Raw genomic sequence first — 121,896 nt, forward strand, 5'->3', positions numbered from 1 at the left:
CTTTGTTCCACGTACTCTACAGGCTACGTGCTTGACTTCAGGCTCCAATATAAGACATTCGGTTGGCCCTTGTTTATCATTCGCTCACCCGTTCAATTGATGGTTCAAAATTCGGAAGCGAAGTAGGAAATGATTTTCACCATGCAACTCAAATTACCGTTTTGGGAACCTGTAATACCACTCGCTATTTGTTCCAAGTCCCCAATAGATACCCAGGAAAGGATCTGGCTGGGTGATGTTTGCACTTGAAGGAACAACGGATTTGTCTTGATTTCCGTACATGTGAGATAACCAAACGGCGAGGTGTGCGTTGGATAATTAATGATCCTCGCATTGAAGATCGTATCCGCGACGCGTCAGAAATTTTGAGCTCGTTATACATCCGAGCTGGCACATCCTTGGCGACTGGATTACCCGAGTATTCCAAGATGCATGTATGCACCTAAAACCTAGATCTGCACAGAAGTCAACGCCGCTGATTATGTGCTGAACGGTTTATGCGCACATGCATACCACTTCGCATTCTGGATGCTTGTACGATATTCTCGCCAAAGGATGAGTCGGAGTCCGTCTCGAGTCTGTGTCGCGTGTAAAGTCGTGTGCGATTCGTGTGGGTGAACCGAACCGAAAGGGGCTTAGTCTGCGTTAGGAATCTCGAGTTGTGGAAGCGGAGTCTGTGTATCGACGCAGGCGTTTGCGCTGCCAATTAAGTTTACAAAGCGTCGGAATAACGGGGCGACTTTAGTGTCCGAATTACGAACCATTCCGCTGTTGATGGGGCCATCAAATACTCGAAATACTAAAAATTAAGCCGACGAAGCCGAGATTGCAAAGAACCAGTTTAAATCAATGACTCGACTCTCCCTCTGATTTCAACTGAAATTACCTACTGCTGTGGCCTTGGCACGAAGGTCGTTAAAAGTGTCCAAAGACTTCCAGTTTATTCCTCCGACTTTTAATACGATGGTAAAATACGTACGCTGGTTGGAGATAGTTGGGTACTCAAAAGGGGACGTTCAAATGCGACGTTAAAGCAGCGTGTAAACTGTGAACGTTCGAAACGGTTTGTAAATCCTTCTGATCGGTCTTCTTTCTCGCCAACCATTACTACTAGTCAACCTTCTCTCTTATCAATTCACTCAAACCTGAGCATCTGACGCTTCCTCGGAACCTCCAAGAAGTGATCCTTTGTACGAACGCTGACGGGTCAATTTGCCTGTCAAATCCTTTCGCAACGTCCGCTCACCGAACATCTCGAAACTCCAATTCACCTTTCCTTTGGAACATCCAGCGGCGTTGTACCTTCACCCCTGATACGTCGATAGCGAGGTCAGGAGCAGATGTCAACCGTTAAAAGTAAACTGAACAGGAGTCGCGGGTCTGGGACTTGAGGGAGTTCAGCAACTTACAGTCACGAGCTTACAGCCACCTCCGAACAACGTACCAGCATGTCCCGGCTGATCACTGGTACAAAGCTCTTTTCCCCGTACTCGCGTCAATAACCATCGATCTCACATCATTGTAGCAGCATCAGCAGCAGTCGCAGCTCTTGGTGGCATCGGCAACGTTAGCTAGCCTTATCGATACGCTGCAATTGAGCGGGTTCGTCTCCGGAAAGCAGAGATCAACTCGTCAGCTTTACTTCCGTTAGCGAATCGTCACAGGAAATTGTTCTTATCTCTTGATCCCCTAAGAGTTTACCCATCGTATCCTCTCTTCGTACTTCCTTCCTTCCTTCCTTCCTTCCTTTCTTCCTCTCGTCTCCTCTGAAGTTGCCTCAACGGTTTTACCGGCTGGTTCGTGAGCCTGGAGTGACCGGATGACAAATCCCAAACCCTAATCAGTGGTGTGTCGTTTCTTTTTATTTGTTTATCTACCAGTTTCATTTTTTTTTTCTTTTTTCTCTTTGCCTTCATTTCCTTGTTGTTAGCTTTGTACGACTTTATCCGGATGCGCCTCACCCTTTGAACTAGCACTTGCCCTGCCAAGGACAGCGATAAATAATGGGATCGAGGCCTACTCTACAGCTCTGTATACAAAACTTTTTGAAACCTTTTATTTCATTTCGTTTCAGGAAAATTCAATCATGAGTTTGAAAAAGAGTTACGTTTTTTAACCGGCGAAACGCCCGTTTCCACCTCACTTTTAATACATGTGATAAATATATGCGTGCACGTGTGTACGTGTACACCACTGGCTGAAAGTTTTAATTAAATCGATCAAAAATATATGTAGAATCACGTGTGCTGCGGCTCTCCGGGATATTTCTCTCTCTGCAGTGCTTATCTGTATCTCTTTCTAAAGCAAAACGAGTATACCACGTAAAATTCAGATTCTCCAACATGTCGGTCGTTGATAGTCGAACACCAATAATAAGAGGAATTTCTTCGAGTAAACTGCTTAATTGGTCCCATGCTGAGTGCAATCATCAAATTGTGAGTAGAAAAAGTGATTTATAAACAATAATGACAGTGGTGATGATAGGAGAATTATTGATAATGCTTTTTTGGGTACAGCGTGTGCAGGTTGGATTTGAGACTATGTGATAAAATACGTTGAGTTAATCAGACGTGACATAATTCACAAATTTCGCGAATGAACGATCGTTTTTTCTATTACAACTCTATCGATGATTCTGAGGGTGGTTTCAGGGGGTGGAGGTGGATCGGGATTACGTACGATTAAAATATATATTTCGAAATTCAATTCAATGGCACGCATTTCCCAAGCTCTCTTGTGTAAACGTTAATTGAATCTTAAACAAGCTTTGATCGTGCACGACGCAGATTTAGTATACCTATAACGTTGCGATATTTCACTCCAATCTTCTTCAACGTATAATGACATTGTAATTCTTCGTTGATAGTTTTAAATTTTCAATTCTACCAGGACCTCCACCATTAGCCTAGCAAACTCAAAATAATCGTAGGTCAGATTCAGTTTCGAATTTTTATATTTTTGACACAGGCAAGATCATTTCGGTACATTGAGATACAGATGTAATTTTTCAACACAGAATAACTGTAAATTGAAACTGATCAATCTTCGACAGATATCTACGTGTTTTCATTTAAGCTGTTTGTCAAACAATAATTTATTTTATCTACTTACACATCCTTATTCAAGTGTGAATCGTAGAATTTTTATGAACGATGTATTTTTTAGTAACACTGTACAATGTCGAACTTTCAGCAAACAGGAAATGTTTTCATCTTTACCGATATACGTACATAAATAACCGCGCAGTAAGTCCAATTTCAACTCGTCTATAATTGCGCACTTACTACGTCATGTACACAAGATAAATCCCATCGACACGGACAGTAACAAGGATTAAATTGAAACGAGTTCACCCACGCGTGGAGTATAAAAATAAGAGACAGAGAGAGAAAAAATGATAAAAAAAAACTCGATGTTAAATTTCAGATGAATAATGGCGATGGAAAAATATTGGCTGAGAAAAAGATGAGGATCCGATCAAGCGGTGACTGGCTTGGAATTTATTCGCCATTTGATATCGATGTTTACTGAAGCAGAGCTGCGTATCGTGTAAAAAAAAATTGCTAATGAGAGTAACGTTTCGCGAAACGTCGAGCGTTGCCGTTTCGACAAGCTTCAAGCATTTTTAATTTGAGTAAGATTGAACGGCTATGTTGTCGTTGTTATTATTCTTGTTGTTGTTGTTGTTGTTATTGTTATTGTTATTATTATTATTATTCGAACACATTCGGTTGATCAATTTTCGCCAGTGGGTATGGATATTTTTATTGCGGTATTACGCCGTCGAACCTCCCACCGGAAGGGGCAGAAGGAGGAGAAAGAGGCGGAGAACAGGCATTGGAACAGATTGGATTTGCGTATTATTTAAATCAAATATTTACTTCGGGAATACTCGAAATTGCACGAATTCGCTCATGCTGGAGCACGAGAAAGCATCCACGCACCGCAGCGGCAAGAGTCAATATCCGGAAACTCATCCGGAGTACACGTGCGCATCGAGCCTGTTTTGTAAACTAGGCCAATTTTTTCGTATAACTCTATAGCATATTTTTATTTTATTTATTCATCTTCTTCGTGAGCGGTCGAATTTTTTCAATCAGAATTGGAAATTAATTTTCTGAACACTGCAAACCACCCCTCTCCCCCATCCTCTCATCCCTCACCCCGTGCAAATTCAAACATCCAACTCTCTGAAGAAATCAGCATATCTTGAAAAAGAATGCTACATGTCTGTCAAATTTTGAACGCAATTATAGCTTCAATATTACTGACGTAACTGCAACCTTCATTACGCGAAACTGGTGCCAAGGGTGGGATGTGCGTAAATCTGATTCGAGAGGTTAGTTAACCCAAATATGTACTTTTAATAATTTTATTACCAGTTTGTCTTATATTGAGTATTTGTCGAACACGTATAGATTCGAATGAAGATCACTTTGAAAAATACTTGAATAGAAAGAATCTGGGAAAGAAAACCTTAGAAGTCTGTGTTTTATTTTAAACCACTTCAGACTCATTATATTGGAAAAAAATATTGTTTAAAAATTCGCTTGAAAACTTTTATCTTTTATGTTGACATCATTGAATACTTGATTTTACAACATTGCACCAAGATTGATTGTCAGAAAAAAATAAGAATGTTGAATTGACAATGAGTACTGAAAGAAAAATAGTATATTTCAACATAGAATATAGTCATCTTAATTTTCAAGCGATCCGAAATGAAGCATCGATATATAAACTTTTGTATTTAATCCCAGTATTTTGTATTATTTATTTTTTAAAACGATCTTCGCAGCTTACGAATGTAACAATTTGATACGTATACTCGACTGTCTGGTGTTAAATCTAATAAACTGTATCGTTATTTAGCAAACCAACCTCTTAAAAAATCGAGGGTGAAGACGAAGCATTGTTTGCGAAAGCAGCGAACATTCTCTCGGGTGAATCGATGGCTTGTATTTTTTCACAAATCAATCTCACTGAATTATTTTTGAAACGTAAGCGATACGCGAAGACCACGTAACATAAATAACGAATTACACAGTTTCTAAATAAGTAATTTGAACAATTACGAAACGTTCAGCATCTCTTGGAATTGCTTCTATTCGCGTAAACGTACCCATAATTGGTCGTCAGACCAAAGGAATCACAGGACCCAAGGTCTAACCTTCGCCAACCTTTCCTAACCTGCGCGTCGACCCCAGAAGCGTAAAACTATTCCTGGCCCGACAGCGCGTTCCCAAAGATTTTCAAATCCTCACGCCTTTCTGCCTCCGTAATGAGTTTGAGGCGTCAAAGGCACCGCGAAATCCAAAGTGAGGGAGGGGCATGGCGATAAGGGTGGGGGAGGGGGGGGGGGGGGGGTGAAAAGGAGAACGGCAAGGGAAGGTTGAAGGGTCCCATCGGCTCCCTCGAGTCGCTCAGAGGTCCTGAGCGAAGACATTCGCCACTCCGGCCGGCGCTACCCTTGCCGTTTATTTTGCGGGTGTTTCATAGCTGCGTACACGCTGGGCGATTGAGGGAGGTCGGGGGGTTCAGGGGTTGACGGTTGAGACGGGAGTATCTGGTACGTAAGCGTCGCCTCCACCCTTTCGGGATTGTTTATCAGCTATACGTTTACCGGCGATTAATTGTTCAGTTAATTACCCGACGCGGAGAGGCGAGGCGAGGTCGCGACTTCATTTTACATTCTGTTATTCTCAGCCCTCCGGGATCTCATAATTAACATTCGCAAACACCTTACCTTCGCGCTATTTCATCCGCTTGCCCATCGGCAAATTTTCACTGATTAATACTGATAGGATTACAATACGGATTTACTGCTGATATTCATGTATGTATATACGAGTATATTATATATACTTCATTTTCAACGTAGATTCCATCCGAATTGAGCTTCCCAAGAGTTGCGAGCACCGACAGTTTCTCATATTATATTCAAAATAACTATACAGTAATCATTTTTTCTTACAAGTCTACTCTGATGATCAATAGACTCTTTTTAGAATCTGAATAATTTCAGCTTTTCTCCGATACTCGATGACTAAGTAGCTGTAGTTGTTACATGAATTATTCACCCCTTTTTTATTTTTTCTCTCTTTTTTTTATCATTCGATTGCTAGCAAGGGAAGAGCTCTCGTATCAAACATCGGTAACACGTTTACCAAATTCTAGATTTGTCACTCCGAAGTTGAATACCTTGATATGTGTGCCTTACTCCCTCCCTTCCTTCTCTCTCTCTCTCTCTCTCACTCTCTTTCTCTCTCTCTCCTACTCTCTCTCACTCTTATGCACTCTCGGCGTCTTCGTCAGTAAAACATAACTCGCGATATCTAGCAGGTTAATCAGATTGTCCGGAACTTAAGGCTAATTATCGCCTTATCGCGCGAACCCCCCGCCCATTAAAGCCTATTGTTCACCGACAACGGTTGAAATTGGCCCCGGAAACGTAAATATCTGGAGCCTTTCATCCCCCAACAGAATCCACCTTCCTTGCATCCAACGCGACCATCGCAAGGCCAATTTCTAAAAATCTCCACCATTACAATTGAACTGATTTCGGAGCAACTCACACAGTTAAGTATGGATATTGTGTGCAATTAAGGAGGGCTTAAAGCTTAACAAGTTTTTGAATTCACTGATTCTGAAATTTATATCGACGGCTTATCACTATTCTTAAAACGATGTTTTCGGCAATCTTTTCAGAGATCTTCGTCTCTGTGTTTCGTTCTGTAGAGTGAAGGAAAAGCTTAATGAAAAATAATTCCAACTGATTAGATCAACAGTCCTTCTAAGATTTTCTACTAAAGGTTGAGATGATTGAAGGATAGTCTATGAAATTTCTGGAATTTCCACTTAAATACTTTTAAAACTACGAAGAAGAAGAGATTGTTTAATTTTTGAATAATTCGTGATCGAACATGTCAATGCGAGCTAGTCATTTTAAAGTAAGTAGCAAAAAACCTCAAACAACCAAACTGACGTGCTTATTTTTATTTTTTTAATTTTTTTTATTTGAGAAATAGTTTAACACTAGATTGGCGATAGACTACCAGAGTTAATTATTATTCGGGAACATCAATCACATCGGCTGAGAATTTTTTATCTTCAGTTAGTCCGCAAATACGGTTTATACGAAAGCTGCGAGGTGATTTTTCGACTACCGAGCATTATTCTGAGAGATTAATTATTATTAAGATTACGAAAAAATATTAGAAAATAAGAAAATCACACGTACAAATGATATTGCAAACAATTCGACACTCCGTTCGCTTTTCTTTTCCCTAGCAGTTGAGGGCACGTTTTATTTACCAGAGCACTGTAACTATATTGAAATTTGATGAAAACCTTGATTAGGCTTTCACCGTGTTTCGCATAAGCGTTAACAAACAAGCCCAAACGTGTCGCCGGGTCTTCCCGATTAAAATATCCACCAGGGTGGCCAACGCGATATTGGGAGTGAATCGAGGTGACCTTGAGACGATCCCGATCTCTCGGGGTGGTCAGAAACGGTAATGATACCCCGGCACAGCTAGGCTTTTGGCCGGCTCTTCGTCCGACCGCCCCAAAGGCTGGGGGTTAAGGTCGTCAGCCACATATTGACCAAAGTTTAAGGGCTATTGTAGACTGATAAGGAAGACGGCGGAGAATCCCAAAGGAAATTGGTTTGCATAAATTCAACCCAAGCCTCGCGCGGCGGCAAGAAACGGTGAAATTCAATTTTGCCCTGCAAAGTTTGCCTTGTTTATTTATAGTGGTTATGCTCGGGTTCTGCTAATAAGCCGCAAGGGGTGAACACCCGGCCAAGCCCGAATGCCAGGGTTGCCGTGGGAATCAATTATTTTCGCAGTGGCTAACTACTCCGCATACGTACTTCATCCCTCTTCCCCTCTCTGGCTATATAATTTATCCCGGCAAACGGACCGCCTCTGTCTCTCTGTCCATCCGTCCTCGGTCTCCAGGTTCCGAATTAACGATCCCTTGCGATATTCGAATCCTAGGCCGCGAACAATTTTGGGTCCAATTAGCCTCACTCAGCTCGGCAAAATGCCGGTCTATGAATATTTCAAAAGCATATTAGCCACAGCGGGTGAACACGTCGCTGAATGTATTCGCTCGTCTAACGCGCAGCCCTTTCAGACTTTTCACCTGTCACTTCACACAGCCCTTCGGTTGCGGAGAAACCAGAAATCCAAGCGAATCCGGCCGGCGTATCATTTCAGATAAGATAAATTGCCCAAGTTCTATCCCCACCTCAACGTCATACCAGTTTCTAATCCATTCAACTATCACGGAAAGGAATTTTCGGGCCTTCGTTGCGTCGTGTTGTGGAAGAATTTTGATGCCCACATTGATATACCACGTATAGGTATGTGCAATAATAACCATTTCGTATAACTTATCATTTTTAGTCACATTTGATCTGCATTGAAAAAAAATTTCGTTCCAGTGGGTTTTTTTTTTTTCATTTCACTCATCGTAGTTGACAAAAATGGCTCGCAAATTAAAGAGCGGTGAAACAGATGTGAAACCTTATATTCATTGGGAAATCGTGGTATTGGATTTTGATTGAAAGTTAATTCGTAGTTTTTTTTATATCTTCAAATCGGTCGATTCGTGAAAAATGATAATTTCTTTAGGGTACTGGTTTCAGAATTTAAGAGTGAATTTAAATTTATTCAGATTCACTTCTATCACAGGTCAGAGATGCTGTTTCAATCACATTCACTATCAATGATGTATTTAATCCCCATTTATCCCAAAAGTTACATATTCAGGGCGGTTCCGAGTAAACTTCGTAATATGTTGGGCTGCCTACCACTGAGGGGAATAAATATCGATAAAACAGACCTAACGAGTCATCACTTTGGTCAAGTCCAGTCATATAATCACTTTAACGTGGCTCCGGAACGTGATCGCTGAACGCTTCGGTACAGATTTTAAACAAGGATACAACTACTCGACAAAATCCACAGAACTTAGCAACGCGGGAAGTTCCAGCTCACTTGCGAGGACTTTAAGCGCGCTACTTACCGATAACTCGATAAGTCTGTATTACCGATATTTGTTTCCCTCGGTGATAGGCAATCCAACACACTGCGACGTTTTCCCAGAAACACCATGTACATAGCCTCATCTAGAACACACACATGGAACACGTGGATTATATCAGAATTGCGCGATGCCTAGGCACGCGTTATAATATTTATGCGGCTATAAAATTTCTATGCGCGTATACACAGAGAGGGCGCTGTTATGCGACGGGAAAGGGCTGCGTCGTAAGAGGTCGGGCAGATATGGACTTGGTACGTGAATAGAATAAGAGGCGGGATTGAAAATACGTCCAACCTGACACCCGCCCAAACACGTAGCTCCTCATGGCAGCGGCGAGCTCTGCAACGGGCCGAAAGAATCCGTCGTAACCTCTTCATTCCACGTTTCTTTCCCGAGGTAACACATCTTCAAAATGTCTTCTGCGTTTGAAAATTGAGCCATTTTGTTTTCCTTCATATCCACCACATTTTTTAGTAATTTCAATAATTTTCAAATCGTTCATGTAACGATACCCATTATAATTTGATTTTATACTAATTACAATTTACTCTGTCGGTATAACACACAAGGTGTACCTGCGTTTGGAGACTTTCAGGATCAACTCCTGCAAGATATCATTTTCTCTTTTCTATATCCAGCTCCGTCCGTCCGTGGAACATGTAATGTTTCCCGGCAAATAATAGTAGTCCCATCGGTTTTGTAACGCGGTGAAATAACGCCGATTCACGCAGCGCGTAAATCATTTTCTCGTTATCTATTTTTTCTCGTTTTAGTTTGATACGAGATACGTATTCTGTACATCTATCTTTTCCCGTTAGATTCAGTGCCAAGGTAATCGCTGGCTCAAACCTTATCAATCGTGAAAAATTTACTTCCTATATTCTACACTGCTATACTTATAAAACTTTTCACATTGATTGATCACCTGTCAAATTTTGTGTACACTATATATTTCGAAATTTGTTCAATTATTTCAGGAATTTTAACATTATCTTAGAACTTTTCTATATTTCACAGATTTTTCGAAGTTTCACAGGATCCCATAAAATTTAGAACACTGTCAAAATATTTGAGATTATTACAGAAAATTAAAACAAATGAGATTTCGGTCAATTTCAAACGATATCAAAGATTTGAATGCCCGGTGTTTATTCGGTTTCTATGAGCCTTGATCGATATCAAATTGCATATTCAGCGGGTGAAAAATTGAGGTATTAAAAATATGAACCATTTTTCAGTCCGCACAAAGCGGCTCTCTAACCTCATGGAATGCCTAATAGTACGAATATTTTAAAATTCCTGAAAAAAATAAACTGAACCTTCACCCATCCCTATAAAAGACTCGAAACTATACTCGGAATTGACCACGAGGAATGCTGATGGAATGATAAAAAAATATATATATATATGTATATCGCTTCAACGGAGGTGAGTGTGATGAAGTGCAAGATCCGCACAGCCGAGGCGTTCGCATGGTTCTAAAACTAGGAGAACGAGAGGAGGAGGAATGGCAGGATGGATTATTCCATTCGTGCAGCAATGATGAAGGAGTTTGAGCGAATACAGATCGAGTGTACACCGGGAAGCTGGTTTCAAGGAAGAGGGTGAGCAGGATGAAGAAGAGGAACTAAACCAAGAGAAAACGAGATGAGTCGGAATGCATTTGAGCGGGTGAAGAGCGTTCCTCCCTGGTTCCTGCAGCGATGCGAGTAACAATGGAGCCGGAATAAGAAAAGAGCTTTTCGCAAGTGAGGCTGGGGGCGAAGATTCGGCCGGGAGAAACAATTGCATCTGCGCCCCCGAGGTGGGATCCTGCAGTAAACGACTGATGCCCCGAGAATTACTTTGCCAGATGTTTTTCGAATTCTTATTCGCCTGCAAGTATCTAGCGCGTGAAACTTTTCCGCGCCAATTGCGGAGGCTTAAATTGCAGGGTGAAACCATGCAGATATCGCCAAGTATCGTTTCAGGATGCGCGTTACACGTTATATAATATATGCAATTTTGGGCACACCTACGTTACACGTAAGCCTTGTATATTTCTTATACACGCGTAGTATATGTATATGGATTGCGTAACGGACCCACTAAATATTTCACATACATCCGCATGTGACCCTCGTGACGCGGACGGTGTAATTCGAAAACCACTTTCCTGATTAAAACCTGCACGTATACATGCATGTTTGATCAGGTGAAAAACCAGAGGCCCGCGCCAGCTTGCAGCAGAGATTGCGTGCTGATTTATAATATAATCTAACCGATACCTTTCCTCGTTATTTTACACGTTTGAAAAGTAATTCGATTGCGAGATTTGCTCAAATGCTATGCTGTGCGTTACGAGTTGGAAGGGGGCTCAACTGTAGCCGGATAAACAAAAAAGCTTGGCTTTTTGCAATTACGGACATGATAGTTGCATTTTGAAATGGTTAACGATACCGAGGGCAAAACGGGTACATTCACAAAAAAAAAAAAACGATTTGAAGTGAATTTTAAACGAAAGACTGTTTATAAATTTTAGGGAAATTCGTGAAGTAAATTAGAAAATCAAGTACTGTTTTAAAGCCTGAGCTACCACTATTTTGTAACCGGAAGTCGGTCGAGCCATTTCTCTGTAATTTGAGATAGACGTATTACTAATTGCTGAAAAATGTATAACTTTCCCGTCCCTTAACCGGAAGCAGTAGAAGCCTTGAAAGTTTCATCGATCATCTCGACCCAATATCTACTTGATTTTCCACCGCCTCGTCCAAAGCGATGAAGCCGTCCACCCAGAATTCAGGATGTAACATTTCCTGAGTTCACACACGCACACACGCACTTGTTGAGAAATACTAGAAAACAGTTGTATGTGCGATGAAACGTGTTTACTAGTCAGAGACTTGTCATTTTTTTTTTTTTTTTTGCGAAGCGACGTTTTCCCTAATAAAAATAGGTACTACAATAGACATTCCGCTTCGCGAGCGCGTTTCAAAAGTATACCTGATCTTTATTATAGAAAAAGAATTTTATCTTTACGCTACAAAAGTTTCCAATAAAATTCAATCCATCATTTTTACTACAGCGATATTCAGGGGTTGTTTTTCCGAGCTACGCCAGCGTGTAAAACCATCTTCTCAAATAGGTATGTGGGGAAAAAAATAAGCGTTGACAAAAACGAGGTTTTTTATTTATTACCTACCGCACGCGCATTGTCTGCACGCATGCAACCGAGTATCTGCAGGGATATGCAGATCGTATCGGACGCGCTGCGGTTGAATCGAAGGCAAAACTAAAACATCGTGGAAACGCATTTCCGAGATACGAGACGCGAGGAACGGGTCCGTATGCACCTTGTGCGGAGGAGCGGAGAAACAGGGTTGGATTGGGGCGGATAGTTACGTGCAATATGTGAGCCACCCTTCTACCCACTTGGCTCGTCTCGTCGCGCTACAATAGGTGCAGTAATATCCCCGGGCTTGAGCTTACGAATATTACAAGGTGCAAGGCTGACGTTTTACACGGAGAAGAGCACCGCACCTGATATGTATATGTATTTTCCCCCCATATTCTGATATGCATTTTATCGGAGCGTGAAACGCGCTGTGTCTTTCGGGCGTGACGAGGCGGCGGTGGGGCGAAACCTCCGAGCTCCACTTTCGGAAAAAACAGCGAGTCAAATTTTATAGAAATTGAAATATACGCTCGCAGCGAGCCGGAATGCGAGGCGGGGAAATTTTTTTCTCCGATTTCATATTTCCATTCTTTTGATACTCAATTTTCATTTCCCAGTTCGAATTTATTCAAATTCGAGCGAATGATTTCACGGCTAAAAATTTTACCATCGTCCCGCGTATTTTAATATCGCTAATACGGAGGCTGTGGATAAGAAAAAAATTGCCTTCTTTTTTTTCTTGACTGTAGGAATTAATCTCGACTCGCTTCTTTTTCCAAACTCATCCTTTATACGTCCAATTACAACATATTTTTATTTCATCCTTTCTTCATTCTTCTCTCTTCGTGCGAACGCGTGCCATCCGTTTTATTCGAAGAGGAGCCCCGCCGTGTCTTCAATTATTAACAACGGCAGCTGAGTGCCACTGAGGCGCCTTGAATAATAAGAGGCTTCGAAAATGGTGAAACGAGCTTACACCGAAGGACCGGACCTTCAAAGCTCGTACGCCATACCTGCCTGTGACCACAGGTCGATTTCCTTCTCATTTGCAGTAAAACTAATCCAGGTCATCGCTACGCGACATCTTTCTTCGATCAAAGAAAAAGTTGTCGAGTAATTGATAAGAGAGGGAGTCTGGAATCTACCGTCTGTTCGTAAGAAAAATATGGTTTGCTCTTTAGTTTCAGTAGATATAACAAAAGAATGGAAATCCCCTTAATTGCAGCATTTGGATCGTTCGATCAATCATAATCGAGGTAATTTTGAACTTAGGTTATACAGCGTGTTTCCGAATAAACGCCACAGTACTGTGAGTCGCCTACCACCGAGAGGTACAAATATCGTTAAGACAGACCTACCAAATTATTGGTAAGTAGCGCGTTTAAAGTCATCGCGAGTGAGCTGGAAGTGACCGTGTTGCTAATTGTAAGTTGTGCGCAGCTCACTCACGAGGACTTCAAACGCGCTACCTACCGAGTTAACTACCGATAAGTCAGTAGGTCTGTTTTAACGATGTTTGTGCCCCTCGGTGGTAGGCAATCCAGCATACAGGGTGTTTACTCGCAATCACCCTGTACGACACACATTGTACTGCCCGCAATGTTTTGTATGATGAATTGATTTTTTTATTTGAAAACATTAAGCCCGGATGTAACGAGTTTATGATACTGGACAACTGGGACGAGCGCTGGTTTCGTTTTTACGAAGCAGTATATCAAGCAAAGTCCGTCCAGCTCGCCGCTTATCTCTAGACAGATCACCCAGCTTACCATTAATACGGATGTCACTTACATTTCAGCTCAGGCAGTAAAGCGTGGTTTTAAATCGTTATTAAAAACCGGTTAAACGCTTTAGGAGTCCGGTGTGGAAAAATTAGTCTCACCGTTCAATATTTTCATTTTTCGTTTCCTCCAACCAATCCAGATTTTCCCGCACACAGAGTTTCCAATATCCTGCAATTCGGCGACAGTATTTATCTTCTCTTTTCCATTTTTCAAAATTAAATGAAAAGCTCATATTTAGTCGAGATCCGCGTGAAAGCTTTGTTGGAATGGGACAGTCGAACGGTCAATTTTGATTCATACCTTGACAATGTACCCTCGGCATGATCGGACCGCAGCTCCGATAATTATTCAATTGTAGTTTTAAGTTGAACCGCGAAATTATTGTTTGAATAATGGGAAAATTTATCGCACGAGAATATATATATTGAATCGTGTTTGTAAACGGCGGAGCAAATACTCGATAGCCGTATTCATATAACTGTACGAATACCTTATCATTCTCGAATCGCTTGATTAACGGGCGAAATTTACCCTAATTATTTATCAACACGTACATTGCAGTCGGATTTGTCCCATGCGGCTATTCACTATAAAATATTCCCGCGTTTCCGATTATCCTACCGCTGCAGGAAGAACAGTTTCAACGATAATTATAATCTCACTGCAGTGTTGCATGCGAGTGAGTGCAAAATATCTTTTACAGTAACGTCTATTTTGTTAAATCGCACGGCAAAGCTCCAAACTTTCTTTAAACATAGTCAAACCGAGCGAATAAATAAGTTCCATGTTCCGGAACCGAGGGTGGCCAAAATACCCGGCCTGTGGTTCCTGCAGGATTGCGAAGTTGACGGGCACTCGACACGCCTTTAATGGACCCTTAGTCGAAGCGACGCGTCGCCCGTGTTTAGCAACCGTATACGACGTGTTGAGTAAAGCTAATCCGCAACTTTGCACGAAAGCTCTCGTTGTTCTACCAGTATCGTTTACCGGCTGCAGGTGTTGGTTACACCTCGAGATAGCCGCCGTTCGGGTGTGTGCGTCGAAATAACTACACGAACTACGTTGCAGGGTGAGGAGGCGTGTTTGTCTTGGAAGGAACTTTCCACCGCGGTGCTGGTGCACGTTCGAACGGATAGTCGAGTGCGAAGCCAAAGTCCATAATGCTCTGTACAGTGTGTTCCCTGCAGGTCGAACATGACTCGGGGAAACGTGACACCGGGAAACGAGGAGCAGCCCGATCGTTAAATTAATCGACTTCTAATGCAATACTTTGCACAGCTGCTGCAGGCTCAGCTCCTCTCCGCACTCAAGTGGACCATGTGATTCCAACTTTCCCGATGAAACTCGACGAGACCAGAAATTACGGGTAATGGAAGGATAAAAGGAAAGAAAATCCTTCGCTAATCGTATCCGTTTTAAACTTTCGTCGATGGTTCGAGGCACGGATACGATTCCTGAAGGGAGGCTCTCTTCCACTGAGCTGTCGGGTTATTCAGAGATAGAATTTCGCCACCGGTAGGCGGTTGTTAAAAGACATCCTGTTGCCCTGCGGACTACAACCGGAAGCGCACAGTTGGTGACTGTAACGGAGTTGGAATAAGTTAGAAACCCACTGGATGAACGTAGCGGATTGCTTTCATTTGACAATCGCACGTAAAGTTGGTGAGTTACTCTAACGTGACTCAATTTTGATAATCCTCTAAGTTATACCTACTCTTGACACGTGCTAATGGAAACAGCGATGAAATTCTACGTGCCTACATACCTGAGTTACCTGTATGTATAATTATGTACTTCAGGCCTGACGTCGTATCAATTTAATTATGAAAATGCGGGTTTCAATTTGGATGTACAAGATGTAAAAAAATTATCAGTCGCCGTTTCAGCAGATGATTCTCCAGGTCAAGGTCGGTGAAGATCCTGTAAGATATGTCCTCGCAAAATTGATCTTGATTTTGATTATCAAGGTCAAATGAGGTGAAAAAAAATTTATATTCCTAAAAAATTTTACACGTCGAAAGGAACAAAAGTCTGATAAATAATGGTCTTTGAACGTATGAAAAAAATCCATACGATCAGGAATAAATTACAAAGCGACATTCCACCGAATTTTTAGGTTATTTAGTGAATTCTCTTTATCTGTCAGTTCGAAAAACGGATTTTTCAGTCTCTGATCTATGAGTTATGACCTAACTGATAAAAAGAGCGTCTTCAAGACTAACTGAAAAAAAACAGAGAAGGAAACAGAACCCCGATGAATATCAGCACCAATGTTGCTTACGAGCACGAGTATTCAAATGATCTTGAAACTTTTGTGACGGTGAGAAATAATCCGATAATAAATAGGTAACTGAGTCTGATATCTTGTAAAAATTCTAACAGTAAGTAAACAATTTAACGAATGGTCACTCGAAGTAGATGATTAAAAAAACAATTGTTTCTTGTGTGGTTACTCGGCCAACGAATATTATTTTAAAAACAGTCAGTCTCGAATTTGAAAACGAGAACACCTGTTCAAAATAAAAGTCGCTTTTTCCATATTGTTCTTTTTATGAGACTTCTTTGGCTCGTTATTCGTTTGAAACGCACAGGGAACTCTTTATTTTACGTAGGCTGAATTCGTGGATTGCTCAATATTACAACATAAATAAATGAATAATTTTAAGTGACGTTCGGTTAAAAAAAAGTTTCAGTACTTGTCAGCTCATACCATATTTGCTCCCATTTTCTGTTCCACTAAAACGTTACGTTACTCTTAGAAATCAGTTTTTTATCAGTTAGGTCCATATTTCATGAATCAGAGACTCGACAAGCCGTTTGTTGAACTGACAGTTGACGAGAATTCACTAAATAATATCACAATTTGTTGGAATGTCGATTAGTAAAATTTTCTATAATACCACTGGAATGCGAAGGAATTCTGTTCCTGGGTTACAATTTTTACACAGAACAAAGATCACAGAGTCTCCATTTCATAGAAATCACATTACGTTGGTATAATTTAAACGAACAGTCGATAAGTGTCTTGGAGAACGAAGGCTGCATGACTCGGGAGTTTAGAAGGATGAAAAAACAGGTGAGAATTCCTTATTCGATACCGTGATGTTTGGCTTGACTGGACAATATTTGAGGCGCGAAAACTTTGAAGGGTGTGTGTGACGAGGGTGAGGAGAGGGTAGAAGCAAAATAGTAGATTCCATGAAACTGCTCAGCGGAGGTGGCTTGTGTCGTGAATAAAATTGGGGCTGTTTATCTAATCCAACCAACGGAAATTCCATTCCATTCGTTGGCACTCGCGGGCACCTTTATCGTCACTCTTATTTATTTCATTCCTGCCATTTCCGCGCCTTATTCCTTTTCTCGCGCATCCTTCCGTGCTCACTTCAACTACCTATGGGGTTACTTTTTCTCCGACTTTGCCTCCCCGAAACGGAAACCTGCCTCCTCATTCTCCCCATGATCCTCATTCTCAGCAACTCGGTCTTCGCTACCCACTGCGGGGTTATGGCCGGTTACATATTGCTCACACCTTCGCATCCGAGAAAGCCACATCCGTGCTTTCTGACAAGCCTTACGCACATCGTTTCGTGCCAAATTTACCTAAATAATTCAACCCCGGAATCTGCTCAACGCCATCCGCTAGGACAGCGAATCCTTGACGGAGGGATAAACGGCTCTTCACAACCTGCGTGTGATATTGTTTTTGTGTATCTACATCATTTTCATCGGTTCTCAGGTGAGAAACATCCTTCAGTTTTTCAGGGACAGACTCTGAAATCTGGACTTTGAAGGAGAAAAGTTTGTTCACGAGTTCAATGATCTGACCGAGGCTTGGTTCAGTTTTCTCAAAATGAGAGGAAAAATTTGGAGGATTTATTCGATTGCATGTTCAGTTAGTAATCAGACGACGAAAGAATCCAATTACCGCGAGAATTGCTTGAAGATAACAGCCCTAATACCTTTGATTGGACTGTTGAACATTTTTAAGCTTCTTTCGTGGATTGGACTGATTCTTCTTCGCGAGAATCTTGACTCGGTGTCTGAGTTGTCTGAACGTTTACGATGAAATCTTAATACTGTCGGAAACTTAAGCCTCCGGTGGAGTTATACCGGCTGGTGTGCTTTCTTCGTCCAGGCATTTGACCTGCCCAGGCATCCAGGAACCCGTCAACTAAATTAATTATGCAGTCACGCCTCTGGCTCGATTTTCGACACTCTGCATGCGGCTATCCATATCCATGCAAATCACGGCTTCAATTTCTCAAATTAATACCGAGTATAAGGTATTAATGTAATTGCGTATATGTACAAACCGTTCGCTATTCGTAGACTACTTGTGTTACATTCTATATTCATTGAAATTTTTCGAAGCTGCCTAAAACTTACACCACCATTAATACAAGAGCTGTGTTATTATCATAAATCCCATACGAACGTTTCTTTAACCATATCTTGTTACATGGGTACAGATCTTATTGAATCTTTGACGTGGGCTTACTTAAACTCGAGTATGCTTTTAAGTAGGACTTGAATGTTAGCAGACGGCTACAACAGTAGATATACATATAACGTACAGACATATAATTCTGAGAAACGGAAAAATGTTCGTTCTCTTTTGCCGTAGGTATATTTGTTTGTTATCCTTTTCTTTTTTTTTTCCCCCCCATTCCGTGCTATTTATAGGTACAATCCATACTTTTACCTAACGCTGGATTCCATAACAGAGACTTTATCCGGGAATCCAAATAACACCTCCTCGAAGAAAATATCCGCGCTACGGTGTCCTTTTGACAAGGTAAAAAAAGGTAGGGTATAAATCTTGTTGTGGAAAACGAATAAGCAAAATTACAAGAAATCTTTCTCCATCCTCGCAAGTAAGCGGCTTCCGTCACAAATCCTCGCCATATTTCGTCGCCTTTGGTAGAAACATGAATATAAGTATATTTATTATAATTAATACAACGCAAAGGATTTTTCCGAGGAAAAGTTTTGCTCCCTACGCCAGGTTAATTTCATCGTTTGATTCATACGCCAGACGAGCCTTTCTTCCTCTCGCTTGGTACAGCTCCTCCAGCTCTGACTTCTCGGCTTCTTTCCTTCTCCTTCTCCCCGATCCTTTGTCCTGACCAGGACATTTCCCCCTTTTACCCGCCGACCCGGTATACTTACTATTCAAACGAACTCCTTGGCAAAAAGCTTTGTGCACAGACGCCCTCGACGCCCGCCTCGCCGTCTTGCCGCACGTCCGGAGCTGCCTGATCTCCCTAATTTCGTGACAAAAAACCCCTTCGTTTGAAACGGGAACCGGATCTCTCCCGGGGAACAGCCTACGCGGGTCTTATAATTGATCCTGCCACGGTCACACTGAGTGAAAATAAATAATTGCGAACGCGCGATTCGAGTCAATTACGCCGACAAGCCGGTGCAAATTTGATCATTCGTAACCGCGATGCCTTGGGATATTGAAGGAATTCTTTGACCGGTTCAACACGTTTCAGAGCGGTCTCTGTTCAGTAAAAAAGACAAACGTAAACGAAAAGTTAGGGTGATTGATCGGCAGAAAATCGATACTCGTTTTTATTTCATTACGACATAATTTTAGATTGAGTATTTATCGAAATTATTGTATTCCCAAGCAACGAAGACCTTCTTAAGAATATAAATATAGAAATTACTTCACTTGTTGAGAAAAAATTAGATATCGATCCGTCGTTTCCAATCGCTTCAGAATTGTAAAAAATCTGTTAAAGTCGTTCGATTCCACTCTGCGATAGCTTGTTTCATTTAAAAGACTATTTTCTACCAATTCGCTGGAATGATTAATTTTTTTTTTTTGAATAGTACAATGCTGCTCCGATATTGATTACGATCAATAATAATGTCAATGTTAAAAATTTACTACTGTAGGAAAATAAATCCTGTTGCAGCAATAGACCTAATTATAGGAAATTATAGGCTTTTGAATAAAATGAGCCATCATAGAATGAAATCGAACTATCATAATAGATTTTCAAAGAGATTATCGTGGCTTACGAAAAAACAAAAAACAATACGATTATCTCTTAAGAAAATTGATTAGGAGATAATTTCTACTCGATATAAACTTGGCAATAAATTTCAAAGAAGCTAGGGTGATTCGTGTTATGTTTTTTTTTTCGTTTCGTTCATTTTTCTTAGATTAATCTCATCGGCGATCCTTTGAACGCATTATTCGGTTCCAGCCTGAGCGGCAATTCAGCGGCAACATCTTGGTGAAACGCGAGGATCAGGACGACAGGACGACAAGCTTGCGGGATAAAGGTGAATGAGGAAAGGACTAGACTCGGGTTCCAATTAAACCTGAATGGGATGCGATATGGGAGAAGGTCTTCGACGCGACGTACTTGAGGATTATTGGTAGGTACAAACGTGCAGCGTGTAAGTTGAGCCTGGAAGTCGCAACCTCGGATAAAAGTTCGCCCCATGAATGAGAAGAGAAAAGTAATTTCCTTCAAAGAGTCGGCGGTGATCTGAAACCGAGAAAGAATTAGAAGAAGGAGAAGAAGTGCTGCCGCTGCCGCTGCCGCGCAGGTTAAAAGTTGAAACTTGATGAATGAATCGGAGGAAAAATTTTCAAATCTTAATTGCGGGGAAATGGGTTGTAATGATGTAAAATATTACCCCAGGGCGGGAGGGAAAAAAGATGCTGACTCTTATTACCGGAGAAACTGAACCTTTTAATCTAACGGCCAGCTGCAAATGCTGACGTTGCACCTTTTCAGCTGATTGGCTACAGCTAGACTTTTTTTCGTAATTTATTTTTATTCTTCCTTTCTTTCCGGTTATAGGTAGTTTTCTCGATTTCGCGTTATTTTTTACTTGTTTATTTATTTATTTATTTTTTTTTTTTCTTCATTTTTGTTATTCTTTTCAACTATTATTTATGTCCGACTGAAAAACGATTATTTCAACTGCGCTCTGCTTCAACCTCTGACATAATTTGCATGCTTCGCGAAACTGAAATCACCCTCTAATAGGTTTCGTAGTGTAATGTAGAAGGAAAATCCCAGAGTGGATGTAATCATGCTAGAGAATTATTCTTCGGATTCGTATTTTATTTACAGCTTTTTTTTTCATTCCAGTTGAAGTTTGATGTGTGGAGTTTAAGAATTTTATCGAAGTAAGACTGAAGCTGTTCAATTATGAATTCAATTGAAATTAGTCAGTGACCCCCTTGTACGCAAAACTTCCAAATGCCCTTAAGATCGATTGAAAACGAATGACTGTTCACAATATTGCACATACTGCAGTATCCCGCCATTTATTTGACGGTAAAAACAAATCCGCCATTCAATTCTGTGAAATGTGGCGTATCGTCCCATCACTGAATATCCTGAAGATCTTGTTAGTCAGTTGAAGAAATCTGCCATTCCGAATCGCTGTAGTTATTCACGAACGATAAACTCATAATTTGATTGAAGATGAAATTGAATCATAATTTATAAAAACTCGGAAAACAATATACAATATTCGAGCTAATCAAATGATAGAATCACATATATGCAAAATCTTCAGAGTTAACGATACTTACTTCCACTTTTCTGATTGAAGTTCATAATCTACAGATTTTTTCCCATATCCGAGTCAATTTTCATCCTATATAAAAATCAACATACAAATATTTTTTCAATTATTTGATCGTTATAAAAAATTGCACCAAAAATTTTTCAACATGAGATCGAATTAATTGTTCGAATTTCCTGTTTCTTTAGCGTCCATGTTTATTGTTATTTTCCAGACTAATTTCGGTTTCGTCTTCAATTTTTTAACTGTCGGTAAACATCAAACATCACGATAATCTAACGAAAATATTATTATTCGGATCAGTTTAACTGATGCCACGTAAATTGATACGTTTCTTTAATTCATTAATTGGTATTATTCGTGTGGAAATGACTGATTCTGGACAATCACAAATTCGTAAATCCATTGACAATTATTTCCGCTAAATCGTGAATTTGAAAAAAAATAAAGTCGTCATTATCGTTGTTGTTGTTTTACTTTTACGAAGACGAGAATAAATTTATACCAAAGCTAATATTGTTTTTCCAATTCGTGAGTATGAAATTTAGTGAAAAGAAAAAAACCAACCAACACAATATCTGTGACGCTCCGGCCATGTGCAGTTGCTAAAAAATATCAATGTTAGGCGCCAATTGCTTCCTGAAATAATAATTAAGAATATGGGCTATGCATAGACCTTGGGTTAGGTAAATGAGCGTGATGAAAAATGAATATGAGTTTATTCAAGCAATTATCACGATAAGAGGAATACATATGACGGGTTGGAGCAAGGGTGCTAGATGTTTAAAAGTTAGCACAATTTCAAGTCTATTTGGGATGGGTGAGTACTTTGGATAATTCTACTTCCGCTAGCGGATAGCTGGACATGTAAGGATAATACTTAACCTCCAATATTGGAAAGTTGTACACAGGAATAAAATGGTAACTAATAATAAAACCTCAGCTATCGGATGGTTAGAGAATAAATAATAATTTCGGTTTCGTTTTGTTCCGGTTAATCTTTACGAGGACCTGCTAGCGAATTATAACTTTGTAATTTAAATTACGATGGTAACAAGAAGTGTTTAACTCTTGGTTAAATGTAGCGCGACGAAACGTCGTTCCGGAAGTTATATATATATATTTGACTTTACTAAGCGAATAACGCGAAGCTAGGACATGAATTTAAATATTAAGATCTGCTACTTTCAAAAATCAATATCTTGACGAGCAGAAGGACCAAAGTCAATCGGGGCGCACGACTGCTGATTTAACTCGTGATATCAACGAGCCTCGGTGAGAAGAGTTCACTAATTCAAATTCAAACGTTGAAGGTAAATTCAAAACATATTGACAGACAGAAGGACCGAAGTGAAATTCGCGATGCGCCAGTTCAATACATGTATACGAGCAGATCTGATTAGCTGCTTTTGCCGATTGATTAAGCCCTAGTTATTAATAATAATATGCTAATTTGTTTATGGGACAATTATGAGTCCCAACAAAAAAGAGTCCGGTCAATCGCCTCCATCTTGGCCGCCATTTTTTAACGAACCGAAATTGTGGCGAGTTTTAAATACATATAAGTAGGTAGAAGCGTTGATGTATGATAAACATATTGCAATATTAGACTGAGAAAAATTTCATTTGTTACAGTAACTAGAAAACTTGAGTAAAACAGCTGTCGTTAAAAAAACTGTTTGAATATTGTTGGAATTACGAAAAACGAAGTACGCGTAACCATTTTGCGCTATTGCCGACCCTTTTTTGGTAATTGCAACGGAAAATCAGTTTGTGAGGTTTATTCTACTTTTTTAGTTAAATAAGGCTTTAACGTCAATTTATTGTTGCACAAGCGTTAAATTTTCGCAACAGTTACAAGAGAATATAGTAACAGTGATCGTAATGAGAAAGAATAGTAACGGATACTAGACTTTCCGGTAACAGCTGGAAAACTAATTTTCATTTTGTACCTAGAACTATATTTTTCGATTGTGGTAAGAAAATGAAAATAGTTAAGGACTGAGCGGTAACCGAAACTAAAAATTTCTCTCAGCGTAGCTTGTAATGTGTTCATTTATTATCATTAACGTTTCTACCTACTTATATGTGTTTAAAACTTCCCACAATTTCGGTTCGTCAGAAAATGCCGCTCACGGTGGAGGCGATTGACCGTACTCTGTTTTGTAGGGATATTAGATCAAGTGAAGCTCGTTGTTTTACCCCGCGCACTCATTTGTTTGCCGGTCGGCGGAATAAATTAATAACATTGTGTAAAAACAGCGAGTGAATTCAAATAAATTACAAGTGAAATTACATTAGACGTGGTCAGACACGTTACACATCATTGCATATTTTCATTCATATCTTGTGTGTAACAACAGTAGATACGATTAATTAACTATCACTTTCGCAAAATTACAATCCCTTCCATAACTAAGTCTGTAAGAAATAATTAATTGAAAAGAAGAACCGAAAGCCGTGCATCGTGACCTTTAGGGATGTACCATGAATCGTACAAAGTATCTACCGATAACCTATAAGAAAAAAAAAATACAAAAATACAAAACCCTCGTAACAGTTTACAAGACGGGCTGATTTACTTTTTCGGATCTCGCGACCGCGTCGCGGCGCTGCGGGGGCGGAGGGACGAAACGAAGCGCCTGCGCCGCCCCCAGATTCTCCAACAGTCTTCGGTTAACTCCCGAAAGCTTCGGACCGCGTCGAATTACCACCGATTTACCGGCACGCGTTTTACTGAAAAAAAAAAACAAAAAAACGTAAATGAAAATATTGTCGATATGTGAGGAATTTTGCCCAAGTTTCAACCATCGTGAAAACAACAGCAGCACGCAAATTTTCTCGTCACGTTGCGATGGTGATTAAACTGCTCCTCTGATCGCAGCTTTTGTGTTACCTTAGATTTGTGTCTGACCGTAACGGTTATAACGCTACTTAAATCGTTAAAAGTACTTGTTTCGATGTCGCTGAAAACTGTGGATGTTGTGTGAGCGTGAAAATGGAATAGAATCTTGTATTTACCTTTTTTTTTTTATCAATATTTAAAGTGACAGTTGGAATCTCCGAAGACTCAAGTCGAAATATTACGACCCCTGCACGTGTCCGATGTGAAATGAACTCGAACGGTTGGGGAATTCGGTGTGAAGAATGTAATTAGCGTGTAATTATTTGTGATAACTCGAGAAATGATATAGTATAATAAATTCGCATCGTGGAACGACGAGTGGAATTCGTACAGTGAAGTTGAAACTAAAGCCGAGGAATCAAAATCAGGAGAGAGAGAGAGAGAGAAAAAAAAAATCGCAGGAAGAGGAAAAAAGGAGTTTATCACAGATGTGAATTCAACCCTTCGCTTGCAAGCCCCAAATGGTAAGAATTGTTCATTCTATAAGGTACGGAATATTAATTTCAATGAAAAATAGGGAAGGGAGGATAAAAATAGCGGATGATAGAAAATGCTTGCAATTTTTATCTCGCATATTGCGAGTTATAACGTTCAGCCACACGCCGATTCTATCCCGAGTCCTCAGTTTTTTTTCCGTTCTTTAAATCTGACAGTGCCTATAACTATTCTTGGGTGATAAAAAGTCTACCTTTTTCAACCCCCCGCGGCACGTTTATTCGTGCAGCCATTTTTTTTCGCACATCGCCGCGCTGCGAACCTTTTCAAATAAAGAAACCCGGCGTCGTAAATTAAGTTATCCAAAATCTGGGAGCCGATATTGCGATTGGGGTCCTCCGCTTGGAACCGAACTTGGCTCTCTCTCTCTCTCTCTCTCTTTCTCTGTTTATCTGTCTCAAAGAATAAATGCTCCTCTCTTCCTTTCCACTCTCCCTCTGCCTCCTTCGATTTGCCATTGAACTCGGTCCTTCGAGATCATCTTGGAAAAAGATACAAATCGGTAAACAATCGAACAAAGATCAACAAGAGATGTTTCTGCCCGCTTCGAGTGGCCTTCATCATACATATACATATACGTGTGTATATAATTTATGTGTGGAACTGTTTCCGATTAGGACTATATTTTTTACATATTTTATATTAAGGTGGTATTTATTTAGGGCGTTGACAAATTTTTTCCGTGTTGTCCCTCAAATCGACCGCAAACAATTCAAAAACAATTTTCTAAATTTTTTATATAGTTATCTCAACTCCTTATACTGTCCCACGAAGCTTTTGTTTCGCCATAAGAACAACATGGGATTTTATGCTCGGTTTGAACTTTATTTTTTTTCTACGGCAATTTTCCTGAGAAAAATCTAAATCAAACGGAGATTTATCAAGTAGATCGTCAAAAAGAGCTCGAAGGCAATTCTTTTCAAATTATTTGGAGTTTATTTGTGGGGCGAAACGGAAAAAATTCGTCGACACCCTAAATAGGGACCACCGTGATGGTATATATGGATGTATTTTTTGCTGGAAGAAGGTCTAAGCGATAGTTTTCGTCAAAACTCGTTCCCTCTAAATCAAAGTTCATAATTTGACAAAAATCTTCCCGATGTATAGGATTTTTAACTCAAAACTTAATTTTCCGACCTAGTCTCAGCAATAGAGAAAAATATTGCCCTGATTCAAAACAGCCCAATACACATTCTTCAATTTCTATGAATCATTATTAAATGGCATTGAGACTTTGATCGATGATTTAGAGGAGTAAGTAATTATATCGAAGCCTCCTTGCGACAAGGCCAAGCAATTGGGTGATATAATTTGGCAAATATACGAGTTCCTTATCAGGTGATATTTGAAGTTTGTTGACATCAACTTGCCTAAGAGGATACCGTACTCATCGTCATTCTTTACCGACCGTATAAAATGTCACGTATTTTGACTGTTATCAGAATCTTGTAGGCATCGTTAACGCGAAAAAGCCGATAGATATATTCCTGCAATTAGTGGTAATTCAATTATACAGAATTGATGTATAAGCCTTTTAGCATAACTGTTGCGCTAAAAAAGAATTATTCCCACGTTTCTGATCGACGTTGCATGCGGAATTCCGCGGTTTTTTTCCGTCAGCTTGGCACGCAAAGATTCTAGTAATAGTTAAAAACATAAATGACACTTCAAGCGGTCGGCAACGACTCATTACAGAGCCTTCTTAGTGCGAAATAATACGACGTTGGCACTCTAGAAGAGTGTTGGCGGAAATGGAGTGCCTGAAGACCACTTAAAAGTATCGTTGTCATCCCTTTTCCGAAACGAGACTTTAATCTATGCCAAAAGAAGAAAATTTCTTTCGGCACTCGTCGCATTAAATGATACGATAAAAAAAAATCAGTTTTATAATTTTATATTGCATTTATTACATTTAATCCTCCTTTTTATTCTGGTTACCAGTTACTACGTACAGATTTTTCCGACCGTCTCTATACAATTTTGCGTCCACTATATTACATGGTGAGATTAATCTGTTGAATAAATAAAATAAAATTAAATTCACTCTCGAGGCTGTGAAAATTTCCCAAAGTCATGACTGTTTTTCGATTATTCGTACAGAGCGGAAGATCAAGCAGCGAAATAATCGATCCTCGATTTACGTTTCGTTGTACACTCGAAAAGTGAATCGATAGGTCTATAGTCCATACCAATATGTATAACACTTGCTCATCTGTCAAATTGAATTTTTTATATTTATTTCTAGTTTTCTCACTCGCCACGCTCCCCCGGCTCGATAATTCGTAATGGATTGACGGAAACTCCCGACGTGGCGAGGTTCCCTACCAATAAAAGATATTACGGAAATAAGGTTTCGAGTAGATATACGTCGAGGTAACTCGCGTTAGAAAGTTTGTAAAAAAAAAAAAAAAAAAAAATTCCAAATAACCGACAACATTTCACATCTTTCACCGCAAATCTGGCCCAGCTTTTTTTTTCTTGCCCTTTTTTAGGCCGGATTACTTTGTCTGTTTTCGTAAGTCTGAACGTTTTTTTGAACGCTCTTTCTCTCTCTCTCTCTCATTTAATTAACTTTTTACCTACATCGAGTGAAACGCTTTTCTCAAACGTGAATACAACTTTAAAATTTGACTGAACTCTTGATGTAAAATCGCTACGTTTTCCAACCGTGATTATCCTTCATCAATGCCAGTTTTCCACGAAAAGGGGATCGTGTAACAGCCTCGCACACTGTTGGGCTTACCTTCTGCAAAGAATTTCTGAAAAGTTCTGACTATGCTTCAACATTTTCGTTAACGTTTACTTTTAAAGGCCAGGAAGGATTATTTTGACCCCGGAAATTGAGGGATGTTTAAAATAATGTGTTGTTTCCCAATCGTATTGTCGATGTGCTGCCTAAATATTTGAAAAAACGGCTGTGTGAATTGTGAAAAGTGTCTCCAAATGCGAGAGAATTTTTTTTAATGTATACATACATACATATATTATTATTTTTTTTTTTTTAGTATTGTTATAAGCGACGTTTTTTTCGCTGAAACACATACAATATGCGTCAGGATCGTGCCCAAAGAAAGAAAAAAAGAATGGAGAGAGTGAGAGAAGGCCATTAGGTAATTTAAATATTCACCCGAAAAAAACAACAATAATGCCAACCCTTAGGATATTATCGTAGGCAAAAAAGTTGGCACCTGGCGAGTCGCGCAACCGATTGTCACAGTGATTATCATCCTGTACATCAGAAATGTCAAGCTGGCTTATAACCGTATGAATAAATCATTTCTAATTATCTCTTTTTGGAAAGTGTGGGCGGGAAGGTGCGCCCCGGGATATTTCGCACTTGTCTCACAATTGGTACGCCTGTAAAGTGTGTATATATCTATGTATGTATGTACAAACGATATTTCGCAGCTGTCTGAAAACTTTTCTCAGTCATCAACATTCCCTCTCTCTCTCTCTCTCTCTCTCTCTCTCTCTCTCTCTCTCTCTCTCTCTCTCTCGCTGGATTTTAGCTATTCGCTTTTTCGATTGGACGATAGCTAACTTTCTAACCGTCTTTATAACTCTTGCGAACCATTTTCGATTTTTATAAATATACGAGTACCTACACGTAATTGCATATTTTCTATATTATCATCGATGATAAAATCGCATTGTTAGCCTAATGCCTCTGCTCGTTGTAAATACATATATCGCTAGCTAGATGCGTGCTCAATACAGGTTGTCACGTTAGGTATTCCAGTTTGAGATATAATCAAGAGGCAAAAAAATATACATTAGTCATCGTGCATTAATTTCAATACCTTTAATGCTTCCCCGTGGAATTTGGTGATCACGATGCGTTTTCATAGCTAGATGAACTTGGCTGGGGAAATTTCTCCGCCTGTTCGATTCTAAATTGCCGATCTTCAGCCGGATGGAAAAACGGACTCAATGGAGATTCGGCTGAAAAAGAATGAAATTTATGCATGATCTATGACATTCTGCATAGTGATGGGATTTTTTATCGCGAAACATAACGGAGAATGCGAAAAAGAGGGTCGAATAGACTCGCTACCTGATCCCGAAGACCCCTCAAACTACGACTTTGGCCAAAGCTTACAAATCCAAATTCATATCACATCCGCCGGTCAGTTGATTTATTTGACAGGTATATTATTATACCGAAAGCGAAATCGAGAAGAATTATATTCATTATTAAAATTGTAGACGAATAGTTTTTGGAATCAATGAATTAATTATCGGTCGATATACGAACTGTGTATTGAATAAAATATTTTCTCTGACCAGGCAATTTTTTCTTCGGTGTATAATTTTTTTTCAATATTCCAAGTCAAGTTTCACATTGCAGAAAGTCCAAATCTTATCTAAATTCAATTATTTATACCTTATAAAAATATATATGCCATCGATGAGGAAAATTTGAAAGATTTTCCGTCGTGTTTTTTCGATTTATCGGGAAACTAAAATGCATGTAACGTAAATATCTAGTATTCCATCCGCTTCGTCTCGACTCATCCTATAAATTTCAGGTCGCTTGTTTCCCGCTGTATCAAATCTTCCAAATCGCATTACCGTTGCGGTAAAATTAGTCGGAAATTTCATGCCAAGAGAGAAAGAGACGGGGAGAGATTCTCTCTCGGGTATCTGGAATAGTCGAGGAGCACGTTACAGCGAGAGATGCTGGATGCTGCATGAACCGAACGAAGGGATGGGCGGGGTGAGGCATCAGGGATAAACTGCGATGGGTAAGAAGAGCGACGGTGCGCAGTGGAATATCGACTATCGGGGTGAAGCTTATCTTTTGGAAACATAAAATCACCCGCCCCCGCCCCTGGAATCAAATATCGATGCCGCGTTTTCCCGCGGTTTCCTCTGATTCAGCTTTCTCCGAACGATAGCAAATTCTAAGGAAATGAAACAAAAACAGCCGCGAAACGAAGAATCGTAAGAATTCAGAACCTACCATCCACGATAAATATGCAATTATTCAATCTAATCGATTTTTTTGAATACAGCCTTTACCTTCAAATTTTTCGCCCTTTCTTTTGTAAATTAAACGTATACAATTTTTTTTTTTTCTTTCACTTTTCTCATTTTTCGGGTACAAAATATATCTTCGGGTAAATAGATAAGACAAAAAGCTGCGGAGAATACACGTTTTTTATTTTTACGTTTTCAGTCCTCTGTGTGCGAAGGACCATAAAACAATTGTTTATATTTTATTGTGATAAAAAAATGTGTACACTTTGGACTACTTCCATTGATTTTTAATTTGGGATGAAAACTGGGTCGTTATTTATTAAATTTAAGTATTCGAAGGAACTTAATATTTATACCGCTTTAATTACGATCCCATTTTTATGACACTCTAAAAATTGCACGAAATATTCGAAAAACTGTATTTTTTCATTAAAAAAAAAAAGTAAAAACAATTGATTTTTTGTTCCTTCGCTTGCCCAGCACTAAAAATGTTTAAAAAACATATTTTTTCGCAGTTTCGGAGGGTCTAGCTGAAAATAGATTTCACATTCAAAAAGGTCGGGCTGTGTTACACGAAAAATACATTAGGTCATACATCTTTTCTGACGGTCGGAAATGCCAAAAACGATAAGAGACAGTTTCAATTCGAAAACGTGACAAAAATTAACAAACGTGTTTTTCGTACACGGTGAGGCCAAACGGCAAATAATCGCATGATTTTTAAATCTCACCGTCAGTTGACATTCGAATTGAAGCCAGATCGAAATTTTCACACCAAAAAGCTCACCGAGAGTTGGTGATTTTTTAATCCGTAGCATGCAGGCGTCGAAATTCTTCGCTTCTTGTCTTATTTCGCCTTTCTTCGCCTTTCTTCGACCCTCGGGTCAACTTGTCCAATTTGCTGATCGAACATCCACACCTCAAGTTTCCTGCTCCTCGATCATTCTTCTTCTACCAAACGCCTCTCACACACTCAATATTTTACTGCTGGCTGGTCCGTGTCATTCTCCACGAGGAGGAGGCTGAGGCATTGAACGGTCCATGAAAATCTCACGCTTCCGCTTTACCTACACGCCTTATAACATCTTGCTTTCATCCGAACTTTCGAATCTCCGTAATCCGGCTCCGACGAGCTTTTGGCGTTACGCCCGATTCGAAATCTTTCAGCTAGCTGCCAAGGTGAAATAGGATTGCGCTTCCGATTTCGCGAGCTGGCTACCGGCAAGTTTTATGCACGTGTTTGCAACCCTGATCCCAAAAGGATGAAAAAGAAAAGTACACTCGGAGCTGTCGTGGTATCGATGGAAGCCAACGCGATAGGACAGAATAATATGAGAATTACCATTATTGATCTCTCTGACAACGTTATAGGTATAACGATTATTTATTCATGTATGAAGAATTTATCGGGTATAAAGCTTCTGGGTTACCGAAATTTTTAATGACATAATGTCGTAACTGCGATTATCGAAAAAAAATTTTCCACTTGGTTTCACGCCTAAAGTAAAATCTTACAGCACGGCCATCAATTATTCATTACTCATTTCACAGATCATTATACATTCTGAATATGAACTGAGCAATTTTACTTCAAGTCTAAAAGCTCGACGCTTTTTTTTCAGAAACTAACCGACGAAAGTCAGGGTTCAAAATTCTATGGTGCTTTAAAACTATATCGGTGACCTACGCATTGCTACATCAAAAGGTACGGATATTACATACAAACGAATGATATTGATCATCTCCGTCTCGATACATTTGTTACAAATCTACCTAGTCGTTTGACTAAAACGGTAGTATATCAAGCGGACAGACAGACACACATGACGCATTTGGCGCACCGTGTCGTAAATCGATTCGATTTTCTCGCCCCAATACTTTCGAGGTTACCCCTTTAAAATGCGATACAACGTGAAATGCGCAAAAAATCCGACTTTAACACCACCGATATCCTTTTTCCTCGTTCAGTATTCCTCTATTGACCGAGTCCCCGGAAACTGATAATAACAATACCATAAATAATAATGATAATAATAGTAATAACAACGACCAGAGCGTGTGTTGCGGAATTTATGTTTTACCGCAAAACGAGCGAATGTAGTTGTATTTATTATTATAGTATAAATGTAGAAATAAGGACTGTTCGTTTTTCTAAAGAAAGTTCTGTTCTTGAGAATGAAAATAAACAGTTTGTCCGCTTTAGAAACGATAATCATCAACGGTGTCATGCGGCATGCATATATTATTTTAAAGGCTCGATCCTTAGTTAATGTTACGTTTACTAAATAGGTGTACCTAGAATTTCTTAAAACTGATTAAGGTCGTGTGAAATCGGAATGTTCAACCATCGAGTCATCCGTAATAATAATCATCATTTTAAAGTGAAAAATGATTTTGTGCGACGAAAAAAAAAGCATGAAAAATTTCAAGGCAATCCGTTCAACTGTTGCATCATTAGACTTTGATAATTCAGTTTTCTGCAAAAGAAAAAAAAATGTTCGTGGGAATTGAAAACACGCTTAAAAAAAGTTATAGGTTTAACCATATTCCATCTCTTCAAATGATCTTAAGCTTTTACCTTCTGAAAAATTTATGAACATTTGGAGTGGAAGGAAAACTGAAATGAAGTGAGTAAATGTTGAAAAATCAAAGATATAAATCTTGGATGGTAAAACTTGAAAATTCGTTAATGTAGTGCGCATTTTTCCCGGCGAAAATCGACACAGTCAAATACAAGAAAGATAGTTCTTGAAATATTCAAGAAACAGGAGAAAATTCAGCAACAGTCGAGAAGATATTTGCACAAAAAAGTTTTATAGTTCTCGGGGCTAAATTTTCGGCAGTCAAGGCGTCAAATCCATCTAAAGTGAGTCTTTGCCGTCTGATCTGTGAAGAGAAAGACAATTTCCGAGCTGTGATTGCCGGCTTAACTTGGAAGGACGTTGTAAGTCCTAAAAAGACCCAATAAGACCCACGCGAAACGACGCGAGAAGGTTTATCCGCCTGTTTCTTATTCTGTCCCAAATCGATCCAAATCTCTGTGAGAATTTCTGGTCTTCGTGCATTTTCGTTTTCCATTTTTTATGCGAACTTGCCGGCACCTTATAAAGACAACGTTTTGTTCTTTATTAGTCACGGTTCTTCAAACACTGAGAGAAATTTTTAGTTCCGGTTACCGCTCAGTCCTTGACTATTTTCATTTTTTACCACAATCGAAAAATATAGTTATAGGTACAAAATGAAAGTTAGTTTTCTAGCTGTTACCGGAAAGTCTAGTATCCGTTACTATTACTTCTCATTACGATAACTGTTGCTATATTTTCTTGTACCTGTTGCGAAAATTCAATGCTTATGCAACAATAAATTGTGATGTTAAAGCCTCGTTTAACTAAAAAAGTACAGAAAACCGAAAAAATTGATTTTGCGTTGCAATTACCAAAAAAGGATCGACGGTAGCGCAAAATGGTTAGGCGTACCTCGTTTTTCGTAACTCCAACAATATTGAAACAGTTTTTTTTTTAACCATACCTGTTTTACTGAATTTTTCTAGTTACTATAACAAATGAAATTTTTCTCAGTGAACGAGCCCTAATCCTCGCTAATTGCCAATCGTAATCAACGTTCGCGTCTAGTTTGGGTATCGCCATATTACGCATCCCGCATATGGCCATAATTGAAAACGTATCAAACGAAAAGAATAAGGGAAAATGTCTCTTCCAGAAGCCGAAATTTCAACCGCACGAGTAGCGAGCTTTCCCCGAAATCGTTTCTCCATTCTCTCGAGTATTCGCTATTCCCCCTGCGGATTTCTCTTCCACGCACAAATCAAGTGCGTTCACCGTGCCCACTTTGCGTTGAACGAGCGTACATTGAAGGAGGGAATTGACGTCGCTTGTCTAGTTTTATTTTTATTTTCCCCGCTCTCGCGTGCGATGAAAGTCCCAAGATTGTTACGAGAACTTCGAGTGTCAAAACATTTCAAAGAGTTCTTCAATCGAATTTCAATGTATTTTCCATCAACCTGCAGTATCTGATAGAAAAGTTCGTGAAAAAAATGCGAGGAGCCTGAAGTATGTTATCAAAGAGTTTGAGCTTTTGTCTTCTGTTCTTGTAGAAAAAAAGAAACAAAAAATACCGTCCTTTCGATGCCTTTGAAGAAAAAGAAAAGTTACACTTATCGACGGAGACTTAGTACTATTGAAATTCGCAGACGAATATTGTCGAATCCACGGTATCGCAGACAGCGCAAAACTGAAACCCGTCCAAGTGATGTATCATGACCCGTTTTTAAAGTCTAAAAGTCGGGCGACATATTTTTTCAAGGTAAAAAAAAAACAAAAAGAAAACGGAATGTAAAATATTCTTGAAACGTCTTTTTGGCGTAATTCAGTATTCCGCACTCTGGGACTTTCCACGAAAATTTTATAAATATTTTGTTCTTTTGAAATTGAATGAAAATTGAGAATTAGGAATCTTGGAACACTCTCGACGTCACGTGTGTTTCAAAGTGCACCGGAAAATGAAAAAATAAAACGAAATTACCTGTTATACAAAGAAGTTGCCGAGAGAGCAGCGCAAAGTCTTATATACGGAAGTGACTTCACGCAGCCCGGAAATTGACGAAGTGCATTAACATAAATTTCACTCTGCCTGCAAGCAGAGAAAATATCCTGGCCACTTTCACATATTTGTATCTGCTCTCCGTCTGGCCCAGTCACAACGATATACGTGACATCTATATGTATACGTTTACCCGCTGAACAAAGCACTAAAATTTAGTGATGACGATAGGTTCGTTATTGCAAAGCTCTCTTGGCGTACGACGTATTATATCCCATCGTTATCATTTTCTTTTTAATTTCCTTCCCTTCCCATATTTCGCTCAGTTTTATTTCTATCTTTTCTTCCTCTTATCCTCATCTACACGTATGCATGCGGCACCTGCGCACATGCACATCGACCCTCCTCGCTCAGAATTCTGTTGTTCTAACAATTCCTCCCCTCCGTGTTAGTCGTGTTTTTTCACCTCTTTTTATCCCGTTTCTTTGTTTCCACCCTCTCTCCCTGGCCCTTTGTTTCCTTCTGACCCTCGGCGCGAATGCGTTACCTCTAACCAAACTCCGTCTACATTTTCTCACGTTGAAGGCCCTGATGTATCAATCTTCGAACCCTTGGCGAACCGGCCAAGATAAAGCTAGTTTTACCTGGTACCTATATCACAGAGCTGGACTTCAGATCCTATTTACTTAATTGTCAGCGATGTTGAGTTATGAGAATACGCAAGCTCAAGTCGGTACTGGTTAAATCGAGCCCTTTGCTTCCCTCTCTTTTTCAAATATTTACAGGTACTCGTAGTCAGTGGATTATTATACGAACACGTTCCTCTCTACGCAGCTCGCGTCGTTCATCAATTCTTATGTATAGTATAATATAATATTCTTCTGCAGCTCGATACTATTGTTGGAATATACGTGTGGAGGGATTCCATTTGCGAGTGAAGGCGGGAGAGGGAAAAGGCGGAATGAAACCAGACTGCGAGTCGAGATATTCCGATAACAACGCGTCTGGCTGGAAATAAAAAAAAAACAGGATAACTTGATAGTTAGGAAAAGTAAAATAATTCAATGGTAACGGTATCAGTCATTAATACTCTGCTTCGCACTGGTTCGCGGTAAAAAAAAAAACCATACCTGAAACCTTTAGTCCAACTTATAACTTTCCATGCTCACTATGCCGATACATACTCGAAAAATAATCAAGTGAAAAAACTGAACACACAATTTTCAAGTATCTAATAGTCGGTGAATCATTTCTCATGCCATCCTTGCCACGGTCAGTGATGCACTTGTCCCGCATCTGGTTACAGCGATGTACACAGCCACTTGTTGGCAAGATGTCGTTACGGTCTAAGTGCCATCTTCTTCTTCCTGCACAACTTGACAACTGTGCTAATAGGAACACCGAGTGCCAGGGTTCACTGAAAAACGAAAAAAAAAAAAAAAAAAATAGACCTACCGAGTGAAAAAGAGTTCAGAGTCCGTGAAATTTATTCTGGTTCACCAATTAATGATCACGACTTTGTCAAGTCGTATTTTTCCTCGTCGTTCATGGGATTGAAGTTCGTAACGTTGATGTGACGATGCGTTTTTTAAAGACTCATTATTTTATAATTACTTCAGGATTGTCTGAAATTCCGTGAACCCTAATTAGTATTAACGTAGTTATATTTGAGAAAGTAAACTGCATCTTCGAAGTTGTATACCATAGTTGCAAAGCAGTGATTTTTCATTCACCGTTACGTTGTTACGTTAACGTTACATCACTGAAAGAACAATACAGTGAAAAATGTCCTCGACCTCCATTTAAGGTCAAGTTAATCATTAAAACCGTCATAATGGTGATAAAAATGGTTAAACTATATCCAGCAATAACTCCATTGGACTTTGAAGTAGAAACTAATAGTGAAGCGACTGCTGCTACTCAAACCTACAGACGTTTTGAATTTTCATACCGTGTGCAACAGTTCTATTTACCATCTAAATACGAATGAAGACTGCGCTTCATCGAGGTATCCAAGTTCACCAAACCTAACCAACCTCAACCAAAAAGGAATTTGACACGTCTGACAACACGCGTCGTTATCCTTAGACGCAAATCGCTCGGCCCTGTAGCAACGTCGTTTTATAAACGGGAGTAAAAACCTGCAAAGTCGTTGTCTTTTATCATGGTTTAGAAGTCACCGGAGTCCGAAACCTTCCCGCAGGCAGGTTGGTCTGAAAATTTAGAAACGTGGCTTCTTGGTGTAACAATGATCTCGCGCCTGGGTTTCTCCTCAGGCCCCGCGTCACTCTGGCGAATGCCATGCATTCAATACCCTCCCAGTGGTACCACCATCCCCCCGATATATGCTCCGAATATATTATCGCCCCTTCGCCTTTTTTCGTACTCTTTGTTTTCCTCGCTCCCCCTCGGCTCCCTCTCCCTGTCTCTCTCTCTCTCACTCTTTCTCCCTCTCGCTCCTCTTCCCTTTCTTTCGCACATCATTCGAGCTCTTTGTTTTCTTCCGTTTTTTAACCACTCGCCCGCCCGCCATCAAGAACCTCACCAGACAAGCACATCAATCTTCTTAGCTGGATGAATATAGAAGCAACCACCGAAGTCGGAGACCATGAGCTCGCTGAGTTGGGGGAAAAAGAGGTTCACCAACTATTTACTCTCGGTTTTTGCTCACTCGTAAACAGTGTCTGTAAATCCTTCGGGGGAAACATGGATGATCGGCCCCCATCAAGGTACGGGCAAAGGCTGCATCTTCCACATTTACCCGGAATAAAGGTTGAAGAGGTATTACGTATACATATTTACCTTTGGAGGAACGATTTTCACGGGCCGACGAGTCTCGGGAGAGCTTTTCATTTATTTATTTATTTTTTTCTGTTTTTCATTACGCAGTATCTACTTCTTCTCAACTTTTTCTCGTACTCTTCTTTCGAAAGAGTTTACTACTCTTTTTAAGTGTACATATCCAGGGTGAAAGTCGGAATCCTTTAAACGTCGTATTTCTCATAGCTTCGGGCAGTCAAAGTAAAGGCGTCTGTTGTTACATTATGCTTCAGCAATACAGCTACGCAGTCTTAGTCGAAAGCCTTTGAAATCCAATATTAAAATTATCTCTAGACTCGGAAAAAATTTTCATTCGAATCAGCGACTTCTTTGTACTCACGTTCAACGAACATTCAACATATTTGATCAAAAACTAATTATTCAACGAGTAGAGTCGAAAGAAGAACGGCTTAAGTTATCCAACGGAATTTTGCACCCAGCTCAATGACGATTAAATTCTGTATCAGCGTGCTTTGGAATTCCCAACTAATTTATCCAAGTCAACTCACGATCAGTGCAACGGGAATCAGTCAACTCTCAACGTGATCGTTGTAGAAGACTTGAACCTCCGAGTCAGCGAATCCAGTGGCTTATTATAAAATGCGAAGTCTCATAAAGGAACCGTCAGTGTCCAAACAGCTGTTGTCTAATGTTGACGAGATTATGAGACTGCACAGACGTCACGAAATCCATTTATTAAATAATTCATGTTTGACGAACCGCAGCCATTCGTTGAAAAAAATCCATCCCGTGCACGGCTTGACCCATTTCTCAGCTTTGCCGACTTCGTCGCATAAGCCGGGAAGGATTTGCAAACTGTCTTGCATGGTTCTTCATTTATCGGAAAATTGGTGCTGTAATATTCAGATAAACTTCTGACGCTGAATTTATGCTCGAGAGATCATCCTCTGGGGACTAAGAGTGACGTTGGATGAGAAAGCTAGGAGAGTAGGGAAGACGTCAGGCTGCATAACATCCAACGTCCGACGTTCTTGTCAGTCGCAGCATGTCTGGTGCAATAGTTGGGTAAGGTTGAAAACGTGGGTGCAAAAGCCGTTCCCACACGCTTTGATCACCTACGAGATCCATAAAAGTCAACCTTCACTTTGGTCCCCATGTTTTATACTGTCACCGCCACATTTTCTCTGTCCGTGGTTATAATCTCTTCGCGAGATGATAGTTACCCTTATTTTTACATAAGGATATTGATTCTGCGACAACTGATTTTTCTCCCTAGTCGAGGGAGACGATAGTGAGAAAGAAGGACGATATTGTTTTGAGAATTCGAGGTTGTGTAAAGAATGCTCGCAGGTGCCGGGTGGATAAATAATCAGGTACACTTTGTTAACAATTGCACAATAATCTTTTATAAAAGCCTTAGCACGAATACATCTTCATTTCAGCGAGGTTCACAAGTAACAGGAAAAGAGGAAGAGACAGACGGTACATGTACATCAGTTTCATTGGCTTAACACAAGTAGCGCTGTACACAGCGAATACCAGCGCCCCCTGTTGGTCAGGTTTAACGTCTGTAATGTAGTAAACTACAGAGGTTAAAGTATCGCAACTGGATAGCAGTTTTGAGAACTATGGTACAACTTTTTTATTTTCTTCTTGGCTTAGTCTGTTACTCGTAAATGTCCCTCAATGTCCCTACGAATTTGACCTGAAAAATAATTCAGATGAAATTCTGATGAAATTTTCAAATTTGTAAAACATCGCGGAGGCTCCATTTTTCTTTTTCTCTGCTTAATCGTCCTTAATTCGGTTTATCGTCGCGTCGAGCGCCGCGGTGATTGGAGACGCCATATCTGACAGGCGGTGAGCTAAGTGACAGAGGTGAACCGAAGGGTTTAAAAATTTGTGGAGACTAGCAGGTGCGTCTGAAGCGCCGGCGTCGAAGGACGGCGGAGTTTATATAGGATCCGAAAATCATTGAGGCCATAAAAGCGAATTCCTGTTGTACCAGGTGTTCGGTCGTATTTATCGCCATGGTAGAATTTTCCACAAGGGAAACGGGACAAGGGCTGATGGTGCTGTATAGTGACTCATAACTTCGAGTCGTCGATTATCGAACGGTTCACTGCGTAATTGAAATCGTTTCCTTGAAACTTTCGAGGGTGGGATTGGCTTGTAAACTGTACTTTTGACAAAAAGAAAACTAACTCATTTTACTAGAACTTGCTAATGGTTTTCCCGATCGCTTTATATTAGTTTAGCGTTCATAATGTCCCTGGTTCATTTTACCTCCGCTGATGTGTGCATAAGGATTAAATTCTTGCCCACAGCTCGCAGTCTTCCCTTCGCCTTTTTCCGCACAAGTGGTACATTACGAAACTTCTCTGTAACACCACATTATGCCTATGTATAACTGTGAACTTGATTCACCCACTATATCACTCACTATACGTGGAGCATTCCAGATATTTTTGTAAATATTAGCTATTAACTAAGAAAAAAAAAATACGGGAATATGATTTTATGAAAATTGATATTTTTCTTAATCTTGTAACGGACTTTTCGTTCTCGCGGTTTGTGTAGACGGTGATTCGCTCCAATTGCGGAGCCCCTCGCAATGAACAAAAAAGCTTCCGTTAACAATTTTCTTTTATGATTTTTTTATTATCTTTATTTTAAACGAAATTTAGGACGTTGGTATAATTCAAGGACAAGTATGGCTAAAATTAGAATCGAAGAAGAGACGCGAATAAATATCAACAAAAAAGAATAAATAAATGTATAAATAAAATGGGGACGGCAGACATCTAGGACGACAACAATTTCATAAAAGTCATACTTATAAAAATGACAAATAAACTAGGACAGGTCAGCACGTAGATAAAACTTATCATATCAGCGTTGTTATGGATATTCTCCAGATCCCTAATTCCGTGCGCGGCCAATTCGTATTCCCTCGTCCGTCATTCGTGGTGGGCTTTCCTCCATCGGGAATCCGAATGCATTTACTGTTTCGTCGGTTGTCTTTCTTGGTTCTTGATAATTCTTGCTGGCGAGCGCACGCTGCTGACGATCTCCTCGTCCGTCGTCTCCCGCTTCCCGCTCGATCGATTCGAAACCGTCCTCTCTCTTCCACTTCTCGATCGATTCTCCTCGTCGTCTCTCGCTGACACTTCTCGATCACCGCTTAGGTGAAAGCCCCCCTCCCTACGGACCTACCTATCCTGAGTTCCGTAGTCTCTCTGGCGGCTAAATTCAACTGTTACAATCTTGAACTTTTGAAACATTCCTCACTAATTAACGTAAAATCTGCAAATGACAAACCTGCCGTGTTCCACGTTTACTGGTAATTTAAGGGAAAATTTGGGGAGATTTGTAAAAAAAAAAAATGCGCCGTAATCGATTCCGATCAAATTTCCACACAACATTTGACATTAGGAGACAAAAATTTTAAGACCAGAATGGATATGCCCAGAGTTCTAGTTTCGGAGTTAAGAATATTTAAATAATCCGTTATTAAATAATGATTTGCTTTCTTTCAAGTCAAATCTTACTTATGGATGGATGAGTTTTTGATTTTCAGGTGACAAAACTGTATGAAAAAAACAGATCAAAAATCTTCATTACATCCCCCCTTAAACTACGAGTAAACGAAATTTGCAGAAATGTCTCCTTTACGGTGATAATACGATATGGCGATTTTTGAAAAAAATTCGCCGTCATGAGTTTCCTTCGTCGGTTGAAATGAGCTGAAATGCCACATATTAAACACGCAATTCGGGACCACATCAAACATTAACCCCCAGGTTTACCCGGGCATGAGATACGATGTGTAAACATTTTCCACGCATGTTCACCGCGCACTAAATACTGAGCCCATTAGCTAATAATAGTCAGATTTTAAGGGCAACCTCACCATTATGTGTATGCCAAACTCGCAACTTAATTAGCCAATGTCAACAGCGCCGAATGGCGTAAAAACAGTTTTAAAAATTCGGAAACGTTATCGACAACGAAAATTATGCGTAAAATAGTATACATATCGTTCTATCAAAACTTGTAGCTAAAACTAAATATTGTGAAATTTTGGTTAACAAATAGTGATACCTATACAACCTATGGCCAAAAGCTCGGTTTACTTTGGTTGAAATTGTCGAGGGAATATTTACTGAATCGGTATTGGACAGCCGTACCTTGAATTTGCGTGAAATTTCGCATTTCGCTGGAGTCTCACCGAATGCACAACAGCCGCGAAAATTCCACTACGCGTGTAATCGATGATATTTGTAACAGTTTCAAATCGCCCTGGACAGCGGTAATAATTTCCAGGGACTTTTACTACAACGCTCTAGAGAAGGATGAAGATTTTTGAAAAATTTTCGAAGACTCGAACTTATCTCTTTATTTATATTCTTCCATTTTTGTGTATCCTTCTTGTTTGTTCTTCACCAATGACGCCTCGTTTACTCCCCCTGAAACCACTGAAGGCTTTCATTCCGGGAAAAAAAGAAAAATTAACCTGTACTTCAAAGGCGCAAACATTTGAACTTCGGTTTTCACCGTCAGGCATCGGTCGTACGAATTTACCTGTGTCTGTAAATATTTTGAGTCATTGATACATATGAATATTGACGATTAGGTGTACATAAGTATATACAGGCACAACTCGAGGGTTGATTTTTGATTACAGTCACGAGGAAAAGCTCATATTTTGTTGAATCGATAAATGCGTTTACAATCCTTCGTTTCACGGTATCGGGATTTCTTTCCTCCCTTCCTGTCTCACTTTCTCTATTTCCACTTATTTGATTTCGTCGTATCCTTTTGACACCGCGAAATTGGTTCCATTCGTAATAAGAACGATATTCTTTCCTTATACGGATTGCTGATAGATGTATCGTGTATACGAAAGATCTACGAAGCGTAATTACCAATGTTATTTTTTTCTATTGCCCTTTCGGCAACAATAATTTACACAAATATATGTATAACGGAGATTCGTCCTTTATGCATCGACCATTGTACGATGTTACTTTTGTACTTTAGTACGTCAAAGACGTGACCAGCAATTTGTTGTTGTTTGTTTTTTTTCAAGTTTCAAGCAAATCTCAAAGCTAAGATATCAAAGCGCTCGAGTTTCACTTCCAACGATTGCTAGCTCTCCGTTTTGAATAGGTATACTTTCATTCGCAGTATAATATGTCTAAGAGCAACACGGCTGTGAGATTCGGACTCGCTGTGTGATCTTTAAGAAAAGTCAACGGAGGGTGTAACTACTACGGGTACGCACCTACATACATATCACATATATATACGAGTTTCAACATCAATCCGAGAAAATATCGGTACATATTATGGGGCTAATTAAAACTTTTCCGCTTTTGTATAATATAACAGCAATTACTTTGTACTTGTGTAGAATCAAGCTCGTTATTCAAATTGCTCAGTGGCTACGGTGTAAAGATTACGGTACAATCTTTGTTGCCGCCAGCTGAATTCTCAACAGCTGCTCGCAGTGCTTATACAACCTCGAACAGAATATCCACCGTTTTTTATTTGAATAATTATTATCATAATTATCCTGCAGTATGGGATTCTATAGGTATAGATTATACCGATTAATGCACTTCTCCGTGAGGACCAAAAGTTTCACTAACTATAAGTTGAAGTTGCTACTCCTTAGAACTCGTATTATAGTTTCCGCTGGGAAATCGCGGAATTAAATTATAAATATTCCTATATCTTCAACTGCGACAATGTTTTAATCATTCATTTTTTCTCTTCTATCACTGAAGCGATTGTCATCATTTATTTGCAAGCTAAAGACGCCGTGTTGTATCCGATGAAAATAATCGGTCTACAGTCTGAAGAAATCCATCGGCTAACCCGCATTACGAGTATAAAAGAAAAGGTATTATCTTCATTTAACGCATCCGACAACCCTTGTGTATCGATAGCCCTCGTCTCCAGACGCGTGAGGGTAAAGTGCAAGCACAGATTTGTGTGTATCGACCAATGATTTTGACAAACAGTATAAGAAATCACTTGGGTGAACCCGCTGAACGGATTTACCCCACCATCCCTCCGCACTCCAAGCAGGAGTTATCGAACATGCACTGAGAAAAATTTTTAACTCCGGTTATCAGTCTCAGTCTTTGACTATTTTCATTTTTTACCACAATCGAGAAAATATAGTTCTAGGTAGAAAATGAAAATTAATTTTCTAGCTGTTACCGGAAAGTCTAGTATCCGTTACTATTCTTTCTCATTACGATCACTGTTACTATATTTTCTTGCAACTGATGCGAAAATTTAATGCTTGTGCGACGATAAATTGACGTTGAAGCCTTGTTTAACTAAAAAAGTAGAGTAAACCTCGAAAACTAATTTTGCGTTGCAATTACCGAAAAAGGATCGACAATAGCGCAAAATGGTTACGCGTACCTCGTTTTTCGTAACTCCAACAATATTCAAACAGTTTTTTTAACGATACATGTTTTACTGAACTTTTCTAGTCACTGTAGCAAATGAAATTTTTCTCAGTGTGAGTGTGAAATTGGTGAACCGTGATTGTTGCAGCTGGAACAAGCACAGTTTGAAAAATCGCGTCATCGATCAAAATCCGAACAAAGGGATTGACGATAATTCAAATAACGCCACGTAATTGATGTAAAAATATAAATATAGAAAATTGCCGACCTTTGGTGACAGCTAAAAAGTCATTCGGTTGTATCGACAAGGTTAACGTACCTGTGAATACAAAAGTAACATATTTCCGTGATTTTACCTTCATTCAGTTACATTCGAAGAGGGATCGACACGCGAGTCGTGGGTCGAAAGTGGTCGTTGTTCCAATGTCCCGTCGACTGTTTATCCGCAGTGTAATATAATCTCCGATAACGCATATCGCCCCCCTTTTCCGAGGACATGACACGCCCTGATCAATGCGCGTCAAAAATTTTTATCTGCAGCCGGTAGGTATTATGTGCACACGTAAGGATGATTGAACGGCTGTGATTAACGTTGACGTGAAAGCGGTGCGTTTTACCAACATGCATCCTGTCCCGCACAAAAGAACCGCGATTTATACGACGCGCTGATAACACGCTTCCACGATTACAATATTCAAGGCGCTATAATTCGACCGGACAAAATACAATACAAACGGGGAATACAATGGGGCTGCAGGGCTGAATTCGGGAGAAAATATCATATTCTCATGCTCAAATAATCAAGGTTGCGCGTTATCGGGGTGATTTTATCCAGTATAATCACCTCGGATATATTCACCTCATCTTTTATTCTTACGGAGATAGTGTGAGTTACGTTTTCTAGTCTTCATTTTCACGTAGCTAAATCTGCTGTTCATCTTGATATTTTTTTACGGTAGAGAAGATAAGATAAACAGCTTACTGAATCGTATAAGGTGACGTCAACAGGACTCGAAACGCAGAAGTGAATTTTGCGAACGTAAATTGTGCAACAAAAACGTTCCTCTGAAAGAAACTTCTCGCAATTTACTATCAATGAGCGAAAGGATTTGCTTCAGAAAAACATATTTCACCACCCTTAATTACATTTCACTTGATATCACCAGATTTTTCGTTATTTCAAAAAAAAAGAACAACCGTCAAGACCATTAAATCACCCTCGTTACCTCGACAAAAAATTATTCCCAGTAACAACATATCTTTTTCTGACGTCCGCAAAAAGACATTTCCTTCAATCAACATTAGTTTTATTTTTTTTTTTTTTTTTTAAGTGTATTAAGAATCTCCCGTTCTTATGGTTATCTATTCATACCACATTACGTATAGAGATAATTGCTTGAGGAGCCGTATCTTTCATTTTACCTCAATCAATAATCTCATCTTCGTCTGATAGTAGTACTCGTTATTTTGCAAGCTACATAATTATAACGAGCTCCTCGAACTCGATTTTGAACCTCGCGCCCGAGCCCAACGTCAAAAACATGTCAGGCTCCGACCGCTGGTGAAAGAAATTTGGAAATTGTTCGCGCTCCGCGATCGCGTCTCAAGTATTTCCGGAATTTGATTCTGACCTTAGTCGTAATCCCGGATCGTCATCCCTCCGTCCCCCAAGATACCAGCCATCGACAGCAGCAGATGCCAGAGCCCCGAAAGATGGCCGAGCGAGGGGAACTCGTGTCTATGAGACACAGGGGGTATAGGGGGGGGAGGGGGGGGGGGGGGCAGAGTTTTATTGCCCCGCTGATAACGGATGAGAACTTTTACTCCAGGCGGTGCCCGTGACTCATCGCATTTTCCTAGAGAAGAAACCCGAGGTCTGCAGGGGTGCGAGACCGGCGGACCCTTCGAGAAGGCTGGCACCGTGGCTCCGACGTCGATGACAGTACAAAACGGTACGGGGGATGAAACATATTGTGCTCCTTCCCCGCAGGAGTCTCATTTCCAGCTACATTTCCGCCCCGTAACCACCGCAATGAAATTCCTTTTTATTTCCGTTTTATTAACCACCCATTTCTACCTCACTTCCTTCCTTCAACTACTCTTTGTCTAGCCAGACTCACGCCCCAGTATTATCTCTTGGCGTTTCCTGTTTTAACGACTGTTTTCTCCTTCGTTTGAATTTCGAAAGTTGGCGAGTATGTCGCGTAATCGCCGAAGACTCGTTACTACTAATTTCAAGTATCCTTGCCTCGCGGTCATAGTGATGTAACAAACTTACCTGGCGTTGGGTAGACTTGATTATATTAGAAGCCCCTGCGAGGCTTTGAACCTTGTGTAGAGGATTGTATCATCATATGCAGGGCGACTTGTGATAATCAAGTGGAAGTAAAACTTCTTTAACGTACACGTTGACGAAGCTTGCATAATATTGCAAAAACGCTGGCTATTTACATGCTCATTTGAGGCAGGCATTTTTTCTCATCTTTAATAGACTCAAAATTTGGAAATTGGAATTACTTGATTTCGATGAAACTTGCTACTTCAGAGTTTTTTGAGAAGGCTGATTACGGGCATAAAATTGAAATCCAAAAGTGCAAAATAGTGGATCTAGAGAGCCTACCATTTTAAAATCTTAGATTCTTAATTCAAATTTGTAATTAATGCCTTCAGAAACACTCAGGTACCAAGTTTCGTCCAAATCCAGTAATTTCCTGTATTTCAGTTGGAACCATAATGGATCCAAGCTTTAAGTTCGAGTTCGTAATTATCGACTACGAAAATCCCGGGTCTTTAAATTTCGATTCAATCAGCGGTCAGGAAAATGTAGGCCCCAATTCGTTGAATACAGCTTGCAGCTTTGCTGCATCGTAGCTTCATCCAATACGCGCGCTGGAAAACTTTCACTTAGACTTTACCATCCTCATTTTGCATGCACATCACGACTATTGGGCTGACGATCTGGGAGTTACGGTACACGTTGTACAGAGACTACGAAAAACAGTTTCTCGATCATCTGGACCGGACGCACTTTTGCCACTTTGAATCCAACCAAAAAAAAAAAACACAACCGCAAAAAAGTAGTTGCAATTGCAGACGCGTATTTATACTCACAGTTTCATTGATCGCAACCAAGTACGTAACGAGTGATTACAATAATTCGCGAAACAAAAGCGGCCATCTGGCCTATCGTAAAAACCCCGGAGAATATCCGATGAAAAGACCACTCGTTCGAACAATAACTCGTTCACAGGGACGAGAAGTGGGAGGAATGAATAGGCAGTTTCAAGAAACGACAGGAAATCGGAAAACGGACTTCGGATTAATGACGTCCATTATCGTCAAACTCGATTATTATATTTTTGTGACGCGGAAGTAGTCATCATACTTTGAGCCATAAGTGCAGTACAAGTACTCAGCTTCCCAGAACTGCTGTATTCTTCAGCCAATGGACAATGCTATGGGGTACTTTTAACGTTACAGAAATTCTTTCGCCTCCTGCATTACAGTTTCAGCTGGGATAGATGTAACGGTTTTGATCACTTTACCACACTGAGAAAAATTTCATTTGTTACAGTAACTAGAAAAATTCAGTAAAACATGTATCGTTATAGAAATTGTTAGAATATTGTTGGAATTACGAAAAACGAGGTACGCGTAACCATTTTGCGCTATTGTCGATCCTTTTTCGGTCATTGCAACGCAAAATCAGTTTTTGAGGTTTACTCTACTTTTTTAGTTAAACAAGGCTTTAAAGTCAATTTATCGTCGCACAAGCATTAAATTTTCGCAACAGTTACAAGAAAATATAGTAACAGTGATCGTAATGAGAAAGAATAGTAACGGATACTAGACTTTCCGGTAACAGCTAGAAAACTAATTTTCATTTTCTACCTAGAACTATATTTTTCGATTGTGGTAAAAAATGAAATTAGTTAAGGACTGAGCGGTAACCGGAACAAAAAAATTCTCTCAGTGTACCAATCGTGGCCATATTCATTGCGTGTAACCTGAGCTGGTTATGACCAAAAACGGTACAGCGATGCTTCGATCTACGCAAACGCTAATCTTCAGACAGTGAACTGTACCAAGTATCGAATACTTCTGGCCAAGACCTTTTCAAAGTCGGATTTCGGTTACGAATCGAGCAATCGAAGAGATACAACGTCAAATTAATGTTTACGGGACTTTAAAAAAAGTGACGTTCCAGCCTCGGAGTCCGTGAACAGGATGAGTCGTACGTTACTAATCAACGTTATGAAGCGTGACTTACAAGAAACGGTTCGGTCGTGGCGTATTACTCACCGTCGAATCCCAAGGGAAGCAGTCCCATTTCTCCTCGTCTTGTCATTCGTTTTTCCTGTCTCCTCGTTGTTCCCCGTCGTTCTATCCCGGAAAAGTGACGGACCCTGTATCAGCTCTCTTCTATTCCCGTGTTCCAGTCTTGAAAATTGTCCGGGGACCACGGCGTACTAACGAACGTGACAAGAGCCGAGCGGACTTATCATTCTTGGGATCATATCACGGATATTTGAAATCGGTGGTTCGGAACAGACTGTAATGAAACGTCACCCCGTGTTTGATCTCAGCGGCCGGAAATCCACTATAAATAATTCATCCGGCAAGATTCCGCCGGCTCGAGGTGCTCGTAGGTGCGAGTCCGGTTCCTCGCACTTCGGCACGTCTAATGAAACGAACCTGCTGTTCCTGGCCATGGTTTGAGTTATCGTTTCTCTCGTATCTCCGAGACCCCGCGCGATCGGAATTACGTGAGTACGGTTGTGTGTCCTCGAATCACGCACCGGTTATTGATTCAAAGGTAGATTTCGGCGAGCGTTTTGGAATCAAAAAGAGGATTGAAAAATTTAACGTCATTTTACAACGATCCCGAGTTGTGTTACGAGCTTTGTTTCCGATCAAGCAGACGCAGGTTTGACCGGCGGTAAATTAAGACGAAAATTCTTGAATACTCGCGAAGTAATGAAAATTCTTTCCAAGAGCGTGATTCTTTTACCATCGGGCGAAAAAAAGAAAGAAAGTTACACGAACGGCATTGCGAAAGTTTATCAAGAGCGCTTCTTGAAATTCATGTAAAAAGAATTTCCGAGATTATTTTCTAACGTATACTACTTGCGGACTCGTTCTTTTTTTTATTTTTAATCCTGTAGACGTAAAGAATCTAATTGAACTTTGATGACGAACAGCTGAACTCTGACTACGAAAAGTTTTCATACCCGAAGCATTTCTTCGAGAAGATCTTTCCGACAAATGGGGGAAAATACTGATTCGACCACGTTTGAATTATTCTCTACCGTATCCCGTAATTCTTTAGTGATACGAACGACGCCTCCGGCATCCAGAAACACGCTTCTGGCTCTTTCATTTTTACTTATTTCATTTTCCTTCAAGGTTCACTCATTTCACCCTCGTATCTCTTCAAGATTCTGTATACAGAACTGGTTTTGGCGTACGAGGCTGTTCAGTGCCTGAGCGTCGTTTTGTGCCCGTGTCATTGCAATCTCGAGTGCGAGCCGCGCTCGAACGATTCGTCTCCGCAGGGATGCCAAATCTCGCGTAGATGAGGAGGCGAGCGCGCATCACGCATTTTTTTTAAAACAGTCGAGTTAAGTCGTCCGTCTAGTGACGATCGTGAGTGACGCCGTGCGTTCTCTCGTAACACAACCAAAAGACGAGAGGCCCAAATATCCTCTCGTATCGTTCGCTCCTCGGAGTAAGGTAGATGAGTACGGCCCGAGTGTCTCTCATTCTACACGGGACCGAGTGCCCATACACGCATACCAAGGGTCTTGCACCCTTCCATCATACAACGAGCCCGAGCGCTCTTGGTGTACTACCAACACCAATCATTCATACACGTTCGCTCTACGGAGTAAGGTAGATGAGTACGGCCCGAGTGTCTCTCATTCTACACGGGACCGAGTGCCCATACACGCAAATCATACGAAATTCGATCGAATCGAATAAAACAAAAATCACAATACGAAACGAACTCGAGATCGCGGTGGCGCGAGCCAAACGGGCTGTAATCGGCATATACACATTCATATACACAATCGACACATACTTTTATACGTTTACAAAATACACGTTCATACTTCGTGGGTTTTTATGCCGCAAGGCTTTTCCCACAAGAGCCAATAAACATTCATAATTCGATGGCTCAAACGCGAGAGTTTTTTTTATTCAAGAAAACCTCAACCTCTATCCTTCACCCAAATAAAAAGGGTTCAATTCAAAACTACGAGGCAACTTCGCCTATGAAGAAGCTTCGACTATACAAATTTGGTGTCAGAAGTGGGATACGAACACACGCCCGCATAGAGGACAAGAAGAAAAAGGTGCAAACGTGCATCGTATTCAATAAATCGTGCCACTCTTCGACTAGCCAGCCATCGTCTCCAAACTCGTCACCCCCCAGTTCGCCATCGATGGAAAACGATCATCATCTACAAAAAGATAAGTACACAAACGGTACAAGATTCTTAATATCGTATTATACACTTTTTCTGGCGTTATACGTCTTTCTATAGTTCATAACGTTCGACGTAGTCGAAAACACATTTCGGTCCAACGCACGCTTTGTGTGAAGAACGTAGCATGCATATATCCGACGATCACGTGTATAAAACATAGGTCTCGTTTTCTGTTATGAGAGTCTCGATATCTAGGCGTTGAAAGATAACCGTCGCACGGGGAGGTTTGTTTACACTTGACGCGGGCCGCGCTCGCTCTCTTGATCTTATACGGTGAAAGACGGACGAGTTCGCGCGCGTTTTCGAAAAGATACGCGCTGCACGGGGAGAGGCTTAGAGCCGACCCTTGAAAATCAGTCCAGCTTCGACATCGAACGCATAGACGTCGTATCCTGTTTTTTCTCGAAGATCTCAAATATTTGTACGCACAAGCTCAGTAAAATGGCTGCCCGCGTAAAGTTTATTAATCAAAAGCGTGCGACTTTAAAGGCGAACATTACCAAACTTAAGCGACTCACGGAGGACGCGGATTTTGAACCCGCGAACATAAAAATGCGGGCGGATCGTGTAAAAGAACAATTTCGAACATACGAGGAATTACACGATGAACTCGCATTATTAACCGACGGAGACGGTGACAACGTCGATGACTTCGACGAGTTGCAAGATCGATTCTACGCGATCATAACTAAAATCGAGACAGATTTATCATCGACAGCACCACAACATCCCGGTGTAGCAAACGTGACGTCGCTGCCGATCGACGGCACGCGTCGACTTAAATTGCCGGTCGCCGACCTCCCAAGGTTCGACGGCAACATCGAAAAGTGGCTATCGTTTAAAAATACATTTTTGACAATGATCGACTCTCGCGAAGACATAACGAAATTACAAAAATTCTTGTATCTAAAAAATTGCCTAGAGGGTGACGCGTTAAATAAAATTCTCATTTACAACGTGAGCGAAGAAAATTACGGGACGGCATGGAAGTTACTTCTAGATTCGTATGACAAGACTCGAATTTTGATAGTAAAACATCTCGACGCGATCCTCGAGTTGCCCGCGGTAAAAAAGGCGACACATAAAGATTTAGCGCGACTCGTCGACGACATGCGCCAACACGTGAACATGCTCGCGTCATTGGACGTGATACCAGATGAACACTTATTAGTCCGGATAATCGAGCGCGCGTTACCCAACAATATTCGGGTGAAGTGGGAAGAGACGCTCAATCTCGACACCTCGCCAACGCTCGAGCAAATTTACAAATTCGTCTCCGAGACCGCGTTTCGTTTATATACGCTCGAACAAGATGTATCGCGTTCCAAAACAGAGACCAATTACAAACGACCGCTTCCGAATTATAAAGATCAAAGCGGAATCAAGACACGACGCGGAGAAAATGGCGCGCGTACGTTAGCGATAGGCACGTCAGCAAAGTGCGTAGTGTGCAAACGGGAGAGTCATCCCATATACCAGTGTCGCGAATTTCAAAAAATGACGGTTCATCAACGGTGGAATTTCGTCAAGAGTTCATCGCTCTGCAAAAATTGCCTGCGCTCGCACCGCGGCAAATGCACTTCAACGCATTGCAAAAACTGCTCCAGGTTTCACCACACTCTTTTGCACAACGAATCTCCTGCTGCATCCACCCATGCGACCCAAGAAACGATACCATCGGATACACCTAAGTCGACAACAAAGGTAAATTTAACATGTAGCAAAATGATTACATACAGCTTCACGTCAAGGGCGTTACAGTCGCAGTTGATGCTGAGCGCTCAAATACACGTCAAAGACTCACGCGGTCAATACCTAAAACGTCGCGCTTTATTAGACACTTGTGCGACAGCGCATTTTATCACGGAGGATCTTGTGAGAGAATTGAAACTACCGATACGCGCGTGCACGATCGCGGTAGGAATGATCGACGACGCAAATACAATTTCTAAAGGCGCGGTCGAATGTACATTTTATTCGATACACGATAATTTCAACAAAACTCTCACGTTTCTGGTCATACCGAAAATAGCTGATAACGTACCGAACGAAATCTTTCCTCGCGAATCAATCGACTTACCGCGGAATGTAAAATTGGCCGATCCGCAATTCCATTTGCCTGGAAGGATCGACATCCTCATCGGGTCAGGGACAACGTTGTCATTATTATCGATCGGACAATGTGATTTGTCCCGCGACGGCTGCGATCTCGTCTTACAGAAAACTCAGCTCGGCTGGGCCGTTGCCGGCGGAAAATCAAACACGACGGTCGGGAAACGAACGTCGTGCCAACTAACCGAATTAAAGGAAACAATCGAAAAATTCTGGTTGCTCGATGATGCAAACGCTGGTCAAAGAAAATTATCAGAAAATACAAGCTGCGAAACTCATTTCATTCGAAACGTCACTCGCGAACCGTCGGGACGGTACGTCGTTCGTCTGCCGTTCCGCAGCGCCGATCGAGACCTCGGTGATTCGCGATCTATGGCTTTGCGACGATTTGCTGGCTTGCAAAAAAGGCTTAACGCGGACCCGGTCCTTAAAGCGGAATATCATCGCGTTATGAATGAGTACATAGAACTAGGCCATATGTCACTCGTTGTCGACGAATCGCTACCCGGTTATTATCTCCCACACCACGCGGTCATAAAGGCGACAAGCGCTACGACGAAGACCCGAGTTGTCTTCGATGCGTCCGCCAAAACAAGCATGGGAGTGTCGCTTAACGATACGCTGATGGTCGGCCCGACTATTCAATTGAAACTAATCGAGCATCTTTTACGATTTCGCAGTTATAAATTTGTGATTACCGCGGACATCGCGAAAATGTACCGACAAATTTGGATCGCCCCCAGCGATCGTCGGTACCAACGAGTTTTCTGGCTCCAACAGGAAAGAATTCGCGTATTCGAACTAAACACCGTAACGTTCGGCGTGTCGTCGGCTCCGTTTCTTGCGATACGAACCGTACAAAAACTTGCAAGCGATGAGAGCGCGGATTATCCTAAGGGGGCCGAGGTTTTAACGCGCGACTTATACGTCGACGATTTGTTATCAGGGGCAAACACCTTTGAGGAAATCGTACAAATTCGGGACGAAGTGATCGAAATATTGAAGCGTGGCGGATTCGACATTCGACAATGGGCGTCAAATCACCCGCAGGCCCTAAATAATTTGAGCAAAAAAACCGCAGATATCGATTTTCTGACAGACGAAAATCCTGTGCACAAAACACTCGGTATATCATGGAACGCGCGGAATGACGACTTCCTTTATACGGTGAAACGTATCGAGCCCTCCGAGAAGGTCACAAAACGATATATCTTATCAGAAATCGTGAAAATTTTCGACCCCCTCGGTTTACTCGGTCCGGTGATTCTCACCTCGAAAGTGATTATGCAACGATGCTGGAAAGCAAAAACTACATGGGACGAGTCCGTACCCAGCGCGTTAGATTCCGCATGGCGATCGTTCGCGGAACAACTGTCATTAATCAACAATTTAAAGATTGACCGATACGTTTCGACAAATAACCCAATCGATATCCAGATTCACGGATTTTGCGACGCGAGTCAGACGGGTTACGGAGCTTGTATATACGTGCGCTCTTGCGAGCAGGACGGCGAAATTCGCGTAAGACTTTTCTGCTCAAAGGGACGGGTGGCTCCGCTAAAAGATCAAACCATCCCTCGACTCGAACTCTGCGGCGCTTTGACACTTGCTCGCTTATATCGCGAAGTCCTCGAGGTAACGAGCTTTCGCGTGGACAAGACAATTTTCTGGTCAGACTCGACAATAGTTTTACAATGGCTAAACAAACATCCGAGCGTCCTAAAGGTGTTTGAGGCACATCGCGTCGCAGAGATACAGGAAGTCAGTAAAGACGCGGAGTGGCGGCACATCCGGACTGATCAGAATCCGGCAGACGCGTTATCGCGAGGTCAATTTCCACGGGAATTTTTAAATAACGACTCGTGGCTTCGGGGGCCTGCGTGGCTAACTCAGCCCGAATCCGTTTGGCCGCAAGTCGCGGTAACGCCTCAGAAGGATTTACCGGGGATTAAAAAATCATTGTGCATGTTCTCGCAATCGCAATCGGAAGAAATTTTCAAAAATTTCTCGTCATACACACGATTGATTCGTGTCGTCGCGTACTGCTTACGTTTCTCACCCAACAATAATGTCAAGGGCGCTTTAACAATCAAGGAAATTGAGGAGGCAGAGTATCGCGTTATTCGATTAATCCAACAAGCGCACTTTCAAGACGAAATCGATCGTCTTTTATCCGAAGAAAGGGTGAAATGCGCAAAACTCGGATCTCTGAATCCGCGAGTCGACGAGAGAGGCTTGATTCGCGTCGGTGGTCGTATAAATAAGGCCGATATCTCGCTCGATCAAAGAAATCCGATCCTTCTTCCGTCGCGACATCACGTAACCGACCTTTTGATTCGTCACACGCACGAAAAATTCTTTCACACTGGGATCCAATCGACATTATATAGTATCCGGCAAAGATTCTGGATACTAGACGGCAGAAATCAAATACGTAAAGTCGTGCGACGTTGCGTGCGATGCATCCGGTTTCGGGCTAAACCAGAGACGTACAAGATGGCCGATTTGCCAAAATCTAGAGTAGACAATGCACCGCCGTTCTACCACACGGGAGTAGATTATTTCGGTCCGATACTCGCAAAAGAAAAGAAACATCGGAATCGGAGCAGCATTAAAGTCTACGGCTGCGTATTTATTTGCATGTCGACTAAAGCTATTCATATCGAGATCGCAAGCGATCTGTCAACAGACGCGTTCATAGCGGCTTTACGACGATTTGTCAGTCGTCGGGGCATTCCGGGCCATATCTATTCGGACAATGGGACGAATTTCGTCGGCGCGAACAGTCAACTTCGTGAATTTTACGCTGTCAGAGAGTCCGAAGACTTCCGTTCTCAACTGTACGAATTTACGTCGACCAGAAAAATTGAGTGGCATTTCAATCCGCCCCTCTCACCTCATTTCGGGGGTATATGGGAGGCGGCTGTAAAGTCGTGTAAACACCATCTTAAACGCGTCATGTGCGATTTTTTGTTTACGTACGAAGAATTGACTACTCTAGCAATCGAGATTGAGGGCATTCTCAATTCGCGCCCATTGTGCCCTATTTCCACAGATCCAAACGATCCAATTGCTTTAACCCCCGCGCACTTTCTTGTTGGAAGACCGCTCACAATGCTGCCGGAAAATGATCTTTCGCTTGTTCCAGACAACCGAATATCCTCGTGGCAACTAATCACTAAGACACGACAAGAATTCTGGCGCCGGTGGCAACTCGAATATTTGAGCGAGTTACAAAAGAGACAGAAATGGATAAATCCGACCAAAAATATCGCGCTGGACACGGTAGTCCTATTGATTGACAAGAACCAACCATGTATGCAGTGGCGACTGGGTCGAGTGGTGGAACTACATCCTGGAGACGATGGCGTAGTCAGGGTGGTCACCGTAAAAACGACTCGAGGACTCTACAAACGCAACACGAGATCGATTTGCGCTTTGCCCATAAGCGCTTGAGATTATCGGGAGAATTCAACGAAAACGATAATTTTCGAACTCTTCTCAGTTGAAATTTACAATTGATTCTTTCTAATTTTTCAAATTCGAGTTTTCGATTCATACTTACGCAAGATTCAGTCAATATACTATGTAGATGTAAGCCAAGGATATTTCTTCAAGGTCATATTCCAATTAATTATTTACTCTATGCATAAAATATCAACTTTAGACTTAAGGTAATCGCTGTAAAAGGATCAGTTATAATAAGGTTAATGACATGTACTACTATTTGCATAATTTTGTTCGTTAGCACTCCCAACGGGGGGAGGGTGTTCAGTGCCTGAGCGTCGTTTTGTGCCCGTGTCATTGCAATCTCGAGTGCGAGCCGCGCTCGAACGATTCGTCTCCGCAGGGATGCCAAATCTCGCGTAGATGAGGAGGCGAGCGCGCATCACGCATTTTTTTTAAAACAGTCGAGTTAAGTCGTCCGTCTAGTGACGATCGTGAGTGACGCCGTGCGTTCTCTCGTAACACAACCAAAAGACGAGAGGCCCAAATATCCTCTCGTATCGTTCGCTCCTCGGAGTAAGGTAGATGAGTACGGCCCGAGTGTCTCTCATTCTACACGGGACCGAGTGCCCATACACGCATACCAAGGGTCTTGCACCCTTCCATCATACAACGAGCCCGAGCGCTCTTGGTGTACTACCAACACCAATCATTCATACACGTTCGCTCTACGGAGTAAGGTAGATGAGTACGGCCCGAGTGTCTCTCATTCTACACGGGACCGAGTGCCCATACACGCAAATCATACGAAATTCGATCGAATCGAATAAAACAAAAATCACAATACGAAACGAACTCGAGATCGCGGTGGCGCGAGCCAAACGGGCTGTAATCGGCATATACACATTCATATACACAATCGACACATACTTTTATACGTTTACAAAATACACGTTCATACTTCGTGGGTTTTTATGCCGCAAGGCTTTTCCCACAAGAGCCAATAAACATTCATAATTCGATGGCTCAAACGCGAGAGTTTTTTTTATTCAAGAAAACCTCAACCTCTATCCTTCACCCAAATAAAAAGGGTTCAATTCAAAACTACGAGGCAACTTCGCCTATGAAGAAGCTTCGACTATACAGAGGCTGAAATTCTCAAGTCAGAAACGGTGCCGCAGAGACTTACCGGTGCGAACATACATACACATGTATTACACACATATAATACATAGACACACCTGATCCTGCTAAGTAAATTGTAAATTTAAAATTCTGAACGTCAAACGACTAGCAAAGTATCCGAGGCTGCAGAGCCGCGCGTCTGCTCGAGGAAATATGCATCCAACTTTTGATACCTACATATTTTCTTTCCGGGCGAAACGCGCCTCGCGAACATCCTGCTCAGCCGTACCTGACCCTGATTGTTAATTCAGAGTCCATACCTGCAGTTCGGCGCAAAGTGCTGCAGCTGCATTCGAACTCAAATCGTTCCTACGTTTTTCCCGTTCTCGGTAATTTGCGATGTGTACCTGTAATACAGTTTCCTCGTATCCTTTTTCCTTTTCCGTCTCTTCTTCGAATCGGGCGAGAGGAGAAGGGCGGATTTATGGCCTCGCCTGGAGTCCATGAACCACTCGATAAGCGGAGGGTATAATCGTTGATAGGATATCGTCGATAAATACTGCGAAAGCTCTAAAGCTCCGGTGCGGATCCGCGAGTTGTTGGTGTAGAGCGTAATTGCAATCAGCACCGGAACAAGTTGATAGTCGGGAGGTTCATTGTCTCCTCACCGCAAACGAGGGAAAGTGTCGGTAGCGCGGTGCACAACAGCATTGGCTGAGGGTGAGGGGCTGAGTTTCACGGCGTGATTAGCAAATTTCATGCAAATACCCCCGCGGCGCAGAATTCGCGGAGGGGGAGAACTACCCACCGCATGAATATTCCGCTTGCCATTCTCGCGATTTATCCAACAGATAAAGTAGTCCGTGGTGACTGGAGCGAACAGCCTCTTCTCTTCTCAACCCCCGAGCCAACAGAATCCGCGCCTCTTTGGACTCCCCTCTCTTAAAGAAATTTCTAGTAATTATGGTCAACCGTAAAATCGTCAACCATTTTCAGTGCTTTACCATAACCGAAGAATACAATTCTTGGTTGAAAAATGAAAATTAATTTTTTAACTGCGCAAGATGAGGACATGCGTATTTTACTGTTATTTTTTAATTATTCAAGGTTACGTAATATTTTCCTAGATAATGTAGCTAACTAAACAAACTAAACAAAAGGATTTAACGCACGTTGTGACGTGACCAGAAAATTTATTACTTGTACCACATTTTCTTCTGGTTTGATCAATACGTAAACCGTTGTTGTAAAGATACCCGTTTAACTATAGAATTTTTCAATAACTGTAGCAATTGAAAATTTTCTCAGTATACAGACGACGAAATAACTATTGTTTTACGGAATTGTGAAAGGGATTTATTTTACCCAACTTGACAGACATTGTTTGAATTAAACCCTCGCGGATGAGCCATGCGATCTTTTAAGCGACGGTAAAGTTTTTAACTACGGAACTTGTGCTATTTCTGTATCAACTGATCCGGACTTACTATTCTTGTTAAATCGATTGAAAATTTCTAACCGTCGCGTGACGTTTTATAATCTTGCAAATTTTATTCACCTTCGGATAATCGAATGCCTATTGAATATTCATGTACAAGGTTTTTCGAATATACGTAGTATAGGTATAACCGTTGAAGGATTTCCACTTAGAAGAAACACGTCTTGCTACATGTACTTGGAAAATTCAATTAACATTTCAAATAAACTTGAACTTTTCTTGGTTTTCTCCATTATGTTTTGGTTTTCCTTTTTATTCGAGATACTCCGATTTTCCAAAGCTGTCCCACATAACATGAAATCTTTCTAAGAAACTTTCAATAAAATATTTTATAGAAAGATTATGAGAATTTTTTTAAGAACAGCAAGAATCAAGAAATCTTTTGCAAGTTTCTCGCGCGGACATTTTCAACTTGCAGCAACCTTTTTTTGAAATATTTTTGCAATTTTTCTTTCTTTTCATGAAAGATTTCAGAAAGTTTTCTGAAGTATTCATCGTTATGTGGGTGTGACTACGAAGAATTAAATTTGTGCACTCAAAAAGACTTCATACGGCATAATTTACTGCATTGTTTACATTCAAAATTAGCCGCAATCACCGATATATAATTTTTTCCGGGATCCGAACTATTGCTTTGTCCATAAAAAAGGTAAAATTTGACTAATTGTTAATTATAATACCTCGCGAGTAAAGCTCCATTGATCATAAAGAATATCTCGCAAAACGAATAAATGCGGATTCAATTTTCACCGGTTAAATACATTACACAATCCTCGGGTAATCGAATCTATAAATTAGTGACCAAACTAAAAGGAGACTGGGATTAGGATACAGTTCTGTGCCACTTCGCTTGAGACGAGAAGAGAAACTAATTGCTTGTTCAATGTCATTGGCATTATTCTCGTATCAATTATACAACCATCCGTCAAAAAGAATATGACGTAATGATGTATTGAAATGAGCAACTGTTACAGCTGTTCTTTAAAGTCTAGAATTCGATGTAAATCCTAATGAGGAAAAAAAAGCCACGTGACGAAGAGAATCGAGGAAAAAGCAAAAATGTAACAGAAGTTGGCAACTGCAAATTGTGCAGATAGTCGGGATCTGAAGTCAACGCGAGACTTGGGGATCTCACCTCGATCGCAATTCGCCGAGCAAACATCGCGACTGAGTTGTCACCGGTAATTTTACGATCGAATGTCAACTGAATACCCCGGGGAACATTAATCGAACGTTGCGTCGAGGGTGTGAAACGGCGTTGGATAGACCGAAATAACTCTCCAAGGTCTACTTAAATCTCGTTCCTCAATTGAGGTCAATTTTCCTTAAGCCCTCAGCTTACGAGTAATCGGTCGTAACGACAAGGACTTCTGCAATTCTCGGACTCGATGCAGAGAGAAGATTTCTTATCCCCGATAGTAAGAAGAAGTAGTAGATTGGTTATTTATCCGTCGTTTAAAGGTCTGCGGTTAATTTATTTTATTTGCGAAATAAACAGTTTAATCTCTAATTTATATTTACGACGATTCTTGCGGTTATACGTACGGCATAAGGTAAAAGGTTAGCGAAGACATGCTATTGCCTTGAGAAACTCACGGTCGCGACGATGCCGTGCTTTATTTTTACTCGCGTAATCGAATCCATAATCGATTTATTTGCACAATTTATATCCGTCATCAGAGGCAGATGTATTCCATAGCCGGCTTACTGCATTCACCGGGAAAACAACGGGTCCTCCATCACGGTTTGACAGCCTTTCTTCCGGTTCCGAAACCCGAATATCAAATAGACCATTCGCATGCCCGACAGAAAAACGCTGGAATTATTATCATCACGGTAGAAGTCCGAAGGAAGACTCAGGCTGCGGATGGGCTGGAAGTTGTTGTTCATAATTAAAGCGGAGCCAGCAGGTCGAGTTCGTTATAAATTACTGTAAATGGGAAAGTTGAATGAGTAAAAAGCAGCTAGCCTGCGAAGCTACTTTTGAAATTCCCCGCCTACGCTTTACTTCAACCTTCAAAGCATCGGGCTGGCAATTTTTTCGCGTTTCTCTCTTCCAGCCCTCCTTTTACGCCCGCTGCACATCGCCACCGTGTTCGAATTCCAGCGCAGCTCTTCGACCCTTCGACATCGTCTCTTCCAACGTCCGCCGCATGCTTTACTCTGCTTTCATTCGTATTTTATCCGACGCCAATTTTGCCCCGTCCCCTGCTTCCACCCCTGCAGCTAATTTACCTCCCCGACTAGCCCAGGTTTCATCTCTCCCACCGAGTTTTACTCCACCTGGACGGGCGACGAGACGCCCTGACGAAACACCCTGCTGGTCAAGACGGACCGTGGGCTGCGGGGTAATTGGACCCGGAGGCAAATCGCTAGTTGGTTAATTAAGCGGTGAAACTATGACGGCCACCCGACGAACCTGAAACGTGCTCGAGGCTGCGGTGAACGGCGTATGATCGACGTCGATTTCAGGGATCAAAGAATCCGAATCAAGGAAATGTTCTTTGAGATAACGAGGCTTCAATCGAGACAGCAAAGATCATTGGAGATCATTGCTAATCGGTTGAAATCACGTGACAGGGTTAAAAATCGTTGTAAGTCTTGTTGTAAAAGACAAGTGATTCATATTCATTAGCATTTTATCGATGTTCGTCCTATCATCGTGTGCTTTCGTTAATTTTCAATAATTAGCTATTTATTTTTTGAGATTCACTGCGATTATATCCAATCCGGAAATTACTGAAAATCGCCAACATCACACGCAAATCATCGTAATTTAATAGAGATCACTTGGTAGACTGGAAACAAAGTAGAAATTAATTGAATTGAAACCAATTATTCGATTTCCATCGTGTCGATTGTTTAGGAATTCCGATTATCACCCGACTGAAGACTCAGATACTTCACCTCGTGTTATCTACAGTGCAAAAGATACTCCGATGTGCTTTTCTTTCACTTGCTAATAAGCCCGTACACAATCATTGCTCCTGGTTGTAGCTGAAACTTGGTTGTAAACTTCTAACCAGCACGTAATATTGCAGTAAGTGTGTAAAGTTTCAAATATACAAGATGACGAGCTCTTTTGCGTACCCGCCCGGGCACTTCGAACATTCCCTAGAAATAATGAAGCATAGAGGAATAGCGAGGAAATTTAAATTGGCATAAATAAGTGTGCAGAAAATGGGACATTGTTTCAATTTACATTCCTCTCACTGTTCCTTGGACATTCGGCACGCTCCATTTTCGTCAGGGTTCACAGTTTTAAATTAGGTTGAAACATTTTCAAGTGACAGCAGAACCCTCAAAATACTTCTGAATTGTTCTGAGCCTTTTTCCCCCGTGTAAACGTTTTTGAGTTTCGAAATATTGAAAACCCTCTACAGTACGACCTTTTGTAAAATTGTTACAAATTTCTGACGAGCGTATCTCTTTTATACTGATAATTTCAAGATCAATTCTACAACGGAATTATTTCTTCTTGATTGTTAGAGTAGCCTGAAATATTTGTCGTTTAAAATCTTATAAAATCATTCTGAGCAACGTCGATTTCAATCGTCTTATCGGTTCAATTCCGTGATGGATTCATTATTTATTTCTTTTTGAAACACTGTAAAAGCTTCGCTCCTTTCTAAAAATTTCAAAACGCTTCAAGAGCCAAGAATAATAATTATTTCATCAAGAAACGAACCGTTAAACGAGGGGAAAGAATACAATTTTAATATAATAGAATATTCTGAGAATTTTAAAAGTGGACGAACTGTTTGTTTTATTCACCCATTCGTCAAGTAGCCAGCGGCTGCTTGTCTATATAATAATATTCTTCATGATCCAGAAGGTTCCAAGTCACATGTAAGATTTTGATACATGCGGCTACAACAATATATAAGAGTGGATCGTAAACGGATCATCAAACTCGTGGTATACGAGACTTTTAAAAGGTGGTTTAAATCATAAATTTAACACAAACGGCGAGAACTTCACGTTGCAGTATTACTGCAATGTGTCTTTAATATTCAAGCAGTACTTCTAGAGCTTGCATAAAACTACAGTATTCGTGCAACGTTTTCAACTCCAACCTCTGCAACATATAAATATTCTGACAAGGCTTATGCAATATTGCGTGCTGTGTGAGCGGAAATGCTTGTGTCCCGATGCTCTGAGATCGTGGAATTCTGGGCCCCTTTTCTTCCAGTAAGCACTGAGCTCTGATTTCTGTTCCAGGTAGAACGATTGCACAATGAAGACTACATAAGTCGCGCGACCATGAGGGCGTTTGTATTGATCCTCCTCTCCTTGCAACTCCTGGTCTACACGGCAGGTAAGACGTCATTTCTGGGCTCGTTCCTCGTCAAATAAAATCCGACATTCACCGAACTCAACGCAGGAATTCAGAAATATCTTAATTCGATCCCGGTGATATTTTCCCCCGATGATTGGAGATCGTTAAACGCAGCTAATTGGCGATTGGATGGCTCGCCGTGTGTTTAACCCTCCAACCAATCAACCGGACGAGAGAAGTTGGAGCAGCTAGGAAGGCTCTGAAAGAAGTTTTATCTTTCCGATTCGAAAGTTGATTAGTGCAACTCGTCGTGCCGAGAACAGACGCAATGTATTTGGAACGAACAAGCGGTGTCCCGTTTAATCTTTCCTATTTTCTGTACCCACTCATTCCGCTACACGGTCACCAATTTTCCACATCGAGTTTTTACCATTTTTTACCGTCGCACCGCCTCGCTGGAGATGAATCCTGCAAAGTCGTTCGGTATAAACCAGCCTGTGACTCGAGGATTGCAAAAAATTCTGACCCCGAGTCGTGGTCGAAACACCGCGTTATTTTAGCGGCGAAATTATACCCAACGCGTCAATATTATACGGGTAAAAAATCTGCTGCCTAAAGAATTTTTGAAAATATCTGGAAGTCAGCGGGCTCTTTTACCCTCCGAGTGGGTTCGGTCACCCCCTGAACCTTTCTGGAATTCTGATGGCAAGCGTTTCTCCCGCGGGAACCACTTATCTCACGACTTACTCTATTCCAAGTGGCTTGTTATTTGGCCTAACAAGTGGAAAAAGGTAGAAGAGGGGATAAAAAAAAAAATGAAACATGTTTCAAAACTCATTTCTGTATTCTGCACAGTTATACCGTATCTATTAAGAGACGTTTCCAGAGGTTGTTGACAGTTTTTTCAATTCGAACAAAACGCAGTCTACAAACGTCGAATTTTAATACGTGAATGGTACTTATCGGTATTGCGTCATTATACATGACAATTGAAGAAAGAGCCGAAGTCAAGGTTGATCTCTGACTGACAGTCAGTACCTTCTCAGTTTTAACTTATTTTTACACTTTCTGATCCAAACTTTGGAAATGATTATATGCAAATTTTTCGAAAGTTAAGTAATGCAACTGAGAGTTTTGAACAAGGTACACTCAATTGACGGCAATTCCCCGCGTGGCGTGTTTATATGTGTGAATACCGAGGCGCAGGAAAAAGGAAGAATCTCAAACTTGAGTGAATCCACTTGAGTGGCGTCGCTTGCTTCGACTTCCAAGTAGCAATTTTATTCCAACTTGTTCTACTTCCATTTTTACCCGCGGGACTGAATGTCGAATGGATTCAGCATCGTCACCTACTAGGCCAAATTTACAAAAGATTTCAGAATTCAGAGCAGAGCAGACAAAAGGAATCATGTAAAACAGGTTCTTCGTTCGGGTAAAATTGTAGGTTCACCTATGTTCCGAAGGGTTCTGCAGTAGATGCGTTCACTATGTACGGAATGCGAATGAAACGATCGGATTCTCCCGTTCTGGCCAGGCTTTCCGCCCCCACCATGGATCGGCAAGTAGCTCCACATGCACTGCGGGGCTGGCACATGCCATCGAGTATGTGCAACATACACCGTCCCTCTTCGACATAACCCAATTAGAGTGGGTATATCGAAGCTACCGCTGCAGTTACAAATAATGGCCACGGCGAAATTCAATCGCGCTTATGTAGAGTATAGGAAATGATTGACCACAGCGCTAGAGTTAATTACGCTCCATTATCGGAAAACACCCGGCATTGCGGCGAGACATCGGCACCGATCAGCGAACATTCTGACCTGACTTTGACGCGAAAGTTATAATTCTCAATTTCAACAGATTGCCAAAATACAGATAAGGTTATGACGTTTTGATTACTTGGCTCGAACTCGGTCTGTGTTTTCTATATCGTAAATTTGGTAAGACGGTTACCGAATCCGTATACCTGTATTTCGTACATCAAACCTTCTTAATGAACTCTGGCTGAATGATTCCTTTTTTACTGTACACACACTTCGGTGGAATCTTCGAGATGAAGTTAAAAGGACGAAATAAAAAATGCCAAAGCTCAGATTACTCCCAGGCTTCCGCATTCCAAACTGTGTCCGTGTGGCAAGCCTTAGAAAGAAGGGAAAATCAAGCGAACCTTCGCCACAATAGCAACTTGGTTTGAATGCGAATGAGGTCCTCGCGATCGAACTCTGCTCTAATTAAGAAAGTTCGAGCTCTCCCTCTCACGTTAGAAACTTCATAGAGATAGACCAGATCTTGGGCTTGGCTTGTGTGATTAAGCCCGCTGCTTTCAGCCATCTACACCCAGCCATGATCAGCACGGTTTTATGTGTGTGTACGTACTTTGTGCATTATGGGTTCTTGAAGAGTTTTCATGTTTCGACCGTAAAAGCTTATGAAATAGATATTGGCAAACAGTTTTGCCAGATTAAACCGTGTAGAAGGATCGTAAAAGTTACAACGATAGTATTTCTATATACATGACATGCAAGCTTCTTCACCTTTCGTCGAAAAATGATTTTTTCCCCTTTACTCTCTCCTTTTTCAGCTCGCAAGTACCGCTTGTTTCATTCAACCAATCGATTTACGGCGCGTGATAAACGCACGATTCTATCGATCCTCCGGCAATTGTCAATTCACGGTTTTGCGACTACACCTACGTACGTACTATACCTAGGTATTTACCTACAGCGTGAATTGCTAATGCTACTGAATGTTCGGTCGTCTGCTGTAGTTTAATGCGCATGCGCTACAATCCGAGAGCAATTGTTTGCCAGGGCGACCAACCGTCGCGACCATAACCTCAAAAATTTTGACATCGATCGTTGGCATTTGCGTTCAACATTTTTTATGTTACATACGTCGCGGCGAACTGTCGTCTAAGTTTACGAGGGTTGGTCGCCCTGGCAAACAATTGCTCTCGGATTGTAGCGCATGCGCATTAAACTACAGCAGACGACGGAACATTCAGTCGTTAGCAATTCACACTGTATATTCACGTTGCACAATATCCGGATATTCGAGCTTCCAATTTTCTCGGGAATGTGACAGTTATTTACATTTTAATATTGATCGCATTTCCACTCCGGGCAATCATTGCTCCGTGTATACATACCCACTTCAACCCAAGCTGCTCGATTCTCTGGGTAAATAATTACCGGTAGCAAAATTGCACGAGCCGATCATTAATTTCACACGCCGTTTTAATCGCTCGATATTTTGGTATAATTACGTAACGTCACTGCACAGTATAATTGCATTATACTTGTATCACTCAAAATTTAACGTCAGATCATTTTTGGGCAATAAAATTCGTTTCTTTGTCCATCGTTGTGAATTTTTTAAGACGCAAATATTTATTTACCGTTCAACCGGTGCAATCCAGAAAACAATATTCACTTGATAAACATGAATCTTATACCCGGCTGAAATATAAGGATCGTTTGATTTTACCTTCAGGCATTTTCTTTTATCCATTGATATTCATATGCTGTATCAAATAAATATTGACTCACAGCTATTGAAACGTACATCTGTATCGAACTTCTCAAAGAATTTTGCTTTTCGCTGTGCAGCTTTCATAGCTTTAGCGAATCGATAAAAGTTTAACTCACTCCGGACATACGGAACCATTGGATTAGATCAGACGTAATGAGATTTTTTGCAACGTTCGGAGAACACCTGTCGACCATTGAGAGTGAAATCGCCCATCGTCTCGGCGATCGTTTCGTTACGATTCTACTGGAATCGAGCATCGGAAACGTATGAAAACGGGAAATAGGAATAGAAATAGAAATAGAAATATAATACTTAATAACGGAACAGTACTTGCATTGAACGTAATATCGCGTATGCATCAGAATATACAGCAAGTCTGTCACGCGTGCGAGAGAAAAGACTTTTGGCATGGCTGAATGGTGAATAATTTATCTCTGTCAAGCGCAGGTATAAAGAAACTCTGCAGGCAGACGTATTATGCTTTCGGGAAGAAAAACGTAGTATGCCGCAGTGACAGGCACATCAAGGAAAACAGAAACCGATGTCGTATAACGGCGTTACTCAAACGGGCGACTGCGCTTGCAATCAGTATAAACCAGTCACACTATCGATTCGCCATTTTGAACGATTTAAGGACCAGGGTTCTTTTTGTCATATCTTTTGCTGCTACGAAAAATTCTTTATCATTCGGAAATATATAATCTTTTGATTACTCATTAGCCGTGCATTGCTTCGCTGTACCAAGTTGTAAAAACAACCATCCATGATAGACTGCAATTGACTTAAATTAACTAATGTTCTGTCACAACTTTTTTGTTAATATTCTCTAAACCTTTCCATACGCAAACGTTTTTTCTCAATGTCATTATCATCGGATACAAATTTTATTTTTCTTTTAACCATGTTAGTGTGCTTATCTTGATTGTCGATGATATTAATTTCTTCGTTCCTTTATACAAACTGTCACGCATTGACAGCCAAGTCTAGAAGAAAATAGCGACTAACCCGCCCGTTCAATCGGCGCGTGAGTCAAATTTCAAGAATGCTTCGAGATTTCGAGGTTTCGATTTTGATCGGACAGAAATCTTTCAAGATTGGATTCAACGCAAGCGAAAATAACTGAAAGCTTTGTAACAAGAATGATCAAAAGTCTCAAGCTCTTGTATCGCCATGCTAAACACTTGACACAATCTCATCTAGTTTTACTTTGATCTACGTAAACACTAATTTTAAAACCATAAGGTATATCAATTATTGAAAACCGTTGTTCAAAACTGCTCGAAAGCCATGAAGCGACTGTTAAAAGTCGAACTGTTGAATGTAGAACTTCTTGTAGGTTGCAGGTACACTTAGGGACAATGAATCTGACAATGAGACGGCTAATTTTTTACACCAGACAGTTATGTTGGCAACACAGAGAAACCTACAGCGCCATAGTCGGCCGAGCACGAAATAAACTCGATCTTAATAAACATAACGTAACCCACGACCGTCGAATCTAACCTTAGAATACCGTGAGGATAATGACTTGTTGGATTGACACGTCAATTCTAAGGTTAGATTCGTCGATCATAGGTTATGATATGTTTATTGAGATTGAGTTTGTTTCGCGCTTGGCCGACTATGGCGCTGTAAGTTTCGCTGTGTTGCCAACATAAATGCCCAGTGTAAAAAATTAGCCGTCTCAGATTCATTGTCACCAAGTCTACATTGGAGTGACCTAAAAAGGGCAGACACCCGATTAGAAGGCAAATACATACAGAAGCCTCGATAACGGAGTGAGTAATGCGGTGAAAGAGTCGAATCAAGCTGTAGGTAGGTTGAATAATTACGTTGTAGGAAAACATTTGCAGTGTGTCACAAACGAGTCTTACATACCTGTAGGTATATTCGAAAGGATCTTGAGGAAAGCTCTCCAAGATTCACCCTCGGTCTGGAGGTTTGGTTAAGCTCCTTGCCAGCTCCGTTACACCGAAAGAGGTACCCGAGGAGAGTTGTGGTTGTTGGGTTTTCCCTCTTCCCTCTTCCCTCTTCACTCCAGCAGCTGGCCACCCTTCCCACCGACTAAAACCGACCCTTTGATCTGTCTCGTCTTTCCTGCACCATCTCGGGATCCTAGTCGTCGGTTTTCCGTCTGGTGCGATACGCTCCGCAGCGCCAGCTCGCGTCACGGGTACCCGGACACAGGTTTCTGGAGAAAAGGCATGTTTGGCTTGACAAAGTTGCAAACTAAGTTTGTTCGTCATTACAAACTACGGTACCACTGCCTCTCGGGGACTCGGTAACAACGAGACTCTGCGCGGACTCGACTCCCTCTGCTGCTGCCTTTTCCCGCCGACACTCTCGTTTTGTTTTATAACCACCCCGAAACACCCCGTCACACCTCTAAACTCACCGACTGGCTTCCGCCCCGAGAGTGGTTTGGCTTCCGCACCGCCACAGTTCTCAGGCTCACTGAGCTTCTCCTAAATAATTAAACGACCACCCTGATTAAAATCAGAACTTTTACTCTGGCGGGAAGGGGGGGGGGGGGGGGGGGGGAGGAGAACTCGCACAACCAATCAGTCCCTGATGGATTTTTTCGAATTATTTTTTTTTTTCATTCTATCTTCCTTTTACCTTTCCTTCTCTAATGTTCTCTTTTCTACGTGTATTTTTCACCTCTCATGTTGTCAATATTTCATTCAACGTAAGCACGTGTAACGAACCTCGAATAAGCAAAATCCGGAAATTACTTAACTCATGCTTTTTCGAGATCGAAGGATAGACTCTCGTTAGGGACGTGAAACCGACGCTTTGCCAGCCCATTTTTACAGTTTCCATCACATTCAGTAAATATTCGCTGTACATTTTTACTTTCATATTCCTTTTTCATCCGGTAATTCACTGTCACATGCATGCTGAACGCAGCTAACAGTAAATCTGAATCACTCGGGTTAACTTTTACTTCTAGTTCACAAACTCAAATTAGTTTCCGAATACAATGAGAGGTTTCAGAGATTTTATTATTTCCAGACGGTTATTAGAAAGTGTTCGGTTGAATAACTTTTGTTCGTCAAGCTCCTGACTTTTCGCTTGTAAGGTATATTTTACTGCATTTCCACCTGCTCGGACGGGTACAAATTTCACAGCTTTAGGCCGCAGCTAAAAAGAGAACGTAATTTTAGACGTGGCACTCGTGTATGAGAAAGCTGATTTTTTACCACCGTAAAAATTGTATCTCCTATATACAATCTTTCAAAACTTGACAGGAGATTGGGAAATGCTTTGAGTTGCGTTTACCTGTGAAAAAAAAAATCCTGATATCCTTGAAAGTGTGTAGACTTGTATGACAGGGAAAAAAATAAATAAACCTTCAGAATAGAAGAAATCCCAAAACCCTCGTCACAAATGAAACCGAGCATGTATTTTTCTTTGCAAAAGAGACAATTGATTCACTTGTAAAAACAGGAAATGGGATAAAATTTGTTCTAGCAGGTTACGTTCGATCGTTTAGACTGGGGGACATTTCTCAGAAACCCTTGTGTAAAAGCAGAACAAATCTTGTGTCAGGCACCTCCCCACCCACCTACCTCTTCTGAAATGAAAGACGTGGGTGAAATTTTATTTCAAGGTGTTGGCACTTTGCGTGAAAAATCTACTACACTTCGTTTCACCAAAATTCAAGCCATTTTCAAGCTCCAACGAGCTCCAATCGACCGTTGCGTTGATGGCTTGGTGCAAAAAAGAACAATAACTCTCTCACTCTGAATTAGCTAGTCAAAGGCAACAAGATCGACTCGCAACTTGATCGCTGTTGTTCCAGAATAATGGAAAAAAGTGAATACGTGTAAATTATACGCCGAAAAAAAAACTCTAAATTGTGAAATTTGATATTTGATTATAGCATACATTGACCATAGGACTGCAAAATTTACACACCCTGAATCGCTGTCGACATCCAAATCTGCACTTGAGGAGTCTCCCTCAGGCTCTCGAATTTGTTATCGGCTAGGTTCTTATTTTAATTTTTTACATTCATTTTAAGAATCATTCAATGAGCCAAAGGCTTTGCCCTACTTTTTCCACGCGCCAAAGAGACGAGTGTAACAAGATTTTTTGGAATATGAAATCTATTTCCACCTAAATTATCAGGAACTCCCGAAAAGACGGGTTTCTTACTTTAAATTTTCAGTCTGTACTTGCGAAGGACCGAAGAATTGATTGATGTTACTTTTTTCGAAAGAAAATAGACGTTACGAAAAAATAGATTGTATCTTCGGAAGGATTCGAATTTTTTTAACACATAAAATACTCCAGGCCATATTCCTTTACGACCACAGGAGGTGTTAAAAACTCAAAACACAAAGGTTTGATGCAAAAATATGATAAAATTTATCACATTTCATTATTATTCGATATGACTTCCACTCGTCAGAAAAAAAAACAAAATTTATGCTATCGAATCAGTGTTTTGATTTAAATCAGCTTTTATGCTATCGAATCATTCTGTAACTAACAACTACCAACATCCTTGGAAGGATTCGGTAGACAAAAATACAAATTATGAAATAAAATCGAATATAGATATTTTTCTTATTCAAGTAGTTACATTAATTTGATAGAATAAACTGAGAGGCTTCGGCTATAGTTTCTGTTGTTTTTCTTTTAGAGTTGCATGTCAATTGCGAAAAAAAGTAGACATTTTAATCGGAGAGCAGAGACGAATCTCAGGGGGTTTGGAATTACTTCCTCGGGCCTAATTCACATTTCTTATTCATCAATGTAGAATGCAAGAAATACTTTCAATGACGCAACTGGGTTAGAAGTAACAACCTTTGGAGTTTCCATATAATCTCCGTTTATTTAATCAAAGTAACAAAGGCATAGTTACAGAATTATGAGACATTTAAAATTATAGAATTCAGGGCTCTTAGAAATTAAAAGATAGTATAAGTAAATCCTCGATTTCCATTCATATTGAATGTGACTTGATATTTATTATTTATCTGCCTGCAATTTATGAAATCTATATCATATTTCCTTCTGTCCTAATAATTCTCTACACTCACTAAAATTCAAATACAAACAAAGTCTTCTAGCAAAAAATAAATTGAAAAATTGTATCGATTATTTGATCATTGTTTAAATTTTAGATCATGAATACCGTCTGAAAAATATGTCAGCCAAATTCGAGTTTGGGAGATGAGGTGACCTTCCCTTATTTCCGTACTTACACTGGATCGTGCCAAAATTGCATCAAGATAAAAATTTCCTCTGTAAAAATATTTACCGGCATTCGGTAAATCGGCCCATATAAACATACGCATACTTTATAAGGTGCGACGTGGCTCTTGCAGGCATTAAACAGTCGCGAGGGTCGAGATTTATTTACGGTGAACCATCCCTTCCAGCTCGGCCGGCAACATACGGGTACAAGAGGCCCTCTTCCTCTTTCTCTCCTTTCCTAGAACCAAAGCACATACACCCATATCACATGCGTGTACATTGCAAATAGGCGGTGGGTATATACATAGATAGACCGCGTAGAGATAGACCCGGTGGTTCGAAACTTGGGTAGCGAAGCCTTGTACATTTAGCGGTCAGACGCTAGGTGTCCACACATAGGCGTATATACGTAGGAGTTACATGTGCCGAACGTACATAACGTATTTACCATGACGAAGTTGTAAACTAAGTTTACTCGTCATTAAGCCCTCCCGAGGTCCGGGAGATAGTCCGACACTTCGCACGGTGTCATTTCCTCGCGGTTTCAATAACCCGTTTTAGCACCTCTGTCCAATCATTTGTCATTCCGTGACACATTGCAGCTGATCGGCCAACCCGAGTCTCCCTGGAGGTTAGATGATGAGATTGAATCGAAAGTTGGACGTTGAGGCTCCGTTGAAGCAATTACGAACCACCGTTAAATATACGAACCTACGGTACTTCCATTCTGGTATCGTATAACGTCTGCTGTATCGGATCGCTAAGCGTGCTCAGGGATCTAGAGGCGGACAAAGGGGTGAAGGTGTTGAGATGAGAAAACAACGCGATCATATGTAAAAACTTCCGCTACCTCAATGGAACTCCCCTTTGTGTTTTTCAACCTACTTACACTACCTACCTCTTTATTCCGGTTTGTAGAAGCAGACAGTATTGAGCTCGAACTTCAATAGCTCTCGTTTGCATCGTTATTGGTTATTTTCAAGTACTTTCCTGCATGAATGACGCTCTCATACCAGCGCCTATTCGAGCCTGTTCCCAACGTCTTGTAAATTTCTCACAAGTACAATCCGAAACTTTTCTACGGATCTAACGACGACTTCTACAGCTGGGAGGTGACGATCGTGAACGAAACGACCGGGTCTTCTTGTTAAGATCCATTTTACGCCAATCTAAGCGGTGCTTCTTTGCCAGGAGTATAAATTGTTGAATTTTTATTTCTCCCCCGCTGTCCTCGACGCGGAATACCATAAAGCTGATTGAAAAATTCCGAAAAACTGCCGCCTACCGCCTTTGGTGAGTGCAAACGTGTCAAGACTCGGTGATTAATTCGTTTCCACCTCAGTCGGGCTCGTGATTCGAAAACACTCTTTGCAGCCTTCATAATAATCGAGCAACAGCACCGCAGAAGTTCAGCTGAAGGTAATGGACGGGACGATAAAGTGCCTGTGTGTAACCTTGCCTGCGTCGATGAGTGAACCTTGTACTCTTTGCGTGAGCCTTATATACCGTAAACGAGAAACTAATCCGTGGCAAAACTGATTTATACTTGTATTTGTCTCACTTTTTTCACTACTTTTATGACGGATAACCCACCATTCATGATTTATCGTTTACTACAAGTTTCTGAACTCACGCGTTCCTTTTGCTGCCATATATAACGACGAGAAGGCTCTTTTTACGGATATTTGAATCCAAGCTACTTCGAGTATCGGCAAGGTACAAAAAATAAAAAAAACTCAAGCAAGTTGTATCATGTGAAAGACAAACCAGGGCTATAATAATACAGTAAACAATACACAACGTTTCGACATTTTGGAATAAATGGTTCCTTAGGTTGGATTATTATTTCTTCGTTCCAGAAGCGTCGCTCTGATATAACCGGTATTTCCGTCTCTAATGGACGTCAGCTTCTGGAGTACCAATCTTTCACATGTAGGCTTCTCTCAAGAGGCAATTCAGTCTTGCGCGAATTTCATCTTTGCAGCCCTTTCACCTTCTTCGTCTTCTATTTTTATATACGTTCAGGATAATCCTTGACCTTTGCACCTTTCAGGGTGTTCGATTGATCGATTCGCCAAAAATTTGAGAACATCGTTCGACGCCATTTTTCCCATTCTGAAAGACCCCCATACGTTGGTATCGCTAATGTGATTCTACTATGTACTGCGATCTTCACCGAATCGTCGCAATCAGTTTGGCTTGTCGATTTAGTGACAAACTGACTCGCCGTCACATTATGAGGATTAGTCTTGCACTGTATGAAACAATGTACCAGAGTTGTAGTGAAAACAGTGTTAAATAATGAGAAGAATCGGCATACCGCAACAACAAGTCCATCCATAGTTACTGTGTCCGCATATGCGAATTTCCGGTACACCATTTTCTCCGTGAATTCAATTCTCAAGACCGAAGAAGCACCGACCAATTTCAACGAGTTCCTTAATACAAAATCGTCGAAGTAATTTCATTTTCACGCTTATCTTGTTCGAATGAGAAAGTCGTTTATTATACTTCTTCGGAACTAATAATTGTCTGAATTCCTAATCTGCTCGGTTCACCCTCCGGAAAGCGAAGGGTTGAACGATAATAACTGTTGATCATTGCGCCCGTGGGAGGGCGCTTGAAAGAGACGCCGGTCTCTTATTAGGTGAAAAACGTAGGATTTCGAAGGGTGGAAAGGACGAGAGGGGCGGGAGGGGGTGGTGGTGGTGGCAGGGGGTAGAATAGACATTGCGTGAAACGATTTATGCGCGCGGTTAGTGAATATAGGTGGTGAGCAACCGAAAGGGCTGAAAAGTTTCCTGTCTCAACAACCATGCGGCATACGGAACGGCCGCAGTATGTATTGGCAAAGTTTTCAGACTCTGCTTGTTTGGTGGAGAACTTTTTGACGTGGGATTTATTCGGCACCCCTTTCTACACTCCTCTACTCCTTCAGCCCTCAACCTCTTGACTCGAGAGTCGAACTCTCCAGCACGCGATGCGATGTCTCGCCCCAACTAAACTATCTGCAGCTCACGGGCCTCGCCAATCCCGAATTTCAAATCCGAAATACGGATCGATGACACTTTTGTATATACGGAGTAACTGTATTATACTGTCGAAAACATGCAGGAAAAACAACTTCTTCCCTCACCTTTTTTCGAATTCCCAAAATTTGTCCCGACTTCCCGGTTTTATGGGACTCACTGGACTTCATCATATTGGATACAATCATTCCTGAGAAAATTTAAATTTGAGTCCGTTCTGGTAACCCCTACATATCATCATATTTTTGTATTTTCTTCTTTTTTTTTTTCATTTCGAAAATGACTTTTATTATAGTTGTTTTTGATAAGCCCACCTTTTGATACCATGTCAGCTTGCGATTATTTATCTTGTTAAAAAATGACGACCGAACAAAATCAAACAATGAACGAATAATAACGAGCAAACGGTTCCAATTATTGTTTTATCGACAATTATTGAGAGAAAGGCCACATTTTCATGTAAAACCTGCCGCAATTTTCTAACGTTTTGTTAGCCATCGACGGTGTATAAAAAGCACCAAGTATTTGCCGATTTATCCAGACAACGAGTACCTGTTACGTATAGTGCATACGGGAAGTGCCACAAGTGAATAATGAATGAGATTGGGATCGATCGAAGCGCCGCTGACGCAGAGAATATTTTTATTATTCACGTTCCGCTGTTGCACACACACACACTCATTCGGTTGCATAGATATAGCATAGATTGTGTCTATGCCCACGTGCCCGTGTAAATGAATAATGATCAACAGACTAGAAATGAATTGTAATGCTGTAGCATTAAAAGGGTGGAAAAATAATCAACCATGAAACTCTTGCTTCTGAAATTGAAGCGAATGATTCAATGCTCGACATACGAGTACGTTCGTACCCAGATGTATAATATACGGATTAATTTGTATGGCGAATCAAAGACTGTCGAGCTGTTGTTTTTGTTTGTTTTTTTTCTCTTCTTTTTACGATTTTTTCGTACAATTTTTTTCTCATTAATTTTAACTTTTCACTCACACGTAAACAAAGCAGCAAACAAACAAGCAAACAGATAACAGTGCTGTTTATTCCCATCCAATAAACTTTCTCACGCAGCAAATAATAAGCTGTAATTAAAATTTGTCCGATGATGCGAAGAGAAGGTAAAATTAAAAAACGCGAAGAAGCTTGTAAAGTAATAAAATACTTGCTAAATTCACCCAGCGTGATTGCGCCTACTAAAAACAACACGCGAATTTTACAGAATATCTGAAAAATTTACTCTTTCAATTTGAAATCCCGATTCTTTGTAATTTGGAAATGAAACAGAAACAAAAGGACAAGTGATCAGAAATCGGTTGTCAATTGAAGAGGTTGGTTGACGTAGAATCGATACAGTTTATTGACTTTATTACGGGACATACATTGTTGTACATTGAGTATTTATTAAATTGATGCATTGTATGTAAATATACAAAAATAGAAAATCGTCGAATTATTAATGAAAGCTCGTGCATCGATGCTTCGTTTTAAATGGCTTGAAAATTTTCAAAACTCTAGTGCATTAATTCCTTCGACCTTTCTCTACGATGACTTATTGACTTATTTTATTTAGAAGACTGTTTTCCTCAAAGTCACTGAAACAGATTTTCTTGTTTTTCGGTAGTCAATTCTATACTTCCAGTTTTCGATCATATTCAATATCGACGCAATATTGTAACATAAACAATCGTCAATACCAACATGGCAAAAAAAAAAAAAAAAAAAAAAAATGGTGCTGAGCGAAATCGAACGAATCTACTACATTTTTAACCATATCGGAGTAATTCGAAATCAAAGATCGATGTAGATCGAGGCTTCGCTTATAATTCCAGTATTTTCTATTTAAGTATGTTCAAAGAGATCTTCATAACTGATAAATATAACAATTTTATAAATACTCAATGGACGACTACCCCAACCTCCTTAACTCCAAGTCGCATAAGGAAACAATTACAAAGATCAAGGCTGAACACCTTCGAATGTGTTCAGACTTCATCGGCAGAGAGCAGATGCTAAACGGCGATTCGATAATCGGGCATCTATACGTATAATATAAACACACAACGTAGGAACTGGTAAATCTCTGTAATCGTTTGAGCAAAGAGAGGATTAATGGACCAGCCGCATAACCGAGAGGGAAATGCATGCGCAGTTACATAAGAGGATTACGCAGTTTGCGACCCGACAAACCAAGGTGAAGATTATTCAGGACTGGAAGGAGCTTTGCTCTATGCACTTGGCGTTAATTGACTGCGGTATTCTCACGAGTTAAACCCACCCCTTGATTACTGCCATCTGACGTCGTCTCGACGTCCACTTTCCCCGTCGTAGAACAATTTCTCTTATCGCAGTTTAAGGATCCAAATTAGCCGAGGTGCCGTGGAAACCGGAGAAGAATTATGGGGAATAGGAGAGAAAAGAAGAGAAGAGAAGAGAAGAGAGGAATACTTCATTCGCTTCGGATAATAAAAACGAATATGGAATTTGAAAGTCGGGACTTTTTCACGCGATAATTCTTACTGAGAACCGTTGTATTCTGAATCCCGGGAAAACCGCTTCATCGATTTTAATCATAGTTCGGTGGAAAATCAACTGTTGGGGCGGATGATTCACGAAGCTTTCGGAGCTTCCACCGCTTCCGGTTCTCGAAAGGCTCATTTTTTAATTTTTCAATAACCGTTTCGTGTATCTTGAATTACAGACCAACTTTTACCAATGATTTCGACGAAATTTTAGCGATACATCAAGTATTCGGTACGTGGAGACGTGTCACGAAACTTTTGAAACTTCTACTACTGTTCGGCTCTGCATACAGGCTGCGAGACATGTTCGATTCGTTGCTTGATTCAAATTCGAATTCGATTTACAAACCTTGCGATGTCCATGCCTGCAAACTCTGATATTCGGTTCGTTCCACTCGTGAATTTGGTTATTCCGGGTCGTGCCACCTATCACTGTGCGTGATTAAAATAATTCTTTTGACACAACACTTCAATTAAAAATACACATTTATCAACAAATAACAAGTTCTTCTCGATCAATTCTTAGCGCCAGGGTTCAATACTTGAGTTCGGAGTTTCTGAATCTAAGGATTATTTGATTTTAGTTTATTTGCTCTGCACGTGAATTTGAAATTGATTCTAAGTTTAATTTAGTTCTGTACTTTTCGATGTTGAATTTCGTTCCGAAGTCTAGAATTATTCTTTACCGTCTGACGTCTAATTACGTTTTTTATTCATCGATTTAAAAATACGTTCTGCTTTCTGTCTATCGAGATTTCTGGAAAGATAGAATTAAGTAGAAGTAGTTTGTGAAGAAGTTCGATTGGTCTATAAAGGCCAATCGGTGGGTGTTGCTGACAGGACATCTTGTTTATTCGCGTTTCAATTTGCAGGCTTACCTTATTTGTCTTATTGTGTCTAAAATCGGTTGCAAGATTGATTATTCCGAATCTAAGATTACGCATCCTGTGTGCAGCCTAATGTTGAAAAACGATATGTCGTTTAAATGTGAAAATGTATGTATATATATATTATATAGTATATATACTGCTCAGCATTGCGTATCTACGAGTTGGTTTCCCTTGATATTGCATAAATCGACGTAAATTCGAACAAAATTTGGGAAGAAAATAAAATATTCGATACAGATGTGACACAATTTTTTATTTTTAATATATATCTAGACTTCCGGTTGGAATATGGTGATAGGCCAAACTTCAAAAAAAGTTAATAATTGTCAGAATTTTCCACGAATTTTCCTATACTTTAGTAGAAGACCTTTCGTTTTCAATTTATAATTATTCGCCCTTACTTATTCAGGTACAATTTATTCCATAACGTTTTACTTGTTTGTTTGTTCAATTCCTTGAATTCATTGATTTTTGTAGCCAGTTTGCGAAAATTTTATTTGATCCGTAATAGTGAGCCGGTTTTAATCGAGCTTAGAATAAAGAGATCCCCCCATTCAGACGAGGAAAAAAGTCTGTGGGATATAAAAATAAAAAGGGAATGAGACCGCGAAAAAATCCTTTTCCGTTAATGCGATATCGCAGAGCCGGCTGTGGCGAATAATTCGTCGTAAGTTTTTGAGTAATTAAATTCAAAGAAAAGGTGTAATAAATATCCAGGCCGTTTTCAGTCGCAAAAAAACCGCAAACAATGCTGCCGGCGACTGATAGAAAAAGGTGGTTAGGGAGGTATTTTAAATGTCCGGGGTTTAAATTTTATCAGACTGCCGGTATATATCGCGGTATGTAGGTATGCGCGTAAATTACCCGGCATTACGTGTGCAAACCTGCGGAAATTCAGTTCTAAACTGAACAATGGCTTTTAAATAAATTAAAGACAGGGTTTCAACCCGCCTGAAAACGGTTGTCCATGCCAGTGAACATACATTTAAAAATTCATAACAAAAGTTTGTCTCGTCAGATTTTCTTTTTGTTTTATTTGAGGGATGGGTTTTGTCAACAATTTCAGTACCTACGTGAAAAAAAAATGAATCGAAGACTGTCCTTTCATTTAAGTCCCAATGTAGTCAAAAAAAATGCATGTCATTTTTGTTCCCATTCCAAATCTTATAGGTTATTTAGAGTTAGTTTTTTGTTTAAAAAAAAAAAAATATTCATGTGTCTGGAATAGTTTTAAATGTCACGTAAAACAAATATATAAGCTCGGCACCTATTGACGTAAAGTTGTAAATTTGAAAAACTTTACGTGTCCACTGTAATGGAAATGCGTACAACTTTTGATAAATATTTAGGATAATTCGGAAAAAAATTTTGTTGTTAGTCGAAAGATGCAGAATCGAAATACGTTGAAAAAAATGTTTTTCCACCACTAGATGTAATTCAGTTTTGAAAAGGTGAAGTTGTCGCTATTAATCCGCGTTAGGTGTTCTCTGCTTCTGTCTTAGGTTAAATCTTCTTCAAAAATCTACTTTAAATTATTTTGAAAACCACAAACAATTTTCAAATGTAACAACCTACCCCACACGCATTAAACATTATATATTTAGGCGACGCGAGAATATTAATATGCCGCTTGGCAGGACGCCCATTCCTGCAGCTTCGCCTGTAATTCCAGGTCTCACTAGGTTCTAAAATATACACGTGAAAAAAGACTTATAAAAATCGAACTACGCTTTCTCTCCAATAACCATGTGTTAGGATATTTTTGCACACTGCATTTGGCATTTATCGTTGACCCAGAATAAAGGTTTTAAAGTTTTTCTTCTTTCACTATTTTTGTATAAATCTATTCAAATTATAGAAGAAGATGCAGGGGTAACAATATCGAATTGTCGAATATAGAAGAAGCAATTCAAGCTGCAGAAAGTTGAAACGTGGAATAGTAAGAATATATGTGGGTAACGTAGGTACAGAATACTAAAATATAGAACCATCGGTCTTCTGAAGATTTCATGATTCGGCTCAATATATAATTCTTATTCATGCTCAAGACTCTATATTTTAGGGTGGCTGTAAAAAACTAGAATAGTCGATTGACAGAAGGACCAAAATATCGAATTTTCAAAGAGGTTGGAATCTTATTCAAGAATTATGAAAATGTAGAAAATCCAAGTACAGAAAACTGAAAATATAGAAAGCAAAAATACAGAACGAGAAAATGTAGTACGGTCAAACTATAGAATCTATTATACGATTTTATATTATAGAGACGAATTCTGATGATTCTACGTTATGGCATTCTACACCACGGGCCAAAAAAAAAAACCAGACCGATTTGAAACGTGGACAAATTCCGAATACGTCAACCGATTTTCATCAAATTTTTTTGTTATAAATTAGGAGAACAAACTTTTCGTTTTTGCGTCTGAAAATCCGCAAAAACCACTCCTTGCTGAGGTACACGCTTTTGATAAACAGTTATTTAAAAAAGTCGCTGGTAGGATGGCAAAAAGATAATATTAAAGAATGTTCAACTTAGTTTCCACCTTAAACTCTGAAACGAAGTTTGATATTGGCATTTCAGCAGTTCTCCTAGATTCTGTTCACATGACATGAAACGTTTCTAGTGATATTAGAGTCGAAACGCGAGCTTCGAGGTTAAACTTCTGCTCTCGAGACGTTGTCAATGAAGTCCACCATCAAAAAAATCAACTGTCAATGATGTCGAGAATTTAACGAAAATTGATAAGTATCAAGTAAACAGTCTAAATAGTTCAGCGACCAGTTAATCAGAGAACGGTCGGAATTCAATCAGGAACGACCAACCACCAGAAGATTTATCTTATATTATACCAATATTATCGACATTTTTCGAGACGGTGTTACGGCTGACTTTTTTGATATTGGCGAATTACTAAGAGCATCACATTTGCAGTCGTAGGGGAGAATGCTTACACTTCAGTGAAACTTTGTTGAGAGCAACCCTTCTGCCCTACTATTTCATTCCCCGTCTGACGCGCCGTTTTAATATAACTTTAATATTACAACAAACATTTCACGTCATGTGAATAGGTATTATCTAAGAGAATTGCTAAAATCACAGAATCAAATTTTAAATCTCACTCGAAGATGGAAGCCAAGTTGAACATTTTTTAGTATTAATTTTTCTAATTCTCTCAGCGACTTTCTAGAACGGATATCTTACAAGGATGGTATCCCAGGTCGATCTCTCCGATTTGATTTCTTTTGTTATATTGTATAGTAGACTAAACACTAAGCGACACGTATTTTGTTTTTTTTTTTTACTCTGCCATTAAACATTTTGAGGGGGTGAAACTACCCTCCAAAGTAAGGCACGTCAAGGGGTGATTTGGCAGTTTCACCTACAAGAACATAATACTTTTCAACCAATCCAACTGGAAAGGTCTTCTCATAACGAGAAATAAAAAATATAATTCTCTCAATTATAAAAAAAAAATTGCCAAATCGCCCTTTGACATGTCACACTTTGGAGGGTGGTTTCACCTCCTTAAAGTGTTTAATAGCAGATAAAAGACCACACGTGTCGCTTGGTTTGTAGTCTACTATAACATGTTACAAAAGTAATGACATCGGAGAGATCGACCTGTGATACCTCACTTATTAGTGAAGAAATAGTGGGTCTCTTTATACTTTTACCCCCACCCTTATATTTCGGGAGTTTCTGTACTTCAAAATCATACATATAGACTCTCCAATGCTTGGAATATTCTACATTTTGAAATCCTATAACACAGACTTTCGTTATTGCGACCCTCCTATTCTCCAATAACATTTCTACATTCCCACCCCTATCCGCATCCGTCACGAGCCAAAATACCGAACACCGGCCTGCGGTATGAGCGTAATCAAAGACGAAACCCTTTGAATTCTCAGACGCTGTGGTCCATCGACGACACGTCGGAACACAAGAGGGCGATACTAACGCACTGGATGTCTCGGGTCCGATTAAAGAAGTCCTGGCACAGACAGGCGGAACGGCCGCCTTACCTTGCAAGCTGTCCGACCCCGGAGCTGGAATCGTGAGTATATCGTACGTTATTTGCCCCTGTGCTAGATGCAGGTACAACCCCTATTCCAAGGGCATCTTTGAATAAGTAATTGGAACACACGCCGCCATGCCTCGGCGCATCGAGGAGTCTGCACCCTTGGCGGTGATAAATCATTTAGATACGAGAGGAATCTTGCTCCCCTCTCTGCAGAGGAAATTTTACCGAAGTTCAGACTGAAGTGGAGTATCTTGAGCGACACGATTCCTGACCCCCCCCCCCCCCCCCCTCTCTATCTCTATCTCTCTTTTTTAGCTGAGAAAGCGAGACGAAGCAATAGCTTTTGTCCCTTGTTATGAAACTGACGAGTTGTAAACTTGGACAGGGTGAGTGCGTCGTTTCGTTCTAATCGTCGCTGCGAAAATTCGGAAGTCGTTACCGAGTTAATTGGCTAATTGGTGGAACGTGGCCAGTTTTTTTCATCCGCCGTTTCAGCGGAGCGGAATTTTTTTCTTCGGGAAAATATTAGGGGTTGTGTTGGCCTACCTTCTGTTTTAGAAACCAGACTAAATCGAGGATTATACGATTTATGTATAAATCTGGTTATCGAATTTAGCTTTTACTGTGAGATTTTAGAACTGTTATTCAGTTTTCGAAGCGCAATCTCTTTTTTGCAACTACAAACCAACCGAAAATGGCATGTCCCACTTTCGTCCCAAAAACTGATTCAACGTCGAGATAATATATTTCCGGGTTCCAGTATTGCTCCCTCGCCGTAGACTCAGGCCTGCAGATTGATGATATCGAAACAACTTTTCCCGGGCTTTCATATCCATTGAATAGCCGAGTGCTTCATGCATCCGTGTGCGTAAACGCTCAATGGCTCATATACTTCTATGAGGCGTATTCCCGTAAGCTTCAGTGTTGTACAGTAGTGAATCTGATCGAAAGCACCGCGGTGGAATAAATTCATGTGAATATCCGGCACGTGGTTCGATTTCTAATTTACTTTATTTCTATACCGTGTATAATATCGTGTATAATATCGGCCATTCCAACAATTCTCAGCCAGCCACGCGTAGCTTCCAAAAATCTATTCGCCTGCTATTTTCGTATGTTATTTTATACGGTACTGAGGTAATGGTCTGTAAAATATTAGCCCTTCATCTGTACAATCGGTCTTCGAGATAAAGAAATTTTTCTTTCTTTATTTCTATGGATTATTGCAGTTTCGACTTTTGTTCAATGATTTTTCAGACCCTTGCGGGGTGGCTTGTAGGAAAAAGTATAGAATATATGCTTTGATGCGAAAAGAAGTCCAAATATTTCTAAAAAGACATCGGTTTTACCATTGGGGTAGCTTTTATCTCTGCAAAGTTTGCGTTTTAGGAAAAGACCGTGTATTTTCAGATTCTGCAGAACAAAAATTCATTTTTATCTTTTCTTATGAAGATTCGTTTTTTTCTTTGAGTAAAACTCAATTTCGTAGAGTGGGGTTCAAAGGTGGCGGTCTTTAATAAATTTTACACATTTCTTTCGCTCAACGTTTTTTAAATTTAGTATTATTTTAAAAAATTTCATTTTCGATCAAACGAAAAAGCTCCCACCGTAACATCTATAGCGAGAAATTTCTGTTGTGGAAATTTTAAAAATTTACCACCTACATGAAAAACAACTACATAAATATCGGATAACGTTTAGAATAAATATAAATTTTTTTGAATAAAACAAAGAACGGAAAGAAATTTTGTTCAATCTATTTGATGTCTATCCCCTTTAAAACCACCATCAAAGTTTCACTTTGATCGAAAAAACGACAGAAACTTTCAGGAAAAAAAAAATACTAAAGTGAAGTTTCGTTCTGTGAAACATAAAAACACTCCGTTAATCAAACAATTAACATTGCAGGGGTAAAAGAGATCTAGATTTTTTGGAAAAATTATCGGTTGTTTACATTGAAAACACTTTTTCTATTTGTTTTTACGAGTCAACTGTAAATCTGACAAGTCATTGACCAAAGTTGAAACAACTGTAATGCACAGAAGTAGAAAACAATTTTTTTCCACCAAGGCCAACAGAGTCAAAGGGCTACGATTTTATAGATCATTCCTGAGCTATATAAAAATTTTGAAAAGAAGTGCACAGGGTATATTTGGTCGAAATGAATTACGCGTACAGATGCACAACAACTGGCTGCAACAGCGGTCATCTGCATTATGTTATAACTGTGGCGCAAAATTTTCATGCTCCAGCCTGTAACAACGCGGTGAAAATTTTCGCCTGGCTTTAACATCGCATCGCGGTATTCCAACGCCATTTGTGTTGTTGAATTATCGAATTGAAAACTTGTAGCAGGTGTGGCATGTGATAGAAGCACGAAGTATTGCGAATTTTAAACAGGGCAATTCAAATATCAAGCGATGTATAATACAGAAATTTAGAAGTATTAAATGTGGAGCGAGCTTCTGCGAAACGATGAAATTTTTCGACATCCAAATCGTTATTATTATGTGTATTCTGCTCGTTGTATAAATTACACTTGTATACGTGTTTCGTAATTAATTTGACTCTTGAATATTTCTTCGGAGGTATAAAAAGAGAAATGAGAACAAGTAGGATATTTTATCAGTATACTTGTGTTAAGTTAATAAAGTTAAATCAGACTAAATTAAACGAGTTCGTAATAATTGTCATCAAAGAATACATCCGGAATATTAAATTTATAATTTACGAACGACTGTTCGAACTTCTCATCTTCCTCCTTCTACACATCTTACGTATAAAATTGCAATATCGCGAGCCGCATTCTTTCCTCGATTCCTTGAATTTCTTTCCAATTCAGGTACAAATCAGATGAGAATTGCCGAATTGATAAATTTTTTCGTAATGCATAAATTACGGAATTAGCAACAAAAATAAAAATACTTCAACGATCCTTATTCTAGTTTTCATTCTTATATAATTAAAACGGTTTAAGAAAAAAAATGTCGGCCAGTACAGAATGCAATTAACAAGCTAAATTAATCAATTCCTCCGAGGGGCTACTAACTTGCAAATTATATGACAAGCGATTGGAAAATTTCAATAATTTCACTCGATTTCATGCGATTTCAACCGATTTACCACGAGTTTAATTCCGAAGATATTCATTGATTGCGAACAGCCTCCAACGTGATTTAAAACGAATTTTTATTCATCGTCTTCAAGTGATTTTCGAACGATTTCGCAAAAATCGTTTCTCACAAAAACTGGTTTGCGATTTCAAGAAGTGAAGCGCTGCTTGCAAATTCCTCTAATTAGAATCAAAATAAAAAAAAATGTATTTTGTCTATACCGGGACAATTTCTCGAAACTTGAAAATCAACCGCGCAGGCGCGAGTTTTCAGGCTAACCATCCCGATTCTTCAACTATCAAACTGTTTCTGGCGGCGACGTAGTTGATACGAATTTTCGAGGTTAGAATCTCAAATAATTGAGGTGGCGACTCGGAAAGATTTGGGAAGCATTTGTTATGGGGTCGGAAAGTTGATTCTTCAAAGAACGGTCGGAATTTAATGCTTATGCTCGTTGAAAATTCAAACGTACACATTTTGCGTACGTTGGCCCGCCTGCGTCGCAGTCAAGAATATCACTGCGGCAAGATTTCGCCGACCAATGAGATTGGATTATTTGGCGCATGCGCGGTTGATTTTCGAGTTTCGAGACATTGTCCCGGTATGTATTTCACAGGAAGTGGCGATAATTCAATCATTCGTTATTGATGCGACACCGGACGAATAATACGGTAACGATTCGATGCCGAATCGGTGAACACTCATCATCGCGACGAGCTCTTTCGCTGACGTATATCATCGGTACAATGCGGCTTGCACGTGAAGCACGTCTGTAAACATACATACATACATACGTGTATGTACAATGTACACGTATAAGCATACACTGTTCGGATATGCGCTGGTGTATTCAGGCACTCGTACGTCATGCCGGCCCCTGACGTTATAAATAGAGGCTCCACCTTGCTCTTGTAGAAATGTCAGGTATTGTGTGTAGATACCGGCCGGGGCCGTCTTGCGGCTTTGACAAAGGATTTCCGCCCCCCCCCCCCCTCGCTGATATCCCTTCTAGCAAATATCTATATGCACAGTATGCATCACCCGCAGGGAACTTTTGAGGAAAGTGCACGGTATGTCTATAGAAATCCATAGATAGATATGAGGAAGAAAAAACTTAATATAGAAATACTTGAGAAATGCAGCTTCTGCACGATTCAAGTGAAGAGAAAAGTATATTAGTACCCTGGAAATACTGGCGGGTATTTCGTTCTTTCTTTGTCAACTGGGACACTTTTTTTATATACATACTTTTTTTTTTCAACAGGTTTTCAGACTCAAACACTGGTTGGAGAATAAATATCCCTGTAATTTCTTCAGGTTTTTAAACCAGGCTGTCGTGTGGAAGTGCACACTTTTTTCACCCAATCAGTATATTAAAGAAAAAGAAAGACATCTTCCTGGTTACATTGTGATTTTTTATTTCAACTGGTGCCAGCGGTGGGATGATTTGTATATTTAATGGATACTAATTGGGGTGAATCGAAACAAATCTAGTCTTTTTTATTTTTATTTTTCATAGTTTTTTTAAATCCAAAAATTGGCTACAAAGTGGAAATCCCAGAAATTTCTCCAGGTTCTTCAACCAGCTTGTTTTTTTGTGAGTGCGCATCTCCTTCTCCCAATCGGTAAGAACTTTAAAAAAACAAAACAAAAAGACAACTTCTTAGTTCCTTCCTGATATTTTTTTGAAATTAGTGCCAGTGGTGGGATGGTTTGTAAATTTGATCGATAATAATTGGGGTGAATAGTATGACGTTATTTATCCCGTTGATATGGGGATACGTTTTGATAAACATTGTCCTCAGCGCGTAATTATTCCAGCACATTATTATAAACGATTAAAAATTCAACAAAAATACATATATAATTTCATTTATTCCCAATGCCAATGCCAATGGCAATGCAAAATCGTTGATAATTATTTCCAGCTAAAATTCCTGTGTGGTCCTGTGGATTGTTAGAACAAATATCGGCAATAAGCAGAAACGAAACATGAAAAAAATATTCTAAAAATTATATAAAATACTAAGCATGGATACGTGTATAATATTCGAAAAATTTCTACACGCAAGTTTACATAGTTTACAGAAAATATTGGAACTTTTCTCATTCGAACAATATCACGTCAGCCGGCAACCTCTTCCACTTGGCTCTGATAATAATTGATGAACTCGTGAACGAGTTTCCCGGATACATTCTTTGCATAAAGAAGTATGCCGGTAAATAGGGAAGATTATGAGTGGAGCATGCGAGAGGGTAAAAGTTCGCGTTTCATTATTTGTCCTTCCTGTAGAACTAATAACTACGCAGCATTTGCACCCACGCTTCGTTAAGGCTCGATCTTTTTTTTATCCGCAGTTCTTTTATTCTTCACTTTTAATCTATCTCTCGGATAGATAAAAAAAATACGAAAGCAGGGAAAAAAGAAATTGGGGAAAACCCAGGCACCCCGTTTAGGAACCGCAGCTTATACGTAACCCGGTCGTTAAAAAAACAAGGTGTCGCCAATAAATTTGGAGATATGAAACTTCCCGAGGAAGGGAATTGGAAGAAATAAAGTAAGGGAGGCGGGAAGGTAAGAAACTTTTGTTGTTATTCATGCTCGAAGAAGGGGAAAAAATACACGTATACAACGAGAAATAGTACAGGAGCCTGGTGGAGAATGAAATAAGAGGGGAAATGCGTTAACGGTGTAAAATTATACAGCAAATTAAAAATGGTAAACGGTATCGAGGAATAAAGGGATACACATAAAAAAAAACCATATAAACAGTGAAGTAAATTTTTTAAGAATATATTACATCTAAATAAGTAATAAAGAATAATAACAAATTGAAAATGAAAGGTCTTGTAAGAAATTCTTTCAAAAACTTCCCGGACAAATGGAACGATTCTTCGAAAATCTGTAAGAAAAAAAACAAAAAAAAAAAAAACAAAATAATGACATAATTTGTTCAGTTTTCTGAAAGAAAAAGAAATTTGTCCCAAGTTTGAAACAACGGCTTATTAGAATATCTCAAAAACTCGAACTTGTTTTCAATTAGCTAACACAACGTTTAATTTCGCTTATTATAACAGATCTGAATAAATGCAACAAAAAACTGTAGTATATTTTATGAAGAATTTCTTATTCAGATCTGTCATCCTAACTTAGTGAAAATATATTTGATGTAATTGTTTTTTACATTTTTTAACCTTAAGATATTATACATGGAATTTGTTTTTCCAAATTCGGAATAATCTTTCTTTTACTGAATTACCACTTTAAAGGTCCGGTTGTCACAGGGCTGGTGATTTTTTCTTACTTACAGGGGTCACGTACACAGGCACGAATTCTTTGTTAGTGTAAGATTCGAATCGGAGAAGTGCAGAATATTCAAATGGTGTCCAGAAAGTCAACCCGTCGCTCTCCGCGAAATCCTACCGATTATCAACAGAACGCAGTAGTAAATCGCATTCACAGAAGGCGCTACATTATAACTTTAATATGGGAACCCCAAAGAATAGGAAATGGATATAAATAGGAAATAGGAATACAAAAGGTTTCTACTGTACATATTCGAGTGGTCCAGATTAAGAAATGCCGGTACAGAAATTTTCTACTTCACGTATCCGAGCGGTAGTATTATTTTCAAATTCTTGTTCCAAATATAAAACGATGGCGGATAAGAAGTTAAATTCGTGGAAAATTCAGATAATTATGAACTGTTTTTTATGTTTTAACGACTTCTGTTTGCCTGAAAATGTCAAAAAAAAAAAAAAAAAACGAAAATCTCACGATAAAAATACGCAGTGATGGGAATACAGCTGTGCAATATGCAGCGATCCGGGGTCGACGATTCGCATTCCTGATTAACGCGGAACGCATGAGAGGCATTACATGTACCCGGGGTGTGTATTCACCGTTAGTAAATAACGCCGGGCGGTGTCGAACTGCCATAGGTGGTATTCGTTAAAGATTCAGCGATAGCTGCAGGGCTTGTTCCTAAAGATCAACCAGTGCGCCGGAGTTTGAACCCCCGAGCGAGGCGCAGGCGGCTTGCACCGGCAATCGGATTGTAATCGTAATGAATTCCAGCTCGTAAATCACCCCGCGGTTCTCCGCGGGAAACGAAACGGGATTGGAATATGGGGGTCGCAGGGTTGAAACGACGGGAGAATATGTCACAGATTCCGAACGATATATGAATACGTATAACCCGAGGCCTATTTTAGGAACGTGAATATCTGGGGACGATCTCAACCCCCTGTTATACATGTATATATCTACGTGCGAAACGGAAGAAAACCCTCCTCTCTCTTTCACTTTTTACATCTCTATCCCCTGACAATGAGCTCAACCCTCTGCTCAAGTCACCTGCGGATGACAGCGGTTAATTAATTCGCCTTACAAAGAATCGAGCAGAAAATACTTTCCATCAGGAATAACTGTGCTCGGGAGGTAAGGAAAATTTTCTTTAAACTTTCTTCGACCGTCTTGCGGGACCTTTTGTTCTGAAGAGTTACCTATATACTACAGAGAATGCGACACACCCTCCGAAATCGTCGCATACCGGTTCACAAAAGCACGAAATCGGAAAGCTTCGGAAGTTATTCCGTTACATTTTTCTGGCTGTAAGAGCTTTCAAAATTGGTTTGATCAGCTGACTACTTTTTCAATAGGAAATGATTTAAAGACGGAATTTTACGTTGTACCTGAACTATTCCGGGCAGTTTAGCGCAGAAATGATATATGCCAATCAGTTTCGATTCATCGGTAATGAAAAATTGACTGCCCTGGTATCACTTCCAGCCAATCTGAAACGAATCTTAAGTTTATCTCGGAGAAAGGAAACGCGAACCGATGCAGGGCCAATTCCACTAACTTACTGGCTTACGGGGTGAAAAAAATTGAAAATTCTTTCAAGGACTACCCGAGCTGTGCGCACCCTGTACCGATACAGGTTATCTCGACTTCGTCCTGCGATATCTGTCCGGACCTTTCAATGCTCCGGTTTTCCTATCTCCCGTTTTCTCGTTGCGCGTTCCGGGTCAGATTAATGGCGGCAAGATAATATTGCGCGCTGTATAAAGCGCTCCTTTTGATGCCTATCTTCGCCCGGTTCTCTCCTGCAGGATTCGAGCCGAAAAAGGGTGACGTAACGAGGCCCAATAACTGCCGCAAGGGTGCCTCGTAGAGTGAATTAGCTTCCCCGTTCCCACTTAACGTGCTTCAGCCTCCCTGCCACACGCGAATCTTGCGATTAGGATGAGGGCCTCGTCGCAGAATCACTGCTCTGGATGTCCCTTAAATCCTCCTTGACTTCACTACCAGGATCCCCGATGTTATTCCGCTTGCGAAGTTGCTCCGAATCTCGAATTCAGTTACATGCAATGCAAAAAAGACATCTTATCCTTGAGTCCAGAACTTTTGTGCATCAAATTGCAACCGTCGTGACTTGGCAAACATTTTTTTTTGCAATATGGACGTCACGCTTGCGCCAAGGATTTGCAAATATAAAAGGTGAACAATTTCCCGAGTTTCACAGACTGCAGGGTTGACGAAAGCGTTAACTTCAGTTTCGGAACTTCGCCCTTGAGTAAAGAGCCCCAGAATTTCCCTTCATTTCCGACGGATTTTCACTACTTTTTTGCTTCTTTAATTTCGGTTTCTTTAAGGTATGAGGTTGGGCTTGAGTACTTTTCTACGATTTGTGGAATTGCTTATTGTGTGATATTGCAGTGCGGAGTGAGTCATTATACAGTGAGAATATTATATTCGAGTTGTAATCCCCGGTGACTTTCTACGCAATACCGTACACGCCTTAATTTTTCATTGTAATAGAATACGGGCTACGATTTTTCACCATTAGGTAATTCCCCAGACTTTTATTCCGCCGACCCAGGATTCAAACAACATTTTTCATCTTTCGTGCATCGATGTAATTTATTATCGTTGCAACTGTTGCCTGATTTAGGTAAACGATCGTGGTTGAAATTCAGAGCGAGTCGAGGGCGGATCCGTGTTCCAGTCATTAAAAATCTCTATTAAACTGAAAGCTTTCTTTTATAAAAACTAATATTTCCGTTTCGTCGTTTAACGCGCGAGACAAAGATTGCCGATAAAAAGTTGAACTTTCTAAACGAACTTATTATTAATAACTTGCAAGCACCTCGCCGCCTGACGCGAGATATTATCCAAGGTTTTATCCATCTCACCGTGAAACTTGCTAGTTTATTGAAGAGTGCAATGTTTCGACACAAACCAGTTTTTAACTAACTTTAAATTAATTCAAATACTGTTTAGTCACTTCGAATTCACTTTAACACGATTCCGACCATAATCATCGCGTTTTTGAATCATTCAAAGTAACTTTTAACTGCCACGTTATCAATTTCACACAATTCTAAAAGATTTTGAACGGATTTTAAACGACGCCAAATGCCTTCGTATATCAGTTTGAATGATTTATAATTGATTCTGATTTGCTTCGAATTACTTGGCATGACTTAAACAATATTCAAAGCAACTTTAAGTAACTTTACGGATCTGTAAAATAAGCTGTACGTGATTTCAAATGGTTCCCACAGTGTAACTTCTAAGAATTCTTAGAATGACTTTTACACGTTCGAAAGTATGTTCAAAGAAACCTTTTCACAGAATGAAATACATTCAGGTGAAAATATCAAAGGCCAAGACTTTTATCAAAGAAAACGATCATATAACAAATAATAAATATAGGAAAACCGAAAGACAAATATTGATTTGCCTTTCAGGGTCGTTACCACAACTTATGGATATGAATCTTCTTCTCAATGTTTACATGCGAAATTTTTCATAACTTCCTTGATGCTTAATAGAACTGGCAAAAAAAAAAAACATGCAATAGGACGATCGGTACAAGGAACCGTTGAACCGAACTCAGGAACATCTGTAACACAATATCTATAAATAATACACAATGTACATAATATAAATGGAAAAGTTTGGTAACGTCACGAAAGATTGAAACATCACTCATCGTAAATCACTAGTTGTTACCCCTCTTATGCCCTCGAGCTATACAGCAATACATATGCGTGTGTGTGTGTGTGTGTGTGTGTGTGTGTGTGTATCGCCGAGGAGCAAACATTGACTTGCAAATATTATGCTAGAACGCGGGAGGACGATATTGCCGTTATTGGCATCCATTCCGCATACGGGTATACTATAGGTATATACTCGTACAGTATGGGGTTTTGCTCGTTCCTTTGAATTTTCTTGGCATCGGTACAAAATAAGGAAAGAGAGGAAATACAAGAAGCGGAAGAGGGATGAAAATGTAAGAATATAGGAACGAGGAGGAATAAATCGCGTCGTCGTCGCGGGTTAGTCACAAACGGGCTGATAATATACAGCGTGTATATCGTTAAATTTAACGTTATTGTTATTCGTATCGTTACTTTTATTATTACCATACCTATACCCCTAGGATTTCGACAACCTGCAAAACTTTTCGACCGAATTATTCATTGCGAATCGCCTGCTCTGTGGTCGTGAAAATTTACGCCTTTGGCTTCTGACCATGGCTCTGAACTCGTGTAGAATTTCAAAAAAAAATCTGAAATTATATTATTTTTTCGATGGGATTAATTTGTACTTTAGAGTTGACGAGCTGCTTTACAGAATGGCCCCATTCCATTTCTACCGGCACACTTTTAACTCGTGACATTTTTCTACTTTGAAATAATCCCTGAGACGATATCTTAACAGACTCGAGCGAATCTCGTTTGAGTGATGCCTTGTTGCCCGCGGTCAGCGAAAAATGGTTGAAAAGAGGGTTGGAAAACTTTATCCTTCCCCTTCCTTGGGTGTGATCCCTGAGGCTCGTTTGAGTTTTTCCGGTTCTTCGCGGACGGTGTTAGACAAGTCAGAGTCACTTCGCAGAGCTTTGTCTTTCCTTCCCGAGTCCCTCTTTTCATTTTGAGCACGTCCCTGTGAAAGGGAAAATCTCGTTTCCCGATTGTTCCCTCTGTTCTTGCGCCCTGATAACCATGGAATCGAGTCGCCGAAATCGCGAGGGATTTGCAAAAATTCGGTGCGGTTATTCCAGCCAGCCAGAAATTACTGCATTAATCCTTCACTTTTTGAAATATTTGTTTTAATTATAACTGCGGATCCGATACCTCAGGGGTTGAAAAAGAGAAAAAAACATAGACATTAAAAAGGTATGACGAGTACGCGCGGCGTTTACTTTTACCGACTAATGGGAAGTTACGAGTATAATAACGGATTTTATATTCAAATCTAACGAGAATGCATTAACAGAAACGCACTCGAATTTTTTCATTTCTCTTATAAACAGTAGGAGAAAATTATTAGCTCCAAGCGTCAGAAGTTCAGATCTTAGATCGATGATAATATTAAATAATTTAATCAAATATATACATTTTATTGCAAAATACACGATTCTTGCAAGCCTACAATTTTTTCGGGGATCGCGTTATTTCGATTTAAAAATCCTGTCGTATGTATGTGAACTAATGTTAACATAGTAAAATATTTTTAAAATAATTTTTTTTTCCTCTTTCATTTGCAACAGTGTTCTTTCTACGGAAATCTTGATTTTCTTTCACCTAAACTAACGCGGACATCGGAATCCTAAAGTTTTATGCGTTAGAAAATTTGTGAAAAACAAAAAACGGCATAAAATTTACGGCCCGTCAGTCTCAGAATTTTCAGACCATTTTTTCGTTCTATCTCATCTTTTTCTTCCATTAAATCCTTACGTATTACGTAAATGAAACGGTTTTTTATTCGTTTATAACGGAGTTCAGTTTTTTTTTTTACGAAGGTGTATGACACAAATGCGAACGACATTCCTTTTTTTTTTCTCGACGCTTCCTTTCGTTGAGATCGGACTGCTTTCAGGCGTGAGATAAAACGAGATACCATCTTATACGACGTACAAAAAGTGGACCCTTCTCGCCGTCCATCAATTTACCGGACGCTGATACAGCTTCTGGAATATGAGTCGCAGCTCTTTTATTTTACGCGCGTCCAACACTTACTATCCGTGCTTAAAAGTAACGGAGTACATGCGCTGCAAAGGAGAAGAAAAAAGGGAAAGAGGGAAATAAAAAGAATCTAGCGAGCTTGCTCCGCGCATGTTTTTCTCCTTGAGGCAAGATGATGTGAAAGAGATAAATTATTCGAGTTGAGAAGAGGTAGAAAAGAAAAGTACACCCATCTACATCATACCTGCGATACGAAGTGCTTATTATATTTCACTGAAAATTGTTAATCTTTGCGCGCCTTTGAGCACACAGGGAAATATTCGAGGCCTAAGGTCATATCCCGCGTAATTAAACTTTAAGAGTTCGGGGAAAAAATTAAATGAAAGGAAAAGTCAAGAGGGAATGTGAAAGGAAAAACTGTCCAGCAGGTTTTCTGAACAAAACCTATCTCGCAATGTTGTAATTAGACATGAGCGTTAAGTTGTAAAACTGGAAATGGCCGGGTTTTAGAAAAGAATCGCGCGCTGCGTAAAAATTAATTTTTTTATAGTAAGTAGAAATTTTTTTTTTTTCTTCGACATACGGTCAACCAAACACCTTAGTGAGTTATGTATAATACAATGAAATAAGACTCAAAGTTTTGAGTATCGATTAAGTCTCATGATACAAGTATTTTTCTGTCTGTTCAGATTGATTGATCAAAACTTGGTGATCCCAAAAAAAACTCCTTCATGCGTTTTCACAGATATCTTGCAGGTAATTAATTCAGTTTTTATTTCTGTAATTATGAGCTAAGATTTTGTTGAGGAGAAGCGAAATTTTTAAGCACAAGGGATAGATGTTCGTCTTATTTATATGTATAATTAAAATTTTCCAAATTATCAAACTTTGTTGAATTGAAAGTACATTTAAATATCCCTAATTCCAGATGATTGGCTTTATTTGATAGGTAATCAATATTTAGGGCCATTATAATGCTGAAAAATCAATTCAAACAATGAAAAGAAATCTTATCGATAGTTGAAACTTCATATAGTTTGTAATTTTTTTCGAAATTCTCACCGACGCGTGCTCTCATCACACGTAATCGGGCAATGCATCATTCTTCTCGTCGTGAAAGGGTGATTAAAATTGTAAGGTCTGCTTCCAGTGCTCCTAGCTACATATATTTTTAAGGAAGAAGCACGGCGCCCGTCGGGCTGAGAGATTGGAATAACTGGCGAAGAAATTATTCCGGATTACAATCACCGTTCCCACTTTGCTGACTGGGCGGTTTTCGAATTCCCATCAAGTTTTTTATCTTCGTTTCTTTTTTTTCGAGTCATTTTTCTCTCCACTTTTTTCTCAGTCCTTTATTTCCTCGATCTTCCTCATCTCGCTTTCACGCCTTACACAGAATCAAAATGATTTTACGAATCCAGACTCCCTCCATCATATTCTCATCCTTCGACGTACATTATTATCCTTTTACCAGCCCCCATTATTTTATTCGCCGGTTGATTGACTCCGGTTCATTGCTATACTACCTTATATGTATCTTTTCTCTAACCACCGATATTCTTTTCCCCTTGCTGTTGATTGAATTCCGAACTGATTTCTTTCCCTCCTTTCTTTTGATTTACTTCCTACCCTCCTTTGCTCATATTTTATTTCCCCCCCCCCCCCCCCCCCCAATGTCTATGACTGATCCCCGCGTATAATCTGCAGTTGTAGGTATCTGTGTGTTTATTTTCTTATTACACCTCAGCTTATACTGTTTAATTGTATACCCACCTTTGTATATTTAATATACATTTCGAAAGCTATGATTAAGCATAAATATGTATCTGTCGCCTCTTTCGCTCTTTCCTTGGTCATTTAATTCCGTGTACGACAAAAGTGAGGAAAGAAAAAAGGGTTCGATAATGAAGTACAACAGGAAATCCGTGTTCAGGGGTAGGTAAAACTTTAGCCCCATGGCCTATATTTATACCACGATATTATTTAATGCTGACTGTATGCGGTATAAAAAAATTATCGCGTGCTTCTCGTCCGTTTTGTTAAATTTCAACAAACTCGCTGTTTGTTCAATGCGACTGATTTCGCACACCTTCGCATATCGTATCATACGTGTATTACACCTTACGCGTGGTTATCGCGATTTTGCACATCATTGGCGTGTTTGACAAGCAGGAATTTATTACAGCGTCGAAAGCCGTAGATATTTACCACCTGCATCCAGCCTAGTCGATATACTTCGGAAATACCGAAAGCTCAAAAAGACGGGAATAAAATAAAAGTATATACAGCAGATATATTATATGCAGGACACGTACTTCGCGTCACCGCGTTTACATACAAATTCACATCCACCTCGTACAACCTATCTATATACGTATGTACAGTGTGAATTGCTAACGGCAGAATGTTCCGTCGTCTGCTATAATTTAATGAACATGCGCGTCAATCCGAGAGCAGTTGCTTGCCAGGGTGACCAACCGTCATAAATTTAGACAACGGTTCAGCTCGATGTATGTAACCTCAAAAAATGTTGCAGTTGTCGGTGTTGAACACAACTGCCAGAGACAACTGTGACAAAATTTTTGAGGTTACATACATCGCGGTGAACTGTTTTCTTAAACACAACTGCCAGAGACAATTGTCAAAATTTTTGAGGTTACGTTCATGACGTTGTTCCCCCTGGCAAACAACTGCTCTCGACTTGTAGCGCATGCGCATTAAGCTATAGCAGACGACGAACCATTCCGGCGTTAGTAACTCACGCTGTATATAAATATTGGGGTGATCTTTGAAAAAGTCATTTTTCAATTTCGACCAGCTCACGCCCCAAATCGGATCCAAATAATTCGAGAATAATTCCCTTAGTTTTTCACAGCTTTATCTCAACTCTTACCAGTGCCCGCAAGAGGGTGGATTTTGTCATTTAACCCTTTCTGGGGTACATTAAATCTACCGAACGGATTTTGATAAAATTTGGTACAGATACATGTTTTGCGGTCGCTGATTACGAATCTGAACTCAAAATTCGAAAACTCAAAATGGTGGGTCCGGTATGGTGGACCCAAAACCAAAGAGTCACACGGTTCTGGTGAAACTCGGTACTCAAAGGTTTTTAAAGTCACCGATTACGAATCTGAACTCGAAATTACAAAAGTAAAGTTCAGACTCGTTACGAGTGATCTCAAAAACCCGGAGCACCGAGTTTTATCGAAATCAAATAACTTTTTGGGTTTTGGTAAACCATATGGAATCCGGTATTTAGGAATTTCAAATTTTGAAGTCGGATTCGTGATCAGCGACCCAAGAAATCTAGCTATTCCAAATTTTATGAAAATCCGTTCGATATATTTACTCTGCCCCTGAAAGGACTAAACCGAGAAATCCACCCTCTTGCGGGCAAGGGTCAGAGTTGAGATAAAAAATCTGAAAAAATTAGGGAATATTTGTGAACTATTTCGAGCTGATTTGTGGGCGAGCAAGTTAAAACTAAAAAACCATCTTATTAAGGACCACCCTAATAACACATGCAGAACCTGACGCAGAATAAATTTTTCAATGCGGTGAAATTCTGTTTACTTTTAAAATAGTACAACATCCGGCCGGACCTGCGTCTGAGTCAAAAGTTAGGAAAATAGGAACAGAGGAAAAAAATTTTAAAGAATCGACTACATAAATTTTCGTCCAGATATATTCCTGCTGAATTTCTCGCTAATGAATCCACGGTGCGTTTTACACAATGCATCCGCAGCATGTAGGTATCGTATAGATATTGCAACGGATTGTATCCTCGTTATATCTGAGTAAAGACAAACAATGCACCCTCGACTGGACCCGCAGTCGGTCTGCTGCTTCTCGTTTAATCCGCATCAACAAGGGCAGGAATGAAAAATAAATAAATAAAACATTGTTGATAAGACCTAGAAAAAAAATGTTAAAGTATGCGGTCCTGGTTTATAACTCAAAGCTCTAAGTTGCAAGAACAATTGCAATCGCGAGATATACGCTTGGAGTCCACTATTTTTTACCATCCAATGAAAACGACCGAAAAGGGATGGGAACGAATTTCGGATTACGATGTAATCTCGTTTCGCAGTAGCGTATAAATATACGGGTGCATGGTGAAGACCTTATACCCACGTCGAATAAATTACTCGTTATAACGTGAATTTGCAGCCTGCGTGGCTTGCTGTGCTACGCTTATCGTGTAGAAAAATATATTTTTCTCCGCCGAGTAGATATTTGAAGCTTTTCTATGTATGGTGTAAAATTTTAACAGAGATGAAACCTGGGTCGGTTTGTTTTACAGATCGAACCCCATCGTCTGAAAAAACCGTCAATGTGAAAAATAATTTTCCTACCTGACGAGTTAATTCGATGAAATGAACCGAGACAAACTGTGGATTGGCTTGAAAAATTGCGAAATATATAAAGTTTCTTCAACCGCAATGATCTTGTTTTCTTTTTACAATTTATAAGAAAGAAAATAAGAAAATTTATACTTGGGCTACGCGATTAATCAATTCATTGCAGAACTTCGATTGATTATTTTTTCGATGAATTGTAATGAATAATTTACAAACTGTAATGATATTTATTTCACATTTAATTCTTGCTACAACGGGAAAACTATTGTCGGAAATTCCGATTATTTCTTTAATCGACTAATTAAAAAAAAAAAAATCATAATCAAGATCCATATAATCACTGAACGGCACTAATTTACACTGAACACTGAATTTAAAAATAAAAACTGTTCAATCTACTTCCATTCAAGTTTATCAACTTCAAAATCTTGGCCTGAAATAGATTCAAACAATGACCGATGCGGCGAATTAGTCCAGCATTGCAATGATTAGCCTTTTCGTGAATTAAAAGAGTATACATCGGTCAAAAGAGTGAATGGGATTAGGGTGGAAAATAAATGTACATGAAAAGCGCAACTCGTTGCGAGGCGCGCAGATTTCCCGGCTTTTCTGTAAAAGTATTCACCCGGCTTTCTTCGTCCCTGGTTTTGGCGCATGTAAAACCGTTTTGCACCTTTTTCTGCAGGCTGCATCTTCGAAAACCCTTTTTCCTTCTTTGCAGGGAAATGAGGCGTAAGTGTGGAAAGCGAAAAAGGACTGCTGACCGAGTCGAAACGTTTGCTCGTCTGGGAAAACAGACTTATTGTTATAGCCGGAAGCCCCAAGCTTTGATAAACGGCGATTATTTGCACGAACCCGTCGCCGGATAACCGGATGTTTGAATTTTCATTCGACGACGCGTCGCGCTTAACCTTCGGCGAGAGAATCGTTGTCGGAATTTTCACGTTACGTCGTCCTCCTCTGACATGCCTGCAGTCCTCGCGTATCCCGCGGGACCGAAAGGGATCAGCTTTTCATCCTGGAATAACATACCTATCCCCGCCACATCCGGGCATTACAGATCATGTGTTATGCTACACGTGTACAATATGATACGCACTATTCAAGGGCTCCTTTCAGAAACTAGTAATGAACGTTCAGGTTGAAGATGTGTGGAAACAATCATTTCGAAAATTATTAACATCAGTCCGTTTTTCTATGAATAACGGAAATAACAGGTATTATCGTATATCATGAATACGCGTTGGGTGTTATTTTTATTTCGAAATCGGTTACAGATTTCATTCCGGTTTAGGCCACAAATTAATGCGTTTTATTAACCTTATTACTGGATAGTTGCATGTTGAATATTTATCACATTATAATGTGATATTTAAATTACAATCAAAAGCTGATGCATATCGATGTTTCATTTTAAATCGTTTTAAAATAATGATAAATCAACCAGATTTCTTCGATCCAACACTAGAATAGCTCATTTTGTTGACTATCTTCTACAATCCTGTAGTGACATTCTGTTCTTTTTTTTTCTATTATTTTGGCATCATTATATTTAATATTATAAAATTGCAACGATATTGGTGATTGAAGTCGATAAATGTCAACATTGAATTGAACTGATGCACGACGTATGCAGAAGAGAGAAAAAAATCTGTCACGATAAATTTTTAGTAAGTAAAATTAAACGAATCTACTGAATTTTTAACTATTTTGAAGCGATTTGAACTTTAGCATCGATATCCAACCTTTTTTTTAATAATTTCAGTATTATCTATTTTATTTTTTTTTTTTTTTTTTATTTTCAAAGATACCTTCATCGCTTAGGAGTCGAATAATTTGTAAAATAATAAACTTACTATGATCTCATGATTATTTTTTATTTTTTTTTCACAAGTATCGATATTTAGTCGACCAACTTCCTTTTTAATGACACGCTTGTCCAATTTTTGGCATTCGTGATCTGGCAATGGCCAATACTGTAAAAAGTGACTTGGGACCGTTTCTGCAGTGAAACTTTCATTCGGGAATTATTGACGTGAAGTAAAATGCCTTGTACTTTGACCTAGCAACGCGATCCGGCATTCGGTATCCAATCAAAATTTCTTCTATACGTGCATTACGTACATACCTGTATTCCGAGATCCTTCTTGACAAATGGTTCGTCCAGTCGAAGAAGTCGACGACTTCGATCCTGTGGGAAAATGAACCACAATTTGATACCTCCCGTCTATATAATATATAACACACATACGTATATGATCGTTGAGGAAACTGTACAATTATGCTAGTTGAAGCCTCTTCCGAAGAGTTGTTACAGTTATTTCCTCTGATCCAAACTTCAGAGTTAAAGTCAATCTTTATTACATACGGCGCAATTGAAGCGTTAAAATTAAGCTTACGGTAATCGGTGAGGGACGGCAAATCTGCGTATTTATTTAATAATGACGACCATCGCGTGTAGTAACTTAAATTATATAAGATTTAGCGGAGATCCATCCGTACGCCATTTATTTGATAAACAATTTATGGAGCAGCACGTATTCCGGATACTGTTTTATTCAAAACTTTACCTGAAAATACGGAAGAGCTTTCAAGGCTCTTTCCATTATAAATTCGTCGAATCACTTGATGTAATATCGGGATATGCGAACTTTGAAAATCAAGGATGTGAATTAGAAACCGATCTTCGGTGTTCACATGAATAGTAATTATAATACAGAATGACATTCATAATTTTTTCATCCTACAAATCGTGATAGTACATCATGGCGCTAAAAGCTCCTAATCTTTTTACCAACTTTTTTAAAGTTTGTTTCTTCATTTTTTTTTCCTTCCATCTTGCTCTCGCAGAATGAATTTCAACCTCGAAACTGGACTCTTGCGCATTTATCTCGAGAGTCTTCGAGAGGTCTGCGATATAATAATTGAATGGCCCGTTTCAGAGAAGGATCGCTGAATAAATACGGCTGTAACAATGCTGCCCGGATTTTTGTTTCTTATTCTTTTTCTAAAAAAATGTATGCTTTATTCACTTTTGTTGTTTACATTTTAACAATGCAAACAATGAAAATCTTTTCTCCATGTATAAATATGATACAACCTCACGGTTCAAATAACTGAACTCCTATTTTTGTACCGTAGTGTAACCGTCATTAATCCAAAACCGTTGAAGGAACAGTGTTCGCGTCCCTTTCCTCGATGTTATACTTAAGGCGAAAGGTGGATTTTCATCCAGCGTGAGAGAAAGAGAGAGAGAGAGAGAGAGAGAATCTCCAGTCTCTGGTTCAGCCGGCTATGTAATGTACCCAGAAAGTACATCGTGAGATCAAAATTTAACAAACTGATCAAGTTCTAGGTATAAGAGTCAAGGCGAGCGTGACGCGAACTCTACTCGAGTGTTTTGTCAAGAAAAATTCGAATCAATGGGAGGGGGGAGCAGATGATACTGTCGATAAAGTTTGTATTGCATTTCGGAGACAATCTGCCATCCGAGCCAGAAAATTGGAGAACTTCCCGCATCACGTTCGAGAGAGAAATAGAGAGGGAGAGAGGGAAAGAGAGAGAGAGAGAGAGAGAGAGAGAGAACAGCATGTGATATACCGAAAGATGATGGCCAGGGAGAAGGGCCGCTGGGAGATGAAGAGACACGAGGGATTGAGATAAAGGCTGATAAAGAGGGAGTCTGGCGAGTGTGTGCAGAGGCGAAGGAACGCAGTAGCAGCTGCTCTTTTATTCAGCCTTTTCCTCCCGCATGCCGTATCTTGATTCTCGAAATATTCATGCAGCCGGGTAATTCATACCGGAAGCTCGCGGAAGATGCGCTCAAAAGACAAACCGTATGTTACGTGTGTCGCAGGGCGTGCGGAACTTCCGTATTCTGTGAACCTGCACTCCTTGGAATGACATTTGAAATGTAGCGTTTAGCTTGGCGGATTGGACGGGCCATTTTACTTGGGAACTTTTCCTCGCCGAAAAACTCTCCTATTTATCAGTTAGAACGGATCTGAAAATCACGGAGCGACGTCCCGGAAACAAATGGCTTTATATAGTCAGATAAATTTATATCAAATTATATCTTGAATTCGACCTGATAATATTATATAAAATTATACGCATACAATTTTACATAATTTTGTATAATTTTACATGGTCTTACATAATTTTATAATATTTTACCCAAATTTATGAAATCATGTAAAATTATATCAAGCTTACATTTTTCAAAGTTTCGTATGATTGTACAAACTTAGTTAAACCTACGTAAAATTATACGAAATTGTGTAAAATTATATGCGTATATTTATCTTTGTCAAATTCGAGATATAATTTCATATAAATTTATCTAACCTTTTAAAAACATTTTTTCCCGAGTGGCCCATCAGTTTTAAGCGAAAAAGCATCGTTTTTGGTCATAAACTTGTGTTATTTTATTTCACGGACACGCAAATTTACCAGGCAAATTAATAACGTTTATGATAAAATCAATTAGGTTGGAAAGAGGGTGAAATTCGAGCTGATACTAGGCTTAATTAAATTAATAAACTCTGTCCTGATTTTCATTACAAAAAATAAAAATTGATATCACGCACTTGAATAAAGACAATTCATTTATTATTATTGAGAGTTGCTTTATCATTTCATTTTCTCGATGCCAGACTTAGTGTTGAACCAGGCTTTTTTCATGCGCAAATTAATTTTCACTAATAAATTTCAGTACAAGTATATATTATTTACTAATATGTATTTCGTTGAAACAGAACTCTTTTCGTGTACATTACTTACGTTGATGACTATATAATTTAATGATTGTGCAAGCGAGACTTTTGTGAATATTAATACTTCGTTAAAACTGAAGCACAAAGGGTACGTTATAACTTCCAAATTCAAAAAAATACCGCAGAATATTCTATTTTCTCTAAAATTATGACTGATCCGACTGCTTCAGTTGAGATATTCCTGGGTGTTAGGGACCTTTTCTATCAGCATCAAGGAGACATCATTTTTTTGTTTCAACCAGCTTGATCAACCTTGATTAAGGGACATTTTGTCTGTCTTAAGGGATATATTTTTTTAAATTCAACAAATCGCAGACTCGAGAGTTAACTTGCAGCAATATTTAGTCACCGTACATGTTCAGGCTAGTTTTCTCGAAGACTTCTCGGATCGAGAATACGTCTAGAAATGGGAAACCTTATTTCCAACATTAACAACGGCGATCGTCCCGAGAGCTATGGTATTTACCGTGTTGTTTCCGCAGATGGGTTTGCGGATAGGCATATGTATGCATTAAACACACCGATATGTGAGATTTACACACGATAGGTGCACTCGCTACCCAGCTCATAGGTACGTACCTGTAACCGCAGTGATTCAATCATGTATGCGGACCGCGTATGATAAGCCATCACGATTCACGCATATATACATACCTATACGTGTTTACATGCACGTATGCATGTACGCGTGTGTGCGCATATGTATAATAATGAAGCAAGCTCAGACAGAGCCGCTCGGGGCGCTGCATTTCCATCCCTGTCGTGGCAACGCGGAGCTTGTTCACCCCCTTCTGCTCTGTCTCGCCTCTATCCACGACCCGTAGAAAACCCGGGATAACCGTAGGTATACACGTGCATATAGATGTACGTCGACACCTTTGCAGGTGTGTATAAATATATATACATATATATGTATGTATGTATATACATGTATCCGCATTCGATGAATAAAACATGATTTTCATCTCACTACGCGAGCCTCGTCGTTGGCATATTGATTACCCTGATACTTTTTGATCACCCGATACATGCGTATGTACGTATTATATGCAGTCTATAGATATATACATACATTATGTAACAGAGGTGAGGTAAACGGTGTGTACCTGTAAATACGTAGAATAGAAGAAACTATTCAGGGATAATAAACTTGAACACAAGGGGCTTTGTTCAAAATATAATTTAATATTGGAAATTTTACAACAATTTTTTACAGAGTTTTTCAAATTGTTATGTCTAATGCATCGAAAGTACGGATAGAATCTGATGTATCAAGAGAGCTGGAAAAAGCTTGGATCCTTATAAAGAAGGAAAAAATGTAATGTGTGTAACTCTAAACTAGCTGCCAGTTCAATATGTTCCTTAGTTCACGCATCTCACGAAGCTAATACACGCGGTGGAATAGCTGTATTTAATGTTCCAACGAAATAAAAATATTGAGGTATTGGTATTGACTGGCAATGCCGATAGCATCGGATTTTACAAAAAAAAAAAAAAATAGAAATACATTCAACTATAATGCATGTATGCGATGATGTGCAATTTTGACAAGAAAAATTGCTCACTCATTTAACTATAATAATGATATTATAGCCTGGTTTAATCTGCACGATTTTCAATTTTTTTTTTCAACAAATTAATGATGCAGTTTTTCGTTTCTAGACATATTTACGCGCAATAGTCTGAATAGCCGATTTTTTGGTTCTTTCAGGAAATAAAGTGTACCTAACCGAGCTTTGGACTTCTTTTTCGTTTTTACACAATTTTAGTAAAACAGTGACAGCCCGTAATCAAATCAATATCGATTTCCAAATTTAGTTTCTAACTAGTCCCCGACGTGTTTGGTTCTTGAAACGTGTGTAAACCCATTTTACGTCTCTCTTTTGGTGACCGTTCACGTATGCATACACAACAATCTGCGATTAAGCTTGCATTATACGTAGATGTACCGTAACTTTTCTCGAAGCTAGTGATTTTTACGGAAAAATTCATGGAGTAGAAAGAAAATAAAAACAAAATGCGAGAGAAGAAAAGAGTGTAAGAGGAAATAACGTCGCGTTATACCCTGCAAATCTCGAGGGGGGTTAAAAACACATTGAGGGATGGAAAGTGAAGGTGAAGGAATTAAATTACGCCAGGCAATATTCTTTCGCGTCTGATTGCAAGCATGGATGCCTCGATAGCTGGAACGTCGCGACGCTGTTCGCGAGTCGTTGAGCCGGAGGAGCAGGAGACCTTTCTTGCTTCTTCCTGCTTTCGTTTTGTCGTTTCCTTTTTTTTTTTTCTCGCCCTCCTCATTCCTTTTTATCGCCATTTGCATATTTCTGCAGAGAAAACGACGCCGGACGGTTTTTACGGCATCTTGGCGCCGGCGTCGAAGATACGCGACTGTGAAAAATCCGCCAATATGTGACTGCGCGCATTATGTCACGGAGACTTGGAATCCTCGGCTCCCGGTTGTGAAAATAAAGTACATCTCTCGATTCAGGAATTACACTTTGTCGTCGGTACCGAGACTCTCTTCGCTGCATCGAGAGAAATATCTAATTGTGGTTAACCGTGACTATGTTTTCATTTTTTTTTTCTTTAACCATAACCAAAAAATGTAGTTCGAGCTGGGTACGAAATTAAAATTAGTTTTATAATTCTGACTCATAAATCTAGTTTCTACAACAATCCTTATTGTCTATTGATCGCTTATATTAAGTTTTTTTGTCACTATTGCAATCATTTTCTATTGTTCAGCAGCAAAAAATTGAGGTTAGGGCTTACTTTACTGAAAAAAATATAGTCAACTAAACAAACAGATTTAATGTTGCAATAACCAGGAAAATGTAGTATTCACAACTATACCCATTTACCCTAAACAGTTATTCCCATACTACATTTTCTTATAATTTCAAAAATATTGAAACCATTATTGTAACGATACCCATTTTACTAGAATTTCCTACTATATAGGTGATAAATGAAAGTTTTCTCAGTGTTCATAATGTTATAAACACGTCGCGTTCTTACGCCATGTTTTTCATTTTTTATATCACCAGCTAATTTCAGTGTTCCCCTCTCCTGTTCCACCATTCCTTCCCGATTCCATTGTTCCTCTCAAGTTCCACATTCCCCCCTCATTCCATCGTTCCTCTACCGTTCCACATTTCTACTATATTCCTTCGTTCATCTACTTTTCCACATTCCTACTCCATTCCGTCGTTCCTGCAGTGTTCAGCATTCCTATCCCTATTCCAACGTTCCTCTCGTTTTCCCGCATTCCTGCCAAGCCGCTCAAACTTGAATCGCAACAGAGTCGTCCCAAAGAACTATACTTTGTCCTTCAGGGAAAACGAGACTCTCTTCGCTGAGTAAGCCAGTCCCAAACACTGATCTCTAATCAGTGGTCCCAAATCTCACCCTTAAAACATGAAGCCTTAGCAAAGGTGTCAGCTTTCTCGGTACTTCGCATCGTTATTAAACCCGAGAGGGCTGAATCGCACTCATTAACCGACTCGGATTCCCGAAAGCTTCTTGACCAAGCTCTGCAAGCTCTTTCCGTATGTCGATTGTTGATTTTTCAAAATTCCTCGAAAAAATTGAAATAATTATATTTTTTTTGTAAATATCTTATTAAAATGGAAAAATGTCACAGACTTCGGAAAAATTTCAATTTGGCAATAACTATCCTCCAGACGTTGTTGTAAGAAGAATGAAACAAAAATTCCATAACCTCAAACAGTCCGGTGCTTATTCATTGGTAGACTTTCAGTTATCGACGCGTTCCATGCACATTCACCTCGTGCCTATCGCATCGGAACTCGTATCGCTTACACACGAAAGACTTTGCGAATCTGCAGCGAATGCTTCATGCTGTACTATGTAGGGAGAACTCGAGGGAAATAATGGGACAAACAGGTCAGTTTGCGGTGGACTGGGTCGGCCGGAAAATACGTGCGCATCCTTCGCTTTGTATATTTTGCATGCCCGGACCATATTACATGCAGCCTGGCCAGGGGCGAAACCTACACGTGTAAACATAACCTGTCGGTCTACATTATACATCGCACGTGATTCGCATACTTCGTCGAGTTTGGCTGCAACGGCCAGACTCTTCGTTCCGTCACGTTACCCATTTCTTCGGTAGACGGTGTATAATAAGGTAGGTAAATTAAATGACGATTCACATCCATACGCTTGTATCACGCACAAAAGGACACATGCTTTTTAATCTAATTTTCGAACTAATTACGTCGTATACCTACCGGTGTAAAAACACGCCCACTCTGAATTCGTCCGCACCGCACCTCAGTTTTCGTCGAGTTTCGAGCCAAGTCGACGAGTTCCGATTTCGCTCATCAATTACGAAAAGGGATAAACAGATTTGTTGCCATGGGTAGGGAACATTTCTTCTTCTTCAGTCACGATCGTAAAGCGGAATGCCTGTTGTGTCTCTCATCGCGAGAAACGTCGCGTCGGTTTTGAACAAATAATTATCTTCGAATTGGAAACTCGTTTCATTTCGTCCCGTTCACAACCGTTTTCGAATATATTCCAATGTGTGTGCGTATACATACAGAAAATTTTGTATCCTCAATTCCGGGAAGACGGCCCCGTCGATCCGGATGGAAGTTACAGAATATAAAAAATCAAGTACCTAGGTATAAGGCTCAGATGATATGTGACTTTACAAACTTCTATCACTTCCTGTTACCGAATAGCGAATTTGTAAACTTCCCAATAAAAATTTCGCGTATCATGAATTACAAAGAAATGGCTCCGACCGATTTGGACGAAATTTTAATGATTCATCAAATGTTATCGCGAAACTTTTGGAACTTCTACCAGTCCTGGTTACATATATTTTGAATTCCGATTAACGAACGACCAAATCGATTCGAATAATAGTTCGGGAGAAAATCAAGTATTCGTTAAAAACAAGCCACAATATTTTCGGATGTCTCTCGACTTCCGGTTACGAAATGATAGTAGCCGAATTGAAGAAAAGCTCGTAATTCTCAGGATTTTCCCGAATTTTTCTTAAAATCAGAATATGATTTTCGGTTTCAATTCATTATAATTCACTCTTACTTAGTTATAATTTATTCCGTAACGTTTTGCTTGATAAGTTATTTTTTTCTTCTAGTATCCGTATGTTTCTCGATAGCTATCGTTACCACATGAAAATTTTTCTTGTACGACACATTTTTTCTTCACAATTCCCTGACATACACGATGCTTCATATATCATACAATAATTTGAATCGGTCCACATGATTTATCTTTTATATATGTTTCATTACGTGACTGTATTCTATTTTGTTTACGGCAAGGTAAGAAGCAGGTTTAATAACCTGCAACACCCTATCCGTGGATGGATGACGTAATATTCGACGAGACCCCAACGCTCTTCTCGTTTTCATTTATCTTCCTTATTCAATCCTCCCCTCCTCCACCCGCAACACAGACATGAACATTTTATTGAAGTTGAAATAGAGGGATCGAGAGCAAGAAATAAAGAAAATGCGAAAATAAAGGGTTGAGATACAAATTACCGGTGCTCTCTTTCTCCGATAAACGAGTCAGCGAACTTCAAGTTGCATATGAAACAGAAGGACTCTACTTGCTGCGCATCGTTCATTTTTCCCCATTCAGACAAAGGGGAGAAGTAATCTCTCGCGTCTTGAGAAACTTGAACTTTGAGAAAAAATCAGACAAAGATTTCACCCCGGTTCATTTGCAACTAAAGGATTACTTCCTGTCTGTGACTACTCTCACATCAAAATACGATTTAAGCACTTCGCAAGACATCGTATAAACGAACTGTCAAAAGTATCCAAACTTCAATTATATACTCGATCGGGTAGAATTTGACAGCCATTGCCACTCCTGTATGTCCAAAAAACTGTGCCTGCATTATTTGCAAAGTGACAGTGCCAAGGCTATGGCAAACAAGCTTTCTGAGTCTCTCTAATGGATTTTCACTCACAACTGTAATTTTTTCATATAATGAAATTATTATTTCAGCTTTCAAATCAATGCTCCAAGCCTTTAATTATTAATTTCACGACATTGTGTGTTTAAAAATAATTGGTAATCAAAGTAGAGCACAAATGACTAAGTCCAATAATTCGCGCGTCGCGGAGTAAGTGAAAGCAGCGATTCAGTAGTAACACGCTACGTCGGATCAGCCACAGCTGATGCCGAAAGTATATTGGAACGTTTCACGCTAGACCGAAAAGCATGTTGAAATTACATTCATTGTTACATATCTGACATATTTTATTCCAATCAATGTCAGAAAATTTTTTAATATATTCAAAAAAGTCATATTCTCTATTGCAATTAATCTTTAATCAACCTTCTGATAGATTTCATTATTAAATTTCTATTTTTTGGAATGGCGTGGAATTTCCCACAACTTATTAAAATTTCGGCAAAAACTTCGGTTTTTGGTCACAAACATCGAAGTGTTTAAATTTCAAAATTACTTCGGGACAATATTCGTTCGTTTATTATTTCTTGCGGTGACGATAATTTACAACAAAAACTTGTGTTATCAAGTCGCGAGCTGCTTGTAAAAGGCGGTATGTTCAATTACAGCCTTCCTTCCTTCCTTCGCCTCTGCCAGCGTAAAAACGCGTACAGCACCGCTCTGATAGTCCAAGTCTAGGAACAGCGAAATCATTAAATATACGCGGTCTGGAACGACCCTGCGAGTGTATATACCGCAAGCTTAAGTACACGCCGGGTATATTACGAACGTCATAAGAACCCCTGCAGCGATATGATACGGGGGTTATTGTGTCGCTCCCCCAAGTGTCCATATGCAAATCTGGCCAATTGTAAAAAATTTTAAGACCAAAGAAACTGCTTTCTTTCGCAGCAGCAGTCTGGTGCTGCAGGATCAGGCGTGTCAAGGGTGCAAGAGAGAGATCGCCTTCTTTTTCTTCCTAAAAAATTTGAAGAACCTTTTATTTTCCCACGCGCAAGCGGATTTATTGCGCGTAAATATTATATTATGTACCTTCTTGAACGAAATGTTTTATCTACGTGCAGACTGACTACGTATGATATACACGTACGTATCGTGACCCATGTGATTATCTAGGCTGGTGGTTGTTAACGGTTTTGGTGTATGCTTATACGCATGCGTGCAATACCTATCCGCGTCTTATACATAGCTACGAACTGTGAAGATGAACCGAACGGGATTGGAAACCATTCTTCTCAGCCGGGACAACATTAATTAAATAGCGTGCAATGGCGATGTTATCGCATTTTCGCACGTTCGAAGAACCCCATGATCAATGACCCCGCCTCGCATTCGGATAGGTTATCTCTTATGCCTTCTTCACATTTGCCGGTTACGGTTTTTAATATCTTGGCCATTCTTTCAAGCATCCTGACACCTTTTCATCGAATTGCACTCCACGTGCACAATGGTTTGCCAAATTTTTTAAATCAACTACAGTGCTTTTCTCAATTTTGACGAATTTACGAAACTTTTTCTTTCGTTATGAAGTGCAGTCCAAGCAATATAGAATAAAAAAAATATATATACTCATGTGAAAAACTCTGAAATTTTATACTTTACGTAAATATTACAAAATGCGACAAATTGTTACAGAAACAACCGTCCATTCGAACATGCTTCGTTATTTTGAGATAAGACTTTGCATCGTGTTCGGTTTTAGTATTGAGTGTTTTAAGTAAAATGTAATATATTTTCTGATAGTGAGTATTGAATTGTAGAAGAATCACCGCTAGATACGTATTGGGGCATATCTATTACGTAAGTTGCTATTTTTCTTCCCTATACCTACGTGTCAATAGTTGTAGCCTAGCTGTATATTGCTCTACGAAATGAGTCATCCCGAGTGATTACGCAATCCGGAACGTTAAATAATCCAAGAGATGATAAACTAGCTGAAATTCGAAATATCTCGATTTCCTGTAACCGAAAATGTGGTTTATCCTGACCGCTCTTTGACTGAATCAAAGTGCAAAAAACGACTCGAAAATATCAATCGGCTTAACACTCAAGAGTTCCTTTTCTCAAATTCATACGTTGGCTTAATTTAAAGGAAGCATTTTTCAAATCAGCCAAACTATTATAATCGAATAACGAAATATGGCAGCAATGGACTAAAACAGATTCCATTTTTCGAATAATATAGATGTGGGTGATTCCTAGCTGAGCTTTCCCCCAATTTTTATTCATCTCTACGAAACTGAATATTGGTACCACGTATAACCTTGACCCGTGTTTCTGTCAAAGGTTACGTGGCTGCGGCGCAGGGACAGACAGCTACTGACGGTGGGAACGGCGACGCATTCAGTGGACAGTCGGTTCATGGTGAGACCGTCGACGTCGGATTGGACGCTGCTGATCCGGGGAGTGACTTTGCAGGACGCGGGTCTATACGAGTGCCAGGTGAGGGTGGAAAAGAAAGAACAAAAATTTCTCGGGGTCCTCGACGGTCTGGTTATCGGCCGGTCGACAGTTCTCGCAAATTCCAACAGGTGTATAAGATGCGCATAATACCGATCCGATTAACTTCACCGGCGACCTGATTAATCACCAGTAATTTATTGCAACTATGATGTGATTCCCACTTCCACTAGATATACGAGGCTGGTTCTGGATATAGATTTCTGTACCAACATTTTACCGACGCTTGGCCAAGACACAAACTCTTCTCTGGAATGTTGAAGAGTGGAGTATATCCCGGTATAATTGACTTTATCGATCATGGGATCACTTAGTTGAGTGACGTTATCGACCGTCCAATAATTTTGTTGTCCTGCCTTACCAACAATTTGCTCTACCTCACCTTAATTGCAACCCCTTTCTACCCTACCTGCGATCGAGGTCTGGCACAGACGCAAACCTTTTTTTCGGGAATACTTAACGATATCGCTGCTATCGACCTTTTTTGGTTCCCACGGCAATCTTCTTCCAACAATTTCGTTTGAGAATAAGAGTGCGAGAAAAGGGAGACGGCAGAGTGAATAGAATCGAGCATAATTTATTGAAAATATCCATGGCAATATTGGGCAAGGCGAGAAATACAGTTAAAGAAAAACTATTGAAATGAAATAAGTCATCTTACTCTGTATTCTTTCTTCAACTGTATTTCTTTAACTGTACTTCTCGCTTTGCCCAACATTTCCATGGGTAATTTGCACCCATCTCAGATGAGTAGGTAGTCATTATAGTAAGAGTAATGCGAGACAGGTAAGCACAGAAAGAAGAGCAATAACGCTAACAGAAAATATACAAAGCAGATAAGTAAGCGCGTATAAAATACATAAATAAGTAGAGTAAAAGAAAATAAAGAAAGTAGCATAACATAAATGAGTAAGTAAGGAGGTTACAGTAGATAAAAATAAATGAGTGAGTAGAGAGATAAAAGAGAGAGAAAGAGAGAAGGATGGAAAAAAGTAGAGCAAATTGTTGCTGAGGTAAAGCAACGAAACTATCGGACAATCGATGACGTTGGACAACTAAATGATCCAATGATCGATAAAGTCAATCAGCGTCAGGATATTCCCCATCCTCGAACATTATCGAAAAGGGTTTGTGTCTTAACCAAGTGTCGATAAAACGTCGGTACAGGAATCTGCATCCAGAACCGGCCTTGTATATCTACTCTTCTCGATCCACGAATCTCGAAGAGAGCGGCTTTCAGTTTAATCGAAACCTCGAAGGATATCAGGCTGGCGAAGAGTACCAATCCTCGCACTCGACGCTCTTCGAAATTTCATCCCCGCCCGTTTCCCCGGTCTCCAGGTGCCCACTGTACCCGTTCAGCACCAGTTCGCCCGGCTTAAGATCACCGAGGCGTACTCCGTCATCCCCGGGGCGCCGGACCTCCACGTCAAGCAGGGATCCAGCCTCCGGCTTGAGTGCCAACTCATCTCGGCCACCGAGCCCCCCATTTATGTCTTCTGGTACCGCCAGGGCAGGATGATAAACTACGACGCTGAGCCCGGCGTCAAGGTGGAGCCAACTAATACGGGCTCCATACTCATCGTCGATAAGACGAAACCGGCCCACGGTGGAAATTACACTTGCAAACCCAGCAACGCCAGGTCTGCCTATGTCGTCGTTCACATCATTGAGGGTGAGTTCGATGGAGTGGATTAGAGTCTCCTCGGGGGGGATTTGTAGCGGCCACCGTGAATGATTTGCGGTTAGGTTCAAGAGTAATCGGCAGCACTGTCTGAGTCGAATGTTGAGAAAAGAGGGGAAAACCGTTTGAATAATCTACAACAGTGTTATTTGTGACAATGGTGGCGAACGCGAATTAAGCAACATACCGACTATGTGCAAATGAAATGGTTCTCAGCAATTCCAAATTACAGATGTTAATCGTACTCTCTGTATTTGAATCAATTGTAAAACTTTTTGGACAATCTCGGAAAAACTCCACCATGAAGATGCTAGATGCCAACATAGAATCGCATCAAAAACGCCAGAGTTCAATCATCTTAAAGGCTCCGATTACAAAACCTCTATTGGCATTGTTGATATCAAATTATTAACTTTTATTATTCAAATGTGCATCACTTCCATTAGTTGATGCGCATGCTGTTTCATTCGCAGTCACCGTCATTGGCATAAGTAACCCGATGGAATATTTTTTAATCGGTTCGTTCGCCTTACCTAATTTTTCTCACTCCCGTCGTCCTTACTCACACCAGAAAATACCTCGAATAAAGAAATGAATAAATATGATACATAATTAATGAGTAATTGACTACTAAGACATGGCAGTGAAACTCCTTGAAAGTTTGACTGAAATATACAATCACAAACTTAGAAAAAGATTCTTTTCGAACAGATGAAACTTTCGAAGTACCTGAACATTCAAGTTCTTAAAAGATTAAAAATGTAACATCTTTTTATTGAATTTGATCAGCAAAAGTTTTTGTTGAATCTCGTTATAATTTTCGTTCGTTTAATTTGAAGAGACAATGGGTTTGAAGAAAAGCGAATATAAAAATTATCTATAATTGCCGTGTATCGTAATAATTGGGTGGAAAATACGACGTCAATCAGACCAAGATTTGTATCCACCTGAGTCTAAATGCTAAGAATTTTCATGAAAATCTTCCTTCTATAGCTTTACTCTGTGCATGGATCTTTTCTCCTTTTCCTTATAAGGTATAATTTGCTTTCGTTTTATGTTGCCTTAAATGGCTCCCCAGGTCCCGATTGTGTAGGAAATAGGAAAATTGGCGACTAGTGCAGCAGAACAAAGACGAGATTTCTTAAATGAATAACCCTTACTTAAAACTAAATTGACAGGAAAGTTGCGGCCTGATTTCAAAACAGAACGAAACGCAATCGGGCTGTGAGATCCACTTTATACTAATCGCGGGATGGGAACCGGAGGCAATTATCGTTTGTCGAAAGCCGGAAACCGGTTGGAGAGGAGGCAAATTTAGAAACTGTTGGCTCTCGCGAATTTTCAATCCTCCACACACACCATGCGGATCTAATTCGGTACAACAGAAACGCGAGGAAATTACGTATCGCAATTAACTTTCGTCTCCTGGATGAATTCGGCGCAATTTAGATTTTTTTTCGCGTTACTTTTCATCACTATACAAGCGAAACCAATTCAATTACTGCAACTACTATCGAGTATGATTTAAACCTTTCGTCGTTGAAATTCTCTTTTTTTATGCTGATCATTTGAATTTCAAGAAGTTCTTGTAAATTTTAGATTTCTTCATCCAGCCGTTTTCGAAATCATCGCGGAACAGAAAAACCTGTTTTTCTGATGTCTGCGGTCTGAAACGTAATGATTCATTAAAATTGAAAGAAGTGATTTTTGACCGAAACCAGAACTTTTCTTACATTGCTATAGGTGATGAGAAGTAAAAATTGAAAACCACGAACTGCAGGGTATGCAGGGTAAAAAGTAGAAAAGAGGACTTCCTGACCACGTGACATCATACAAATTGATAGACGTAAACTTGCCTCGCGTCGTCGGTCTATCGATATTTTTTACAATTTCACTTCATGCATCGTTTTTTATTACCAAATAATTATTACGGTCACGTGGCAAATATATAAGGGTGTGCCATGTGAATATGACTTTTCACCCTGCAGGTACACGTGACACCCGGTCCCTCTCGTACGATAAAATTCCTGGCAGAAATTCCTCTTTTCCGGTGTCATAACTCCCCCTCTCGCATTTCCACCTGATACATTACACTTCCCTGCATGCATACACGCAGGGTTTCTATAAATATCCGAGTATCTGTACAATGCTTTAGGGTATAACCAACACGAGCAACAATATGTAGCGCAGACCGCGCGTGAATCAATGACGCTTTAACGTATCGCGTGAAATGAAATTTTTTACCACGTAACCGGATTCTTATCATGCACTGTTGTTTCCAACGTTTTATCTTTCATTCTTCTGGTCAGATATTTTATTCCAGTTTTTTCTAAACTCGATTGAAACTATTCTATTTATGGAAACCATACCACTATAATGAGGTCAAAGTGCAGATTGAAAAAGAAAACAGAATTATGTTTAAATTACGCATATAGTTTGCAACAATAGTTACACTGTCAGAAATTTTACGTGTCGTACACATAGATATTGCATGATCTAGTAAAATGGGTGTTGTCACGATAATGGTTTGAATATTGTTCAAATTATAAGAAAATTTGGTACAACTAGCTATTTAGTGTAATTATAATATCGCAATAATAACAAGAAATATAATTCGAGTGACGATAAACAAGAAACTGTATTTTTTGGCAATATTAAAAAATGAAAATATAATCAAGGAATGCATAGTAACCACAACTATGAGTTTCTATCGGTGTATGCACAGAAACTAGAAATTTAATATTTTTTATTGTTATCTGCCATGAAAGTGGCATAGAGAAATTTGAAGGGAGCAAAAATCAGTAGCCTCAATTATCAGTATTCATTTCTCTCTTTGTCTCACTACCTCTCTTCTAATTAAATCATTCAGGATGAACATCACGCAGTTTCACCGATCTGTGTACGCACACAAAATTCAATTAATAACGTTTCTGATACCTGCACGCAGTATGAAATGAAACTGACAATCCAATATCGCGTATTAATTCTTTTTCATATTCTATATTGTTTATTTATCCACTTTCCGACGGAACGCATCAGGGTTTGTATATCGTGCCTGCCGGATGAAAAACAACAAATCGATCCTTCGCAAAATCGGTATTTCTCTCCACGAATGTATAATATATTCGAGTCGGTTCGAGTGGTCACGCAAATAGGGTGAAAAAATATGAAAAATACATATCTGATCTGTACAAGTATCAGCGTGGCAGGAAAAAAATCACAAGGAATATCCAAACAGCTGCGGTATTTCAATAGCAGAATATTGTATAAACATAGGTGATCGAAATTTGGAAATAGGATACAAAAAATTAAGATAATAATTCGTATATGTTTCTGCTACTTACGATGCATCGATGCATGCGCAATACATGTATAGGAATGTATCGTACATGAAAATTTGTACGCTTATTCAAAGTTTGATTCGACATACCAATGTAAATATTTTATTCCCTTAACGAGAAAAGTTAATTAATAGGTAGAGAGAATTCACTTGTCAGTGTATCAACTCCAGGACAACGAGAATTTCTGCACAATGCAGCGCATCGCAATACTTGAAATATATCGTTTGTCACGTGCGTGCATTTTTTGTTGTTTTTTTTTTTTGCCAATTAAAATAACAAGGCTGAAATTTTTCCGCTTCTCTTTCTCTTCATCTCAACTTCATTGCTAATCCCTTGCAGGGAAGTTGACGCTATTCTCCGGACGAGCACCTGCCTCTTCGGCAGATCGCGTAACCGACTAATTCCTTCCGTTTTCCGGCTTCTCACCGTGGCGGGTGACTCGCTTTAATTTACGTTTAATTAGCCACCGGTGTCGGGGTATCGCTATATGTATGTACTACGTATATGTATATATGCGCGCGGTCTGTAGGAGGAGAAAATTAAACTGCTAGGAGGACAGAACGCGGAGGGAAAACGCCCCCTGCAACATCCGCATTGTTGCACGGGGTACGAAATGATCGCCCGAACACTCAGCGTCTCTTTACGTACGCACTGCAGGGATACTCGGTACGATCTTGGCGACGATAATGACTCGCTCCGAAGGGACGGGCAGCGAAAACGGGATAGGGAAAGGGACTTTCGAGGGATTTAATTAGAGCGAGCCGGAGAGAGAAAGATACGCGGTGGTTGTTTGTTCTCTGCAGTGGCGAACGCCAAACCCCAAGAAAACTCCCCAATTGCTGTTTAATTGTTACACCGTTTCAGGGGAAAAATTATTTCGAGATATTCAAATTGAGGTTAACATATTCAGGGATTGATCGACGGCTAAATCGTCTGAACAAAAAAAAAAAAAAAAATAAGGAGGAGAGAAAAATCCGTACGGCAAATATTTTCGAGCAGTGTTATTATAATTTGCGCAAGCAATCGCGAACAAGAAATTAATAATAGCCCTACTATGCAATGGATATGAATAAAAACAAATTCGAATAACACAATTTGCGATATAAACAATTTGAGAACAGATTCTATAAATAGAAAATCTCCAGGGTGAAAAAATTGACAACCAGTTTTATTCAGAATGGATAAAAATACAGGGTATTTCGAGACTATACCGCAGTATGTTGGGTTCCATACCACTAAAGGGTACAAATATCGGTAAGACAGACTTACCGAATCATAATCACTTTAGTCAAGTCAAGCCATGTCATCGCTTTAACGTGATTACGGAAATCGATCACTGAACGCTCAATTCTTGCAGTTACAGTTTTCAATGGAAATTAAGAACTCGGACCTAATTATTTCAAAATACTCGACTTCACAATGCAGACATAAAAATCAGGTATTTTTTCGACACGGAATTTTCCTGTCACGACGTTTAACGTGTACTTACTGCGGTTACGCAGAACTCCAATTTCTTGCGGTCCAAAGCCTACATTTTCTGTCTCGACACTTTTTGCGTTAATTCATCTTTTCTACTAAAGCATAAGTTCATTAATTATAACGAACCACGATTTTGCATATAACGTTTTTGTGGTCACCTCCGGTACCACAGCAAAAAATTCACCTCACTCTCTGAGTATGATTTAGTGTGCAAGGATTATATTCACTGGAAACCAGTGACTATTTACCGATGCCAGTGAACTGACACCGCTTCATATTCCAGGATTCTCAGCGATTTGTAAAAAGATTGATACACCAAGAAAATCATATCAATCGAATTTATCTTGATAGAATTTAGTTCACAGATCATATTTTATGACAGATTTTATTCGTTCTTGTTTGTCTGGAAAAATGTTAAAAAATAAAAAATCAGTGAAACTTCTGAATGACATTGAACAGTTCATATTCTTTCTTGTCTGTTTCCAGAGGAAGAGAAACCCGCCGCAATGCACGGCGGGGATCGTAGAAGCTCTTCGGGCTCTGCACCATCCCCAAGCATTCTACTGACGCTGATTTTCCTCCTCAGTGCGAGCTGGTTTCATCGAACGATCTCGAGGCACGTTGGACAATACCGATCCACCACGTGACTAAATGGAGTTGAAAAATTCCCGAGTCGTCTATCGAGTGAAATTTAGACAGCATTTATAAACGTACATTATACAATACTTGTGTAAAAAACTTATCTTCCTCCATTCGGGTGTGTTTTCGCATGTCTATTACAATTGTACAACAAATCTTACGAACAATTTGAGGCCAGGTCACGTGCAGATTATTTTACTTATCGCCCTCCGCCCCTGAAGGAAAGAATCCTCTTTACTTCAACCTCAGACCTCGCTTCGTGCACGCTGTGTAAATCTGAATAAAAAATAACAAATGGCTTTGGTAATTGCCCGTTGCTCGGCTCTGCGGCATCGGAAATTGGAAACGGTAGGTATTACAAGTACCTAGGAAATATAAGTATACCGAACGAGATAACGAGCTAATAAACCGCAAATAAATTCACGGTCCATGGACCTGTGATTACACATGATATGGATATTACCTGTTTGCCAATTATGGTTACACATAAACGTTGAATTTTTTTTAATGCCTTTTAGAACTTTTTTTCTTCTCTACAGGTCATTACGATATCTATCGAACATTTTGAGCGTTGGAGAAAACGGGCTATGATTTTTGTCGAATTCAAATTGTTAAAAAAAAATTAAAAAATTCTTTTTCAAATTATGCAGATTGAATTATAATGCTGGTTATTTTTATTAAGTAAAATATAAAAGTCGGTATATATCTATGCAATTCTTAACAGAATTAAGTAACCCAATGAAGTTTGATGGAAAGTTATTTTATTCCTTCAGTAATGCATCGTTGGAAATTCAATTACGTTTGTAATACTAACTTAAATCCGGAAGGTTAAATTATTCTAGCTGAGAAAATTATAATGCGAAAGTCAAATACATGAACGTTTTTAACTAATTTGGATTATAACCATGACACGGTTTGCGTTTGTAAATATATATTGTAAGATATTATTGTTGTGCTCTGATCGAGTACTTGAGTATTTAATATACATATATATGCTGTATACTATTGTATACCCTTCGCCTGCGTAAACTAATGCGTAGGTCTCGTTTTTCCAATCGTCTAATCGCTAACTGTAAATTTCGATAACAAATCATGTCATTTTTTTTTCCATTCCATTAGTATTTTCGACAGTAATAGCGCAAGTCGAATTTTAGATTTAAAAACTCCGTCTGATCCATTAACGCCCATAATCCCAGTAACGCTGAATTTCCTGAGAATTTACATAATACGCGTATAATTAATTGTACATGCGCGTACATAGCAATACCGCTACGTGTTACTATTGTATACAAGCATAAATTCCATAAATATTCATCGCATGTACAATGGCGGTAGATTTTACCCTATGAAATATTCATTATAAAAATAACTTGTCAGTCATATAATGCTTAATTACAAATTTTTATTGTTGTATAATTTACACGAAACATACTGACAAATTAACAAACTAATTACAAATGAACAGAAGATAATCGTAAGTTTACGTTGCATAAATTATAAATATTATATATTACACAATATACTTATAAGTATACGGAATCGAACCTTATAATATTATATACCTATACATATACATTAAACATGATACGATAAGAAGTAACCGTTAACAGAGAATAAAATAATTATGCCATAATAATAATAATAATAATAATAATAATAGTAATAATAATAACAAGCTCATTCAATGTTTAATGTGATCGGTGTAAATAAACTTACAACATAAATTACGCATGGTACCATATACCATCCATAATTCATTAGCAGACTTATGCATGATACATTATTCCTTAACTTTACCCTCATAAAATTACAGTCGAGTAGGTGGATGCTCCTCGTTAAGAATTTAATTATTCCTTGACCCAGTTCAGAGTAATGCAGTTATAGTTGGATTGAATAAATCGTTCAGAAGCCTTGCCGAAAGTAAATATTTTACATCCGTGTAAACCTTCGATCGTTCTCGAGTGCGGGGCTTCAAAACTATACAAGATTCAACGTAACTCAGTCAAAGAGACTGAAGTAATCTCATTCGTTTGATTCGACGAAGCAATACTTAATTCAATGTGGCACCGTAAATAAATCTATAATTTTAAACGGTACACGTCTACAATTTCATTCTATCCGATATAATTTCTGATTAATTAAATAAATTACACCCGCAGTAATATTTTTCCAATAGAGCTTGAAAAATATCATCCAACGGTATCAAGCGCTCAATCGACTGTAATAGAAATATGCGACTAGCTTGAATATAAAATCCCTTGATACGAATAAATTTATCAGAGTGGATTGAACTTGATAATTTGAAATAAAACAAACCGTATGACGTCACAAATATATTCTTATTTTTTTTTTTTATTCTACTCTTTCAGGACATCACTTCCGGCTACATAACCAGTGCGCAGTGGAATATCGCTACTTTGTTCATAGTAGCGGCGATAATTCTCCTCCACGACAAGACTAAGCCCAGACCGGGAATCCTGGAGATTTTCGCAAGCACTTCTATATGCATAATCTCCTGTATACGATAAGAACAATCACGACACTTATATACCTGCTCAAGACTCATCAGACGGCACAAAGCCTCCTGAGCTATCTAGAATGTATCCTGCATATGCCGGGATTCTGGCATTTCGAGAAGAGGAATTACTTAAACGAGCCGCCACGGCGGCGGCTTAACGTCCCGACGTCTTATTAAGCTCTACCGCGAATAATCCAGAATCGTCAGACAAGTTATCGTTCTTCGCGAGAAAATTTTCGAGAGGTGGCTTAATCTCTGAGTTACTTAGAACTACAACGCACGTAAGCATCTTATAGGCAAGAAGACTGAGCTCGGTGTTGTTGGAGCAATTTATTCCCCATGTCGTCAAATCACGTCGAACCATCGCGTTCGTCGTTCGTCAAACAAAACTGCCTTTTTTTCGTGTCAGAGAATATCGAACTATTGGAAAATCAGTTAGAAATTCTTTTAGTTTTATTAAAATATATTGAAGAATCATAGTGAAAATAATTAATGTCGAACGTGACACATTCATAAGACGTACAATTATGTGCAGGTCAAAAAAATTCGTAAAGCGGAAGTTTCAAAAGTGCGGTCATTTGTAGTAACAAAACAACACGAAGGAAATCACAGAAGCGTATGATTCGTCAGATTTCGATATTAACGATGCCTAATTTTGCACGTGAATTATGAATCTTCTATGCAT

At 39.7% G+C, this 121,896-nt stretch overlaps 1 protein-coding gene across 1 annotated transcript; it reads left to right on the forward strand.

Annotated features, from left to right (window-relative positions):
* The first annotated feature begins 31,602 nt into the window (after positions 1 to 31,602).
* On the forward strand, positions 31,603 to 121,002 carry LOC107220635 (igLON family member 5). The gene is made up of 6 exons (XM_015659305.2): positions 31,603 to 31,643; positions 62,602 to 62,698; positions 81,767 to 81,912; positions 111,377 to 111,532; positions 112,892 to 113,225; positions 118,541 to 121,002. Exons 2-6 carry the CDS (start codon positions 62,644 to 62,646, stop codon positions 118,699 to 118,701), a joined length of 852 nt encoding a protein of 283 aa, XP_015514791.1. The 5' UTR covers positions 31,603 to 31,643; positions 62,602 to 62,643; the 3' UTR covers positions 118,702 to 121,002.
* The last annotated feature ends 894 nt before the right edge of the window (positions 121,003 to 121,896 follow it).

Source organism: Neodiprion lecontei, chromosome 6 (genome assembly GCF_021901455.1).
Source record: "Neodiprion lecontei isolate iyNeoLeco1 chromosome 6, iyNeoLeco1.1, whole genome shotgun sequence".
NCBI classification, from domain to species: Eukaryota; Metazoa; Arthropoda; class Insecta; order Hymenoptera; family Diprionidae; genus Neodiprion; species Neodiprion lecontei.

What these genes read in the sequence shown, in the direction of transcription:
- LOC107220635 (XM_015659305.2), top strand. Translation starts at nt 62,644, where the DNA reads ATGAGGGCGTTTGTATTGATCCTCCTCTCCTTGCAACTCCTGGTCTAC. An exon ending in ACTCCTGGTCTACACGGCAG is followed by an intron (nt 62,699 to 81,766) that starts GTAAGACGTCAT and finishes TTGAATTCTCAG; the next exon opens with ACGCTGTGGTCCATCGACGA. An exon ending in CGTCGTTCACATCATTGAGG is followed by an intron (nt 113,226 to 118,540) that starts GTGAGTTCGATG and finishes GTCTGTTTCCAG; the next exon opens with AGGAAGAGAAACCCGCCGCA.